General features: G+C 31.5%; 1 protein-coding gene across 1 annotated transcript; it reads right to left on the bottom strand.

The window, feature by feature from the left end:
- Positions 1-4,789: 4,789 nt before the first annotated feature.
- LOC142329238 (uncharacterized) lies at positions 4,790-119,063 on the bottom strand. Its single transcript, XM_075373646.1, has 22 exons — positions 118,808-119,063; positions 109,812-109,998; positions 107,454-107,568; positions 100,011-100,260; positions 98,003-98,158; positions 90,247-90,331; positions 85,212-85,354; positions 63,507-63,693; positions 62,113-62,227; positions 56,062-56,311; positions 55,056-55,211; positions 51,537-51,621; positions 47,862-48,004; positions 46,298-46,447; positions 39,621-39,914; positions 29,908-30,094; positions 25,287-25,401; positions 19,453-19,702; positions 18,966-19,121; positions 12,138-12,222; positions 6,478-6,620; positions 4,790-5,051 (listed from the first exon to the last, which is right to left on the bottom strand). Exons 1-22 carry the CDS (start codon positions 119,054-119,056, stop codon positions 4,899-4,901), a joined length of 3,654 nt encoding a protein of 1,217 aa, XP_075229761.1. The 5' UTR covers positions 119,057-119,063; the 3' UTR covers positions 4,790-4,898.
- Between the last annotated feature and the right edge of the window lie 449 nt (positions 119,064-119,512).

The following is a 119,512-nucleotide window of genomic DNA, read 5'->3' on the forward strand; positions in this document are numbered from 1 at the left end:
AAATAATTACATACAATATTAAAATACCTATAATTTTATATTTCTGTTCCCACAAACCGATGATGATGGGAAAAATATTGTGAGTGAATTCGAGAATAAGTGAAACTTTCCTCATTGTCTTGGTTGTCTAGTGAGAAAACACATTGAGATAATCCCTCCAGTTGAAAGTGGCCATATTTTTTTAACTACAAAAATACACACAGCATGGTATTACTCGCCATTGCAGATGCTAAATATAGATTTACAGCATATTGTTTGATTTTGGTACAAACGGAAAGGTATCTGAAGGTGTTCTTCAGAAGACAGAATTTTACAGAAAACTACAGGAAAATTCATTAAATATTCAGAGAGAAACTAGAGTTACAGATAGTTCATGAAAACTTCCTTTCATTTCTCTTGCAGACAATGCTTTTCTGTTAAGAATTGACATGTTAAAAGCATGCAGGCAAGCTGATTTGCACTGCATTGAAAAGATTTACAACAACTGTTTATCAAGGGGACGATGAATTATTGAAAATATATTTCGAATTTAGACTGCACATTGTAGAATTTTTCTTACCGCTAAAAACTTAGAATTAAATCATATTGATCTCCTCATTGTCAAAGCAACTTGTGCTGTATACAATTTTTTAATGACATACGCAAATAAATAAACATTTATTTATACAAATAAACTTACCTCTGTAAGTTTATTTGTATGTTTGTCTCTTAAATTAGAGACAGATTTCCTTGGAGTGTCTTGATCGCCTAAAAAGTCCAATTAAAGCTCACACCACAGTGTTAGTTTATATATCTGATCTGAACCACAGGCTGAGTGATAAAATAAAATATATAATGATAAGATAAAATACTAGAAAATTTTGTCAGCTTAAATACTTTATATTAAAAATATATATTTATAATAATAATAAGTAATGTTTATTTTTCAGGTCTGACAATAGTAAAATCAGATGTCTTATCTATACTGGTATTCGTAGGGATTGGTATAGGAAGAGGATTCCTTTCAGTTTATCATGCATTAGTTGTACCAAATCATGTTCCATTAGAGAAGTTACCTCTGCTTCAGGGTTACAAGCTGTACTTAATGGCATCTGTTTGCTGTCTTTTGAACCAGTATTAGGCAAGTTTTCAATGAATCGGAATGAAATTGTGACAATCAGTAATTGTTAATTAGTATCATTTTAATTTAAAGAAATAGGCCCAATTAAATAGAGAATAACCAAACATAGATAATATCATTTACACATGAAAATGCAAAATATTTACAGCCTTTAAATAGATGCATTTTTACTAAGAGTTAATTGTGAACCTAAAACTACATTTGTAGTGGACATCTATAAGTGAATTTAGAGAAAAAATACAAAGCATGCTCCTTCTAATAGAAAGTTGGAGAATGGTAAAAATGAAGTAATATGAGGATTACCGCATCATTTAAATGCGTTTTATTTTGATTTTAAGTTAACACTATTTTGGCATATTCACACCACAATATCTTTTTGGCATTTTCTATTTTAAATGACTGCAGTACACGAATGTATGAATGAAGGCTATTTAAGAGAAACACTTACTCTGAATGTTCCTGCACATTGTTATAATTTTTATCACACACTGAAATTAACTTGAAAAACTGCCACTCCTCTGGTTCCCAGCAGTATTTCCATTGTCTGCATCTTCTATGCTTTTCTATACGTCTTTTTCTAAAAAGAAACTGTGTTATCTCTTTTAGATTCTTTTGTTCTTCATTTCTCTTCTTTTTCTTTCTGGAAGCTTCTCTACCCGTTACAATATTTATTAATTGTATTTAAAAAAAAAGTATTTCTTTTAAATGGTTAGCTACAACAATAATTTATTCGATGTTTGCTAAAATTTGTACATAGCATTTAAATTTAAATTGTTAACACAATACATTTTTATAAAACCTAAGTATCCTATAGACATCCTGGGCATTATCTCTATGGTGTCATCAGTATTAATAGTGATAATTTCTAAATTACACTACAGCCCCGCTATAATGCGGCTCGATATACCGCGGATACGTATATAATGCTGATTATAACCTGTCCTCTCAAAAAATCTAAATATCTGAAAATAATATAAGATGAAGAAATGCTGGTCACCCTTCCACTTCATTCGATATCGGTGTAAAACCCATCATAAATTCCGTGAAATTGTCAACAATACGCTTCTAATATAACGTCTACAATTAGTCACGACCAATTTTAATGCTTTGGAATTTCCAAAAACATGATTCAATAAAAGTAATCTGTGATTTTAATACAGTAATAGGAAAACTTCTTGTGATATACCGCACATGACTCATTTCCTGTAATAGCGATAAAACCATCAATGTGCTGCCTGCACAAGGGGCAGTATACGGTATCTGAATGTCATTAAGAATTGTGTTTATTCCGAGCTGCTTTATCTGTGTTTATCGGTATCGTTAAGTTTTATTATTTTGGTTAATTTATTAGATTTTGTAGAGTTTGTTTTCGTTCATATTTGCCTAACAGGTGTCGAAACGTAAAACCTATTCTGAAAATGAAAAATTAGAAATTATTGAAACGGTTAAGGCAGGTCGTTCGAAAGCCAGTTTATCCCGGGAATACGGTGCAGTTTCATTGTGATGAAACTGCTTTGTATTATAAACTATTATTGCATTAGATGCGAAGCGAGCACCAAGGAGACCGAGGAGTTATTCGGGCATTTAAAGCTTATTACCGACTAGAGCTACTGACCGCTATCGTTAATGCAGAATTACAAGTAACAGAATTTCTTAAAGCTGTGTCATTCAAAAGTGTTTATACAGCGATGCACAGAGGTTTGTACATTTGTAGGTGATTGTGTTGCGAATTTTTAATAACAGTTTCATTCTCAGCTGATTTGGAAGTCTAAACTTCTAGCGTTCAAGTCCTAGTATAGACAGTTACTTTTATACGGATTTTATTACTAGATCGTGCATACTGGTGTTCTTTGGTGGTTTGGTTTCAATTATCACACATCTCAGGAATGGTCTAACTGGGACTGTACAAGACTACGCTTCATTTACACTTATACATATAATCCTCATTCATCTTTTAAAGTAATAACTGAACGGTAATTCCCGGAGGCTAAACAGAAAAAGAAAGAACAGTTTCACTCGGGATAATTTTTATTAATTTCCAATTTATTATATGTTTTTGTTCCAATCGGGTTTTAACGATGAGGGATTCCCTCGAGAAACTTATGTAGTCAGAAAAAAAAATCAGCAACGTATATAAAACCTTAAAACAATATACCCCTGAAATTTCAGTCAGAGACATTGCTCAGAAAACAAGTAGTGCAACAAGCGTTAGCAAAAAACAATTTTTAACATAATAAAGAAATATAGAATTGATGGTAAACATGATATACCCTAAAATCCTGGAAAGCGTATAAAAGGAATTAAAAAACTGGGCGATTTTATAAAACCACTACCTGTATTAGAAAAAAGTTCATTTGTTATATTTCAATAACGAGCTTCCTAACTTGAACAAAATATTAAATTTCGCAGACACAGGTAAATAAGAGGTCGCCAGAGAACGTTTGGGAGGGCAGACTCTCGGCTGAAAACCTATGTATGTAGTTTGTGGTTGCTGTTATGTTGTGTTGCGTGTTTGGTGTGATTTTGTTTATGCAATCTTGTTTGTGAGTGTGACTTTGTGCATGGTGTTTGATTTTGTGTGTGGGCGTATTATTCCCTTCCTGATGAAATGCACACCAGCTGTATCAGGAAGGGGTGAACTCCACGAGAATGTGGTGTACAGTCATGCAGCAGTTGCATCGTGTACACAGGGGTGGGTCACACCAGTTGTATCAGGAAGGGGGTAGCCAGAGTTGCAGGTTTAGTAGGTGGTGTGCAGAAATACATATGCACCTAATATCATCTTGCAGAAGCTATTAGCGAGTCTGAAAGTGCTTTGGCACCTGTAAATGGGGTTCCTTCACCTCTTCAAGGCAGTGGATTTCAGTTCCTTTCCTTTTTTTGTTTACTCAAATTAACTTCTTAATCTTCTTTGAGAACAATGTTATATGTATTTTGTTTTTAATTTGTTGCTTTTTTTTCTAGGGATGGTAGTACATCAATGGGAATGTTACATGTGGCGTCCTGACTGAGGCAAGAACAAGGCTGAAAGATGCCTTTTGCTGAATTTTGAAGATGACCTCCAGTAAAGCCCATAAGGGCTAGGTTTGGAGAGAGTTGCATGTGACTGTAACTGTCACATGGTGGGTTTCTTCTCCTATGAGGTCGGTTCATGAATATTGAGTTCAACATGCAACGTGAGTGAGGAAGTTTGTATTTGTGTAGGCTCTGATAATTTGTTTTTCAGATTTCATTATACAGTAGTTTAATAATTAGTAATTACTACGGTTTGATGTTATTGGTTTTGTTGTTGTTCAGAGTTTTTTATTATATTATTAGTTATTTTCATACATTAACTGCGTAGGTAGCCTAACAGGCTCTCTAGGTTAGCTTGGTGGGTGGTTTCCTGGGATGTAATTACAGTTTCTTCTGTTGTTTTGAACTGATTGTAACAGGATACTACTTACTGAGAATGCCAAGTGTGTGTCACAAAAGAAATTATTAATCTAAATGTAATTAGAAGACAAAAGTTCAATTAATATATAATTAGACTGTGCAAAGGAAGTGTTGATAAAGAGAATAGAAATATTGAAAAGAAGAGAATTTGTTGAAATAAATATAATAATTAAGTAAAATAAAAAGGAAAGTACAGGTATATCTTTTAAGGTTTTTAAAAACAAAACAAAAAAATGCAATTTAAACTCAAAAATAATTTATTTATAATAATTTTATTGAAAGAATGATATGTGACTGATACAAAATAACTTGCTAATAATAATTAATTATGTTTAAATTGCTATTAATTATATGATTTAATAAGTTGAAGTATTTTATCATAAACTAATTCCACAGCGTTATTTCCAAATATGAAATCACCGTGATTGAATTTTGGATCAGGTACTTCATAACTCATAACCAAATTTGGTAGTGAATTTTCTAATTTTATCACATCCTGAAATGAAAATGAATCAACTGTCAGTTACATAAAGGGTATAAATTTATGCAAAATGTAACTAAAATCGAAAGAAAATTCTGAATTTTTAAATAAAATTGCTTATTATTATTATTGTGTTTTTAACCAGATTTATTTCTAGTACTCATACACCTAGCAATTATTATATCATTTAGTTAGGGATAGTATGAATAAACTATCAGTGTTTGTCATCATTATATAAAGACAGTAACTATAAATAGATCAAGAAGCCAGTATTACTAAACAAATTTTATTTCCATTATAAAAATGAGATATACTTTCTTAATTTGATTGTTTGAATTGAATAATTTCAGAAAGAGGAATCTCACGCAGGCTACTTGATTGACAGACTCGTTAAGTAAGTATGTCATCTCAACTATGTGTGCTCTGTAATTTAACGTCTTTTTTCAGCCCTTCATGATAAAGTGATTGTTGTGATCATATAACACTAACAATAAACAATGATATGTTATTAAATCAAAAAGGCTGATAGTGAGAAAACTGTTAGTCGATCTACCAAATTTTAGGATTTGATTTGTCAGGTATAAAAAAGGAGGATAAGGGTAAAGATTCTTTAATTTACCCCTAACAACTATTACTTAATTGTAAATAATTCCCTTCAATTAATATATTATTTGCTGGCACTTAAAATGTCAATCCCAGCCAAAATACAAGAAAGGTCATACTGTACAATCAAAGAGAGAATATCACTTGTAGGATATTTTTGCTCTGAATTATCTGTGCAGTGATGTTACTGCCCTTAGAATTAGCAAACTGTCATTAGTGTTTCCATTACTTGAGGTGGTGTAATGTGGACATTTATTACTACAAGATAAGAGTAGGCAGACCTAAATTAGGAGCTATAAATTGTTATAGGTCACTGATAGTAATATTTGGTTACTGCTTTGTCTAATATAATGAAATAAATAAACAAAACCTTTTTTTAATGGTCACTTTATGCAGCTATGTGTAATATTTTCTTAATTTAAAAAAATGTTTAAAAACTGTATAAAAAAATTACATTCATCAAAATTAGTAATTTTATTATTATTAATAATAATTGTTTTTTAATCAATTAACAACATTGATGTGATTGAATTCAATTCTTGAATTATCTCTGCTATTATTCTTGAATTCAATTTTATTCAAATAAAGAACAGCTAATTTTTCTCCTTTTCTGAAATTTTCGTAAAATATGCTGCCTTAAAATTATTATTAGGTAATTATAATTATAATTACGTTATTAGGTAATTATTATTATTAGGTAGTATTGTAATGTATCCATTTTTGTCATAAAACATAAAACTTTATATGGTATCTTTACTCATTCAAAGAATTAAACTGAATAATATTAATTAATGATAATTTCAATACTAATAATAATAAAAAAAATTAAAATATTTACTTTCTTTTTTACTAAAGCATCATTTTTTCCATATAGTAGTGCTATTGGTGTTTGAATTTGTTCAATTTTATATGATGGTGGTGTGTAACTTCCGTATATCTTTAGATTTTTTAATGAACCATAATCATATTGTTGAAACTTTTCTGTAAATAAATAAAATTTCATGTATCATTATTATCAAATAACATTTACACCTATGCACAAGATCTGTAAATAAAGTAATGAGACTGGTTCAGAAAAACTTTTTATTTGCAATCCAATTATACATGGACTCTCACCTTCAAAATAGTGTTCCATTGGGAAGCCAGCTGTTCCAAAATGGTGTCCTTTGAGGTGCTTTTTAAAGTCAGGAACAGGAAAAGGTTGCAGGGACGCAAGTCAGGTGAATAAGGTGGTTTACGAACTTCTGGAATGTTTTTCTTTGCCAAAAACTCATTAATTGAGTGCATTGTGACAAGGTGCATTGTCATGATGCAGCATCCAGTTGTCTTTGATGGCTCGTCTGACGCGGGCGACTCTTTTCTGCAGTTTTTCAAAAATTTCTCTGTAAACATTTTCATTTACAATGTTACCTGTAGGCAAAAACTACTTATGGACAATGCCATTAATATCGAAGAAAGAGATTGGCATGGTTTTGATTTGCTCATTTTTTACTGTGGTATGGTTCAAATTCAATTGTTCTGCAATCATTCTGACAGGTAGTTGCCGGTCGTGCCGTATCAAGTCTCTGATTCGCTCAACATTGCCGTTACTTTTTGACTTGAATGGTCTTCCAGGGCGTGGATCGTCCGCAACTGATTCCCGGCCATCTGAAAATGATTTAAACCACCTAAACACGTGGGCTCCTGACAGAGCGTCAAGTCCATACGCCCTTTTCAATTTTTAAAAACGTTTCAGTGCATTCTCACCGAGTTAACACAAAACTGGATTGTATAACGTTGCTCAAAATTAGTATTAATAATTTTTGTAAAGTACAAGAAAAACTCGTTCCACGGAAAGTTTGTTTACGTCAGAATCTCTTTCTTATTTTAAATACATATACAGTGTATTACGAAGTTCTCCTAGGACTTCCTATACTATTTGTGAAAGTGCTGGAAAAGATTCACATAACACAAATGGCCTAAAATGATTCGTTTGCGAGTTAAGGCTAGTGAGAAATTTCACTCGGATTTCAGGTATCCGGTGAAATGAAATCGTACCGAAATTTTTAGGACGATAATTAACGTGCAGAATTAGTAATTAATTACGGTTTTTGACCTAAAAAAATAATTTATCAATCATTTATGTATTTCAAAATCTAATTTAATAAAATAGGTCAGAGAACCCTTTCTGTTGTAGTTTTTGAAAACTCTGGGATAAAAACCCTGTTTTTTTTATGTTTGACGTAAAATAATTTTGTTAAATTGGTAATAAACACATCAAACTTTTAAACAAAACCAGCAGAGAATCAAATTCTTAAGAAAATGGTGAAAGATAAATTGAATAAAAAAAAGAAAAATTTTTATTTAATTTAGTAACAGTTAAAGTAATAGATCAAAGTACCGGTTAATAATCAGTGTTCAAAAATGAGCCTGCCATTTTCAACACATTTCTTGACACGGTTCTGTACTTTTTTGTTGCTCTTTCAGTTCTTCAGGGCTGTCCTTAAGTTGCTCAGCGGCATCCAAAATGCGGACAATTATTTTCTCACGAGAATGTTCTTTTGTTTTGTCTACAATATTTTTCCTATCCCCAAACACAAACATCTAAAGGTGTTAGATCAGGCGATCTTAATGGGAAGGAATGCGGATCTCCAAGACCGATCCATTTCTCAGGGAAATGATGACTTAAGTGAAGGGAACAGCACAATAGAAGCGGGGAGGCGCGCCATCGAGCTGTAAGTATACTTTGCGTTTTAGCGCTAGAGAAACATCTTCAAGTAACTGCAGCTCTTCTCGAAGAAAGTGCAAGTAAAAAACAAACTTGTTTTGTATATCGGCACTTGAGTTGTCGGTTGTTTACCAACATCAAAACTTGTGTTGTTTACTTGACACTTGAGCTGTCGATTTGTATTCCACCAGTTACAGAACTCCAACCGAAGCAGACCGTCTTCTGTGTCTAGAGTTGCACTATGAAAATGATAATACTTGTTTTGTTGTTTCCTCCAAACCATCTAATGCGAAACTCCAATCCGCTTAGAAAGCCGTCTTGTACTGACGTCTGGCTGCGCTGAAGTGTATCAATAATCATTTCATCAGTAACAGCGTCGTGTTGAACAGATAGTTCCTAGCTGGTACGAATACTAGATAGTGAACCTGTTTCCCGAAGATTGGGAAAAGTCGTGCTAATTGTTTTAGAATTTGAAATCCTGCTAATAGGAAAACGTATTTCATTTTTTATACAGTAAATTTTATTTTTACAAATTTTTCACATCACCGAAAAAGAATTTGGCTGTTGTTTTTATTAAAAAAATAACTTTTCTGAGAAATGCAGTAATGTACTGTCTCTAAGTAAAATTCAAATTTTTCTATCTTTTCTTTGTTTTATTCAACTTATTTTACACCGTTTTATACAGAATTAAATTCTTTACAAGTTTTGTTTAAACGTTTTATGTGTTTGATACCCATTTAACAAAGTTATTGAACGTCAAATATAAAAAACAGGGGTTTTTACCCCAATTTATGAGTTTTCACCCCCTGATTTTCCAAAACACTACTGCAGATACGGTTCTGTGACCTACTTTATTCGATATTTTAGGACAAAAACCATAATAGATCACTAATTTTACCTCTTAAATTAACGTTCTAAAAATTTCAGTAAGATCTCATTTCACCTGGGTAACTGAAACCAAGCGAAATTTGTCACTAGCCATAACTCGCAAACGTAGCAGTTTCGGACATATATTCATTGAAATTTTTCCTTAATTTTCACGAGTAAAATAGGCTATGAAAGTCCCGGGAGAACTTCGTGGTACCCTCTGTTTGTTGTCTTTATGTGATACTGATTATTTAGCTTAATAACTAACTTTATTTTATAAGTATGCAGCATTTATTTTTTTCTATTTAAATTTTTCGTAGGTAATTACATTATAATTTTTAACTTATTTACTATTTAGTTAATTTCTGTTATCTCATTTATATGTGTTAAGTAGAATGACCAAATTTAGAGAATTTAAAAACAAGAAAACAGAAAAAAATGTTTGTTACTCAAGATAGACTTTAAATCAATAAAAATATTATTATTATTATTCGCCGAGAGTATATTTGGCTAAGACGAGCGGTGCAACATGCAAGAAATCACACGTACGCGAACGTCTGGTCGGCTGAGCAAAAGACGGCGAAGAAGCGGCTCTATCGAGCAATCAAAGTGAGTAAAGCTCACAACTGGACAGAACTGACGGAGACCGTGTTCGCAGACCCTTGCTGGCTGGGTTATAAGATAGTGACCCGATGACAGGGTGCCTCACGTCACCAGGTCCATCAGATTAGGCTAAAGCGGAGCACATAGTTAAGATGTTTCCGGCCCACTCGGTTTGTGCCACCGGCAACTTTCTCAGTGGAGGAGCTGGAAGGATTCCTATGGTTGCTGAAGGTTAGAAAAGCCCCTGGTCCCGATGGCATACCGGGTGAGGTCGTCAAGCCGGTGGGGCGCTGCAGACCCCATCTGTTTCTAGATGTGTACAGTGCATGTCCAGAGGCTAGGACCTTCACTGCCAGATGGAAGACCACACGTCTTGTGCTAATCCTCAGGGGGAAAGGAGACCTGCAATCACCATCCTTCTACTGCCCACTGTGTATGCTTGACATACACATATAACATTCATAAGTTATAATTTTTTTTCATTTCATACGCACGACATTAAAACAAAATAATAGTAGTAAGTATTTAATTATAATTATACATGATAATTTAATTAAAAGATCCATCAGTCAAGAATAGGTTATTTAATGTTGCAACAAGAATGGTTTTTACCACAACTATTTAAAATGCTTTTTATTATGCAAAGTATTATATTCCTCTGCATCTAAATCAAAGAACTGAATTAAAATACTCATTAGCTAGTACTAATATCTAATTTACTGATAAATGTATGTTGCATGTATGCATGTATAACCTGTTTTTTTCTTGATATTTCTAAATTGGATGGTTATGGATTTGGGTGAAATTGGTAGGATGATTTCTGTATGTGGGAAATGATGTCATTATTTTAATCAAACAGTCAAGTACAGGAAGATTGGATCTTACAGGACCCCTGCTTCAAAATTTTACTTAAATGGAGGTAGATATTTTCACATAATTTAATGCCTCTTAGGTAGCTAAGATAATTTCTGATGGTATTTGGTCTTATTCAAATCCCCCCAAAAGGTAGAAGAAGAAAAGAGCCTTTTTACTTGTTTGTCATTAATGAACTCAATCATATTAATTAGATGATTCCATTATTGGTATGTACCTTTGGTTATGTAATTGGGAAATCTCACTCAGGGGTGTGAGGATAATATACCTTTTTTTATGTCAGCTGTCATCATACTATTTTGATGTCTTCAGACAGGATTAACAGATTTTTACAAAATTGTGTATGATGACTTCTCTAAATATGGGAATTGATGACATTTTGGTCATGGGGATAGGAAGATACGGTTGCCATGAGTCACAAATCTTGAAATTTTACTGTAGAATAGATTTTTAAATACAGGTACTTGTTTATTTGCTTACTTGTATATTTTAACATTCCACTTAATTTTTCTTAAAGTTAATGAAATTTTATCATTAAAAAAAAAAACTAAAAAAACTATTATACTTATTTAATTATAATTAAATAAGTATATATTAAATAAATATATTATACTTATTTAATTATAATATATTTAATTATAATTTACATTCCTTGGTATGTAAATACGAGGGCTATTCAGAAAGTAAGGAACGTTTTGGAATTTTAAAAAACCAAGTACAAGAAAAACTTTTTATTATATACGTGTGAAAGAGTGACTAAAATACTACTTTTCAACATAATCACCGTACAAATTCAGGCACTTATCATAGCGGTGGACAAGCTTTGAAATTCCTGTGTCATAGAATTCTGCTGCCTGTGATCTCAACCACTCAGTGACGCACCCACTTTGCACAAAATTTGTGGTAGCCTAGCTTCTGTGAAACAATTTCAAACAATAAAGTCCGTGAAACTTGTGGGAAACATAGAGAAAGCTCAGTTATTGTGAAACGGTGGTTTTCACGAATCCTTTCGTCAACTTTGGAGACCAGATCGTCAGTCACAATGCTCAGACGTCCACTCTTCTTTTTATCGTGAACGCTTGTTCGGCCATTTTTAAGCTGAATGCACAATTTCCTGACAGAACTTTCACTCATTACATTGTCCCCGTACACTTCACACAGTTCCCGATGAATTTCTATTGGTTTTAAGTTTTTTGCCAACAAAAAACGAATCACAGACCGTACCTCACGACTGGCGGAATTTTCGATTGCAGCACACATTTCAAATTTGTATATAAAAAAAAAAACGGTAGTGCGGAGATATTCCCGTTGTCACGGCTGGACGCTGACTGAGGTGCCCGGCACGAGCACACCAATATATATTCGCAATTGGCGTGCGACTGGCGGCGTCAGGTGGAAACGTTCCTTACTTTCTGAATAGCCCGCGTACATCATTGTTTATTTTTTACCTGTTTTGATTAGTTGAAAAACATGTACCGCTGTTTTCAGTGATGCTCCTGATAGCGCTGAACCAAAATATAATGAAATCATTTTCTAGAAAAAAGAAAATATATTGTCAAATAATAATCACTGGTATACAAAATTTGATTTATTTTTTGTCCACGAAGTGAAAATGGGTGAATCTAATAGCACTTTACATGCTGAATTCAAATATAGTTTCAGAATTTGTCTATCACATAAGGTTTTTTGAGACAGCTATTCTAATTTACATTATGTATTTAAAATGCATTCTTAATATAATATAATCTTACCTTAAAAGTAGTAATTTTTGATTTTCTACAATATTTTTCATAGGGTCCAACAATAGTTTGTTCAACAGCATGCTTGAACCCCACTTATACTGGTACCGCTTATCCATTCCAAAATTACCGTTTAGATAATTCTTCAGAGGATGAATGAGGATGATATGTATGAGTGTAAATGAAGTGTAGTCTTGTACATTCTCAGTTTGACCATTCCTGAGATGTGTGGTTAATTGAAACCCAACCATCAAAGAACACCGGTATCCACCATTTAGTATTCAAATCCATGTAAAAATAACTGGCTTTACTAGGACTTGAATGCTGTAACTCTCGACTTCCAAATCAGCTGATTTGGGAAGACGCGTTAACCACTAGACCAACCCGGTGGGTTTCCGTAGTGTAAGCTAGTGGCATTGATGGAAACTCATTCAAAATTTGCAATAGCATGGCTTTTAGACAAGCTTTAGATGAATCAATAAACAAATGCCACTCCTCTGTTTTGTATTCACGACCAAATGATTCCTTTTCAGACAAAACATTATTACAAAAAATAAATCCATCTTCAAATACAAAGAAATTCTTGAAGTGATTATGCCTATTCCTTATAACACATCCTTTGTTTCATGATAGAGGAGGTTTCAACCCTTTAATCGTGAGCCTAAAAGCTTTGCTTCCTTTTTTGATAAAACACATTTGGTACAAGGTCATTGAGGTACCCTTGTGTTAGTAATTGTGGTTGACTAGACGAGCATGAAACTTTGTTTATTTATTTAGCATATGGCACCAAGACACAACATCAATTACAGTCAAAAATTACAAACATCTAACAAATTAATATAAGCTACTGATTCTGGAGTCGTCATTTGGAAATCTTCAGAAATTCCTTCATAAGCTATACTAGGGCAAACTTCTGTGTTGTGTTTAACAGTTTGATTTTCAACACACTCGCAAAGGGGTGTCGGTGTTTACCCCATTTTAGGAATTAGGCGCACCTACCATGCTGAGGTTGTATACTGTTTAATGTTGACCATGTCTTATGTGGCAAGTCAAAACCTGGAGGCTTCTGAGTAATACATGGAATTTGGTTATTCTATTTTTGGTCCATTCTTGATACCAGGAGTCAGTCAGGTTGAATTCTTCCTCTGTGGCAGCAATTGCTGTTTTGAAAGGTGGCTTTCTAGATCAAAGGCGACCATAATTGGCATCCTCAATGTCCTCATGTATTGGTAGGGTTCAATTGTCCATAAGATTCTTGTACTTTCTTATAAGAGCATTCATATGGCAATTCTTGTACTTTCTTATAAGAGCATTCATATGGCACAGATTTGAGGGTGGTGTGTGGCTCAATATGAAACTTAGTAGTTTGATCAACCCATTCATCAGCATTATCCTCTGCCAAATCTTTGTGTTGTTGATCAACACTAAGTGTGATATTTCTGGTGGTTTAGACACAGGCAGTTATTCACTGTGAGCCACAGGTCCCATGGCAGATGGTAAATTAGGTTATTAAATAGTATGCTTTGAGTTTTAACTAATGCTCACAATATTAGTCAGACAAAAGTAACAATTTCTGGCATGATCTTTTGTTTCCACTAAATCATTGAACAGCAAAGTTAATGTGCTGAGGACCTTTGACCAGCTTGTTAGGATTCTGACACAAGTAGTGCAACATATGTGAGAGGTCCAATATTTATTATGGTCATCAACTTTGCAGCCAAAATAAAGTTCATAATATTTTTTCATGAGAATAGTAAAATTATGTTTTTGAAATTTAAATGTTACCTCATCATAAATGTAGCAAAAACTGTCCAGTGAGTTTACAAAATTTCTAGGCATTTTGCAAAATCACACAATATACAAACACTACAAAAAATAATGACTACACGTGTTGAATTCAAATTATGACATGTTAATTTACAATATGTAGTAACTGAGAAACGTTCACACTGAACTATATTATATCAGCATATAATGTATGCTGATATACATCTATGCTAATTGACATCTGCACTGAAATATGTGCAGATGTCAACAGACAGAACACTGAGCATTGGCTGGCTATGGCTTGAACCAGTAACTCAGAAATTATAATCAAAGCAGCTGTTGCTTGTGACATCACTCTGATAAACAATGATGACTAAGTCTGTAAGAAAGCCATATTCTGACTCATTTTAGAATTGCATCATCCAGTAGTTGTGACTAATTCCATTGCAATGATTATGCCAATGCAGACCTTCTTTCATAACAAACTACTCATTTTTAAATGTTGAATCAATACAATGTTTTTATTCATCAGTAAATTATTAATGCATAATACCATAATATAATCGCATAATTCCCATAACGGATACAACACTGATCAGGGTGTAAGTTGAAAACTAAGGGTGATAGAAAAACTCTGTTAACATTTTTGAATTGAAGGGGAAAAATGCATATAGAAACCACTTTTAATTGCTCTGGGACAAAATTTTGTAAATCAGTGAAATCAATGTATTATTTACTAAAAATAATATTATTTTTAATTCTAATATTGTTATGTTTTTGAAAATAGTAGCACCAATATCAGTTGTTATAAAATTACATACATATATGTAAATTAATGTTATGTATATAGTATATGTGTGTGTGAGTGTGTATGTAAAAACATGCAGTAAAACCCAGCACAAACTATTGAAGATAAATTGATGAAAATTTGTATGTGTTCTTCTTATGGTGAAAGTGCACACTAAGAAAGGATTTTTTGAAATTTCAAGTTTAAAGGGATGGATGAAGTAACAATGACATTTACTATTTTTTGAAAACTCTGTAACAAATAAACATATCAACTTGATTTTTGGTGTATGTAATTTTCATATAAATATCCAAAAACCAATTTCTAGATTTTTAAAAATTCAACCTTGCATCATAGAAACTAAAGTATGTAATATAAGGTATAATAAAATTTTAGACTAAACCACATTAAAAAAACTGTTTCCCATATACTGAGTTAAACAAAATTTGGTAAGATTTTCTGCATGTTGTTGACATTTATTAATAAATAAAAATATAATTAGTAAATAAAATAACATGGTAATTGACACTAATTAAAATTTTCAATAAAGTAATTGAAGTGTTTTATATTATTAAAGTTAACTAATCATCATCTGTTGAAAAAACCGTGTTGAGGTTATTGTCAATATATACTTTTAATTAATGGTATTTCCTGAGGATGGTATGGTAGATAAAAGTGCTTTATATGGTTGATAAAAGCTGCATTTTTTACATTAGTTAACATCAAGTTAAATACATCATCTTTGACCACCTCTCTTATTTGAGGACCAACAAATATTTTATTGTTTATTGTTAATTTCTTATGTAAAAGTTTAGCACATGTTTGATATTTCTGGAAATGTGTAGAATATCGATTCTGGAAATATCTCTGCAGAGTCACCACATTGAAATTTTTTCCACACCGCTTAAAGACCTCTTTCATTGATCCTTTACAGTACATATTATACTTTTCAATTTTTAATTAAAAAATTGAAATTAAATTAAATTGAAATTAAAAATTAAATTTTTTAAATAAATTTAGACGCTTATTTCATCATTTGTTGGGTGGTGTTTTTTCCTTGGGCTAATCTATAACTAACATTTGTAACACATAATTTTTTTCTTTATTGCCTACCTTAGTGAAAATTCTAATAAACCATTTCTAAAAAAACAAATAAATATTAATGGTGAAGCACTATAATTTTTACTATAATTATATTTAGGGAAAATATAGTTAAAATTTATAATTTTGCATGGCCATATCTGTGTTAGAATGATTTCGCTGATGCTTTTGTTTTATAAGTAGCCTCAGGCACATCCTGAATTAATGTCCAACAGTATTCGGCTAGCATGTTAGTATTCCATTTCCCTTAATAGCGGTTTCCATCACTGAAATGTCTTGGTGGAAATGTTCACCGTGATCGTCATTTACGTCTCTGAGGTTGTCCAGGGAAAAATGCAGATGTGAGTGGAGGAAATGTATTTTCAAAGAAGACATATTACATCCTATAGCTCTGTATGAAGTAAGAATTGATTAACATCGAAGAATTGATTAGATAAGAATTGATTAGCATCGTGGTAATAGTCGGATTTTTGTTCGCCGAGAAACGTTTTACAAACGTTGTAAACGTTGTTTTACAAACAATGAAGCCCAAGCTGCATTTTTTACATTAGTTAACATCAAGTTAAATACATCATCATTGACCACCTCTCTTATTTGAGGACCAACAAATATTCCTTTTTTAATTTTTCCTTCACTTATTTGGAAATCATTAGGAAATTTCTGCCTGATGTACAAAAATCCGGGACTTTATTGCTTTTTTAAAATTTTTCATTAGTCCTAGCTTGATATTGTTGCGGGGGGGGGGGGTAAAAATATATTTTTTGTGTTCAACTAAGAGCTCATGAAAAATATTTTTCCCATTTGGAATTAAGTTGTCTCGTTTCTTCCACTCAATTGACTCATTTAACTCTCAATTAACTCATGGAGTTAGTATAAACATTGTGTTACCAAAGGGTAACACAATGTTTATACCTAACAAAAAAAAATTTCTTTATATTTTAATTTTCAAGTTTATATTTTCAAGAACATCTTTCATCATATTGTATGTCTCTTTCAAATTAATACCGTAAGTAATTGGTATCGCAGGATATTTGTTACCATTGTGTAGTAGAACCACTCTGAAAATACACTTGGATAAATCTATGAAAAGGTGCCAGTACTCAGATTTATGAACTTGTCGTAAGTGCAACATAATCTCATCAATATTTGTGTAGTAAACCATATTATTTTCATCAATAAAGTACTGAGAAAGTTGTTTTTGTCGGCTTCGAAAGCCCAAAATTTTTGTATTTTTTAAAATTAAATTCCAACCTTGCAGTCTTGATTGATTCTAACAGTTCAGCTTGATTTTTTGATAAATTTAAATCCCTAACAAAGTTATTTAATTCACCTTGTGATATAAGATGTGGCTTATTGGAAGATAATTCAAAATCAAAATCATTGTCTTCTTCAGTACTGCCTCATTCTTCATTCCTGTCTTCGAAACATACATTCACAGGTGGTTCAGGAATTGGAATAATTTCACTATGTGGTGCAGGCCTGATTGCACATTGAAATGAAGGATATTTTACACTATGTTTAGATGTTTTAGAAATTCTAGACACACTTGTTAAACAGAAATAACAATAGGTTACATGATCCTTTGGTTCACGCCGAACCATAGGTATATCAAATGGCAAACATCTTCTGTGTACCTTTCAGCCATTCTCTTAAATATACAGAACAATTAGTGCATACTATATGAGGAGCCCACATATTATCCTGATCTCCAATTTTACACTGAAAGTACAAATGATATGCATTTTTAATTAAAGGTGTAAGTTTTTTCTATTTGATTTTACATTAAACTCACCACATACATAACAAAAGGTATCCACATCATTTACAAAACTTCAAGGCATTATGATACTGCACTGTTAACAAACTTAAGACAGCAATAAGACTGAACAAGATTAATTCATTCGTAAATCCAGTGCTTAATACAAACAACACAGCTATGCTTTCAGCTACATGTTTTGACCTTCACAGACATGATTAATCTTATCCATGAAGGCTCATTCTTCAGTATTAGATATGATGTCATAATATGTGACAATGATATGATTTAATTCTTTGTCTAGTATTGTTTATTTTTAGCTTAAAAATTATTTTAACAAAGTTAAACAACAAAAAATGAAATAACAAAATACAATAAACAAGATTAAAATGTTAACTATAAATTGAAAAATGAAAACAATCCTTTAATTAAAATTTAAATTTTTTTCTAAAATGGTGGGTGATAGAAATATTCTGCATTCGTATTCGTTTTCAGCATAAAAAAAACAGATTAAAATCATGTATCGCATGTGAGGAAACAAAAATTATATTTTACAGTGTAATTAGTCAGATTATAGATATGCGATCTTATTATGATTATATATTATATTAAACTTTATTTAATGTGATCTGTTGTAGCTACTTTCATTTTTTATAAATGTTGTGTTACACTTTATCTTTGTTAAGCCAGGAAATAGTTTTAATTAGAACTATATTTTATAAATATTGTATGTATGTATTTTGGCCAAGAAATGTACAATATTGCAATTTTAACTGTTATGGTTACTTTACCATCTGTTGAAGCTCTACATGGAAAGTCTTTTTCAGAGGTCTGGTGCCTTAACAGTTTATTGTTTTTCCATCTTATCTAATCAATATAGTTTAGAATGTATTATGATAAATGTAGATCTGATGAATAGAATATTTAAGTGCAAATGATTACATTTACTGTACTTCTGAAGATATTACATGAAGGAAGAATTATCCTAAAGTAGGTTATCATTGTAACATAAAGATCACATAAATAAGATCACAAAATGAAAACAATTTTAAAACTTGTCTGAAATAAATATGAGTTTTAAAAAAAATAATCATATATCTTAGTTATTATTGTTTTGGTTACTTACCTTGTCTAGATTATCTCTGTTTTCTCCGAACAAATCATCTCCAATTAAAAGACATAAATCAATGAAATTCTTATTACTACATATATTTTGTAGAATCCTTCGTAATTTATCTCTTTGTGGGAAAATCACGTACTGATTTCTTAAAATATAAAAATTCTGAAAAAAGATGATAGCATACATTAAAAATAGACCCATCATCGGCGCAGTTATTTTTAACAGAGTTTTCAGATGAGAAAGACAAGTATATGCAATGGGGTGAGGTATAGTGTCTTCCCTGACTGAAGAAATAGGAGAAAATACTTCAGCTTAAGTCAAAGTATAACAACAGCATTGCTAGTCATTAGTAAAAGCTGCATATGCGCAGCTGAAAATATTTTGCTAAAATATTTAATAATATTTAAAATTTGGTTCAGTTCATCTTAAAATGACCTTTTCTAAACTCTCAACATTTAAATGCATATAATTTTGATTAAAAATATATACATACCACAAGAAACTTGGCATTCTCATAAGCCAAGTTAATTAATGAAGATCGGATCGGTGGTGTTATAAAACAAACTGGTGCTAACAATACTGCTAATTTAATTTTCTTGGCATATTCTGGTCTCTGAGAAGCCATCACTAAAAATACTGTGTTGCCTAAACTGTATCCAATGTATATAATTTGAGAAGTCTTGGTTCTGTCCTGAATTTTATTTATAAAAGCTGACAAATCATAGATTGCGCTCTCATGAAAACTGAAAAATATATTTTATTTTAAAAATTACTAATAGAAACAATCAAGGTGTTTTCTTTAATATTAAACAATTTTTAATTAACTAAAATTATTTAAGTAAGACATAATTTGGTCAATTATTTCTGAAGCTGCTCAAGCTTCAGCTTGTAAATGACTCAATAAATGATCCTATCTTCTTTTCAAACATTCTAAAGAAAAAAAGGTTATGTTACAGTGTGAGAATGTTTTCTATTATTATGTCTAAGTTTAGCCTTATATTGCAATAATTTTCTTTTAATCTTGATACAATTGTCTTTTTTAGTATAGAAAAAAAGTTAAAAAATTAGTTACAGTTAAGTTGTTTTTGTAAGCAAAGAAATATTTCTTTTTATTTGAGACTAGTGTAGCTTAAGAAGAAAATCCTTTTCTTCTTAAACTCAAGAACCTCAGGGCCACTACGAAATTGTTCTTTTATCACTATTTCCATTGAAATTTGAGAATATTTTGGGTAAAACTAATTTAAATTTAAAGTATCATTTTTTATGTTGTAATATTTTAATTCGCTAACTAAAGCAATATCTTTAATTATAGCAAAATTAATATGCTCATTATTTAATTATCATTAAATTAATTAATTAAATTTATATAAACTATTTTCAAAAAATCAGCTATTAATTTTATTGTGCCACAATTTTCATAAATAGATGGGTACAGGTTTTTAAACTGCTGTCTGTGCAATTTTAAATTATACTTGTAAATAATTGCTAACATGCAATGAACTTCTTCACTCGTGATGTTAATGAGCGAACTGCTCCCACTTACCAAAAATTTATTTATGATATAACCTTACTAAGGATGCATTTTTTTTTAAAAGAGGAAAAAAATAAACCTATTCCTCTTTTAGTATTTTTTTATTTTACACCTTCAGGATATATTTTAGTGAAAATATTGAAAAGCGAAAATTAAAATAAATAAATTATTATATAACTTCCAGAAACTTTCTAAATTTTATAAGTGTGTACTTTCCACGTCAGGTACAGGCAATTTTTTTTTAATTTACATTCTGAGATTTGATAAATTTTAGTAAAATGTTTTAGGTAGACAATTATTAAAATTAATAACACAAAATAATTTTTATATAAAGTATTTTTTTTTTATGTGTTTTCTCTTCTATGGTAAGATAAGAATTGGTATCCAGAGGTACATTTTTTTTTGATTAGTAACAAGGAGAATAAAAAGTAAACATCAGATTTTCAATATGAAAAAAACTGTATTATTTAAAAGGATTTACTGAAATTCACTTGCAAAGAGCTTTTTTTCTTTGATTTTATATTATTATAAGCTGTACTATGGAATTATGGGAGTATGATTATGTGGATGAGATAAGAATGAAAATGTGGATTTTGTTTGTATGAAGTAATATATCTGTTACTGGATTTTAAACATTATTATAGGACTGTTAGGTCTTTTTAAACTAATAGGTTAACATTTTTGCGAGTTATTATCACCCTCAGACAACTGAAAAAGTAGTAGAAACTTAACATAAAGATTCCAAATCAAAATTATATTTTTTGATTTATTGACTGATTAGGAACTGGAAGAGTAGGCCTGGCATAAACCAGTAGGCAAATCATCGAATAGTTTGGCTGTTGTGCAAGTCCTTAAAAAATAGAAAATTGAGTCTTTGGACAGTTACACTGGCACACAGGGCCACCACCACCACCACCAATGATGAAGTAGCTGTCCTGCTTCATGTCCAGAACGTCCCATCATGAGTCAGAGATGGAACCAATTCTTGTGACACTTGTGCAAGGAAGAAGGAATGCAAAATAAAGAAGGAAAGATGAGGGAATAGGAAGTAGCAATTCACAGGAATCTTCTCCGTTCATTGTTTACTGGGATAATTTACTTTATTCTTCTGGACCAAATTTTACTTTATCGCAATACAAAAAACATATAAATATCTAAAATTTAAACCACAAAAGAAATTTTGATAAAAATCAGAATTATATTTAATTACAACATAAGTTTGCTACTGATAAAGACTGTATATAATGTATACAGTATCTTGTTTTAAACAAGCAGGAGTTGTTTCATATAAGTTTGTTGTTTTACACACAATTCCATTGTCAAGTTTTTTGACTCAAAAGTGACCCATGAACAAAGTGAGGTTGATTTATAAAACTAAATATTACCTGCATTTTAATCGGCTTGGTGTATTGACATGCAACTGTATAACTTGGTGAAAAAAGCTACTAACTTGTATAACTTGGAGAAAACTTCTTTATATCTCACTTTTCCTAGTAAGCTGGTGTGAGGAGCTGACAATGGTATTCCTGACAGCGGATGGCTATGTTATTTTGTCTGAGTATTTTTGTCTAAAGAATGAATAATATCTCATGGCAGGTACCTACAACCATTTGAGTAAGACACCTAATATACTACAACAAAAGAGGAGGGATTTAATGGGACCCCCAAAACAACTACACATAAGTTTTATAAACAATTTCAAAAAATATAAACAAAATTAAAGAGAGTATAAAACATTTACATTGAATTATAAATTAATGTAATAACAGTAGACATGTTAGAGATGCATATGTGATTTACAAAAATCATAACGTTTAAAAATTCATTATTGTGTTTTTGCATTTATAAAGCAGATGAAATGTTTCCACTAATGTACCAATATCTACTTTGTACATTGTTTTTTCAAGGGTTTAAGTAGGCTGCATTTTATTTATCCCATTTATTTGAACTTCCAAAATATATGGAATTCTGTGAAAGATTGTACATTACATTAATTCTCTATGGGGGTTCATTTTACCCTCTCATCATATTTCCCTTATTCTTTAATCCTTCTTCCTGAGGAACTGAATTCAGTTACTTGTAAAATCCACCAGACTCCAACAAAAATGTCTTCCGTGGACTTGTTTAAGAAGTCATTTACTACTTAGAAGTTGAACAAAGAGCGCAGTTAAAGAGATATGATTTTTATTATGTAAAACTGCCATTACTTCTAAAATTAAAATTTAGATTAAGAAAATCAATGATTTATAATTTGTATATCCTGAAAAAGATTGTGCAACCTGAATGACACAATGTCAATGTTCAAATAAATTCATGTAATTCTCGAATCAAATAAATTGTCTAATACTTTGAAAACTCTGGACTTCTTCAATATTCCTTTCTTAATTCAACCCCCCTGTAATTCATGTAATTACATAGCCAGCAAATTACATCAAAGTTGTAATCTGATGACATTCAATGATAAAAACACAACATAATAGTCTATGTACCAGATAAACAATTAGAATATTTTGTTTTTTAATTATTGAAAAGTTTCTTGAAAAAAATTAGATACTTTCCATGTTCTTTTTTCAGATGAAAACTTCTCTTTAAAACAATATTATACTTTGTGTCCAGCACCTGCAGTCTGTGTAAGTGGAAAGTTAGATTAGATTGTTTTCTTTGATAAATTATGTATTGATAAAATAATTAAATCAACCTAACTGAATAATCAACTATAATCTTTGTTTTTGTAAGATAGCACCAATCATTATTTTACAACATTTCAAAGCTGTATTTCAGAAAAACTGTGTAATTTTTATAAATTTAATTTATTATTATATATTTGTTATTATTTAATTTTATATATTTAGTATTACGTAGATAATTCTATTTTTATCATTTGAAATTAATTTTCATTAATACTGAAAAATAATTATGTGTTATAATTCTTGAAAAATGCTAAATACCAAAACTGAATTTTTGAAAATGGTTCCATTTCATTAAATAGAAATGTTTTGCATTATTATAGTGAAAATACTATATATTTATCAGAGTTTTCGTAATTCTGGTAAATCATTCATTATTCACAAAATGTTTGATACAAAAACTTGTTTATTCAATCTGGGACTTAGAAAAAGCGTTTGGTAATGTTAATGTTATGAAACAAGTTAATGTGTTTGTTCACCTGTTAGGATCCAAAATTATTTTAGACATGACATATTCAACCACTGAAGAGAGCAGGATTGTCCAGCAAAAGTGTACAACAATAAAACGCCCCTTCAATGTAAAGTCTCTGATAGTTTATCAAATGAAAGTAAAAATAGGTTTTTTAAGTTCTGTGTATCAAGTGTGCAATTCTATGTTAGGAAGTATGAACTAGTGGGAAAAATGTGATAAAAAGAAAACTGAAAGCATTTGAAAATTAGTGTAAAGGAGAATGGAATAATACACATAATGTTAATAATACACACCAAAATGTTAAATTATATGTGTGTTCTTGTTCTTTTTTCCAAACAATAAAGAAAAGAAGAGATATTTTATTAATCGTTATCTAATTATAAGAGTAATTTCTTGATGAATGTGGTAGAGTGAAAGATAGAAAGTACGAGAGGAATGTAAATCAAAGGTACAATAATTAATAGAAATTAAATAAGTAAAATAAAATGTAGAAGCAAATTCATATGGAGAAATGAAGAGATTGACTGAGGAAAGGGTAAAGTGGTGAAGAAGAATTGCTGTTAACCAATCTTTCAATTGAACTCTGGTAGTTTTAACACCTCTTCTTGAGAAGAGGTTTTTACACCTGAAAATAGCCTCCCAAAATTTTCAAAAAATTATCACTTTTGCTCAGTGCCCAACTCTGATCAATATTTGAACCCAAGATCTAGGTAAGAGATTAAGAAGCTTCTACTGCACGGTAACTCCTTTAATGTTACAACAAATTTATATCTGTTTTCAAACTAAACTATTCCAAAAAGATGTTTGTTATCAAAGATGATATAACTTTGGTCCATTTTGTAGGATATCCATTGTAAATAATGGCATTCTAAAAAAATTGTTTCTATAATGCTACAAATTCCATCTCTGGTGTTCTGACTATAACTTTCCAAATTCTATCTGCTTAAAATTATTTTTTTCAGAAATAAGTAATGAAGGAATTTTCATAAATTGTAAAGATTTAAAAAATTTTTTACAAATTTAATATTTACTTATTAATTCATTTTATGGCTTCTTTATTTATCTAAAAGATACTTCTTTCTTTTTTTCAGATAACAAAATTGCATTGAAATAATATTGATTCCATATAAGGAGACATCAGTATATGTTGTACTTATCTCACCAATTTATTATTACTAAACCTAGTTATTAGTCTTAGAAGAATGAATACCAAATGAAGAAATAGAAGAATGAATTTTTCATACCTGGTAGCTACATAGAGCTCAACCTTGAGGTACACTTAAAGTAAAGCTTCTGTCTTAATATCAACAGTACATAGAACACTGGTGGAACTGGTGGAAAAGAAGGACACTCAATCAATTGAGTGTTTCCATTGTCTATGGGTTAAATAGGGTTCTTATCTGTGCAAATATTCTTATAAATTTAAGATCCCTCTGCTAGGTAAGAAATAGGGCTGTTTTAAGCTAGTTTTTATACTCTGCTTACATACAGTGGATAACTCAAATTTGGCTACAATTAAATATTCCTTTTTATCTGGGATTTCAGAATCCAATCAACGTTTCTTTCTTCTTCCATATTTTTAAATCATTTTTTCTCTTAAAAAATTAAAGTATTTTTTAGAAGTAATGTGTACCTACCTGAAATCCCAAAATTTTTTTTCAGTAGGGTGATATTTAACATGAGCTCGGGAATATACATTTCCTCTTTGATCTCCAAGCCAGACATCATATCCATTTTCAGCTAGGATGAATGCTAAAAAAAAAAAACATGAAAATATATATTTAAATTAAGTTACTGATTTAATGTAGCTTTTTAAAATCTATACTATCAAAAATAATAATACAAAATTTACAAATTTAATGAAGAAAATAGTAAATTACATATGATTAAATCTTTCTTTTACAAATATAAATATCCTAATGAATGGGATATCATTTTTTTAAGAGTTGGTAGTTAAATTTGAACCATCTTCAGGACATCTAGTACTCATATTTTTATTTGTTGAAATTTATAACATAAATTTCCAAAGACCTAAAACATATTATTCTTTATTTTAAAAAAAGCAAATTTTTGACACTTAAAAGAAGCAAAGGAAGATTTAAAGAACTCACAGCTGACAAACAGTACTGTGTTCAGAATCTTATGTAATTATATTGTTACCACTACCACCACCTCCAAGGTAGTAGAAATTATACATACTTCACAAAATACAATATAATCACTTACACACTTACATACTTACAGTATATCACACTTACATTTTTAAAAGATATTCTTTAAAATGTTAATATATGTTAGGTAGTCTATATATATTTAATATAAAATAATGTTAAATAATACTGTTATCTATAAAATAATGTTAAATGTATAAGATATATGCCATTCATATGTGGCATATGGAAAAATTTAGATCTACTGTAAATTTTAACTTAAAATCTAGAACTCTTTATTTTTATTATTATTAGATGAATTATTCAATAAGTTGACTTATTAATTTGTCCTACTGTCCTTTATCTCATAAAACAATTCTAGTTACAACAGCTATTGTTAATTTGTATTGTTTTTCCTCTGCGGTTACCTTCATCTAAACCTAATAATAGTGCTACAACTTCAATTTCATTTCAATATTTATACTACTAGCATGCACATGATGTATTAATCTGTTTAGGAGGTGGAAATTAATGCTAAGAAACAGATTAATTTTTTCAACTTAAGTAAATTTTATTCAATGTTCCATTTGTGTAATGCATTAGAAAATTACATCATTGTTTTCTTAAATAAAATTATTAGTGAATTCAGAAAAAAGGAAGTCTGATGTTTGATAAAGAGCTGGTACGTGAAGTGGTGAAAAGTTAGTATTTGTGGTGAACAGACTGAAAATGTTACTTTTAGGATAGAATATCACCATAATTTTAAAAATCATTATGGCACATTTTGTAATACAACAGTTTAATTGGATCAGAAGATGACTAGAAATTACTTTGCACCTTAATTTTCCAGTTATGTTCGACAAGGGATGCTTGTTATTATTTCTGCTACAACCATTTCTGCTACAATTTTTAAGTATACATATATGTGATTTGAATGTAATCAGGTTAAATTTGATATCATTCTTCTGTTTATTAACTGATGTTTGTGAAAATAATAATAAAATATAAAACTTCTTTGTCGGATATCAAGTGAAAGTATAGAATTAAAATGTTCACACAACTCGCTGAGTCCATGTTATCAGTTGACGGAGTCTTTGTTTCAAATAATGTAGTGAATAAAGCAATTGACAATGTACTTTAGATAATGAGCTAAATAACCAGAATGTACAATACAAGATTATTTTATCAACAGTCTATAATGATAACTCCTTCAATGATTTCTCAGGCAGATCTAGGCCTGACGTGCTGGATATCGCAGTCATGAAGGGGGGTACTCTCCCATTCATGATTGAAACGATAGAAGACCTCAGCTCGGACCATTCCCCTGTCCTGTTGGAACTAGGTCAGGCAGGGGGTGGCCGAGATCCCCCGCCTATATCCCGAAGGTCAGTCAACTGGAAAAGGTTCTACGAGACCCTCCAGCGGGAGTACAGGCCGGTAAATCCTGAGCTCCTGAACACCCCGGAGGAAATCGACGACACTGTCGGGCGCGTCACGTCGTCAATGACCGAGGCCCTGGCAGGCAGCTCATCGGCCAAAACTCGAGCAGTTGTTCGAAACGACCTCCCTCCTCATATCTCCGAAGCCATAACGGAGAAACGACGACTGAGGAGGAGATATCGAATCACCCTGTCCCCCGCTGATAAGCGGGCCTTTTATAATCAAACGGACAGGGTAAAACAACTGCTGACAAGCCATCGAGAGGATTCGTGGAACGAATACCTCGCCTCGGTCTCTGACGACATCTCCTCGGTGTTCAGGTTGAACAGGAGACTGCGAGAAGGGAAGAAGCCTCGCCATCCGGTTGTGGGGCAGCGAGGTTTTCTTGCATACTCGGAGGCGGAGAGGGCCGAGGTATTCGCCGATACCTTGGAGGAGCAGTTCACTCCAAACCCCCCTCCCTCCCCGAACGACGAGCACACAACCGAGGTGGAATCCTTTCTTGTAGATTATTTCTCACAGGTGGAGGACGCCCCTCTAGAGATTGACCAAGTCACTGAAGCGGAAGTTTCCGCAGCCATTAAGGCCACAAGCCCCGACAAGGCCCCGGGTATCGACGGGATCAGCGCCCGTGCATTCCGGAACATACCGGCCTCCGTGATTACAGCAATTTCGGTGATATTCACGTCCATTTTGTACATTGGATATTTCCCGAATTGTTGGAAAACGGCCAAAGTCGTATGTTTACCCAAACCGGGGAAAAGTTTACTTTTCCCACGGAATTATAGGCCAATCTCCCTGTTACCGGTATTGTCTAAGTTGTTCGAGAGGATTTTTCTCGAAAAACTGAGGCGATACATGGAGGGAGAAGTGCGGCCCGAGCAATTTGGGTTCAGGGAGGGTCACTCAACCACCCTCCAACTGGTAAAAATAATAGACGACCTTGTCGGAGGCCTGAACAGGAAACGGGTGACTGCAGCCGTTTTTCTGGATGTGGCCAAGGCCTTTGACAAAGTTTGGCATAGCGGGCTGCTTTATAAGCTAGCGCGATCGGCGATCCCCTACCGCTATGTCAGACTGATGCGGTCATATCTGCTAGACCGACATTTTTGCGCGTAGGGGAAACGATTTCCTCCGCCAGAGAAATAGCCGCTGGGGTTCCCCAAGGAGCAGTACTTTCCCCGTTCTTGTACACTTTGTACGTGAACGATATGCCGCTGTCGGAAGGGGTCAAAACGGCCCTTTATGCAGACGACACGGCATATTTCTACGAATCCGCAAATGTGGATTACGCGGTCCGGAGGCTCCAAAGGCAGCTGGACTTAGTGGAACCGTGGCTCGACATGTGGAGAATCAGGGTCAACGGTGAAAAATCGGTGGCCGTGATGTTCACATGCAAGACACGAAAACCGACCAGAGAGCTGGAAATCTCAGGGGAGAAAATCCCTTTTGAGAAAACAGTTAAGTACCTGGGGGTGGTGTTGGACAGGCGGCTTACCTTCGGCGAACATGTAAATTATGCGACCCGGAGGGCTAAGGCCGCCAGAGCCTCGCTATACCCAGTGCTGAACAGTGCCAGCCCGTACCCACTGGCAACTAAGCTCCTCATTTTTCGGCTGTACGTACTGCCGATTCTAACATATGCTTACCCGGCATGGGGGGCAGTGTTGAGCTCCTCGCTTCAAAAGAAGATCGAGGCCGTCCAAAACATCGCGTTGCGGACGATCTTTGGAGCTCCGTGGTTCGTCAGGAACGCCACTCTCCGATCTGATGCGAGATTTCAATCCGTGTCCGAGGTGGGGGTGGCGCAGGCGCGCAGACTGTTCGGGAGAGCGGCTGTGTCCGAACACAGTCATCTTCGGGACATCTGCCGAGAGGACCCAACTCCGACAGTTGTAAGGAAGCGGCCTCACGCCGTACTGGACGAACCACCGTGAGGGTGCGGTGCGGTAGCCGAAAATCGACAAACCAGGCTTAGGGGCCTCCATATCGCATGAGCCATAAACGGAATAGTGCGTCAGACGCGTTTCCGGGGTCGCGAGTGAAAAGTTTTCGCGAGTTATATAGTTTGAAGACGTCAAACACGGTAAGTCGCGCATAAAACAAAAACGCGGTCTAAATTTAAAAAAAAAAAAAAACTTACAGCAAGACAAAATATCCCAGCAATTGCGACTCCTCCGGAAAAGGGGACGCATTGCTCCCTCCTTATAGCTAGTGCCCCGTTGTGGCGTATTCCTGCTAGCCTATTAAAGAGTTAGCACCGAAAGGACTTCAGTGGACGGTCTGAAGGGGAATTACGTCGGGAGGACAGCCTTTATAAGCCTAGCCTTCCGCGGTCGGCCCATGAAATGGGTTCGATAACGCTGGTTTAACAACGGATTGGAATGCAATTAAATCCGTCTTAAATTCACTAAAATAATAATAGACAAAACTTGAAAAATTAGATCCGAGATTAAAAAATAACCCTTTTAAAAACAAGCCCGATTAGAATGATCCAGCAGCAAGGGACTCTGTCCAGGTTCTGCGATAAAGTAGGGAGTAATAGACTCCTGCCAACTTTGCATTCCATTCCATTCAATGATTTAAATTAATATTTTTACCTTATCTTTTGAGGCAGAGAAGGAAAGAACACAGACTTTTTTATTATTCAATTGAGGAATACATTTACCTAAATCCTGACTTCGTCCTCGCAGTAAAAATTGATCAGATGCTGCAAAAAGTCCATGCTGAATGATTACAGGAGTGTGTAAACTTACATTTTGTGTAATTATTCTTGTTAATTTTAAGATATAACCATCTTCAGTCGTAACCTCATGCACTTCAGCTCCAAAACCTTGTTGAATAATCAGTTCTGTCTGAAACATATGCTAATTATTAAAAAAAGTATTTGTTGATTGTTTTTATTATTCCTAATCTTTCATATTTAGTTTATTTTCTATACTTTATGCTAATATCAAAGTTCCCTGATATACTAGGCCATTGTGATGTATGTAATTCATTTTGTCCACCCAGAAGGGCTTTATTAATTTGTTCGCTACATTCTCTGTCCAGCCTTTCTTATGGCTGTGACCTGTGTAAACCTGTGGTAGGGGATGTCATAGGACATTCCCTGAATGTAATGGTGTCCCCTATACATCCAGCCTCTGTGAAAAACATAATGAAAGGATTGCTCTCAAAGCTGAACATCTACATTTTAGTCAGCATGGCTTCCAAAACTATATTCGAATCTGTGAAAAAGGCATCAGTAACAACTGCTTTAATTCCTCAAATTTCGTTTTAAACTTAATATAGAGTATTTGTTATCTTTGGAATGTTTTTTTATGCATGTCACTAACATAATTATTAAGGGAGGAAATTTTGGGCTTTAGATTAATAAAACAAATTACCCTTAATTAAATCACATACAAGATTTAAAAGATCTTAAGAAGTGTCTGATGATGTACAATAATGAAATATGTATAATTTTAATGAAAATTAGTTAAAAATATTGAGAAGTGTAATTTCTTATTTTTAAACAATTACATTGATTTGATAAGAATAGAAGACAAAGAACGAATAGCCTTTTTATGACACTTTTGTAACCCAGAAACAGACAGATTTATTTTGACTTCTTATTTTCCACTTGCATGTAAAGAATCAGTACAAAAACAAAAGTTTATATTCAGCTGAGAAATAATTTTTCAAACATTGAAATGCTTTGTTTGATTCTTTTTTGCCATAAACCTACATCCCTTGGCTTTCATTTTATGAGTGAACTAGCTTATTACATCTGTGGATCTTAAATCAGGATGTGTTGTTAATAAAAACCCAACATTAGAACTGTGACTGGAACAGTATTGACGAATCGTTATTACTCGTATTATAATTTTTTTTTTCCTAATTTAATTTAATCATATTTCATAGAAATTACGAAATTAATAAATATGTTGTTAAATTGCATCTTAGGAGCAGAATAATATTTTACATATATCCATCAATAATAATAAAAATTACATTTGCTGCTTTTATTTTTTTGTTTTGTATGAGCACATTTTTTGTTTTCTACTGATTATATTTCCATCAATAATAATAGAAATTACATTTGCTGCTTTTATTTTTTTGTTTTGTATGAGCACATTTTTTGTTTTCTACTGATTATATTTCATTTTTTCTTGAAGTTCATGGTTTAGGAGTTAATCAAATACGGAATCTGATTAACACAATTTGCTGATTCAAGAGAGTACCAGATAGCAATCCTCTCATAACTTGGAAACCAGGGACTGTAAATATCTGCAAAAAGAATCTGGCTCCTGTATAACACTATCTCTGATGGTTAGCCATATGACCTTCAAAAGTTTCAAGGTCATGAGTAAATTTTTTCGTTCTTTTCATTGGTGGGGTCAAAAATAGGTGATTCCATTTGATAAAATAGTGTTAATATTAAAATAAAGGTCAAGGTCAAATAAGAGATCACCATGAGGTGCTCTATCCAGTCTGAGTAAACTTGTTTAGTTCTTTTTTTTTTGCATTGTGCATAGTTTATGAGAAAATCTCTCTCTCTCACTCTCTCTCTCTCTCTCTCTCTCTCTCTCTCTTTTTATATATATATATATATATATATATATATATATATATATACAATTTTACATATGACTACACTTTATGGTTTTGTAGAATTACTTTTGTAATGCTCATTATTTTTTCATCATCAGACATATTAAATACGTAACCTTTTCATTTAAAAGTTATAAATTAGAAAACAGAAAAATTGAATAGAAGGAAATAAGTAATAAAGAAAAAGCAATATAGCTTTTACTCAATTTTACTTTCCTAGTGAATACAGGTAGAATAGCTATATTAAAGGAGAAAGTATGGTGATCATATCAAAAATGGGGTATTGGTTTTTTATTGTAAATCTTTACATTTTAGAGTCCAACTAGTTTAACTAGACCATAAAAACATATGTATGTATGAGCGCAAGTATCAAGTGTTGCACTGCTTTAGGCCTTATATCTCAGGATTGACCAAACTAATTTTCTTCAAATTTGGTTAAACTATATATATATAAGGAGCATTGATCATATTAGTTGTGTTTTAAAATTTGTTCAGCAGGTGGGAGGATAATGCAAAAAAACAATTTTTGATTTTGTCTAGAGGCACTTTAGAAAAAACTTTACTTTGGCAAATTTGTTTCCTACATTGTATATATAAGTAATCAAAAAAGATTTGTTTAAAGAATCAACCTCCATCTCTTGAAATTGAAATATATGTTTTATTGTTTTTTTGCTCTATCTACCTTCGGTTTTTATATTTTAAAATTATTTTGTTATTTTATACATCATATATAGGCCTATCAAAAATGCCTACAATTTTTCAAAATTATAAACTCCAGGCTTTAAAAACAGAAAACATTTTTTGATAATTTTTACACTAAAAACAAAATCATTCTTGTTTTACTTTTTATTGGAGGGGTTGTTAGATTTAAAGACAACTTTACAAATTTGTTAGGCTTAACCTATATAAAAATATTTTTAGAAAAATTATTTTTTAAATTTATTTCCCACCTCTAAAATGTAAATCTGTTTTTAGTGTTTCGGATTCTGTTTTTTTGGTTCTTACTCTTCTACTTCTTATTATTAAAAAAAAATGTTTTATTTTTCTTTATAACTTTAAAGGCTATTAAAATTTAAGTAGTTTTGACCCTACAATACACCCCAGACCCCAAATAAGAAGCAAATTTTTCATTATTATCATAAAAATTATAATTTATTTTTAAATAATGCTCTTTTTAAGTCTTTTTTTAAGGGTTACTTGTTTATAAAAAATTGGTTACTAAACTGTCCCCACAGAGGAAGGTGGAGCCCCACAAAACAAAAATCTTTAATTTTAAATTTGGAAATTTTGATGCTTAAATCTTAATTTGGTAATGATTTTAGTCAATAAAATAGACCATTGATATGAGGACCCTAGTATTTTAAAAAATTCTGGAATTATTTTTTATTTATATTTAAATGAAAATAAAAATAAGACTTTCATAGGTATATAGAATGTCTCACGGAAACAGGACATATTTGAATTTAAATATTTTCAAGAAAATATTTGTTAATAAATTACAATATTACTAAATATAATGCCATTTAAGAATAATATAAATCAAATTTATTTCTTGAAGGTTATTCTTTATAGATCAGTTCCACCTCTACGCAAACAGATATTCCTGCAGTATCTAAGTCACATTTTACACGATTCGACGTAACATTTCAACTGTATTTTTGGAGAGTTATTTGTTGATTTTGGCTTCTAGTTTTCCGATCATAGCGGGCCAACTGCAATACATTTTGCTTTTAAAGTGATCTCCAGAAGAATTAATGCGTATTAATTTTTTAAATTTTCCATTCCGTGGATACCTTGAATTAAATTAATTAATATTTTAATAAACAACTATTTAAAGTACAATAATGTATGAAAATTCTCCTTTTCTTTAGATGTTAATATAAATTTTGTATCATTATTTTTCTGTTCAAACTGTAACAAAGTGTATTTGATATTTAACTGCACAGTTGATTTATTTCGTCTTATGACTTCATATATTTCTATTCTTTTGCTTCATTCCTCTTTATTTAATTCTTAACAAGATTCTACAGCTTTTATTGGTGAAGAAGCTTTTACGCGGTTGGAGAATCATAAATATCATAAATAAACAATTCATTTATTTGGCATGTAATTATAAATTGCTGCAACACTGAAAATAAAACGAATTCCATTTATTTGGACGAATCGATGAATAACTGCGATGCACCCAGAGCAACATAAGGTGATGATCAGAGCAACGTAATATTCAATTAAAAAATAATTATAATAAATTTGTTAATGTTTATAAATACGCACAAAAATAATAAATAAATGAAATAATAAAGCAAATAAATTTTGGTTAAAAGATAAATTTAAATAATAAAAATAATTAAGTGCAGATAATTTAGGATTTTTTCATTCTTTTTACTTCCTTGTACGAAGTAAAGGAAGTGTTGTGATTGCGAAAAATTTCGGTTTTCAGATTTCAACGGAAATATCCATTTTGACTAGTTTCGACGTACCATATAACTACTTGGTACGTCTGTTAAATTACGTAAACACATTTTGTTAAAATTAAAAGTACACACAATTTTATTTCATTAAAATTTTCTGATATTTTTTCTTTTTTTTTAATGTTAATATCATTATTGTTTATATATTTACATGTATTGTATTCATTGTTACTGTTTAGTAATAATAATTACAATAATATATAAAATTATAAAAGATTAGTCAAGATAAAAATAAAAGCTAGTTCCCATTAAAGCCGTTCTATGGGAACGTCCTTGATCACTTGTCAGTTGTAAAACGATCATATGAAAGAAAATTGTGTTTAAAGAAGTTAGAGAGTATTTTTTTCAAGAACAATATTTTCACTACTATGGTATCTTAATTTATGTATCCACTATCTGAATACACAAATCCACTACACTGGTGAAAAATCCACTATCCACTGTTTATTTACCCACTCGCTATTAAACAGGATAGTGGAAAACAACAATTTTTCATTGTATGTGACATTTTTATTAATAACCTAATAAGCTCTTTTAATAGGGAAAAGTAGAAATGCATAATGACGAATAAACAGAATAAAAGAAAACAAGGAAAACAAACCATAGATAAACGAAGCACAGATAAAGATTATATCTATAACCGATTGTAATTTTAGTTTTGAATCTTGACTGTCCATAATTGAAAACTCTCCTACATTAAGTTAATAAATTTCAAAATGAGGAAACTATCCAAGCACCTACCATGTTAGTTTTTAGCATTAAATTGTATAAAAGCTTACGTCTGAATTTGTACTCAATGAGTATGAACAATAATAAACAAGTGATAAAATTAAAAATGTTAAAACCACATAAAGCCATTAAAAGAAACATATCTATTGCAGCGCCTCCTGGTGTCCTATAACCGTAAACCATGTCTAAGAACCTACTCTGAGGTGATACCTATGTAATGAAAAAAACCTACCGAAATCGGTCCACTAGTTTTTGAAGAAAATGGTAAACACACACACACACACAACCTCTTACCCCAAACGCATATACTTTTCCGTCGTGGGTAGAAAAAGTTGACAACATAGTTGTAATACTTTCTTGACATTGGTTATTTATTTTTGTATAGTGAAAAAATAAATATACACGACAATAAACCATAAAAGGTTTTAAAAAATTCAAAAAATCGGCATTTTAAACATTGATCTACTCCCCTACCTATATATTCTAGTTGGAGGACTAAGGACCACTGGAAGCGCTGGGACGAGGAGCTCCGAGTGCCTTCTGTCGCCACCGCAGAAGTGAAATTTTCTGCCAGGACATCTAATGGCCGTCAAGGTCTCGAGAAAAAATCTCCAGTCTGGACTCCAACAAGGAGGAGAAATTCGGCCAGTCCGCCTTCCTATGCAGCGCCACCGGTAAACAGGAAAGTGTCCCTAATGGCCATCGAGCAGGTCATCCGCTATTTCGAATAGTATCAACCGATGATCGCTAGAACAGTCATCAACCACAGACCAGTCAAGGACCCTGCCAGGGATGTCCCTACCAATGGTGATATCAATATTTGTACCTCAAAAGGCCCTTCGTCCGTTAACCGTACAACAACATTAACCTGCAACATTAAAGACCTCAAAATTGTGCTGGGCGATGAAACTTTCAAGTAGGCCACCGCCATGATCAGTGATCCAACTGTGCCAGAAAAGCGACTTCGCATTAACATCGGGACCGATTAGGATTGGACCATTACCATAACACGAAGGATCCTATCCCATCTCGCTAGGTGTTCTTCAGTGAGATCCTTGTATTGGAAATTTGAACTAACAACTGTAAGAGTCTGTCCGCGAATGACAAGTCTGACCACAACATGATACGTGTCAGAAACCTGCCGTATAAGACACTATCAAGCGACTTCCTGCAAAAAATAGCAGACATATAGGTACGCCCTACACAAAACATTTTCCAGCTTTGAAAGACTGGAAGATCCCCTAATTAAATATGGGTGCTGCAGAAGGACGACATCAGACTCCGTCTCTCGACAATCACACCTAACTCAACCTGCACTACGTAAGCACCCTGGGCATTTAGTTGACCGAACCTAACCATCTAAGGAATTATTGTATAGCGCAACGGCCCTTACGTAGCAGCCATACTCTTTACTAACAACTGGGTGCTCATAATTCTTGTGCAACCTCTTACAGTTAGCACAGGCCGGAGGCTCGGACCTATACGAGCAATCGTCACGTTTGTGGCCATCCTCGCCACAATGGGCACACACCAAGACAAACTTACAAAATTTAGCCCTGTGACCATAACTGCAGCACTTGAAACATCTTTGGATATACACTTACTCTTTTAGTCGGCCGGACCCTAAATCAATAAATAGTCTGCCTGCAGACGTAAAAATCTTTGAAAATCTGTTTTCTTTCTGGGTATCACGCCTACCCATTTTAAAGACCAACCTGCAGTCCCGCCGGAAGGCGGCTTCATCAAAATCAGTGTTCTGCTCCGTAATGAGGGACAGGACATCTTCGTCGGTCAGGTTACGGTCAATATCACTATAATACGGGGCCTACGCCTTCTTTTCGGGTCTATTTTCACATTCAATCGCTTTACCGCCGTGGAATCTCTAATTGCCTGAATGGTCTCTGTGTCTTCCGCTACCATAACTAATACCTTGTCGTTCTCTTTAATATTCCTGATTTTAAGACCTTTCCGGTCACCCCGAAGGGCAACATGACTGGACACATCACGCCCATCACCCTATTAAAAATGCAACCTCAGGTTTCTTAAAGGACTGGCTGGTTTCATGTCTGCCCTGACCACCTCACCGTACCTACGCAGTTGCATCGTGGCCAGGGCCGGTTTCTGAGCTACGGTTATTTCTTTAGGCTTTGAGGCAAAATTTTCGCAACCTTCGACGAGAGCTGTGAAAGCTGCTCGGAAGAATTCGAGCTGAGGCAGAATTCCTCTTGGTAGCTGCAGTAGTATATTTGGGGTTAGGAAGACAAGCCACCCAGTTCCGCCAAAATATCACGGGCCATTGGAGCACAACTGCCAGGCCTGGCCCCGGCTTGCAAAATGTCTTCAATAAGTGGGTTCATACCCGCCCGGGTGGTCATCCCTGTATCTACTTCTGAACTATCGTTATTAGAACCAGTGTTCAAGGAGATCGAAGGAAAAAGCTCTGGCCCCCTCCTCCGGCTGGGCTTGTTACCTACCTCATTAACATAGGTCATGGTCAAGGATGCCCTGACCTAACAGTATACGAGAAAAATGCGCGCTGTATTCCTTCTATTATAGATATTGGGCACAAGCCCGCAAGCGTGATGACTACCCGCAGCGAGCCACGGGCAGATTTTTGTATTCTCCTGTCATTCTTTGCACCTCTTCGCCACTGCTGGATCAAATGGGTGAAATCAAAGATCACCACCCAGTTACAAATTACGACCCTGCTCTAAAAGAGCGAGACCAGGACTAAGGGTAAATGCCCCTTTGCTCGTAACAGGGACTTGCGACCAGGAGTCGTTTCCACTCTTTCCGCCGCCATGAGATGGGTGGTCGAACAAATCGTGCGCCAAAATCTCTGAAGCCCCGTGAAAAGGGGTATGAATCGTCAACAATAAGAGCGCAGTAAATAAAAAGATAACTTTATTCGAATTTTGGGGTAGTTTTTAAATGGTAAAATAAGCGTGCATAAATATACTGAGCTTAATATAATGTGGGATTACGTTTGCAAAATTTTGAGAAAAGTTTGACTCGCAAAAACCTCTTCCGCACCACTTGGAAAATTGACCCCAATCCTTAACCAACAAATTGTCCTATACATACGAGCCTGTAAACAATTTCATCAAAATCAGTTTACCCAGTCAACTGTTATTAAGCTTTAAACACGGCAACATATGTGCATACGTATATACGAAGATTAACCCTTACTTTTTGTTTTGTTTTTTCGGGTTCCCTGGATCATAAAATGTCCAGAAAATTAGAAAAATCCATACCCCATTTTTTTACTGAATACCAACCATACTTTAGTTTTTGCAGAATAGCACTATAGCTATGATGTCAGAAACGTAATAATATAAAACTTTATTATATTGTTAATTTACCATTTACTCTTTATCTTAAAGCGTTTTCGGCGGATCAACGCTCTTCACAGATATTTATTCAATTAAATATGTACAATATAAAGAAATTGTTATCTTAGAATAGTTATTGAAATAAATTTGAAAACAGAACAAAGCACTCATATACAGTATTACAAAGAAATTATTTAAATCTAAAATTACATGTCCATTTCGACTGTTAACCAACTATCATCGGTAAAATTTTTATATAAACTATTTTTTCACCGATAAAGAAAAATTATTTTACGTAAAAATTATAAGAAGTAATAAATGAAAAAATTTGAAAAAAATAAAAAATAATAAGTAACACTTACGGTATATTATCGAACTAATATACTCTAATCTAAAACGTATAAAAAATAAACATATATGCGAGAAGTATCGATTATGCGGTTCCAATCAAAACTTCAAGAATTTCAAAACAATAAAAACCTCCACCTCGGATTCCTTATCATGGTTTAAAAAATATCGTTTTTTACAATTAGATAATGAAATTTATTTCAAGGTAGAAGTAACATGAATTTCATAGAAATATATCCCCTCCCATGAAGGAAATATAGTTTTAATGTTCTTACATAGAAAATTTTCAAAAAGGAATTTTTGATCAATTTAACATTTTAAAAAGCTATTAGATATCATCGGTGTCTCATTTTTATTCCATAATGGAGTTTCTAAATCTAACCTGACAAAGAAAATTTCCTATTATAGATGTAAATTATTGACAATACCTAGGTGTTGCAAAGAAAACAATTTTTTTCTTACGATCTAAACATAATTTTTTTGTTTCTTATCGTATATATTATTTTTATTCAGTTATAACCGGTTTCGGTTTGTTTTCATAATATTTTCAACAAATTTCATAACTCCAGAATATATATTAAAAAAACAAAAACGTCTTAAATATGAAAGATTTACTCGTCATGCTAAATTTTTTAATTTCTATTTTTTAAATTTCTATTACAGAATAAGTCAACTTTAGAAAACATAGTTGTAATATTACAACAATCTTCTATTACAGCTCAGTTTTTAAGGACCTCGAAAGTTTAAAATGACACAATTACGATTATAAATCATTATTAATTTTTATGTTTATCATGAGGGTTCTATATCTATTGATAATTACATGAAAGTGTTATGAAGTAAACAAATATAAGAATAATAATATTACTATTATGTGCGTGTATTAAAATATAATGATATAAACTGACAGTGTTTAAGTATGTTCCAATTACGTTGATTTGGTCTTCAGTTTTGTAGTTAGCTTTGGAATTCAGAAAATTAAAATCACTATTTATTTTACCTGAGTTTTTCAAAGTGGTAAAGATATTTTCATTTAAAAAAGTCCTGTTATAAAACGAGAGTTCTTCTCCATAACAATTGTCTTTATTGCCTATTGTAATTAAAAATATTAAAATATTGTAATTAAAAAAGCTTAACCACATTTTTGATAACGATTTCAGTTTTATATTCATATGAAGTATACTCGTGAACATAGCACAGTGCTAACATTCGGCATATTTATAGTTCGTGAACAGTTGTATAATCGTACGGTAGAGTAGTCCAGGTAATTGTTAATCATTAATTAGTTAAAAGTGGTGTGGAGGTTATACATAATTCAACTTAACGCTTGGATTAGTAGCTAATATAATATCAGTAAGAAAAAAAACAAGTTAATATAAAATGCACCAGGATGTGCAATAAAATGAATTTTTAATTGTTACCTTAAATAAGGATTACGGGCAACCCACCACTTAGTTATGGATGGTGATTCAATAACTCCCTTAAATAACCCTCTTAAATAACGGGTTCACTTAATATTACTTTCTTTTATGAAATCCAAAAGAATTGTATCGCATTAAATGCTGAATTATAATTAATTGTCCTCGTTAGACAATGTAATTTTGAATTAAAAATAGATAATTTATAAATTTCGATTTTTTTAAATGTGAACGGACATCAAAGAGTCGAATTTTAAATAATAATTGAAGATTATATATTTTTTTCACTTTTTGTGCGGTTATTTTTAAAAACTGATTCAATTACAATGAAATAAAACTTTATGTACTTTTCATTTTTAAAAAAAAAATGTATATGTATGTAATTTAATAGACCTTTCTTTCTTTTTCCTGTTTAGCTTCCGGTAACTACCGTTCAGATAATACTTCAGAGGATGAATGAGGATGATATGTATGAGTGTAAATGAAGTGTGGTCTTGCACATTCTCAGTTCGACCATTTCTGAGATGTGTGGTTAATTGAAACCCAACCACCAAAGAACACCAATATCCACGATCTAGTCCGTGTAAAAATAACTGGCTTTACTGGGACTTGAACGCTGGAACTCTCGACTTCCAAATCAGCTGATTTGGGAAGACGCGTTCACCACCAGACCAACCCGGTGGGTTAATTTAATAGACCTACAAGTAAGTCATGTCACCACATTAGATTAGTCACCACATTAGATTTGGTGAAACATCTGATTATTCGTTTTTTTTTTTCATTTTGTTGATGGTTACAACTTAATAATTAAAAAAAAAAAAAAAAAAACATATTATTAGATAGATATAACTTACATTTATTTAAAAAGTAATAAGCCCCCTCCGTCGCAACTCCCAGCTTCAACCCTCGCCGGGTTTCTGTCTCACCCAATCGGGAGAAACTTGGCGCCACTCTGCTGGTACGGATGGGGAGTCCGTTTGTACAGCAATGCTCCAGTAACAAGCACTGTAAAAAACCCAATTTTTATAATTATTATTATTACTTTAATATTTAAGAAACGCTGTATTGTGACAATCATTGTTGATATTTTCGATACAGTTTACAACATACGATACAATTTTAAATAATATAACTGCTCTTTTACGGTTTAAGTCAAATAAATGTATACTTTATTTGTATAAATTATTATTTATTTATCATTAATTACTTTTTAATATATATACTTAAATCGGTTAATAAAAAAATCTCGGTTTTATTTATTAACATAAAAACAAGGCTTCATATATTCGGAATCTTCCGTAAAAAGTAAAAAGTAATTAATATTTCAGGAATAAAAAATAAAACATTTTATATTATTTTCCGCTAAAACAGAACAATGAAATATTTTACTAAAAAATAAAATATTATGTAAAATATATGCGGCTAAATATTTACATTTTGTGTTTTTTTATTCCCGTCTTATTTTTTTGTTTAACTTCAAGAATTAGAAGGCTCTATTATTAACAAAATGTCTAAATAACAACTCAATCGAGTTCATTAAATAAATTAATCCTGTTCAGACGAGAAGAGGACATGATACTAAATTAAATACTAAATTTTAGAATTCAAATAGAAAAATCTACATACAGAACATGTAACAAACTTTGAAATATTTTTGTAGTCTTTTACAAAATAGCAACCGGTTAATAATTTTATTTACTTATTGTACCAGACGGGAAAAGTAGTTCACAGACCAACCTACTGTAGCCACCTACAGTATCACACCTGATGATGGGGAATATGGTGGAGGACCTAAATCCACAGAACCGATATTAAGGAAGAAGTTAAAGAATAAAAAAAGGCTGATTAGTGAAAATTCACTACCGATTTGTATTTTGAGAAATCAAATTACGAGATAAAAACTATCACTCGGAAGGAAAAAAATATGGTTCTTATCTAGGCATTGTTTCTGGAAAGCGGCCGTGGTTCCTGGTGAACACAAAGATCATTGATCGAGTTTATGTCGCAACAAAGATTTATTTTCCTTCTGGATTGAAAAATCATCTGGCAAAAGACATTTAATGTCTAAGTTGTCATTATTCGACATAGTAGTTGGAAAAACTGAGAACCTTCTGTGTGGTTAAAACATAAATTATCAAGTAAATTATTAATATTTTATCAGGAATGTCATTTAATTAAATATTTCTCAATTAGGTAGTTAAATTCAATTAGGTTTAAAGACAGTGGCTATCAAAGTTTCCCAGTCGCGGCACCATTTTTCAATTAAAACATTCTACTAATTTACATGTTTTGGAAAAAATATCAATCAACCTTAAAGTATGTATTTTACATTCATTTACGAACCAGCATTCGGTATAATGTATTAGTAACACAAATTAGCGGAGCAAGATACAGAGACAATTGAAATAGATTACGGAAATAGGACTTAAGCGTCTATACAAAACTAAGGTAGCAGATATATGAAAAAAGATGGATTCTTATTATGCAAGGAGTGAGACAAAAATGTAACCTGAGGAATATATAGAAAGTAAAAACTGTAAGACAAAGACTGGAATTTATAAATCAGATAATTGAGGACATAACATGTGTAGTAATTACACTGAGGTTTAGGATAAAGACTGGAATCTATCAATCAGATAATTGAGGACATAAGATGTGTAATAATCACAATGAGGTTTAAAGATGAATGTAGAATAAAAAGAATGGAATGAAACATCAGTCAACTAACTGATTCCTCCCCACAAAAAAATTTATCAGAATAATTTAACAGTTTTCAGATATGAATAATTTTTCATAAATTACTTAAGAATTCTGCTGAATACTTTTTTTCTCACTTAAGAAAAGTAATTTAGATTTCTAACACTGAAAAGCTTATGGAAAAATTGTACATTCTATTGTGCTTTGCCGTAGAAAAAACCTCACCGACAGAAGGTGGGCATGACATGATCCTGAGATATGCAATGATCACAATACATCAGTCAATGATTCATTTACTCATAAGGCACCAATAGTCAACCATAAAAATACAAGTTTGTTTAAAAAAAGAATTTGAAACTGTTTGTTGTAAACAGAATTGAAATCATTAAATTTAATGCTCAGTAAATTCGTATTGATTAATGTCGACGTCATTCATGAAAAAGATGTATACATTCTCAAGATTAATTATATGTTGAGGACAGAAATATACTAGTTTGTCATAACAAACAACATGCTTAGCTGTTGAAATGGTGGTGATATTCAGTCCCAAACACTATATATTTTCACTCCATTCACTGTAAGGACTGGCTGCATGGTGAGCATTATTTTTCTAGAGAAACATCTGATTGATGGCTCTTATAGTCTTGTACTGTAGGCAGTTTAAATGTAAATATCTGTATATATTTGATGAAAAGGATATTCAATGATGGTTAAAAAGTAAATGAGCAGAAATTTCCAGACTGACTTAAAACATCTGATGGCAGTGTTAACGTATTAGATTTTGCGTTAAGTGTGTCATGGTAAAATTGAACTGGTGATCAGGATTACAAATTTCAACAATTACAATTCATCAAAATGTGCTCCTGAAAGTTTTTGTATCAAAAGTGCATATAAAAGATAACTTAACAAGATAACACAGCAGACAACTAGTCTAATACATGTTTAACAACAATGGAATTTTTATTTCAAGTTTATATAAAAATACATATTTAATTGAACAAGATGAAACATGATATCAGTTTTAAATGATTAAAAACTATAAAAAATTCATTTTTAATTAGTATATAAAAATTGCTTTTCTAGATAAAATCTTTCAAAGCTAATAATGTATGCAACTCCTTCTTCAGGGTAAAAAACCCATGGTCATTTTGTCCCCACCACGCTTAACTAATGAATGCGAAAAACTCAGCTTTTCAGTAGAATAAAAATACAGTTTCAATGTTAAATTTGAAATAGGGCCATCATTTTTATTCACTTGATTCAAGATTGGTCTGATTTCTTACCTCATTCTTTTTTGATTATATACATTAATTGGGCATTAATATTATTGTAAAAATAAAATAAAATAAAATTTGATACTCTGCCACAATTTTAATCTGTTAATAAATTGAAAAGTGTATACTATCGAATATACCATATTTGTCAATTTACTTTTTTTTCTGCATTTTGGCAGCTAAGTTTATTCTGTTTAATGAGGAGTATTGATGAAGGATAGCAGGAATCATTAAATAATTTGAAGTTATCAAGGTACTGATAAGTTTATTTCAATATTTTAAAAAATCTGAAAATTTAAATAAACATAGAAAACATTACAGCAGAATAATAATTATAAGAAGTAAACTGACATACTAAAATAATTAAAAGGTTATCAAAATGCGTAAGAAAAAAAAAATTAGAAGAAAATTACAGTAACATCATTTTATTTAAAAACCTTATATCGTGTAGGGTAACATCTTTCTTTTTCTGTTTAGCGTCTGGAATCATGAAATATGTTACTTCAGAGGACAAATGAGGATGATAAATATGAATGTAGTCTTGTACACTCTCAGGTTGATCTTTCCTTAGATGTGTGATTAATTGAAACCTAACCACCAAAGAACACTGGTATCCACGATCTAGTACTCAAATCCATATAAAATCAAATCTGTTAAAAATCAAAAGTAGGGTATCTACTTTTCCATTTGTGACAATAAAGTTTTAAATACCACATAATATTTTCCATTTTTCCTTTTATAATATAATTTATTATAAATCTCCCTTCAGTTTTTTGGTTCCCTTCAGTTTCATCCCAAGTGTAACAGTGGAAGTTCGGGTTTCCTACATTGTAAACTGCCAGCTTATGAACATAAAAGAATGGCACACCTTTTGGTGTGTACAAGACAGTCTGAAGGTCAACATGGAATGCCAGAACATCACTATTTTTCTGGTGCTGCTGCCTTGTCTTCATCCCTTCGATTCCTGGCTGCTTCTTTTCTATTTATATGCATCTCATGGGTTTTTTGGTGTCCATTTTTTCAGACTCGCTGCTTTCATTAAATTTTAAGCATGTTTTGCTTAAGTCATTTTTAGGCTTATGAAATTTGAGTGTGTAAGTTCTGAAACATTTATGGTAAGTCTCAAACGATAAACTCTTTCTCCCTCTTTCCTTACATTTATCTGCACACATATTCTATTGCAGAACCTGTTAGCTAGTCTGAAACTGCTTCAGCACCCGTAAATGGGGTTCCTTCACCTCTTCAAAACAATGGATTTCCTTATTTTGTTTACTCAAATTAACTTCTTATCTTCTTTGAGAACAATGTCAGATCTGTTTTGTTTTTAATTTGTTTTTAGTTTCAAGGGATGGTAGTACATCGATGGGAATGTTACACGTGGCATTCACGTACTTGGCATCCTGACTGAGGCAAGAACAATGCTGAAAGATGCCTTTTGACGAGGTTTTGAAGTTGACCTCCAGTAAAGCCCATAAGGCCTAAGGTTGGAGGGGTGGCATAGTGATTGTAACTGTCACATAGTGGGTGTCTTCTCCTATGAGGTCAATTCATGATTATTGAGTTCAACATGACACGTGAGTGAGGAAGGTTGTGTTCGTGTAGGCTCTGATAATTTGTTTTTCAAATTATGTTATTCAATAGCTACTTAATACAGTAGTTTAATAATTAGTAATTACTACAGTTAGATTTTATTGTTTTTGTTGTTGTTCAGAGTTTTTTTATTATATTTTTATTTATTTTCATATATTAACTGTGTAGGTAGCCTAACAGGCTATCTAGGTTAGATTGGTGGGTGGTTTCCTGGGGTGTAATTAAAGTTTCTTCTGTTGTTTTGAACTGATTGTAACAGGATCCTACTTACTGAGAATGCCAAGTGTGTGTGTCACAAAAGAAATGATTAATCTAAATGTAATTAAAAGACAAAGTTCAAGAAATATATAATTAGACTGTGCAAAGGAAGTGTTGAAAAAGAGAAGGAAATATTGAAAAGAACAAAATTTGTTGAAATAAATATAATAAATAAGTAAAATAAAAAGGAAAGTACAGGTATATCTTTTAAGGTGTTTAAAAACAAAACAAAAAAAAGCAATTTAAACTCAAAAATAATTTATTTATAATCGTTTTATTGAAAGAATGTTATGTGATTGATATGAAATAATTTGCTAATAATAATTAATTATGTTTAAAATGCTATTAATTATATGATTTAAGAAGCTGAAGTATTTTGTCATAAACTAATTCCACAGCATTATTTCCAGATATGAAATCAACATGATTGAATTTTGGATCAGTTACTTCATAACTCATAACCAAATTTGGTAGTGTTTTTTCTAATTTTATCACTTCCTGAAATTAAAATGAATCAACTGTCAGTTACATAAAGGGTATAAATTTATGCAAAATGTAACTAAAATCTAAAGAAAAATTCTAAATTTTTAAATAAAATTGCTTATTATTATCATTATTATTTTGTTATTAACCAGATTTATTGCTAGTACTCAAACACCTAGCAATTATATCATTTAGTTAGGATATTTTGCATAAACAATCAGTGTTAGTCATCATTATATAAAGACAAAATTATATAAAGAACTATAAATAGGTCAAGAAGCCAATATTACTAAACAAATTTTATTTCCATTACAAAAATGTGACATACTTCCTTAATTTGATTGTTTTAATGGAATAATTTCAGAAAGAGGAACCTCACGCACGTTTCTTCAGTGACAGACTCATAAGTAAATATGTCATCTTAGCTATGTATGCTCTTCTGTGCTCTGTAATTTAATCTCTTTTGCCAGCCCTTCATGATAACGTGATGGTTGTGATCATATAACACTAACAATAAAGAATGATATGTCATTAAATCAAAAAGGCTGATAATGAGAAAACTGTTGGTCGTTGTTCTACCAAATTTTAGGATTTGACTTGTCAGGTATAAAAAAGGAGGGTAAGGGTATAAATCCTTTAATTTAACCCTAACTACCATCACTTAACGTAACTATAGATAATTCCCTTAAATTAATATATTATTTGCTGGCACTTAAATGTCAAGCCCAGCCAAAATACAAGAATGATCATACCACACAGTCAATTTGAGTGTGATATCACTTGTAGGATATTTTTTCTCTGAATTATCTATGCAGTGACATTACTGCCCTTAGCAATTAGCAACCTGTCATTGGTATTTCCATTACTTGAGGTGGTGTAATATGGACATTTATTACTACAAGACCAGAGTAGGCAGACCTAAATTAGGAGCTACAAATTGTTATAGGTCACTGATAACAATTAAGACAGAGCAGTAACATTTGGTTACTGCTATGTCTTAATATCATGAAATAAATAAACAAATCCTTTTTTTAAAGGTAACTTTATGCAGCCATGTGTAATATTTTCTTAATTTTAATAAAATGTTTTTAAAACAGTATAAAAAAATTACGTTTTTAATTTTTAATCAATTAACAACATTGATGTGATTGAATTCAATTCTTAAATTATCTCTGCTATTATTCTTGAATTCAATTTTATTCAAATATAGAACAGCTAATTTTTCTCCTTTTCTGAAATTTTTGTAAAATATGATTACACAACTAATTGCTGCCTTAAAATTATTATTAGGTAACCTTGTAATGTATCCCTTTTTGTCTAAAACCCAGAACATTGTACGCTATCTCTACTCATTCAAAATTAAACTGAATAATATTAATGAATGATAATTTCAATACTAATAATAATATTAATATAATAAAATATTTACTTTCTTTTTTACTATAGCATCATTGTTTCCATATAATAATGCTACTGGTGTTTGAATTTGTTCAATTTTATATGTTGGTGGTGTGTAACTTCCATATATCTTTTGATTTTTTAATGAACCATAATCATACAGTTGAAATTTTTCTGTAAATAAATAAAATTTCATGAATCATTATTATCAAATAACATCAACACCTATGCACGAGGTCTGTAAATAAAGTAATGTGACTGGTTCAGAAAAACGTTTTATTTACAATGTAGTTATACATTGAACTCAGAAACCGGAATATCTTTCAGATGGTTGGTTACATTTCTTTTAAAGTTTTCTACTGTTCCAAAATGGCGTCCTTTGAGGTGCTTTTTAAAGTCAGGAACAGGAAAAGCTTGCAGGGACTCAAGTCAGGTGAATAAGGTAGTTGAGGAACTTCTGGAATGTTTTTCTTTGCCAAAAACTCATTATTGTGTGCAGTGTGACAAGGTGGATTGTCATGATACAGCATCCAGTTGTCTTTGATGGCACGTCTGACGCGGGCGACTCTTTTCTGCGGTCTTTCAAGAATTTCTCGGTAAAAATTTTCATTTGCAATCTTACGTGTAGGCAAAAACTACTTACGGACAATGCCATTAATATCGAAGAAAGAGATTAGCATGGTTTTGATTTGCTCACTTTTTACTGTGGTATGGTTCAAATTCAATTGCTCTGCAATCATTCTGACAGGTAGTTGCCGGTCGTGCTGTATCAAGTCTCTGTTTCGCTCAACATTGCCGTTACTTTTTGACGTTAACGGGTCTTCCAGGGCGTGGACTGTCCGCAACTGATTCCCGGCCTTCTGAAAATGCTTTAAACCACCTAAATACGTGGGCTCGTGACAGAGCGTCAAGTACATACGCCCTTTTCAATTTTGAAAAACGTTTCAGAAGTATTCTCACCGAGTCTATCACAAAACTTGATTGTACAACGTTGCTCATAATTAGTATCACTCGTTTGTGTAACGCACAACAAAAACTCGTTTCACGAAAAGTTTGTTTACGTTTCACGTGGCAACAGAAGACTAAAAATATTAATACCTAATATAAATCAGCTGTTCATATAACCATATGTTTACTGATAACTTTACAGTATTGCTATTTTGGCTGCCAAATAAAACTAGCGTCATTACTTTATTTACAGACCTCGTGTATATATATATATATATATATATATATATATATATATGCACTATACACTATATCTCAGGTGGTACTATATAAATTGCGGAGTATCGTCGGAAAAGGAACGAGTATTTTCATAGTATTAGGACTTCTAAACGAGATTCCTGGCGCTCTTTTGTCCAAGAGCAAGAGAATAAAGACCCTTGGGGAGTTGTTTATCGTGTGCTTGGTCATAAACACAAAAAGGACAATCTTCTGTCGACTCTCTCGACCCAGGACGGCGTTGTTGTTGAGAAAGATCGGGTTCTATCTCTTCTGATGGACGATCTGCTCCCCGATGATACTGAGGTTGGTGAGACCTCGTATCACCGGAGAGTTCGAGCGGCGGTTGTAAGTTTCACTACGGACTCTGTGTCTTTGGAGATTACTGAGGCGGAAGTCCGCCAGGTAATCTGTAGCCTTGCTAGGAACAAAGCCACCGGATTTGATGGTATCACGGTGGAGCTCCTTGTTCGCACCCTGCCCGTTATTCTTGGCCCGTTGACTAGGGTATTCAATAGGTGTTTGTTTGCCGGGTATTTCCCGGCTTGCTGGAAGCGAGGAATTTTGAAGCTATTATTCAAGGGTGGCGACAAGGACCCCACCGTTAGTTCTTCTTACCGTCCACTGACGCTCTTACCAGTTGTTGGAAAACTTTTCGAAAAGTTTCTTTACCTCCGCATTAATAGTAGGCTCACTTTAAATCACATGCTGATGGACGACCAGTATGGGTTTAGACCCGGTAAGAGTACAGAGGATGCGATTATTAGGGTCCTGAATCTGGCTTCGGGCAGCGAGTGCAAGTATGTACTCGGTGTCTTTTTGGACATATCCGGGGCATTTAATAACTTGTGGTGGCCCTCTGCCTTGTTCCAATTGCAGAAGCGTGGTTGCACGCAGGAAGAAATTAGGACTCTCTCGAGTTATTTCAGCGACAGAACTGTCGTACTTCGTGACGGCAGTTCGCAAGTAGGAAAAACCCTGTCTAAAGGATGTCCGCAGGGCAGTGTATTAGGTCCACTCGTCTGGACCATCGAGTTTGACTTTCTCATGCGGCTGCGCTTGCCTGGTGGCTGTCGCGTCGTGGCTTATGCCGACGATGGGCTGCTGCTGGTTGAGGGTAATTAGCGTGCTGAGATCGAGCTTAGAGCGGCACAGGCATGTAGGGTTTTGCGGTTGTGGACTCTTCAGCATAAGATGGTTTTCAGTGCGGAGAAAACCACTATGATGTTTTTGAAGGGCCGTTTAGCTGCAACTCGCCATCCGGGAGGCGAACATTGTCCGAAGGCTAGGACCTTTACTGCAAGATGGAAGACCACGCGTCTTGTGCTGATCCTCAGGGGCAAAGGAGACCCGCAGTCGACGTCTTCCTACTGCCTACTGTGTATGCTTCACGTACACATATAACATTCTTAAGTTATAATTTTTTTTCATTTCATATGCACAACATTTAAACAAAATAATAGTAGTAAGTATTTAATTATAATTATACATGATAATTTAATTAAAAGATCTATCAGTCAAGAATAGGTTATTTAATGTTGCAACAAGAATTGTTTTTACCACAAATATTTAAAATGCTTTGTATTATGCAAAGTATTATATTCCACTGTATCTAAATCAAATAAAAGAACTGAATTGAAATACTCATTAGATAGTACTAATATCTAATTTACTGATAAATGTATGTTGCATGTGTGTATGTATATCCAATTGTTTGCATGATATTTCTAAATTGGATGGATATGGATTTGGGTGAAATTGGTAGGATGATTTCTGTACATGGGGAATGATGTCATTATTTTAATCAATCAGTCAGGTGCAGGGAGATCGGATCCTACAGGACCCCTGCTACAAAATTTTACTTAAATGGAGGTAGATATTTTCACATAATTTAATGCCTCTTAGGTAGCTAAGATAATTTCTGATGGTATTTGGTCTTATTCAAATCCCCCCAAAAGGTAGAAGAAGAAAAGAGCCTTTTTACTTGTTTGTCATTAATGAACTCAATCATATTAATTAGATGATTCCATTATTGGTATGTACCTTTGGTTATGTAATTGGGAAATCTCACTCAGGGGTGTGAGGATAATAAACCTTCTTTTTTTTTTTACATCAGCTGTCATCTTGTTATTTTGATATCTTCAGACTGAATTAACATATTTTTACAAAATTTTGTATGGTGACTTCTCTAAATATGGGAATTGATAACATTTTGGTCATGGGGATAGGAAGATACAGTTGACATGAGTAACAAATCTTGAAATTTTACTGTAGAATAATTTTTTCAAATCCAGGTACTTGTTTATTTGCTTACTTATATATTTTAACATTCCATTTAATTTTCCTAATTTTTCTTAAAGTTAATGAAATTATATCATTATTAAAAAAAAAAAATAAAAAAACCATTATACTTAATTAATTATAGTAAATAAAGATATTTTATATTTCTTGGTATGTAAATTCATGATTGTTTACTTTATACCTGTTTTGATTAGTTGAGAAAGATGTACCCCTGTTTTCACTGATGTTCCTGATAGCATTGCACGAAAATAAAAAGGAATCATTTTCTAGAAAAAAAAGAAAGAAATATTGTCAAAATAATAAATAATCACTGGTATACAAAATTTGATTTATTTTTTGTCCCAGAAATGAAATTGGGTGAATCTAAGAGCATTTTACATGCTGAATTCAAATATAATTTCAGAATTTTTCTATCGCAGAAGGATTTTAGAGACAAGTATTCTAATTTTACATTATGTATTTAAAATGCACTCTTAATATAATATAATCTTACCTAGAAAGTAGTAATGCTTGATTTTCTACAATATCTTGTATAGGGTCCAACAATAGTTTGTTCAACAGCATGCTTGAACCTCGCTTACCCTAGTACCGCTTATCCATTCCGAAATAGCCTAATGGATTCATTCACCATTTCGTTCACTGACTACTTCTAAATTTGGTTGGAAGAAATTCAAGTGTGTGTCCAAGAAATAAATCTTCAGTGACAAGTTGCATCCCATGATTTTGTAAGATTTTAAAATATCATTCACTATTTCTTTGTAATATTTTGTTTTATGGTTTTCTAAGAAGTTTCTTATAAGACTTCCATTCACCTTTCTCCACTTCATTTATGTACCATCAAAGTTGACATATTTAAATAAATGTCTAATTTGAGGTGGTTCTTTCTTTGAATTTTGATTCACTAATCTTTGGAAACTTATTTTTTAAGTAAACAAAATTGAAGCCCACATTTATTGGTGCTTTCACAAAGTTTTTCTTAAGCACTAGCTTTATGTGTAGTGGGGGTAAATAAACTTTTCTGAATTAACAAGTGGTGCATTAACAACATAATTTTTCCTTGGAGTTAATGCTTTTAATTTGGCCACTCTTTCTGTATGCAATGATTTTTTTTAGTCTCTGCGTTCCTACTCACAAAGAAAAAAACAGTATTTGGTGAAACAAAGTTGAAGACCTAGTAACAGAGCAATTACTTTCACGTGCTATTAAAAAAACGTTGTGGCAAAGTGAGATGGGGAAATGTTAGTATATATATATATAAACGTGAATGATGGGTCATTAATGAAAATTGAATGTACCATAGAGTTAATTTGATAATTGAAGGATTTTGGAGTATAAAAACTGTGAAGAAAGACAGATCACAAAATACATGGAGCAGATAACTGATAACATACACTTCAAAAATACTTATAATTCACTTTCAATCTTTCAGCAACAAATTTTATGAATTTTCAGTCTGTAAATTAGAGGAAAATGAACATGCAGATTCAATAATCTGTATGTTATGGTATGATAATTTCTAATTCATGGAACACGTCAAGAAGGTGTATCATAGAAACTAAAGGATGTAAAATAAGATATAATAAAATTTTAGCCAAAACCACATTAAATATACTGTTTCCCATATACTGAGTTAAACAACATTTGGTAAGATTTTCTGCATGCTGTTGGCATTTATTAGTAAATAAAAATATAATTAGTATAAATTATAAATAAAAATATAATGGTATTTCCTGAGAACGGTATGATAGATAAAAGTGCTAAAACTATGATTTTATTGTTTGTTGATAAGAAGTTGATTTTAATTTGAATATATTTATATAATACCAGCTTTAAAAAAGAATTAATTAAAACAGGGAACTTTTTACTCTAGTTTATTCATGTGTTTTTATTACATAACATCATTTTTAGGAAAATGTTAGGTCATATTTCCTTGTCTAAATCTGAATCACAGTCACTAATTTAATTATTCACACATTATCATACTTGTACCTTGCACTAATAAAGAGGTCAACTTTAATTTACCATAACTTGTATTTTAATGTTGTTAGACATTAAAATAATGTGTTAAACAAAGATGGTACACCAATTTATAATACGAAAGGTAAAGTCGATATGTGGGTGGAATATATTGAAGAGTTATATGGAGGAAATGAATTAGAAAATTGTGTTATAGCGGAAGAAAAGGAAGTTGGATGGAATGGGAGAAACAATAGAGATTTGAATTTAAGAGAGCATTAAAAGATTTGAATTGCAGAAAGGCTCCTGGAATAGACGGAGTACCTGTAGAATTACTGCGCAGTGCAGGTGAGGAAGCGATTGATAGATTATAAACACTGGTGTGTAATATTTATGGAAAAGGGGATTTCCGTCAGACTTCAAAAAAAGTGTTATAGTCATGGTACCAAAGAAAGCAGGAGCAGTGCTGGTGAGGAAGCGATTGATAGATTATAAACACTGCATCAAACCAGTCAAATGACTGAAGACAAAAAAAAAGTGAAAGTTAATAACAATGAAGAATTAGTTGAAATGAATTCCCACCCATTTGGAGTTAAGTTGTCTCATTTCTTTCACTCTTTGATAACATAATGTTTATACCTAGCTCAGCTGTCCCAATTGCAAAGAAAACACATGTACTTAGTAACTCAACAGATACATAACAAAAAGCATCCACATTATTTAACAACTTTAAGGCATTATGATGCTGCACTGTTAACAAACTTAAGACAGCAATAAGACTGAACAAAATTAATTCATTCCTAAATCCAGTGCTTAATACAAACAAAACAGCTGTGTTTTCAGCTACATGTTTTGACCTGCACAGACATGATTAATCTTGTACATGAAGGCTCACTCTTCAGTATTAGATATGTTGTCATAATATGTGACTATGATATAATTTAATTTTTTGTATAGTATTGTTTATTTATTGCTTACAAATTATGTTAGCAAAGTTAAACAATAAAAAATGACCTAACAGAAAAAAAAAATTAAAAAATCCTTTAATTACAATTAAACGGTGGGTGATAGAAAGATTCTGAGTTCATATTCGTTTTCAGCATCAAAAAACAGATTAAAATCATGTATCGCATGTTAGGAAACAAAAATTATGTTTATCAGTGTAATTAGGTAGATTACAGATATTTTTTTAAGAAACACACTTATTATGATTATAGGTTATATTAAACTTTATTTAATGTGATTTGTTGTTGCTACTTTCATTTTTTATAAATTTTGTGTTACACTTTATCTTTCTTAAGCCAGGAAATAGATTTAATTAGAACTAAATTATATAAATATCATATGTATGTCTTTTGGTCAAGCAATGTTCAATATTGCAATTTTAACTATTACGGTTACTTCACCACCTGTTGAAGCTCTACATGCAAAGACTTTTTCACAGGTTTGATGCCTTAACAGTTCATTGTTTTTCATCTTATGGTATCAATATAGTTTAGAATGAATTAAGATAAATGTGGATCTGATGAATAGAATATTTAAGTGCAAATGACTACATTTACTGTACTTCTGAAGATATTCCATTAAGGAAGAAATATCCTAAAGTAACATATCATTGTAACGTAAAGATCACAAAAAATAAGATATTCACAAAACAAAAACAATTTAAAAACTTACACGAAATAAATACGATTTAAAAAAAAAATAATCATATATCTTATTTATTATTGTTTTGGTTACTTACCTTGTCTAGATTATCTCTGTTTTCTCCGAACAAATCATCTCCAATTAAAAGACATAAATCAATGGTATTCTTATTACTACATATATTTTGTACAATCCTTTGTAATTTATTTCTTTGTGGAAAAATTATATACTGATTTCTTAAAACATAAAAATTCTGAAAAAAAGATGATAGCATACATTAAAAATAGACCCACCAAATATATGATGTTTTGATGATTGATTTATCATGGGTGCAAATAATGATTTGACTTTCTTAATGTTAGCATCAGCTGAAGCAAAATTCCTAAGTAATATTATTGAGATAATTGTATCCATCAGCTGCCCAGAATAAGATGGATAGAGGGCTGTTATTTTTCTCCTCAAAGAAGCAACTTATAAAATTAATAATCATCAACTCCAGGCTAGTAAGTTATACATAGTTTTTTTTTTTATTGTCAGTTACTTGACTATATTCTGCCTTAATCTCATTAATTCATAATGTATAAAAATTTAATTTCTTCATTTTGCATTTTAAGTTGGCTAATGTAATAGTCTTATTTAAAGTTTTGAAATTTCACAATTCAGCATAATGAAAATTTCATGACGTTTATATTTTTTTTATAGTCTCTTCATGAGTAGTTACTCAGGAGATGTGATTTAAGGACTATTTTACTGAAGATAATGCTATCTATACCTAATTTCTGTATACCAACTAGCTGGCCAATTGGCGCAGTTATTATTAACAAATTTTTCAGATGACAAAGACAAGTATATGAGATGGGGTGAGGTATGGTGTCTTCCCTGAGTGAAGAAATAGAAGAAAATACTTCAACTTAAGTCACAGTATAACAACAGCATTGCTAGTCATTAGTAAAAGTTGCATATGCGCAGCTGAAAATATTTTGCTTAAGAGTACGGAATTTTCATAATAATATTTAAAATTTGGTTCAGTTCATCTTAAAATGACCTTTTTTAAACTCTCAACATTTGAATGCATTTTATTTTGATTAAAAATATTTACGTACCACAAGAAAAGATATATGCTCATAAATCCAGTTGAATATTGAAGATCGAATCGGTGGTGTTATAAAACAAACTGGTGCTAACAATACTGCTAATTTAATTTTCTTGGCATATTCTGGTCTCTGAGAAGCCATCACTAAAAATACTGTTGTGCCCATACTGTGTCCAATGTATATAATTTGAGAAGCCTTGGTTCTGTCCTGAATTTTATTTATAAAAGCTGGCAAATCATAGATTCCGCTCTCATGAAAACTGAAAAAATATATTTTATTTTTAAAATTACCAATAGAAACAATCAAGGTGTTTTCTTTAATATTAAACCATTTGTAATTAACTAAAATCTTTTTAAGTAAGACAAAATTTGGTGAACTATTTCTGAAGCTGCTCAAGCTTCAGCTTGTAAATGACTCAATAAATGATCCTATCTTCTTTTCAAATATTCTAAAGAAAAAAAGGTTATGTTACAGTATAAGAATGTTTTCTATTATTATGTCTGAGTTTAGCCTTATATTGCAATAGTTATCTTTTAATCTTGATACAATTGTCTATTTTAATAAATAGATTAAAATTAAAAAATTAGTTATAGTTAAGCCGTTTTTGTAAGCAAAGAAATATTTCTTCTTACTTGAAACTAGTGTAGATTAAGAAGAGAATCCTTTTCTTCTTAAACTCAAGAACCACAGGGCCACTACAAAATTATTCTTTTATCACTATTTCCATTGAAATTTGAATCTTTTGGGTAAAGCTAATTTAAATTTTAAGTATAATTTTTTATGATGTAATATTTTAATTCGCTAACTAAAGCAATATCTTTAATGATAGATAATTAATATGCTAATTATTTAATTAACATTAAATTAATTAATTAAATTAAGGTAAACTATTTTCAAAATATCAGCTATTAATTTTATTGTGCCACAATTTTCGTAAATAGATGGGTACAGGTTTTAAACTGCTGTATGTATAATTTAAATTATACTTGTAAATAACTACTAATATGCAATGAACTTCTTCACTCGTTATGTTAATGAGCGAACTGCTCCCGCTTGACCAAAAATTTATTTATGATATAAACTCACTAAGGATACATTTTTTTTTTTAGTAAGAGGACAAAAATTAAACCTATTCGTCTTTTAGTATTTTTTTTGTTATTTTTCACCCAAATATTGAAAAGCGAAAATTAAAATAAATTAATTTTTATATAACTTTCAGAACCTTTCTAAATTTTATAAGTGTGTACCTTCCACTTCAGGCACAGGCAATTTTTTTTTTAATTTACATTCTGAGATTTTATAAATTTTAGTAACATTTTTTAGATAGACAATTATTAAAATTAATAATACAAAACAATTTTTATATAAAGTATTTTTTTTTCTATGAGTTTTCTCTTCTATGGTAAGATATAAGACCTGGTATCCAGTGGTAAATTGAATAGCTAAGCTTGTAACCTAGAACCATTAACAATAAACAATCTACAGAGCCTAGCCAGCCTGAGTTTTTCCAATAATATATTCTCTTATGTAAAACTAGTGTCAATTTTTCATGTATGATGAAAAATGTATCATTATGAGTATATGTGCATCACAGAGCAGTAGCACCGGAGTACTGTTACAGTTTTGTTTTTTGGAGAAATAAAAAAATTGTCTTTTAACGTAAAATTTGTTTTAACTTAGTCTTATTTTAACATTAATTCATTGTTTTTATATTTGTTAATGGAAGATATTATCACTTCTTTAAATAGTATGTGACAAATTCAAGTAATGAATGTTTATGTATTAAATTTTTTTTGTAGATATTAAAATTGTTCGGTGTCATTCCTGACCCTCATCGAACTATTATTTTTATTGATGTATTATTAACCAGTTATAAGTCATTAAAAAATACAAACTAAGTTATAAAAACCGATCTCACAAAATGGTCTTTTCTTTTGGTTATCTGTTGGTAAATGACGACTAATAATTTGCTAAAAATGTAATTCACAAAAAAGTTAAACATTTGACATAAACTGATAAGTTTTGCTTCTGATCAACGTAAACATTGAAATGAATATGCATTTTTCATAACATTGTAGCCAGCTACCTGTGGCTCTGCACCATATTCTTGGTGTCTGTTATAGTAAAAAATGAAATGTTCTGGTACTGGAATATTTACAAATGCACATCTGATGTGCATTAGTCACAAGCAGAATAAAAAGTAAACATCAGATTTTCAATATGAAAAAAAACTGTATAAATTAAAAGAATTTATTGAAATTCACTTGCAAAGAGCCTTTTTTTTTTATTTGATTTTTATTACTATAAGTTGTACTATGGAATTATAGGAGTATGATCATGTGGATGAGTTAAGAATGAAAATGTGGATTTTGTTTGTATGAAGTAATATATCTGTTATCGAGTTAGTATTACCCTCAGACAACTGAAAAAGTAGTAGAAACTTAACATAAAGATTCCAAATCAAAATTTTATTTTTTGATTTATTGACTGATTAGGAACTGGAAGAGTAGGCCTGGCATAAACCATTAGGCAAATCATCGAATAGTTTGGCTGTTGTGCAAGTCCTTAAAAAATAGAAAAATTTAGTCTTTGAACAGTTACACAGGCACAAAGGACCACCACAACTAATAATGAAGCAGCTGTCCTGCTGGCTACCAGAATGTCCCATCACGAGTCAGAGATGGAACCAATTCTTGTGACACTTGTGAAAGGAAGAAGGAATGAAAAATAAAGGGAAGATGAGGGAAAAGGAAGGAGCAATTCACAGGAATCTTCTCTGTTCATTGTTTACTGGGATAATTTACTTTATTCTTCTGGACCAAATTTTACTTTATCGCAATACAAAAAACATATAAATATATAAAATTTAAACCACAAAAGAAATTTTGATAAAAATCAGAATTATATTTAATTACAACTTAAGTTTGCTACTGATGAAGACTGTATATAATGTATACAGTATCTTGTTTTAAACAAGCAGGAGTTGTTTCATATAAGTTTGTTGTTTTACACACAATTCCATTGTCAAGTTTTTTGATTCAAAAGTGACCCATGAAAAAAGTGAGGTTGATTTATAAAACTAAATATTACCTGCATTTTAATCGGCTTGGTGTATTGACATGCAACTGTATAACTTGGTGAAAAAAGCTACTAACTTGTATAACTTGGAGAAAACTTCTTTATATCTCACTTTTCCTAGTAAGCTGGTGTGAGGAGCTGACAATGGTATTCCTGACAGCGGATGGCTATGTTATTTTGTCTGAGTATTTTTGTCTAAAGAATGAATAATATCACATGGCAGGTACCTACAACCATTTGAGTAAGACACCTAATATACTACAACAAAAGAGGAGGGATTTAATGGGACCCCCAAAACAACTACACATAAGTTTTATAAACAATTTCAAAAAATATAAACAACATTAAAGAGGGTATAAAACTTTTACATTGAATTATAAATTAATGTAATAACAGTAGATATGTTGGAGATGTATATGTGATTTACAAAAATCATTACATTTCAAAATACATAATTGTGTTTTTGCATTTATAAAGCAGATGAAATGCTTCCTCTAATGTACCAATATCTGCTTTGTACACTGTTTTTTCAAGGCTTTAAATAGGCTGCATTTTATTTATCCCATTTATTTGAACTGCCAAAATATATGGAATTCTGTGAAAGATTGTACATTTCATTAATTCTCTATGGGGGTTGATTTTACCCTCTCATCATATTTCCCTTATTCTTTTATCCTTCTTCCTGAGGAACTGAATTCAGTTACTTGTAAAATCCACCAGACTCCAACAAAAATGTCTTCTGTGGACTTGTTTAAGAAGTCATTTACTACTTAGAAGTTGAACAAAGATCGCAGTTAAAGAGATATGATTTTTATTATGTAAAACTGCCATTGTTACTTCTAAAATTAAAATTTAGAATAAGAAAATCAATGATTTATAATTTGTATATCCTGAAAAAGACTGTCCAACCTGAATGACATGATGTCAATATAAAAAAAATTCATGTAATTCTCTAATCAAAGAAATTTTCTAATACTTTGAAAACTCTGGACTTTAATATTCCTTTCTTAATCCACCCCCCTCACCACTACTGTAATCCATGTAATTACATAGCCAATAAATTACATCAAAGTTGTAATCTGATGACATTCAGTGATAAAAACACAACATAATAGTCTATGTACCAGATAAACTATTAGAATATTTTATTTTTTAATTATTGAAAAGTTTTTTCAGAAAATCAGATTCTTTCCATCTTCTTTTTTCAGATGAAAACTTCTCTTTAAAACAATATTATACTTTCTTTCCAGCACTTGCAGTCTGTTTAAGTTAGATTAGATTGCTTTCTTTGATAAATTATGTATTTATAAAATAATTAAATCAACCTTAGTGAATAATCAACTATAATCTGTTATAATTTAAAAAAATGCTAAATACCAAAATTAAATTTTTTAAAAATGGAACCATTTTGGTAAATGGAAATTTTTCCATTATTATTGTGGAAATACTATGTTTTTATCAGAGTTTTAGTCATTCTGGTAAATAATTCATTATTCACAAAACATTTGACACAAAAACTTGTTTATTGGATCTGGGACTTAGAAAAAGCTTTTGCTAATGTTTAAAACTTGAATTTTTTTAAAATGCTACATTTTATTTTAGAGAAAGATACATAATGAAAAAAGTTGTACAAGAAGTACAATATAAAGTTATAACAAGAGATGTAATATATGTGGCAACTACAAGAGACTTGAATATAGGAAGGGGTTAGAAAAAATGCAACTTTCCACCACCTTTGTTGAACATGTACAACAATGGTATCATGAATGAATATGAAGAAAATTCACAAGCAGTTTATGATCAATGAAGAAAGAGTCTATATTATAAATTTGTTTATTAGATAATGATCATTGTAGAATGTGAAAAAATCTTGCAAAAAGGCTTGCTTGAAATGTACACTACCTTTAAGGAAAATAAAACATGAAAATTAATCTCAAAAAGGCAGATCTAAAGGTTTTTAAATGCAAATAAAGCTGTCATCATCATCATAAGATTATCTGCCCTGAAGAAGGACCCTTGCATCAAGTCCACCATCATTCTTCTCTAGATCCAGCTCTTTGCTTAATATTAATTAAAGTTAGAGAAGCAATACTGAAACAAGTTAATGTGTTCATTCACCTGTTAGGATTCAAAATTATTTTAGACATGAGATATTCAACCACTGAAGAGAGCAGGAATGGTCGACCTGAGATTGTACAAGACTACATTTTAGTTACATTCATACATATCGTCCTCATTCATCCTCTGAAGTAATACCTTATGGTGGTTATGGAGGCTAAAAAGAAAAAAAGAGGGATTGAAGTTGGAATGGATGAATTCAGATGGTTATAAGTGCCTTGTATGGGTAGGAATTTCTTTTCATCTCGTAGTTTCTTTGTAGCTAAATTGTTCTTTTCTTGGATTGTTCTGTCCATCTTTATTCTTGATTTCTTCTTCTCTGGTTTTGATGATGTGCAGTAGGACTAAATATTTATTTTATATATTCTTAGGAAGTGGACATTTTGTATTATGTGCTTGGGTGTGGAAGTAGTTTGGAAGAGACAACTCTGCCCGGTTGCCTAAGTGTATAGCAGGAGTCTTTTTCCTACCTGGTGGCCACATAGAGCTCAACCTTGAGGTACACTTAAAGTAAAGCTGAGTTTTCTATCTTAATACATGTAGTTCATACTTAGAACAAAAATATCTGGTGAAAAAGAAGGTAAATCAATTGGATGCTTCCATTCTCTAGGGGTTAAACAGGACTGTTATCCATGAAAATATTCTTATAAATTTAAGATCCCTCAGCTAGGAATAAACTAGGGCTGTTTTAAGCTAGTTTTAATACTCTGCTTACATGCAGTGGATAACTAAAATTTGGCTACAATTAAATATTCCTTTTTTATTTGAGATTACAGAATCCAATCAAAGATTCTTTCTTCCATTTTTTAAAATATATTTTCTCTTAAAAAATTAAGTGTTTTTTGTAGAAGTAATGTTACCTACCTGAAATCCCAAAATTTAGTTTCATTAGGGTGATATTTAACATGAGCTCGGGAATACACATTTCCCCTTTGATCTCCAAGCCAAACATCATATCCATTTTCAGCTAGGATGAATGCTAAAAAAAAAACCATGAAAATATATATTTAAATTATATTACTGATTTAATGTAGATTTTTAAAACCTATACTAATATACTATCAATTAAACTAAACAAAATTAATGGAATTTAATGAGTAAATTATTATTAAAATAAAAAAGCTAGCCAAACCAAGCTCTGGTTAGTATAAATAAAGTCAGAAATCAATTCCAAAATCTTCTAACTCTGCCAGTAGATTTGCTTTACCTAGAGACCCACTATGGAAAAATTTAGATCTCTAAATTTTATCTTAAAATCTAGAAATCTTTTTTTTTATTATTATTAGATGAATTATTCAATAAGTTGACAGTTAATTTTTCACTCTTGTTCTTTATCTTATAAAACAATTCTAGTTACCACAGATATTGTTAATTTGTATTGTTTTTCCACTGTGGTTACCTTCATCTAAACCTAATAATCGTGCTACAACTTCAATTTCATTTCAATATTTATACTACTAGCATGCACATGATGTATTAATCCGTTTAGCAGGTGGAAATTAATGCTAAGAAACAAATTAATTTTTTCAACTTAAGTAAATTTATTCAATGTTCCATTTGTGTAATACATTACAAAATTACATCTTTGTTTTCTTAAATATAATTATTAGTGAATTCAGAAGAAAAGAGTTAGTCTGATATTTGATTAAGAGCTGGTATGTGAAGCGGTTAAAAGTTAGTATTTGTGGTGATCAGACTGAAAATGTTCCTTTTCGGATAGAATTATCACCATTATTTTAATCATTATGGCAAATTTTATAATAAAAAAGTTTAATTGGATCAGAAGTAGAAATTACATTGCACCTTAATTTTTGTAGTTAAGTTAGACAAGGGGTGCATGTTATTATTTCTGCTACACCTTCTTTAAGTATACATACATGTGATTTGAATATAATCAGGTTATATTTGATATCATTCTTCTGTTTATTAACTGATGTTTGTGTTAATAATAATAAAATATAAAACTTCATTGTCTGATATCCAGTGAAAGTATAGAAATAAAATGTTCACACAACTTGCTGAGTCCATGTTATCAGTTGATGGATTCTTTGTTTCAATTAATGTAGTGAATAAAGCAATTGACAATGTACTTTAGATAAAGAGCTACATAACCAGAATGTACAATATTAGATTATTTTATCAGCAGTCTATAATGATAACTACTTCAGTGATTTAAATTAATTTTGTTACCTAATCTTTTGAGGCAGAGAAGGGCAGAATACAGACTTACTTATTATTCAATTGAGGAATACATTTACCTAAATCCTGACCTCGTCCTCGCAGTAAAAAGTACTCAGATGTTGAAAGAATTCCATGCTGAAAGAGTACAGGAGTGTGTAAACTTCCTTTTTCTGTAATTATTCTTGTTAATTTTAAGATATAACCGTCTTCAGTCGTAACCTCGTGTACTTCAGCTCCAAAACCTTGTTTACTAATCAGTTCTGTCTGAAACATATGCTACGTATTAAAAAAAGTATTTGTTGATTGTTTTTTATTTTTTATTTCTAATCTTTCATATTTAGTTTATTTTCTACATTTTATGCTAATATCAAAGTTCCCTGATATACTAGGCCAAAGTGGTGTATATATTTCAGTTTGTCCACCCAGAAGAGCTTTATTAATTTGTTGCTTTACATTCTCTGTCCAGCCTTTCGTATGGCTATGACTTGTGTAAACCTGTGGTAGGGGATGTCAGAGGACATTCCCTGAATGTAATGCTGTCCCCTATACATCCAGCCTCTGTGAGAAATATAATGAAAGGGTTACTCTCAAAGCTGAACATCTACTTTTCAGTCAGCATGTCTTCCAAAACTATATTCGCATCAGTGAAGAAGGCATCAGTAAAAACTGCTTTAACTCCTCAAATTCCATTTTAAACTTAATATGGGGGTATTTGTATTCTTGGGAATGCCTTTTTAATTATGTCATGAACATAATTATTAAGGGAGGAAATTTTGGGCCTTAGATTAATCCAAAAAATTACCCTTAATTAAATCAAATATATGATTTAGAAGATCTTAAGAAGTATTTGATGATGTGTACATTAATGAAATATGTATAATTTTAAGGAAAATTAGTTAAAAATATTGAGAAGTGTAATTTCTTATTTTTTAAACAACTACATTGATTTAATAAGATTAGAAGACAGAGAAATGATAGCCTTTTTACGACAATTTTGTAACCCAGAACCAGACAGATTTATATTGACTTCTTATTTTCCACTTGCATGTAAAGAAGCAATACAAAAAGAAAAGGATATATTCAGCTGAGAAATAATTTTTCAATCTTTGAAATGATTATCTTACAATGTACGAAAGACAATATTAGGTCATCTCTCATGAACTTGATATTTATTAGTTTTTTTTGTTCATTTGATATTTAGGAAGTCTCCAGATATTAGTATGCATCTTTGTTTGATTATTTTTTGCCATAAACCTGCATCCCTTGGCCTTCATGTAATGAGTGAATTAGCTTATTACAAATGTGGATCTTTAATTAGGATGTGTTGTTGATTAGAACCCAACAACACAATTGTGACTGGAACAGTATTGAGGAAATATTATTACTCGTATTATAATTTTAGTTTTTAAGATTGCTACTTAATTTAATCATATTTCATAGAAACTATGAAATTAATAAATATGTTATTTAATTGCATCTTTGGACCAGAATAATATTTTATATATATATATATATATATATATATATACATAGAAAATAATAAAAATTACATTTGCTAATTTTGTTTTTTTTTGTTTTGTACGACCACTTTGTAGTGATCACTACTTCATCAGATCTGATCTCATTATGAAAGTGCTCATACAATATAAAAAACTAAAAGCAGTATGTTTAATTTATATTATTATACTGCTATAATGGTCAATTGCAAATTCATTTATATATATTTTTTTTTGTCTTTTATAGGCATAGGTTTACTTTAATCAGTCCATTATCCAAGTCTGTTCTTAGGGACTGTTCAGGCCTTGCGATCCCTCCCAACACCTTTTTACATTCCAATCTCTGTGCCATTCTGATCTTCTTTCTGGTATTGAAAATGTTAATGTTAATGCATCACTAAAAGGCTGAAATAAACCAATACAAAAAATCAAATATAAGTTGTTATTTTCGGATTCTTGGCTGCTTTTTTTCAGTTTCTTGTGAGTGTGAAGTGGAGTGTTTTTCTCCTTGATGTTTTTTATTTTATTTCATCTCATCTATGGTGTCTTCTGATGTAATGTCAATTTCCTTCAGATCCTCCCTTATTTCTCTGATCCGTCTGCAGCCTGTCTTTGACCTTGAATCTTTTTTTGAAAATTATACGGCTAGCCATCAGATATAGTGTTATGGGTGTGAAACGGAGATAGTATTACATGAGTTACACATGTTTGAAGGCCATACAATATTCCTGGAATATTTATATTCTAGGCCATTTATCTCGCAAACTATGGGAAAGAACATAAAAATGACTTTACAGACGTTATGTGATTAGGAGGTGGGTATCTGATGGTGACCTTGAGGTCACCGTTGGAGGTCGCCCGATGGTCATTGAGGTTTTTCAAATAGAATTACCTTTTTTGATAGCACCAATGAAAATAGTGAAAAATCTCACGTCGACATACTTGAATTTAGTCATGAAATTTTATGATTATGTTTCATTTTTTCTTGAAGTTCATGGTTTAGGAGTTAATTAAATACGGAATCTGATTAACACAATTTTCTGATTCAAGAGAGTACCAGATAGCAATTCTTTCATAACTTAGAAACCATTTACTTATTGATTTTGGCTTCTAGTTTTCCGATCATGGCGGGCCTACTGCAATACATTTTGCTTTTAAAGTGATCTCCAGAAGAAGTAATCCGTATTAATTTTTTTAATTTTCCGTTCCGTGGACACCTTGAATTAAATTAATTAATATTTTATTAAACAAATATTTAAAGTATAATAATGTATGAAAATTCTCATTTTCTTTAGATATTAATATAAATTTTGTATCATTATTTTTCTGTGTTCTAACTGTAGACAGTGCATTTAACTGCAAAATTGATTTATACACGCCTTATGACTTTTCATATATTTCTATTCTTTTGCTTCTTTCCTTTTTATTTAATTCTTAAGATGTTTCTACCGCTTTTATTGGTGAAGAAGCTTGTACGCGGTTGGAGAATCATAAATAAACAATTCATTCATATTGGCATGCAATTATAAATTGCTGCACCACGGAAAATAAAACGAATTCCATTTGTTTGGACGAATCGATGAATAACTGCGATGAACCCATAGCAACATAAAGCGATGATCAGAGCAACGTAATATTCAATTAAAAAATAATTATAATTAAATTTGTTAATGTGTATAATAATGCACAAAAAATAATAAATAAATGAAATATTAATAAAGCAAATAAATTTAAATAATAGAAAAAAAATGAAGTGCAGAAAATTTAGGATTTTTTCATTCGTTTTACTTCCTTGTACGAAGTAAAGGAAGTATTGTGATCGCGAAAAATTTCGGTTTTCAGATTTCAACGGAAATACCCATTTTGACTAATTTTTGCGTGACGTCTGTACGTACGTATATATAATGCATAACTCAAAAACGATTAGCCGTAGGATGATGAAATTTTGGATTTAGGACTGTTGTAACATCTAGTTCTGCACCTCCTCTTTTGATTGCTATCGACTGTACCAAAAGTGTCGATTCAAATACAATTTCATATCCTTTTTTATAACTTTTTTTTTTAAATTTAAATCTAGTAATTTATTAATATATTTAAATTAACCTCGGTTAGTAAAAAAAATTACAATAAATAATAATTAATAATTATGGGAACGTCCTTGATCACTTGATCAATTGTAAAACGATCTTACGAAAGAAAATTGTGTTTAAAGAAGATTTAGAGAATATTTTTTTTAAGAACAATATTTTCACTACTATGATATCTTAATTTATGTATCCACTATCTGGATACACAAATCCACTACACTGGAGAAAAATCCACTATCAGGGTACTTATCAATCCACCGTTATTTACCCGCTCTCTTCTAAACAGGATAGTGGAAAACAACAATTTTTCACTGTATGTGACATGTTTATTAATAGCCTAATAATCTCTTTTAACAGGGTAAAGTAGAAGTGCATAATGATGAATAAACAGGATAAAAGAAAACAAGGAAAACAAACCATAGATAAACGAAGCACAGATAAAGATTATATCTATAACCGATGGTAATTTAAGTTTTGAATCTTGACTGTCCATAATTGAAAACTCTCCTACATAAAGTTAATAAATTTCAAAATGAGGAAACTATCCAAGCACCTACCATGTTAGTTTTTAGCATTAAATTGTATAAAAGCTTACGTCTGAATTTGTACTCAATGAGTATGAACAATAATAAACAAGTGATAAAATTAAAAATGTTAAAAACCACACAAACTCATTTAGAAGAAACATATCTGCTGCAGCGCCCCTGGTGTCCTATAACCGTAAAACATGTCCAAGATCTGCTCTGAAGTGATACCTATGTAATGAAAAAAACCACACCGAAATCGGTTCACTAGTTTTTTAGAAAAATGGAAATAAATACCACACACATACACACACAAACCTCTCACCCCAAACGCATATACTTTTCCGTCGTGGGCAGAAAAAGGTGACAACATAGTTGTAATACTTTCCTGACATTAGTTATTTAGTTTTGTATAATAGAAAAATAAATATACACGAAAATAAACCAAAAAGGTTTTTAAAAATCGACATTTTAAACTTTGATCTACTCCCCTACCTATTATATATTCTAGAGGACTATGGACTACTGGAAGCGCTCGGACGAGGACCTCCACTGTGATACAATCATACCCGGGGGCCTTATGCCGTGCCATGCTACGGATCACCTGGCGCACTTCCGCCTCAGTGATCTCAGAAGATTGTATGTCGGTCTCAAAAATCGCGACTTGTCATCTAACACGCCGGTGGTATGAAACCTCACCCACCATAGTGTCATCCGGGAGCAAATCATTCAGCAAAGTATTAAGGACACGGTCCTTATCAATTATCACACCATCGCGGGTTGACAAAGCTGACAGGAGGATATCTTTCCTACGCTTATGTTCAAGGGCTCTATACATAACGCCTTAAGGGTCTCAATTCCCTTGCTCCTGAACAAAGGAGCACCAGGAATTACGCTTGGAGAACCTAATGCTATGAAAGTACCTAGCCCTCGCTCTGCATTAATCTGCAGTTAGGACCGCACACCGATCGGGATCATCATCTCGTAGCGCAGCCCTTCTGAGTTGGTTCACATACTGGTTCATTGCTGTGAGATTCCGAGACCACCAATCAGACATACGTTCCTGGCCAGTGCCTCTAGGAATGTCGGCTTCAGCCGCCGTCGCCACCGCAGAGGTGAAAGTTTTTGCCAGGACATCTAATGGCAGGCCGTCAAGGTCTAGAGGAAAAATATCCAGTCTGGACTCCCACAAAGAGGAGAATTTTGGCCAGTCCGCTTCCTATGCAGAAAGCATCCCCGTTAAATAGGAAAGTGTCCCTCTTGGCCATCGCGTAGCTCATCCGCTATTTCCAATAGTATCAACCGATGATCGCTAGAACAGTCGTCGACCACAGACCAGTCAAGGACCCTGCCAGGAATGTCCCTACCAATTGTGATGTCAATATTTGTACCTGAAAAGGCCCTTCGTCTGTTAAGTGGCCAACTGGTCAAGACCTCAAACTAGTGCTGCGCGATGAAACTGTCATAGTTAGGCCACCGCCATGATCAGTGATCCCACTGTGCCAGAAAAGCGACTTCACATTAACATCGTCACCGATTAGGATTAGACCATTACCCACAGTACGAAAGATCCTATCCCATCTCATTAGGTGTTCCTCAGTGGGATCCCTGTATTAGAAATATGAACTAACTACTGTAAGGTTCTCTCCGCGAATGGCAAATCTTAACACAACAAGATGCGCGTCAGAAACTTGCCGTATAAAGACACTATCAAGCGACTTCCTGCACAGAATAGCAGACATACAGGTATGCTCTACACAAAATTTTTTGCAGTTGTGAAAGCCTGGCAGATCACCCCTAATTAAATATCGATGCTGCAGAAGGACAACATCGAGGCTCCGTCTCTCTAAAATCTTACCTAACTCAACCTGGACTACATAAGCAGCCTAGGCATTTAGGAATCTAACCATCTAAGGAATTAAAGTATAGCGCAACGGCCCTTACGTAGCAGTCATACTCCTTACTAACTACTGGGTGCTCATGATTCTTGTGCTACCTCTTACAGTTAGCACAGGCTGGAGCCTCAGACCTATGCGATCGTCACGTTTGTGGCCCTCCTCGCCACAATGGGCACACACCAAGGTAAACTTACAAAATTTAGCCTTGTGACCATATTTGCAGCACTTTAAACATCTTTGGACATCCACTTACTCTTTTAGTCGGAGGGACCCTAAATCAATAAATAGTCTGCCTGCAGACGTAAATCTTTGAAGGAGAAAAGAACTTACCTCAAAGATTCTGACCTCTACGAAAGCTGTGAAAGCCATTCGGAAGAATTCGAGCCGAGGCAATAATCTCCTCTTGGTAGCTGCAGAAGTACATTTGGGGTTAGCTAAATAGGAAGACACGCCATTCAGTTCCGCCAAAACTCTTCTGCAAAAACTCTTCAATAAGTGTGTTCATACCCTCCCGGGTGGTCATTTCTATATCTACTTCTGAACTATCGTTGACAGAACCAGTTTTCGCGGAGGTCGAAGGAAAACTCTCTGGCTGCCCCCTACGGCTAGGTTTCTTACCTATCTCACTAACCTCTATCACGGTCAGAGAAAAGGGGTATGAATCGTCTTAACAATAAGGGTGCAGTAATTAAAAAGACAACTTTATTCGAATTATGGGGCAATTTTTGAAATTTTTTTAAATGGTAAAATAAGCATGCATGTACTTAATATAAAGTGGGGATACGTTTGCAAAATTTTGAGAAAACTGACCCGCAAAAACCTCTTCCGCATCACTTGAAAAATTGATCCCAATCCTTAACCAGCAAATTGCTCCATACATACGAGTCTCTAAACAACTTCATCAAAATCAGTTTATCCAGTCAAAGGTTATTAAGCTTTAAACACGCCAACACATGTACATTCGTATGTACGAAGATTACCCCCTACTTGTTTTTGTTTTTTGAGCTCCCTGGATCATAAAATATCGAGAAAAATAAAAGAACCCATACCGCATTTTTTTTACTGAATACCATACTTTCTTTCTTGCAGAATAGCGCTATAACTATTATGTAAGAAATGTAATAATAAAGGAATTTAACTTTATTATATTGTTAATTTACCATTTACTCTTTATCTTAAAGCGTTTTCGGCGGATCGACTCTCTTCACAGATATTTATTCAATTAAATATGTACACTATAAAGAAATTGTTATCTTAGAATAGTTATTGAAATAAATTTGAAAACAGAACAAAGCACTCATATACAGTATTACAAAGAAATTATTTAAATCTAAAATTACATGTCCATTTCGACTGTTAACCAACTATCATCGGTAAAATTTTTTATACAAACAATTTTTTCACCGATAAAGAAAAATTATTTTACGTAAAAATTATAAGAAGTAATAAATGAAAAAATTTGAAAAAAATAAAAAATAATAAGTAACACTTACGGTATATTATCGAACTAATATACTCGAATCTAAAACGTATAAAAAATAAACATACATGCGAGAAGTATCGATTATGCGGTTCCAATCAAAACTTCAAGAATTTCAAAACATATCGTTTTTAAAAAATATCGTTTTTTACAATTAGATAATAAAATTTATTTCAAGGTAGAAGTAACATGAATTTCATAGAAATATATCCCCTCCCATGAAGGAAATATAGTTTTAATGTTCTTACATAGAAAATTTTCAAAAAGGAATTTTTGATCAATTTAACATTTTAAAAAGCTATTAGATATCATCGGTGTCTCATTTTTATTCCATAATGGAGTTTCTAAATCTAACCTGACAAAGAAAATTTCCTATTATAGATGTAAATTATTGACAATACCTAGGTGTTGCAAAGAAAACAATTTTTTTCTTACGATCTAAACATAATTTTTTTGTTTCTTATCGTATATATTATTTTTATTCAGTTATAACCGGTTTCGGTTTGTTTTCATAATATTTTCAACAAATTTCATAACTCCAGAATATATATTAAAAAAACAAAAACGTCTTAAATATGAAAGATTTACTCGTCATGCTAAATTTTTTAATTTCTATTTTTTAAATTTCTATTACAGAATAAGTCAACTTTAGAAAACATAGTTGTAATATTACAACAATCTTCTATTACAGCTCAGTTTTTAAGGACCTCGAAAGTTTAAAATGACACAATTACGATTATAAATCATTATTAATTTTTATGTTTATCATGAGGGTTCTATATCTATTGATAATTACATGAAAGTGTTATGAAGTAAACAAATATAAGAATAATAATATTACTATTATGTGCGTGTATTAAAATATAATGATATAAACTGACAGTGTTTAAGTATGTTCCAATTACGTTGATTTGGTCTTCAGTTTTGTAGTTAGCTTTGGAATTCAGAAAATTAAAATCACTATTTATTTTACCTGAGTTTTTCAAAGTGGTAAAGATATTTTCATTTAAAAAAGTCCTGTTATAAAATGAGAGTTCTTCTCCATAACAATTGTCTTTATTGCCTATTGTAATTAAAAATATTAAAATATTGTAATTAAAAAAGCTTAACCACATTTTTGATAACGATTTCAGTTTTATATTCATATGAAGTATACTCGTGAACATAGCAAAACTATATTAATAACAAAATGTGTTAACATTCGGCATATTTATAGTTCGTGAACAGTTGTATAATCGTACGGTAGAGTAGTCCAGGTAATTGTTAATCATTAATTAGTTAAAAGTGGTGTGGAGGTTATACATAATTCAACTTAACGCTTGGATTAGTAGCTAATATAATATCAGTAAGAAAAAAAACAACTTAATATAAAATGCACCAGGATGTGCAATAAAATGAATTTTTAATTGTTACCTTAAATAAGGATTACGGGCAACCCACCACTCAGTTAGGGATGGTGATTCAATAACTCCCTTAAATAACCCTCTTAAATAACGGGTTCACTTAATATTACTTTCTTTTATGAAATCCAACAGAATTGTATCGCATTAAATGCTGAATTATAATTAATTGTCCTCGTTAGACAATGTAATTTTGAATTAAAAATAGATAATTTTTAAATTTCGACTTTTTTAAATGTGAACGGACATCAAAGAGTCGAATTTTAAATAATAATTGAAGATTATATATTTTTTTCACTTTTTGTGCGGTTATTTTTAAAAACTGATTCAATTACAATGAAATAAAACTTTATGTACTTTTCATTTTTTAAAAAAAAGTGTATATGTATGTAATTTAATAGACCTTTCTTTCTTTTTCCCGTTTAGCTTCCGGTAACTACCGTTCAGATAATACTTCAGAGGATGAATGAGGATGATATGTATGAGTGTAAATGAAGTGTGGTCTTGTACATTCTCAGTTCTACCATTTCTGAGATGTGTGGTTAATTGAAACCCAACCACCAAAGAACACCAATATCCACGATCTAGTCCGCGTAAAAATAACTGGCTTTACTGGGACTTGAACGCTGGAACTCTCGACTTCCAAATCAGCTGATTTGGGAAGACGCGTTCACCACCAGACCAACCCGGTGGGTTAATTTAATAGACCTACAAGTAAGTCATGTCACCACATTAGATTTGGTGAAACATCTGATTATTCGTTTTTTTTTTCATTTTGTTGATGGTTACAACTTAATAATAATAATAAAAAAAAAAAACATATTATAGATATGACTTAATTTATTTTAAAAGTAATAAGCCCCCTCCGTCGCAACTCCCAGCTTCAACCCTCGCCGGGTTTCTGTCTCACCCAATCGGGAGAAACTTGGGCGCCACTCTGCTGGTACGGATGGGGAGTCCGTTTGTACAGCAATGCTCCAGTACCAAGCACTGTAAAAAACCAAATTTTTATAATTATTATTATTACTTTAATATTTAAGAAACGCTGTATTGTGACAATCATTGTTGATATTTACGATACAGTTTACAACATACGATACAATTTTAAGTAATATAACTGCTCTTTTACGGTTTAAGTCAAATAAATGTATACTTTATTTATATAAATTATTATTTATTTATCATTATTTACTTTTTAATTTATATACTTAAATCGGTTAATAAAAATATCTCGGTTTTATTTATTAACATAAAAACAAGAAACAAAACCTTGAAGGCTTCATATATTCGAAATCTTCCCACGCAAAAAGTAATTAATATTTCACGAATAAAAAATAAAACATTTTATATTATTTTCTGATAAAACAGAACAATGAAATATTTTGCTGAAAAATAATATCTTATGTAAATACATGCGGCTTAATATCTATTTGGTGTTTTTTTATTCATGTCTTTTTTTTTTTTTTTTGTTTAACTTCAAGAATTAGAGGCCTCTATTACCAATAAAATGTCTAAATAAATACTCAATCGAGTTTATTAAACAAATTAATGCTGTTCAGATGTGAAGAAGACATGATGTAATACTAAATTTTAGACTTCAAATAGAAAAATTTACATAGATAAGAAGTAACAAACATGTAATTTTTATAGTCTTTTACAAAATAGCAACTGGTTAATAATTTTATTTACTTATTGTACCAGACGGGAAGGGTAGTTCAGTAAACGGCCTACTGTAGCCACCTACCGTATCACACCTGATGATGGGAAATATGGTGGAGGACCTAAACGTACAGAGCCGATATTAAGGAGAAAGGTATAAAGAATAAAAAAAGAATGATTGGTGAAAAATCATTACCGATTTGTATTCTGACAAATCAAATTACGAGAAAATCTCTCACTCGGAAGGAAAAAAAATGAGGATCTTATCTATGCATTGTATCTGGAAAGCGGATATTCAATGACGATTAAAAAGTAAATGAGCAGACATTTCCAGACTGACTTAAAACATGTGATGGCAGTGTTAATGCATTAGATTTTGTGTTAAAAGAGTGTCATGTAAAATTGAACTGGTGATCAGGATTACAAATTTCAACAATTACAATTCATCAAAATATGCTCCTGAAAGTTTTTGTTTCAAATTGCATATAAAAGATAACAAGATAACACAGTAGACAACTGATCTAATATGTGTTTAATAACAATGAAATTTTTATTTCAGGCTTATATACAAATATATATTTAATTGAACAAGATGTAACATGATATCAGTTTTAAATGATTAAAAATTATAAACAATTCATTTTTATTTATTATATAACAATTACTTTTCTAAATAAAATCATCTTTCAGAGCTAATAATTTATGCAACTCCTTCTTCAGGGTAAAAAAAATCCATGGTCATTTCGTCCCCACCAAGCTACACTAACGAATGCGAAAAACTCAACTTTTCAGCAGAGTAAAAAAACATTTTCAATGTTAAATTTTAAATTGGCCCATCATTTTTATTCACTATTCAAAATTGGTCTGATTTCTTACCTCATTCTTTGTAGATTATATACATTATTACCTTAATTGAGCATTAATATTGTTGTAAAAATAAATTAAAATAAAATTTGATGCTCTGCATTAATGTGACAGTTTAAATCTGTTAATAAATTGAAAAGTGTTAACTATCAAATATACCGTATTTGTCAATTTACTTTGTAAAATGTTTTTTTTTTTTTGCATTTTGGCAGCTAAGTTTATTCTGTTTAGTGAGGAGTATTGATAAAGGACAGCAGGAATCATTAAATAATTTGAAGTTATCAAGGTACTGATAAGTTATTTCAATGTTTAAAAATATATGAAAATTTAAATAAAGATAGAAAACTACAGCAGAATAATAATTATAAAAAGTAAACTGGCATACTGAAATAATTAAAAAGTTATAAAAATGCGGAAGAAAAAATAAAATTGCTAGAAAATTACAATACCATTTTATTTTAAAAAACTTATACCGTGTAGGGTAACTTCGTTCTTTTTCTGTTTAGCGTCTGGAATCACGAAATATATTACTTCAGAGGATGAATGAGGATGATAAGTATGATTGTAAATGAAGTGTAGTCTTGTACAGTCTCAGGTTGATCTTTCCTGAGATGTGTGGTTAATTGAAACCCAACCACCAAAGGACACCGGAATCCACGATCTAGTCTTCAAATTCATATAATATTAAAAATCCATATAAAATCAAATCTGTATAATAGGGTAACTACTTTCCCATTTGTGACAATAAAGTTTTAAATATAACATTATATTTTCCATTTTTTTAAATAATATATCCTCCTCCTCTATGAATCATGAGACCTTGCCGTTGGTGAGGGGGCTTGAGTGCTCAGGGATACAGAGTAGCTGGACCGAAGGTGCAACCATATCGGAGAGGTATCTGTTGAGAGCCAGACTAAGGAATGATTCCTGAAAGAGGGCAGCAGCTCTTTCAGTAGTTGTTAGGGGCGTGAGTCACAATGACTTAAACGGCCGTATCAACATCACTCAGTCCTCTGAGTACTGCGCAGCTGAAAGCAATGGAAAACTACAGCTGCTTTTTTTCCAAGAAAATGTGGCTCTCTGCATTTTCACATAGCAACAATGGAGGCGCCTTCCTTGGTAAAATATTCCGGAGGTAAAATAGTCCCCCGTTCGGATCTCCGGGTGGGGACTACTAAGGAAGGGGTCACCAGAAAAGTAAAAAATAACATTCTACGAGTCGGAGCGTGGAATGTTAGAAGCTTAAAAAAGGTTGGTAGGCTAGAAAATTTAAAAAGGGAAATGGATAGGGTGAATGTGGATATAGTAGGAATTAGTGAGGTTCGGTGGGAAGAGGAAGGGGACTTTTGGTCAGGTGATTTTAGAGTAATTAACTCAGCGTCAAATAATGGGCAGGCAGGAGTAGGTTTCGTGATGAACAAGAAGATAGGGAGGAGAGTGGAGTATTTCAAAACGCATAGCGATAGAATCATTGTAATAAGGATAAAATCAAAACCTAAACCGACAACGATTGTTAACGTTTATATGCCTACAAGCGCCCATGATGATGATGAGGTAGAGTGTGTATACGAAGAGATTGATGAAGCAATTAAACACGTAAAGGGAGATGAAAATTTAATAATAGTTGGAGATTGGAATGCAAGCATTGGAAAAGGCAAGGAAGGAAATATAGTGGGTGAATACGGGCTGGGCAAAAGGAATGAAAGAGGGGACCGACTTATAGAGTTTTGCACGAAGTATAATTTAGTAATTGCCAACACCCAATTTAAAAATCATAATAGAAGAATATACACTTGGAAAAAGCCAGGCGATACTGGAAGGTATCAGATAGATTATATCATGGTTAAGCAAAGATTTAGAAATCAACTCGTTGACTGCAAAACTTACCCTGGAGCAGACATTGATAGCGACCATAATTTGGTGATAATGAAATGTAGATTGGGGTTTAAAAACCTGAAGAAAAGTTGTCAGATGAATCGGTGGAATTTAGAGAAGCTTGAGGAAGAGGAGGTAAAGAAGATTTTTGAGGAGGACATCGCAAGAGGTCTGAGTAAAAAAGATATGGTAGAAAATGTAGAAGAAGAATGGGAGAATGTTAAAAAGGAAATTCTTAAATCAGCAGAAGCAAACTTAGGCGGAATAAAGAGAACTGGTAGAAAACCTTGGGTTTCAGACGATATATTGCAGCTGATGGATGAACGTAGAAAATATAAGAATGCTAATGATGAAGAAAGTAAAAGGAACTATCGGCAATTAAGAAATGCTATAAATAGGAAATGCAAACTGGCGAAAGAAGAGTGGATTAAAGAAAAGTGTTCAGAAGTGGAAAGAGAAATGAACATTGGTAAAATAGACGGAGCATACAGGAAAGTTAAGGAAAATTTTGGGGTACATAAATTAAAATCTAATAATGTGTTAAACAAAGATGGTACACCAATATATAATACGAAAGGTAAAGTCGATAGATGGGTGGAATATATTGAAGAGTTATACGGAGGAAATGAATTAGAAAATGGTGTTATAGAGGAAGAAGAGGAAGTTGAGGAGGATGAAATGGGAGAAACAATACTGAGATCTGAATTTAAGAGAGCATTAAAAGATTTAAATTGCAGAAAGGCTCCTGGAATAGACGGAATACCTGTAGAATTACTGCGCAGTGCAGGTGAGGAAGCGATTGATAGATTATACAAACTGGTGTGTAATATTTATGAAAAAGGGGAATTTCCGTCAGACTTCAAAAAAAGTGTTATAGTTATGATACCAAAGAAAGCAGGGGCAGATAAATGTGAAGAATACAGAACAATTAGTTTAACTAGTCATGCATCAAAAATCTTAACTAGAATTTTATACAGAAGAATTGAGAGGAGAGTGGAAGAAGTGTTAGGAGAAGACCAATTTGGTTTCAGGAAAAGTATAGGGACAAGGGAAGCAATTTTAGGCCTCAGATTAATAGTAGAAGGAAGATTAAAGAAAAACAAACCAACATACTTGGCGTTTATAGACCTAGAAAAGGCTTTCGATAACGTAGATTGGAATAAAATGTTCAGCATTTAAAAAAAAATAGGGTTCAAATACAGAGATAGAAGAACAATTGCTAACATGTACAGGAACCAAACAGCAACAATAACAATTGAAGAACATAAGAAAGAAGCCCTAATAAGAAAGGGAGTCCGACAAGGATGTTCCCTATCTCCGTTACTTTTTAATCTTTACATGGAACTAGCAGTTAATGATGTTAAAGAACAATTTAGATTCGGAGTAACAGTACAAGGTGAAAAGATAAAGATGCTACGATTTGCTGATGATATAGTAATTCTAGCCGAGAGTAAAAAGGATTTAGAAGAAACAATGAACGGCATAGATGAAGTCCTACGCAAGAACTATCGCATGAAAATAAACAAGAACAAAACAAAAGTAATGAAATGTAGTAGAAATAACAAAGATGGACCACTGAATGTGAAAATAGGAGGAGAAAAGATTATGGAGGTAGAAGAATTTTGTTATTTGGGAAGTAAAATTACTAAAGATGGACGAAGCAGGAGCGATATAAAATGCCGAATAGCACAAGCTAAACGAGCCTTCAGTAAGAAATATAATTTGTTTACATCAAAAATTAATTTAAATCTCAGGAAAAGATTTTTGAAAGTGTATGTTTGGAGTGTCGCTTTATATGGAAGTGAAACTTGGACAATCGGAGTATCTGAGAAGAAAAGATTAGAAGCTTTTGAAATGTGGTGCTATAGGAGAATGTTAAAAATCAGATGGGAGGATAAAGTGACAAATGAAGAGGTATTGCGGCAAATAGATGAAGAAAGAAGCATTTGGAAGAATATAGTTAAAAGAAGAGACAGACTTATAGGCCACATACTAAGGCATCCTGGAATAGTCGCTTTAATATTGGAAGGACAGGTAGAAGGGAAAAATTGTGTAGGCAGGCCACGTTTGGAGTATGTAAAACAAATTGTTGGGGATGTAGGATGTAGAGGGTATACTGAAATGAAACGACTAGCACTAGATAGGGAATCTTGGAGAGCTGCATCAAACCAGTCAAATGACTGAAGACAAAAAAAAAAAAAAATAATATAATTTAATATAATTTCTCTTTAGTTTTTCGGTTCCCTTTACTTTCATCCTTCTTTGCTATTTAACTTTTTTTCTATTTATTTGCTTCTTATAGGTTTTTTGGTGTTCATTTTTTCAGACTTGCTGCTCTTATTGAATTTAAAGCATGTTTTGCATAAGTCTTTTTTAGGCTTATGTAATTTGAGTGTGTATGTTCTGAAACATTTATGGTAAGTATCAAACGATAAACTCTTTCTCCCTCTTTCCTTAGATTTATCTGCACACATATTATACAACAATCTTACGTTAAGCTATGCATCTAAATACATAAATTAACTTTTAGCTGACAATAGTGAGATTCCAGGGCTGTAAAAGAAAGAATGTGTTCTTTAATCAAATTTTTATCATCAATACACATGGAAGGCTTGTGGCTCCTTTTCTCAGGTTTTAAAACTCTTGTATGAGACAGCTTTTTAAATACCCCTCTTATTAGTCCTTCACTGATCTCCAATGTGTTCAAAAAGGATTCCCTGCACACAGTGTTTTTTCATTTTTATGCAAAAAAGAGTATTTTTTTTCCACTGATTTTCTTGGTTTTCTATTTCAATATGACAAATGAAAAACTCACCTTGGGTTTGTGCTGTCTCTAATAAGTGGAAATGTTTGTGTATTTCTTGTCTCGCTGCTTCTGTAATAGAGTCAGATGGAGACTTGTGAAAAGAGAAGTATTTATTAATACTGTTATACTTTGTTCAAACTATTGAAATATTGTAGTCATATGTTTAAAATGAACCACAACTTTACAAATCAGCTGATTTCAAAGTTGAGAGTTCTAAGGTTCAAATTCTAATAAAGGCAGTACTTTTATACGGATTTGAATACTAGGTTGTGGATACCGGTGTTCTTTGGTGGTTCAGTTTCAATTAACTTCACATCTCAGAAATGGTCGACCTGAAACTGTAAAAGACTACGCTTCATTTACACTCATATATATCATCCTCATTCATCCTCTGAAGTAATACCTGACGGTGCTTCCAGAGGCTAAACAGAATAGAAAAAAAGAAGATTATTATCCTGGTTCCAGCTATTCTATTTGATTTTTTTTTTTTTGGTTCTTTTATTTTACAGAAAACTTTAATCATGGCCTTGAAAAGACCCAGAAAAAAAATTCTGGGCAGCTCCCCCACTAATTTTAGTTATGAGACGCCACTGCATTTATTGTACTAAAAGGAAAAATAATATATTTATTAATTAATGATTATTAAAGATAAACTTACCTAACACATATATGCACATATTCATCTAATTTGATTGGGATATTTAAAATATATGTCTGATGTCAAACAATAATGGACAACTAAGGATGTTATATTCCACAAAAATTATTCTTGAAATGAGAGATGTCTAGTGAAGCTATGTCTTCACTTCTGTTATACATCTTATGACTGGTTTTTATGTGCTAGATTATATCAAGTACATACTACTATTTTAATGCTAATTTAAAATACATAAATTGAAGACTATAGGAAGTGACACTTTTAAAGCATAATTTTTAAAAAGTTCGTTTCATAACCTTCCGTCCATGAATGTGATGCTTGACTAAAGTTTTACAAGTCAAAATATGGTGAATTAATATTTTATATAAATTTTTATTTACCTAATTCAACAATTAATTATTAGTTTCTATGTCAGCATCCAAAATTAACTGTTAACAAACCACAACAGTAGGCTTAGGTTTTTAGAGCAACTGATGCTAGCTAAATTGTAGACTGAACACTGTAAGCAGACAAGTATTTACATGTTTCTTATTTTACACAATTAAAATTAAGAACCCTCTTAATAACAGTACTATTACAAAATCAACTGATCGTTCAAGGCTTACATGAACAATAGAATAAGCATAAGTTAGAAATAAATTTGGCATCGTAAAATAACAGTAAAAGAAATAACAACAAAAGTGTAGCAAAAGATTGGGTAATTAGGTTTATATAAATAACCTGTTCAAGAGGAAATATCATATAAATGTTATATTTTAAGAATAGTTTCTGTGAAATATTCAAGTAAGTGAATAGATTAAACAAACCATCTCATTGTAAATAAGGTCAGAAATAAACAAAAAGGTTGGTAAAATTATTCATCAATTTAGAAAAAATAAAATATTTTTACTTAATGGTTACTATGAAGAAAACATAATTAGAAGACTTAAATGTTACAATTCTGGATCAACATTATAAAGAAGAATATAATATTTTTATGGGATAAGAATTTTGTGATAGTATCATAACCACTGAAAAAAGCAAGCATGAAATATGTCACATCATTACTTGAATGAAAAAATTAAAAATGTGGCCTTTGACAAAGAACATACTTTTGACTCTGGGATTCAAGACATGTTTACTTGCCACTACATGTAGTCAAGCACTCAAGTATGTTAAAAATCAACAATACAAATAGTTTGTAGTAAAATAAAATAGTTTGACGGATGCTTAGCCTGTCATGCGCAAACAATGCCAAAAATTTAGGAAAATTTGATTTATCTCCTCAAAATTTGGTGACATCTATCTAATTTTCAACCTCAAATGCATAATCAATGCCAATCATCTGAACAATTATTGAAGGCATGTGAAAATTTGTCTCAAATTTGTAATGATGTTTCTGACTAAATAATCACTACAACTAAGAATAAATATGCTCATTTTTTTACCAGTAGATTACAAATTTATTCTTTGTTTTAAATATGAATATTTTTTTGTTCGTAAGATAAACAAGTGTGTAAAATTGTATACTTTTCTAATGATGTAAATTTTATAAGTTTCTAATTTTACAATATTCTGAAAAGGACAGGAAAAGTCTATTTGATAAAAATAATCTGATTTACATTTTCACCTATTACAAGGCTTATCATCAACCTCAAAAAGAAATGAAACTAATAATGTCTGCACATCACTTAGTAAAAGATTAGACAAAACTAATGCGAATTTCATAGTTTTAATGCAAATAAAAATTGTTTTCTTATAGATTAGGATTAAATAGAATACAAAGTATTACCAATAGAACAAAGTATTACAATAGAATAAAAAAAATATGAATAACTATGCTTAACCTTCTTGGTTACATTAAAATCCATCTTTGTTCAATTTTATCAACATGTTAATGGTAAAAGTTAGTAAATAATTTGGGTGTCATAAACATATGATACATTTACACTCATACATATATCATCCTCATTCATCCTTTGAAGTAATACCTGAACACCTATGGGGTTCCCTAATATGTGTGGGGGTCTCCTGGGCGTGATGAGGTTGGTTGCACTACTCTTATGCATCTGATGGTGGCCTGTGGTAAGTGGTAAGAATGCTGTATATCAGTGACTGTTTATTAGTGTGTGTGTTGTTAAGGAATGTGTCAATGATGTGATTGTGTGTGTGTGTGTGTGTGTGTGTGTGTGTGTGTGTGTGTACATGGTGTGCAATTGTGTTGCTGTTGTATGCTGAAATAAGTTTTGACGAATGTGATTGTTCGGGGGGGTGGATGCGACTTGTGATGTGTAGCGACGTGTGTAGTTTGTGGTTGCTATTATGTTGTGTTGTGTTTGTGGTGTACTTTTGCCTTATGTGATCTTGTTTGTGAGTGTAACATTGTGCATGGTGTTTGATTGTGTGTGTGGGCGTATTACTCCCTTCCTGATGAAATGCACATCAGCTATATCAGAAAGAGGGTAGCCAGAAATGGAGGTTTAGTTGGTAGTGTCCAGGAATACATACACACCTAATATCGTTTTGCAGAACCTCTTAGCGAGTCTGAAACTGCTTCATCACCCGTAAATGGGGTTCCTTCACCTCTTCAAAACAATGGATTTCAGTTACTTTCCTTATTTTGTTTACTCAAATTAACTTCTTATCTTCTTTGAGAACAATGTTAGATGTGTTTTGTTTTTAATTTGCTTTTTTTTCAGGGGTGGTAGTACATCGATGGGAATGTTACATGTGGCATTCATGTACTTGGCATCCTGACTGTGGCAAGAACAATGCTGAAAGATGCCTTTTGCCGAGGTTTTGAAGTTGACCTCCAGTAAAGTCCATAAGGCCTAAGTTTGGAGGGGGTGGCATGGTGATTGTAACTGTCACATGGTGGGTGTTTCTCCTATGAGGTCAGTTCATGATTATTGAGTTCAACATGCAACGTGAGTGAGGAAGGATTGTGTTCGTGTAGGCTCTGATAATTTGTTTTTCAAATTACGTTATTATAGTAATTACTTTATATAGTAGTTTAATAATAAGTAATTACTGTGGCTAGATGTGATTGGTTTTGTTGTTGTTCAGAGTTTTTTTTATTATATTATTAGTTATTTTCATATATTAACTGTGTAGGTAGCCTCTAACAGGCTATCTAGGTTAGCTTGGTGGGTGGTTTCCTGGGGTGTAATTACAGTTTCTTCTGTTGTTTTGAACTGATTGTAACAGGATCCTACTTACTGAGAATGCCAAGTGTGTGTCACAAAAGAAATGATTAATCTAAATGTAATTAAAAGACAAAAATTCAAGAAATATATAATTAGACTGTGCAAAGGAAGTGTTGAAAAAGATAAGGAAATATTGAAAAGAACAGAATTTGTTGAAATAAATATAATAATTAAGTCAAATAAAAAGGAAAGTACATGTAATAATTTATTTATAATCGTTTTATTGAAAGAATGGTATGTGATTGATATGAAATAATTTGCTAATAATAATTAATTATGTTTAAAATGCTATTAATTATATGATTTAAGAAGCTGAAGTATTTTGTCATAAACTAATTCCACAGCATTATTTCCAGATATGAAATCAACATGATTGAATTTTGGATCAGGTACTTCATAACTCATAACCAAATTTGGTAGTGTTTTTTCTAATTTTATCACATCCTGAAATGAAAATGAATCAACTTTCAGTTACATAAAGGGTATAAATTTATGCATAATGTAACTAAAATCTAAAGAAAAATTCTAAATTTTTAAATAAAATTGCTTATTATTATCATTATTATTTTGTTATTAACCAGATTTACTGCTAGTACTCAAACACCTAGCAATTATATTATTTAGTTAGGATATTTTGCATAAACAATCAGTGTTAGTCATCATTACGTAAAGACAAAATTATATAAAGAACTATATATATCAAGAAGCCAATATTACTAAACAAATTTTATTTCCATTACAAAAATGTGACATACTTTCTTAATTTGATTGTTTTAATGGAATAATTTCAGAAAGAGGAACCTCACGCACGTTTCTTCAGTGACAGACTCATAAGTAAATATGTCATCTTAGCTATGTATGCTCTTCTGTGCTCTGTAATTTAATCTCTTTTGCCAGCCCTTCATGATAACGTGATGGTTGTGATCATATAACACTAACAATAAAGAATGATATGTCATTAAATCAAAAAGGTTGATAATGAGAAAACTGTTAGTCGTTGTTCTACCAAATTTTAGGATTTGACTTGTCAGGTATAAAAAAGGAGGGTAAGGGTATAAATCCTTTAATTTAACCCTAACTACCTAATGTAACTATAGATAATTCCCTTAAATTAATATATTATTTGCTGGCTCTTAAATGTCAAGCCCAGCCAAAATACAAGAATGATCATACCACACAGTCAAATTGAGTGTGATATCACTTGTAGGATATTTTTTCTCTGAATTATCTGTGCAGTGACATTACTGCCTTTAGCAATTAGCAACCTGTCATTGGTATTTCCATTACTTGAGGTGGTGTAATATGGACATTTATTACTACAAGATAAGAGTAAGCAGATCATTAAATTAGGAGCTATAAATTGTTATAGGTCAATGATAGTCAGTAACATTTGGTTACTGCTATGTCTTTAATATTATGAAATAAATAAACAAAACCTTTTTTTAATGGTAACTTTATGCAGCCATGTGTAATATTTTCTTAATTTTAATAAAATGTTTTTAAAACAGTACAAAAAATTACGTTCTTAATTTTTAATCAATTAACAACATTGATGTGATTGAATTCAATTCTTAAATTATCTCTGCTATTATTTTTGAATTCAATTTTATTCAAATATAGAACAGCTAATTTTTCTCCTTTTCTGAAATTTTCATAAAATATGATTACACAACTAATTGCTGCTTAAAATTATTATTAGGTACACCTTGTAATGTATCCCTTTTTGTCTAAAACACAGAACATTGTACGCTATCTCTACTCATTCAAAGAATTAAACTGAATAATATTAATGAATGATAATTTCAATACTAATAATAATAATAATAAAAAAAATAAAATAAAATATTTACTTTCTTTTTTACTATAGCATCATTGTTTCCATATAATAATGCTACTGGTGTTTGAATTTGATCAATTTTATAACTTGGTGGTGTGTAACTTCCATATATCTTTTGATTTTTTAATGAACCATAATCATACAGTTGAAATTTTTCTGTAAATAAATAAAATTTCATGAATCATTATTATCAAATAACATCAACACCTATGCATGAGGTCTGTAAATAAAGTAATGAGACTGGTTCAGAAAAACTTTTTATTTACAATCCAGTTATGCATGGAACTCAGAAACCGGAATATCTTTCAGATGGTTGGTTACATTTCTTTTAAAGTTTTCTACTGTTCCAAAATGGCGTCCTTTGAGGTGCTTTTTAAAGTCAGGAACAGGAAAAGCTTGCAGGGACTCAAGTCAGGTGAATAAGGTAGTTGAGGAACTTCTGGAATTGTTTCTTTGGCAAAAACTCATTAATTGTGTACAGTGTGACAAGGTGCATTGTCATGATGCAGCATCCAGTTTTGTCTTTGATGGCTCGTCTGATGCGGGCGACTCTTTTCTGCACTCTTTCAAAAATTTCTCGGTAAACATTTTCATTTACAATCTTACGTGTAGGCAAAAACTTCTTATGGACAATGCCATTAATATCGAAGAAAGAGATTGGCATGGTTTTGATTTGCTCATTTTTTACTGTGGTATGGTTCAAATTCAATTGTTCTGTAATCATTCTGACAGGTAGTTGCCGGTCGTTCCGTATCAAGTCTCTGATTCGCTCAACATTGCCGTTACTTTTTGACGTTAACGGGTCTTCCAGGGCGTGGATTGTCCGCAACTGATTCCCGGCCATCTGAAAATGCTTTAAACCACCTAAATATGTGGGCTCGTGACAGAGCGTCAAGTCCATACGCCCTTTTCAATTTTGTAAAACGTTTCAGAAGCATTCTCACCGAGTCTATCACAAAACTGGATTGTACAAAATTGCTCATAATTATTATCACTCGTTTGTGTAACGCACAACAAAAACTCGTTTCACGAAAAGTTTGTTTACGTTTCACGTGGTAACAGAAGACTAAAAATATTAATACCTAATATAAATCAGCTGTTCATATAACCATATGTTTACTGGTAACTTTACAGTATTGCTACTTTGGCTGCCAAATAAAACTAGTGCCATTACTTTATTTACAGACCTCGTGTATATATATATTTATATGCACTATACACTATATCTCAGGTGGTACTATATAAGGAAATGTCTTTTCGTTCGTTCCCGATAACCGCGAAATCTATTGAACTAATCATTATGAAATTTTAACTGTAGCTTTCTTATGATTCCAGGAATGTTTAACACAGCTCAGATCTCATCAATCTCACTGCTATATAAATCATAAATAAAAAAAAGGAATATATAAATTAATCTCTTTCAGTAAATTTCACCGAAAATCTTAGTTCTTCAGGGCTGTCCTTAAGTTGCTCAGCGGCTTCCATAATGCGGACAATTAATTTCTCACAAAAATGTTCTTTTGTTTTGTATACAATATTTTTCATCTATCCCCAAACACAAAAATCTAAAGGTGTGTTAGATCAGGCTATCTTAATGGCTAGGAATGCGGATCTCCAAGAATGATCCATTTCTCAGGGAAATGATGACTTAAGTGAAGGGAACAGCACAATAGAACCTGTTGGGGTTTGTGGGGGCGCCATCGTGCCGTAAGTAAACTTTGCGTCTTAGCGTTAGAGAAATATCTTCAAGTAGTTGCAGCTCTTCTCGAAGAAAGTGCAAGTAAAAAACAAACTTGTTTTGTTTATCGACACTTGAGTTGTCGGTTGTTTAACAACACCAAAACTTGTGTTGTTTACTTGACACTTGAGCTGTCGATTTGTATTCCACCAGTTACAGAACTCCAAGCGAAGCAGACCGTTTCCTGGGTCTAGAGTTGCACTGGACTTTTATGAAAATGATAATACTTGTTGTTTCCTCCAAACCATTGAATACGAAACTCCGATCCAGTTAGAAAGACATCTTGTTACGACGCCTGGCTGCGTTGAACTGCATTGATAGTAATTTCATCAGTAACAGCGTCGTGTTGAACAGATAGTTCGTAGCTGGTACGAATACTAGATTGTGAACCTCTTCCCGAAGATTGCTAAAAGTCGTGCTAATTGCTTTGGGATTTGGAATCCTGCGATTAGGAAAACGTATTTCATATTCTACTACAGCAGTTGTAGTATTACCATTACACACACCTGAAATGGATACCATATCAGCGTATTCCTCTGGTGTAAATAAGTAGGGCATTACTTCAATGGTAAACCGATCACGTTCTAAGTAAAATTCACAGAAACCTTTGCTAACGATAGCACAGTTCACAGTACCCGATATGCTTAATGTACCTTACAAATTGATTTAAACACTAACACAATATTGTGCATTGTTGATCGGCTGTTGTTACTTTATTACCCACTTTGAAATAATAACTTTTCGAAAAATTTATTATATTTCTGTTATTAAATGCAAAGATTATTTATCTACGTAATTTTTATTTATTTACTTTTATTTTAAATTGTATATTTCCAGTTTTTTTTAATTTTGACAGTAAATCTTTTTTTACAAATTTTTCACATCACCGAAAAAGAATTTGGTTTTTGTTTACATTAAAAAAGTACTTTTCTGGCAAATGCAGTAATGTACTGTCATTAAAAAAAATTCAAATTTTTCTATCTTTTCTTTGCTTTATTAAACTTATTTAACACCATTTTGTTCAGAATTAAATTCTCTTCAAGTTTTGTAAGTATTATGTGTTTGTTACCCATTTAACAAAGTTATTCTAAGTCAAACTTAAAAACAGTGTCTTTTACCTAAGTTTATTAGTTTTCACCCCCTGATTTTCCAAAAACTACTGCAGATACGGTTCTGTGACCTACTGTATTCTATATTTCAGGTCAAAAACCATAAAAGATCACTAATTCTACATCTTAAATTAACGTCCTAAAAATTTTAGAAAGAACTTATTTCACCTGGGTAGCTGAAACCAAGCGAAATTTGTCACTAGCCATAACTCGCAAACGAAGTATTTTAGGACTTGTTCATTGAACTTTTTCCATTATTTTCACGAGTAAAATCGGTTATGAAAGTCCCGGGAGAACTTCGTGATACGCTCTGTTTTCTTTAAGTTTGATACTGATTATTTAGCTTAATAACTAACTTTTATTTTATAAATATGCAGCATTTATTTTATCTATTTAAATTTTTCTTAGGTAATACCATTATAATTTTGTAACTTATTTACTATTTAGTTAATTTCTGTTACGTTATTTATATGTCTTAAGTAAGATGACCAAATTTAGTGAATTTAAAAAAAAAAAAAAAAATGTTTGTTACTCAAGAAAGACTTCAAAATCAATAAAAATATTATTATTATTATTCGCCAGTAGATTCTTTCGCTAAGACGAGCGGCCCAATGTGCAAGGAATCGCACGTACGCGAACGCCTGGTCAGCTGAGCAAAAGGTGGTGAAGAAGCGGCTCTACCGGGCCATCAACGTGAGCAAAGCTCACAGCTGGCGAGAACAGACGGAGACCGTGGTCACAGACCCTTGGGGGCTGGGTTACAAGATACTGACTCGATGACCGGAGGTCTCGCGTCACCAGCTCAATTAGACGAGGCTAAAGGGGAGTACATATTTAAGATGTTCCCAGCCCACTGATTTGTGCCACCAGCAACTTTCTCAGTGGAGGAGCTGGAGAGAATCCTATGGTCAGAAAAGCACCTGGTCCCGATGGCATACCGAGTGAGGTCCTCAAGCCGGTGGGGCGCTGCAGACCCCATCTGTTTCAAGATGTGTACAGTGCTTGTCCGAAGGCTAGGACCTTCACTGCAAGATGGAAGACCACGCATCTTGTGCTGTTCCTCAGGGGCAAAGGAGACCCGCAGTCGACGTCTTCCTACTGCCTACTGTGTATGCTTCACGTACACATATAACATTCTTAAGTTATAATTTTTTTTCATTTCATATTCACAACATTTAAACAAAATAATAGTAGTAAGTATTTAATTATAATTATACATGATAATTTAATTAAAAGATCTATCAGTCAAGAATAGGTTATTTAATGTTGCAACAAGAATTGTTTTTACCACAAATATTTAAAATGCTTTGTATTATGCAAAGTATTATATTCCACTGTATCTAAATAAAATAAAAGAACTGAACTGAAATACTCATTAGATAGTACTAATATCTAATTTACTGATAAATGTATGTTGCATGTGTGTATGTATATCCAATTGTTTGCATGATATTTCTAAATTGGATGGATATGGATTTGGGTGAAATTGGTAGGATGATTTCTGTACATGGGGAATGATGTCATTATTTTAATCAATCAGTCAGATGCAGGGAGATCGGATCCTACAGGACCCCTGCTACAAAATTTTACTTAAATGGAGGTAGATATTTTCACATAATTTAATGCCTCTTAGGTAGTTAAGATAATTTCTGATGGTATTTGGTCTTATTCAAATCCCCCCAAAAGGTAGAAGAAGAAAAGAGCCTTTTTACTTGTTTGTCATTAATGAACTCAATCATATTAATTAGATGATTCCATTATTGGTATGTACCTTTGGTTATGTAATTGGGAAATCTCACTCAGGGGTGTGAGGATAATAAACCTTTTTTTTTTACGTCAGCTGTCATCTTGCTATTTTGATATCTTCAGACTGAATTAACAGATTTTTACAAAATTTTGTATGGTGACTTCTCTAAATATGGGAATTGATAACATTTTGGTCATGGGGATAGGAAGATACAGTTGACATGAGTAACAAATCTTGAAATTTTACTGTAGAATAATTTTTTCAAATCCAGATACTTGTTTATTTGCTTATATATTTTAACATTCCATTTAATTTTCCTAATTTTTCTTAAAGTTAATGAAATTATATCATTATTAAAAAAAAAAATAAAAAAAACATTATACTTAATTAATTATAGTAAATAAAGATATTTTATATTTCTTGGTATGTAAATTCATGATTGTTTACTTTATACCTGTTTTGATTAGTTGAGAAAGATGTACCCCTGTTTTCACTGATGTTCCTGATAGCATTGCACGAAAATAAAAAGGAATCATTTTCTAGAAAAAAAAGAAAGAAATATTGTCAAAATAATAAATAATCACTGGTATACAAAATTTGATTTATTTTTTGTCCCAGAAATGAAATTGGGTGAATCTAAGAGCATTTTACATGCTGAATTCAAATATAATTTCAGAATTTTTCTATCGCAGAAGGATTTTTAGAGACAAGTATTCTAATTTTACATTATGTATTTAAAATGCACTCTTAATATAATATAATCTTACCTAGAAAGTAGTAATGCTTGATTTTCTACAATATCTTGTATAGGGTCCAACAATAGTTTGTTCAAAAGCATGCTTGAAACCCACTTACCCTGGTACTACTTATCCATTCTGAAATATCCTAATGGATTCATTCACCATTTTCTTCACTGACTGCTCCTAAATTTGGTTGGAAGAAACTCAAGTGTGAGTCCAAGAAATAAATCTTCAGTGACAAGTTGCATACCATGATTTTGTAAAATTTTACAATACCATTCACTATTTCTTGGTAATTTTTGGATATATGGTTTCCTAAGAAGTTCTGGTAAATGCTCTTAAAAGACTTCCATGCAGCTTTCTCCACTTCATTTAATGTAACATCAAAGTTGGCATATTTAAATAAATGTCTAATTTGAGGTCCTACAATGGTTCTTTCTTTGAATTTTGTTTCCTTAATCTTTGGAAACTTATTTTTTAAGTAAACAAATTGAAGCCCACTTTGTTCTGTGCTTTCACAAAATTTCTCATAAGCACCAGTTTTATGTCGAGTGAAGGTAAATAAACTTTTCTAAATCAAGAAGTGGTGCATTATTTTGCTTAGAGATAATGCTGTTTCATTTGGCCACTCTTTCTGTATGTAATGATTTTTTTTAGTCTCTGCTGTCTCACTCGCAAAGAAAAAAACAGTATTTGGTGAAACAAAGTTGAAGACCTAGTAACAGAGCAATCACTTTCAAGTCGCTCACCACAGATATTACACTGAAATTCTTTATACTTTACTTTATCTAGCAGATGTTTAATGCTGAATTAAGTTTTTATAAGATCAACAGCGTAAGCTAATGGCACTGATGGAAACTCATTCAACATTTGCAGAAGCATGGCTTTCAGATGAGCTTTAGATGATTCAATAAACAAATGCCACTTCTCTGTTTTGTATTCACGATCAAATGATTCATTTCAGACAAAACATTATTACAAAAAACAAATCCATCTTCAACTACAAAGAAATTCTTGAAGTCATTATGCCTATTTCTTTTAACACATACTTTGTTTTATGGTGGAGGAGGTTTCAACCCTTTAATCATGAGCCTAAAAGCTTTGCCTCCTTTTTCGATAAATCACATCTGGTACAAGGTCATTGAGGTCCCTTTGTGTTAGTAAGTGTGGTTCACTAGACGAACACAAAACTTTGTTTATCATTATTATTCTCACAAGCATGAGTTTATTGAATACAGAAAGGTCCAGGAGGTAGAGCCCCCTGGCTAGATGTGAAGGGTGAGCAAAGAGATCCCTTTCCTGCCAAATATCATCTGACCACAGACAGGAAACGCAAGTTACCACATAGCGTAGGCGAAGCTAGGAGAGGGTGTGCTAGCACTCATATATGAGATAAATAAGTCTGCTATTAAAAAGTCGAAGTGAGATGGGGAAATGTTAGTACATATATATATATATAAACTTGAATGATGGGTCATTAATGGAAATTGAATGTACCATACAGTTAATTTGATAATTGAAGGATGTTGGAGTATAAAAACTGTGAAGAAAGACACATCACAAAATACATGGAGCAGATAACTGATAACATACACTACAAAAGTACCTACTAATAATATGATTTCAACCTTTTAGCAACAAATTTTATAAATTTCCAGTCCATAAATTAGAGGAACATGAACATGCAGATTCAATAATCTGTATGTTATGGTATGGTAACTTCTAACTCATGAAATAAGTCAAGAAGGTGCATCATAGAAACTAAAGGATGTAAAATAAGCTATAATAAAATTTTACCCTAAACCACATTAAATAAACTTTTTCCCATATACTGAGTTAAACAACATTTGGTAAGATTTTCTGCATGCTATTGGCATTTATTAATAAATAATAATATAATTAGTAAATAATATAACATGGCAATTGACACTAATAAAATTTTTAAATAAAGTAATTGAACTGTTTTCAGCTTCTATACTATTAAAGTTATCTAATAATCATCTGTTGAAAAAACACGTGTTAAGGTTATTTTCAATACGTACTTTTAATTAATGGTATTTCCTGACGATGGTATGGTAGATAAAAGTGCTAAAGTTATTATTTTATTGTTTGTTGATAAGAAGATGATTTTAATTTTAATATTTTTATATAATACCAGCTTTAAAAAATAATTAATTAAAACAGGGAACTTTTTACTTTAGTTTATTGATGTGTATTTAGTATATAACATCATTTTTAGGAAAATGTTTGGTCATATTTCTTTGTCTACTCATTTAATTATTCCAGAGTTACTCATTTAATTATTCACACATTATCATACTTGTACTTCGTGCTAATAAAGAGAGCAACTGTAATTTACCGTAACTTGTATTTTAATGTTATTAAATAAATAAATCTCAGTTTTTATTACAATTTTAGGTTCCATCCAGTATCAAGTTCTAATAAATAAATATTTGTAAAATAATTCTTCTTTATTTTGTTATCAGTATTGATTGGCTAGCCAATTAAATCTAATAAAAATAAAATTTGGATAAGGTAAAAGTAAGATTTAGATATGAAAGTTAATATAAAAATGCTAATGATGAAAGTAAAAGAAACTATCGACAATTAAGAAATACTATAATCAGGAAGTGCAAACTAGTGAAAGAAGAGTGGATTAAAGAATTCAACATTGGTAAAATAGACGGAGCATACAGGAAAGTTAAGGAAAATTTTGGGGGACATAAATTAAAATCCAATAATGTGTTAAACAATGATGATACACCGATTTGTAATACAACAGGTAAATTCGATAGGTGGATGGAATATATTGAAGAGTTATACAGAGGAAATGAATTAGAAATGGTGTTATAGAGGAAGAAGAGGAAGCTGAAGAGGATGAAATGGAAGAAACAATACTGAGATCTGAATTTAAGAGAGCATTAAAATATTTGAATTGCAGAAAGGCTCCTGGAATAGATGGAATACCTGTAGAATTACTGCGCAATGCAGGTGAGGAAGCGATTGATAGATTATAAACACTGGTGTGTAATATTTATGGAAAAGGGGAAGTTCCATCAGAGTTCTAAAAAAGTGTTATAGTCATGGTACCAAAGAAAGCAGGAGCAGATAAATGTGAAGAATACAGAACAATTAGCTTAACTAGTCATGCATCAAAAATCTTAACTAGAATTCTATACAGAAGAATTGAGAGGAGAGTGGAAGTGTTAGGAGAAGACCAATTTGGTTTCAGGAAAAGTATAGGGACCAGGAAAGCAATTTTAGGCCTCAAATTAATAGTAGAAGGAAGATTTAAGAAAAACAAACCAACATACTTAGCATTTATAGAGTTAGAAAAGGCATTCAATAATGTAGACTGGAATAAAATGTTCAACATTTAAAAAAAATTAGGGTCAAATACAGAGATAGAAGAACAATTGCTAACATTTACAGGAACCAAACAGCAACAGTAATAATTGAAGAATGTAAGAAAGAAGCCGTAATAAGAAAGCGAGTCCGACAAGGATGTTCCCTATCACCGTTACTTTTTAATCTTTACATAGAACTAGCAGTTAATGATGTTAAAGAACAATTTAGATTTGGAGTAACAGTACAAGGTGAAAAGATAAAGATGCTATGATTTGCTGATGATATAGTAATTCTAGCTGAGAGTAAAAAGGATTTAGAAGAAACAATGAATGGCATGGATGAAGTCCTACGCAAGAACTACCGCATGAAAATAAACAAGAACAAAATGAAAGTAATGGCATCTAGTAGAAACAATGAAGATGGACCACTGAATGTGAAAATAGGAGGAGAAAAGATTATGGAGGTAGAAGAATTTTGTTATTTGGGAAGTATAATTACTAAAGATGGACTAAGCAGGAGCAACATAAAGTACCGAATAGCACAGGCGAAACGAGCCTTTAGTCAGAAATATAATTTGTTTACATCAAAAATTAATTTAAATATCAGGAAAAGATTTTTTTAAAGTATATGCTTGAAGTGTTGCTTTATATGGAAGTGAAACTTGAATGATCTGAGTATCTGAGAAGAAAAGATTAGAAGCTTTTGAAATGTGGTGCTATAGGAGAATGTTAAAAATCAGATGGTGGATAAAGTGACAAATCAAGAGGTGTTGCAGCAAATAGATGAAGAAAGAAGCATTTGGAAAAATATAGCTAAAAGAAGAAATAGACTTATAGGCCACATATTAAAACATCCTGGAATAGTAGCTTTAATATTGGAGGGACAGGTAGAAGGAAAAAATTGTGTAGGCAGGCAACATTTGGAATTTGTAAAACAAATTGTTAGGGATGTAGGATGTAGGGGGTATTCCGAAATGAAACGACTAGCACTAGATAGGGAATCTTGAAGAGCTGCATTAAACCGTCAAATGACTGAAAACAAAAAAAAAAAAATGAAAGTTAATAACAATGAAGAATTAGTTGAAATGAATTGATATTCAATTCTGTAGAGTAACAAAATAACAGTAACAAAGTCACTTCAGCAATCAAATTTGTGTGTGGTACTCTTCCAAAAACTAGTTTAGTCTATCCAGTTCTGTATCCCTGATGAGTGCAGAATCTTCTCACCTTGTTCAGGAATGCCAAAGGTTTTAGAAAAAGTGTCTTCAAACTTGTTGAAACCAATTTGACAAAGGCTATCGCCTCAAAAAACCCCTTTGGGTTTTTACAATTCTCAAGATGCTTATTGAATAAACTGTATCCAGTGACATAAAATAGGATACACAAAACAGATATCAGATAAGCGCTACAAAAATAAAAATGGATGTTTTTTTGTTGGCATTCCTTGTTCAACCAAGAATCTTATGAGGAACCAGATTTGTAAAATTTTCTTTCTTTGCTAACTATGTTAAGAGTATTTACATTAAATTCTAGTATGCTCATTGTCTAACCTACTGTACTTAAAAAGTATGGTTCAGCTGCAGTTTTGAGATAATGACAGCTATAGGTGTATTTAAGAGAAGGTGCATTTTTTTGAACAAAAGCATCTACTTTGTCATTTGCCATGTATGACTTGCTGACCTAACACATAATCACTGCTCTAATATAGACCAAGAGAGTAAACAACTACATAGCTGATATTTCTGGAAGTGTGAAGAAAATCGATTGTGGAAATATCTCTGCCGAGTCATCATATTGAAATTTTTTTCCACACCACTTAAAGACCTCTTTATTGATCCTTTACAAGACATATTATACTTTTCAATTTTTTTAATTTCTGTCAGTAATAATAATGATAAATTTAGACGCTGATTTCGTCATTTGTTGGGTGGTGTTTTTTCCTTGGGCTAATCTGTAACTAATATTTCTAACATATAATTTTTTCTTTATTGCCTGCCTTAGTGAAAATTCTAATAAACCATTTCTGAAAGATCAAATAAATACTAATGGTGAAGCACTATAATTTTTACTGTTAGATATTATAGGAAACTAACTCATATTTAATTAATTTACAAACAGATTTTGTAAAGTTTATTCAGTTCCTTAAGTATTAGGTAGCTTCATGACCTAAATATTATTTAATGAATTAATTCATTAAAAATTATTTTTATTAATTAATTCAAAAAATAAAAAATGTATATCACTTTGTCATCTGAGAATTCATTTTCATCTTACTGTACCATAAAATATTGGCTATGATTACTGGTTCTATAAAATTTAGATGAGGGAGTGGTAAATTTGATGTTTGTACAGATAACACTGATAGACAAAAAACTTTTTTTATTGTTTCTCTATGTGTGATACCATTTCCTGAGTTGTTTTTTTTGCATACATTACAGATCTGTAAATACAATTTTTTTATCACCCTTAGTTTTAAATAAATTGCGCTTCAAAAAAAAATTAAGGTAAAATATAATTAAAATCTGTAAAATTTATAATTTTGCATGGCCATACCTGTGTTAGAATGATTTCACTCATGCTTTTCTTTTATAAATATCCTCAGGCACATTCTGAATTAATGTCCAACAGTATTTAACTAGCATGTTAGTATTCCATTTCCCTTTATAGCGGCTTTCCATCACTGAAATGTCTTGGTGGAAATGTTCACTGTGTTCGTCACTTACGTCTCCAAGGATGTTCGGGAAAAAATGCAGATGTGAGTGGAGGAAATGTATTTTCATTGAAGACATATTACATCCCATAGTTCTGTATGAAGTAAGAAGTTGATTAACACATGCTAATTGTTGGATTTTTGTTTGCTGAGAAAAGTTTTGTAAATATCTTTAAATGAAGCCTAAGCTCCTCTTTCTACTTTATTTAACATCGAGTTAAATTCATCATCTTTGACCAAGTCTCTTATTTGAGGACCAACAAATATTCCTTCTTCAATTTTTCCCTCACTTAGATTCAGAAATGATTTGGAAATTTCTGCATGATGTACAAAAATCCCGGTACTATCCTTCATCATTGTTTTTACAAAATTTTTCATTAGTTCTAGGTTGATATGGCGAGGGGGTAAAAATATTTTTTTGGGTTCAGCTAAGAATTCATGAAAAATATTTTTTCCATTTGGAGTTAAGTTGTCTTGTTTCTTCCACTTTTTGGTAACATAATGTTTATACCTAGCTCAGCTGTCTCATTCACAAAGAAAACCCATGTACTTAGTATGGTCTAACTCACCATATACATAACAATAAGCATCCACGTTATTTAACAAATTTAAGCATTATGACACTGCACTGTTAACAAACTTAAGACAGCAATAAAACTGAGCAAAATTAATTCATTCCTAAATCCAGTGCTTAATACAAACAACACAGCTGTGTTTTCAGTTAGATGTTTTGATCTGCACAGACATGATTAATCTTGTCCATGAAGGCTCACTCTTCAGTATTAGATATGATGTCATAATATGTGACGACTATGATATGATTTAATCTTTTTGTATAATATTGTTTATTTATAGCTTACAAATTATGTTAACAAAGTTAAACAAAAATACAAAACAGAAGCTTAAAATTCTAACTATACGTTGAAAAATTATAAAGTTTGTGTTACACTTTATCTTTGTCAAGCAAAATAGTTTTAATTAGAACTAAATTATATATAAATATTGCATGTATGTGTTTTGGTCAAGAAATTTACAATATTGCAATTTTAACTATTACGGTTATTTCACCATCTGTTGAAGCTCTACATGGAAAGACTTTTTCACAGGTTTGATGCCTTAACAGTTCATTGTTTTTCCATCTTATCGTATCAATATAGTTTAGAATGTATTATGATAAATGTAGATCTGATGAATAGAATATTTAAGTGCAAATGGCTACATTTACTCTATTTCTGAAGATATTCCATGAAGGAAGAAATATCCTAAAGTAGGTTATCACTGTAACATAAAGATCACATAAATAAGATATTCACAAAATGAAAACAATATTAAAACTTGTCTGAAATAAATACGAGTTTAAAAAAAAAATCATATATCTTATTTATTATTGTTTTAATTGTTTTAGTTACTTACCTTGTCTAGATTATCTCTGTTTTCTCCGAACAAATCATCTCCAAGTAAAAGACATAAATGAATGGTATTCTTATTACTACATATATTTTGTACAATCCTTTGTAATTTATTTCTTTGTGGTAAAATCACGTACTGATTTCTTGAAACATAATAATTCTGAAAAAAATATGATAGCATACATTAAAAAGATGAGAATAAAAAGGATTTAGAAGAAACAATGAATGGCATGGATGAAGTACTACGCAAGAACTACCACATGAAAATAAATAAGAACAAAACAAAATTAATGAAATATAGTAGAAATAACAAAGATGGACCACTGAATGTGAAAATAGGAAGAGAAAAGATTATGGAGGTAGAAGAATTTTGTTATTTGGGAAGTAGAATTACTCAAGATGGATGAAGCAGGAGCGATATAAAATGCCGAATAGCACAGGCGAAACGAGTCTTTAGTCAGAAATATAATTTGTTTACATCAAAAATTAATTTAAATGTCAGGAAAAGTTTTTTGAAAGTATATGTTTGGAGTGTTGCTTTATTTGGAAGTGAAATGTGGACGATCGGAGTATCTGAGAAGAAAAGATTAGAAGCTTTTGAAATGTGGTGCTATAGGAGAATGTTAAAAATCAGATGAATGGATAGTGACAAATGAAGAGATGTTGCAGCAAATAGATGAAGAAAGAAGCATTTGGAAAAATATAGCTAACAAAAGAGACAGACTTATAGACCACATATTAAGGCATCCTGAAGTAGTCGTTTTAATATTGGAGGGACAGGTAGAAGGAAAAAATTGTGTAGCTAGGCCATGTTTGGAATATGCAAACCATTTGTTAGGGATGTAGGATGTAGGGGGTATACTGAAATGAAACGACTAGTACTAGATAGGGAAACTTGAAGAGCTGCATCAAACCAGTCAAATGACTGTAGACAAAAAAAAGACCCACCAAATAGATGATGTTTTGATGATTGATTTATCATGGGTGTAAATAATGATTTGACTTTCTTAATGTTAGCATCAGCTGCAACAAATATCCTAGGTAATATTATTGAGATAATTGTATCCATAAACTGCACAGAATAAGATGGATAGAGGCCTGTTATTTTTCTCCTCAAAGTAGCAACTTATAACATTTATCTCCAGGCTGGTAAGTTATAGATACTTTTTTTTTGCTGTCAGTTACTTGACTATATTCTGCCTTAATCTCATTAATTCATAATGTATAAAAATTTAATTTCTCCATTTTACTTTTTAAGTTGGCTAATGTAATAGTCTTATTTAAAGTTTTGACATTTCACAATTCAGCATAATGAAAATTTCATGACGTTTATATTTTTTTTATAGCCTCTTCATGAGTAGTTACTCAAGAGATGTGATTCAAGGGCTATTTTACCGAAGATAATGCTAGCTATACCTAATTGCTCTATACCAACTAGCTGGCCTATTGGTGTAGTTATTTTTAACAGATTTTTCAGATGAGAAAGAAAAGTATATGTGATGGGGTGAGGTATGGTGTCTTCCCTGAGTAAAAAAGTTGGCTAATGTAATAGTCTTATTTAAAGTTTTGACATTTCACAATTCAGCATAATGAAAATTTCATGACGTTTATATTTTTTTTATAGCCTCTTCATGAGTAGTTACTCAAGAGATGTGATTCAAGGGCTATTTTACCGAAGATAATGCTAGCTATACCTAATTGCTCTATACCAACTAGCTGGCCTATTGGTGTAGTTATTTTTAACAGATTTTTCAGATGAGAAAGAAAAGTATATGTGATGGGGTGAGGTATGGTGTCTTCCCTGAGTAAAAAAATAGAAGAAAATACTTCAGCTTAAGTCACAGTATAACAACAGCATTGCTAGTCATTAGTAAAAGTTGCATATGCGCAGCTGAAAATATTTTGCTTAAGAATAAGGAATTTTCATAATAATATTTAAAATTTGGTTAAGTTCATCTTAAAATGAAACTCTACATTTGAAAGCATTTTTTTAATTAAAAATATATACGTACCACAACAGAAGATATATGCTCATAAATCCAGTTTAGTATTGAAGACTGGAACGGTGGTGTTATAAAACAAGCTGGTGCTAACAATACTGATAATTTAATTTTCTTGGCATATTCTGGTCTCTGAGAAGCCATCACTAAAAATACTGTTGTGCCCAAACTGTGTCCAATGTATATAATTTGAGAAGCCTTGGTTCTGTCCTGAATTTTATTTATAAAAGCTGGCAAATCATAGATTCCGCTCTCATGAAAACTGAAAAAATATATTTTATTTTAAAAATTACCAATAGAAACAATCAAGGTGTTTTCTTTAATATTAAACCATTTGTAATTAACTAAAATTTTTTTAAGTAAGACATAATTTGGTCAATTATTTCTGAAGCTGCTCAAGCTTCAGCTTGTAAATGACTCAATAAATGATCCTATCTTCTTTTCAAACATTCTAAAGAAAAAAAGGTTATGTTACAGTATAAGAATGTTTTCTATTATTATGTCTGAGTTTAGCCTTATATTGCAATAGTTATCTTTTAATATTGATACAATTGTCTATTTTAATAAACAGATTAAAGTTAAAAAATTAGTTAGAGTTAAGGCGTTCTTATAAGCAAAGAAATATTTCTTCTAACTTGAAACTAGTGTAGATTAAGAAGAGAATGCTTTTCTTCTTAAACTCAAGAACCACATGGCCACTACAAAATTATTCTTTTATCACCATTTCCATTGAAATTTGAGAATCTTTTGGGTAAAGCTAATTTAAATTTAAAGTATAATTTTTTATGATGTAATATTTTAATTCGCTAACTAAAGCAATATCTTTAATGATAGTGAAATTAATATGCTCATTATATCTTTATTTATTTGCTCATTAATTATTATTAAATTAATTAGTTAAATTAAGGTAAAATATTTTTAAAATATCTGCTATTATTTTTATTGTGCTACAATTTTCATAAATAGATGGGTACAGGTTTTTAAACTGCTTCATGTATAATTTAAATTATACTTGTAAATAATTGCTAACATGCAATGAACTTCTATATATAAAATAAATAAATTTTTATATAACTTTTAACTTATAAATTTTATAAGTGTGTGTACCTTCCATTTCCGGCAGAGGCAATTTTTTTTGTAATTTACATTCTGAGATTTGATAAATTTTAGTAAAATTTTTTAGCTGGACAATTATAAAAATTAATAACACAAAATAATTTTTATATAATTTATTTTTTTTTGTATTAGTTTTCTCTTTATGGTAAGACATAAGACCTGGTATCCAGAGGTAAAGTGAATAGTTAAGCTTGTAACCTAGAACCATTAACAATAAATAATCTACAGAGCCTAGCCAGACTTTGTTTTTCCAATAATATATTCTGTTATGTAAAATAAGTGTCAATTTTTCATGTATGATGAAAAATGTATCATTATGAGTATATGTGCATCACGGAGCTGTGGCATCAAAGTATTGTTACAGTTCTGTTTTTTTGGAGAAATAAAAAATTGTCTTTTCACATAAAATTTGTTTTAACTTAGTCTTATTTTAACATTAATTCCTTGTTTTTATATTTCTTAATGAAAGATATTATCACTTCTTTAAATGGTATGTAACAAATTCGAGTAATGAATGTTTATGTATTAAATTTTTTTTGTGGATATTAAAATTGTTCGGTGTCATTCCTGACCCTCATCGAACTATTATTTTTATTGATTTATTATTAACAAATTATGAGTCTATAAAAAATATAACCTAAATTATGAAAACCGATCTCAGAAAATGGTCTTTTCTTTTGGTTATCTGTTTGTAAATGACTACTAAATAATTTGCTAAAAATCTAATTTACAGAAAAGTTAAACATTTGATATAAAACTGATAAGTTTTGCTTCTTATCAATGCAAACATCGAAATGTATATGCATTTTTCATAACATTGTAGCCAGCTACCTGTGGCTCTGGACCATATTCTTGGTGTCTGCTACAGTACAAAATGAAATGTTCTGGTACTGGAACATTTACAAATGCACCTCTGGTTTGCATAAGTCACATGGAGAATAAAAAGTAAACATCAGATTTTCAATATGAAAAAAAACTGTATCAATTAAAAGAATTTATTGAAATTCACTTGCAAAGAGCCTGTTTTTTCTTTGATTTTATATTACTATAAGCTGTACTATGGAATTTGGGAGTATGATTGTGTGGATGAGATAAGAATGAAAATGTGGATTTTGTTTGTATGAAGTAATATATCTGTTACTGGATTTTAAACATTATTATAGTACTGTTAGATCTTTTGTTTTAAACTAATAGGTTAACATTTTTGCGAGTTGTTATTACCCTCAGACAACTGAAAAAGTAGAAGAAACTTAACATAAAGATTCCAAGTCAAAATTTTATTTTTTGATTTAGTGACTGATTAGGAACTGGAAGAGTAGGCCTGGCATAAACCAGTAGGCAAATCATCAATACAAAAAACATATAAATATCTAAAATTTAAACTACAAAAGAAATTTTGATAAAAATCAGAATTATATTTAATTACAACATAAGTTTGCTACTGATGAAGACTGTATATAATGTATACAGTATCTTGTTTTAAACAAGCAGGAGTTGTTTCATATAAGTTTGTTGTTTTACACACAATTCCATTGGCAAGTTTTTTGACTCAAAACTGACCTATGAACAAAGTGAGGTTAATTTATAAAACTAAATATTACCTGCATTTTAATCAGCTTGGTGTATTGACATTCAACTGTATAACTTGGTGTAACCAGCTACACAGAACTTTTTTATAACTCACTTTTCCTAATAAGCTGGTATGAGGAGCTCATAATTCCTGACAATGGATGGCTATGTCATTTTGTCTGAGTATTTTTGTCTAAGGTATGATTAATAACTCATGTCAGGTACCTACAGCGGTTTAAGTAAGAATATACTACAACAATAGAGGAGGGATTAAATGGGATCCCCAAAACAACTACACATAAGTTTTATAAACAATTTAAAAAAACATAAACAACATTAAAGAGAGTATAAAACATTTACATTGAATTATAAGTTAATGTAATAACAGTAGATATGTTGGAGATGTACATGTGATTTACAAAAAATCATTACATTTCAAAATTCATAATTGTGTTTTTGCATTTCTAAAGCAGATGAAATGCTTCCACTAATGTACCAATATCTACTTTGTACATTGTTTTTTCAAGGCTTTAAGTAGGCTGCATTTTATTTATCCCATTTATTTGAACTTCCAAAATATATGGAATTCTGGGAAAGATTGTACATTACATTAATTTTCTATGGGGTTGATTTTACCCTCTCATCATATTTCCCTTATTCTTTAATCCTTCTTCCTGAAGAACTGAATTCAGTTACTTGTAAAATCCATCAGACTCCAATAAAAATATCATCTGTGGACTTGTTTAAGAAGTCATTCACTATCTAGAAGTTGAAGAAAGAGCGCAGTTAAAGAGATATGATTTTTATTAGGTAAAACTGTCATTCTTACTTCTAAAATTAAAATTTAGAACAAGAAAATCAATTTGTATATCCTGAAAAAGATTGTTCAAATAAATTCATATAATTCTCTAATCAAAGAAATTGACTAATACTTTGAAAACTCTGGACTTCTTCAATATTCCTTTCTTAATCCAACATCCCTGAAATTCATGTAATTACATAGCCAATAAATTACATCATAGTTGTAATCTGATGACATTCAGCGATAAAAACACAACATAATAGTCTATGTACCAGATAAACTATTAGAATATTTTATTTTTTAATTATTGAAAAGTTTTTTGAAAAAATCAGATACTTTCCATGTTCTTTTTTCAGATTAAAACTTCTCTTTAAAACAATACTATACTTTCTTTCCAGCACCTGCAGTCTGTATAAGTGAAAAGTTTCTTTGATAAATTATGTATTTATAAAATAATTAAATCTACCTCACTGAATAATCAACTATAATCTTTGTTTTTGTAAGATCACCAATCATCAATCATTATTTTACAAAATTTTAAAGTTGAATTTCACAAAAACTGTGTAATTTTTATAAAATTTTATATGGTTAGTATTATGTAGATAATTCTATTTTTATCATTTGAAATTAATTTTTTAATAATAAAAGAAAAATAATTATCTGTTATATTCTTGAAAAATGCTAAATACCAAAATTGAATTTTTTGAAAATGGGTCCATTTCAGTAATGGGAAATGATTTGCATTATTATTGTGGAAATGCTATTTTGTTATTTAGTTTTCATCAATCTGGTAAATCATTCATTATTCACAAAATGTTTGACACAAAAACTTGTTTATTGGATCTGGGACTTAGAAAAATCTTTTGGTAATGTTTAAAACTTGAATTTTTAACACTGGAATTTTTTTAAAATGCAACATTTTATTTTAGAGAAAGATACATAATGAAAAAAGTTGTATAAGAAGTACAATATAAAGTTGTAACAAGAGATGTAATACATATGTGACAACTACAAGAGACTTGGATACAGAAAGGGGTTTGAAAAAATGCAACTTTACACCACCTTTATTGAACATGTACATCAATGGTATAATGAATGAATATGAAGAAAATTCACGAGCAGTTTATGATCAATGAAGAAAGAGTCAATATTATAAATTTGTTGATCAGATAATGATCATTGTAGAATGTGAAAAAATCCTGCAAAAAGGCTTGCTTGAAATGTAACTACCTTTAAGGAAAATACAACATGAAAATTAATCTCAAAAAGTCAGAGCTAAAGGTTTTTAAATGCAAATAAAGCTGTCATCATCATAATAAGATTATCTGCCCTGAAGAAGGACCCTTGCATCAAGTCCACCATCACTCTTCTCTAGTTCCAGCCCTATGCTTAATATTAATTAAAGTTAGAGAAGCAATACTGAAACAAGTTAATGTGTTTGTGTTTACCTGTTAGGATTCAAAATTATTTTAGACATGACATATTCAACCACTGTAGAGAGCAGGATTGTCCAGCAAAGTGTACAACAATAAAATGCCCCTATAATGTAAAGTCTCTGATAGTTTAGCAAACGAAAGTAAAAATATGGTTTTTTAAGCTCTATGTATGAAGAGTGCAATTCTATGTTTGGAAATATGAACTGGTGGGAAAAATTTGATAAAAGAAAACTGAAAGCATTTGAAAATTGGTGTAAAGGTGAATGGAAAAATTCACATTACACCAAAATGTTAAACGAACAAATTATACGAGTATTCTCTTGTTCTTTTTTCCAAACAATAAAGAAAAGAAGAGATATTTTATTAATCATTATCTAATTATAAGAGTAATTTCTTTATGAATGTGGTAGAGTGAAAGATAGAAAGTACGAGAGAAATGTAGATCAAAGGCATAATAATTAACAGAAATGAGATAAATAAAATAAAATATAGAAGCAAAAGAGTAATTTTTTGATGAATGTAGTAGAGTGAAAGATAGAAAGTACGAGAGAAATGTGGATGAAAGGCATAATAATTAATAGAAATGAAATAAGTAAAATAAAATATAGAAGCAAATTCATATGAAGAAAATTTATTGATAAAAGTGAAAATTGGTGAAGAAGAATTGGTGTTAACCAATCTTTCAATTGAACTCCGTGGTTTTAACACTTCTTGAGAAGAGGTTTTTACACCTGAAAATAGTCTCCCAAAATTTTCAAAAAATTATCACTTTTGCTCAGTGCCCAACTCTGATCAATATTTGAACCCAAGATCTAGGTAGAGAGATTGAGAGGCTGCTACTGCACTTTGACTCTCTTAATGTTACAACAAATTGATACCTGTTTGCAAACTAAAGTTTTCCAAAAAGATGTTTATTATTAAAGATGATATAACTTTGGCCCATTTTATAGGATATATAATTGTGAATAATGTCATTCTAAAAATTTCTTTCTATAAGGCTACATATTCCATCTCAGGCGTTCTGACTATAACTTTTCAAATTCTATCTGCCTAAGATTAATTCTTTCAGAAAAAGTAATGAAGGAATTTTCATTAGATTTAAAAATTTTTTAATATATTTAATATTTACTTTTTAATACATTTTATGGCTTCTTTATTTATCTAAAAGATACTTCTTTCTTTTGTTCAGATGACAAAATTGCATTGAAACAATATTGATTCTTTATAAGGAGACATCAATATATGTTATACTTATTTCACCAATTTATTATTACTAAACCTAGTTATTAATCTTAGAAGAATAACTGCCATGAGGTAAGAGCCTGGAGAATAGTTTACAGTTCAGATGAATTCTTTGTTACACCGGAAAAATCAGGCATTGGATGAGGGTTTTTCTTAAGGAAGCAATCTTGTCCTGTTTAGTAAAAGAAGGAAAAGAAACTTACTGCAATATATGTTTGTGCTAGTTGTTTCAGAAGAATCATTGATGATTAGCTTGTTGCTCTCATTTTGGGTTAAAATATTTTGATGTTTCCAGTTAATCTATGGGGTTGGTCTAGTAGTGAACTTGTCATCAGAAATAAGCTGATTTTAAAGTCGAGAGTTCTGAGTTATAATGTTTAAATCATAGTAAAGGTAGAGATTTCATATGGATCTAAGTACTAGATCATGGATACCGGTGTTCTTTGGTGGTTGGGTTTCAATCAACCACACATACCAGGAGTGGTTGACCTGAGACTGTACAAGACTACATTTCATTTACATTCATACATATCGTCCTCATTCATCCCCTGAAGTAATACCTTATGGTGGTTATGGAGGCTAAAAAGAAAAAAAGAGGGATTGAAGTTGGAATGGATGAATTCAGATGGTTATAAGTGCCTTGTATGGGTAGGAATTTCTTTTCATCTCGTAGTTTCTTTGTAGTTAAATTGTTCTTTTCTTGGATTGTTCTGTCCATCTTTATTCTTGATTTCTTCTTCTCTGGTTTTGATGATGTGCAGTAGGTAGTGACTAAATATTTATTTTATATATTCTTAGGAAGTGGACATTTTGTATTATGTGCTTGGGTGTGGAAGTAGTTTGGAAGAGACAACTCTGCCCGGTTGCCTAAGTGTATAGCAGGAGTCTTTTTCCTACCTGGTGGCCACATAGAGCTCAACCTTGAGGTACACTTAAAGTAAAGCTGAGTTTTCTATCAATACATGTAGTTCATACTTAGAACAAAAATATCTGGTGGAAAAGAAGGTAAATCAATTGGATGCTTCCATTCTATAAGGGTTAAACAGGACTGTTATCCATGCAAATATTCTTATAAATTTAAGATCCCTCAGCTAGGAATGAACTAGGGCTGTTTTAAGCTAGTTTTAATATTCTGCTTACATTCAGTGGATAACTCAAATTTGGCTACAATTAAATATTCCTTTTTTATTTGAGATTACAGAATCCAATCAAAGATTCTTTCTTCCATTTTTTAAAATATATTTTCTCTTAAAAAATTAAGTATTTTTTGTAGAAGTAATGTGTACCTACCTGAAATCCCAAAATTTTGCTTCATTAGGGTGATATTTAACATGAGCTCGGGAATACACATTTCCTCTTTGATCTCCAAGCCAAACATCATATCCATTTTCAGCTAGGATGAATGCTAAAAAACCATGAAAATATATATTTAAATTATATTACTGATTTAATGTAGATTTTTAAAATCTATACTAATATACTATCAATTCAAAAATATTAATACAAAATTTACAAATTTAATGAAGAAAATATTAAGTTACATATGATTAAATCTTTCTTTTACAAATATAAATATCCTGATAAATGGGATATCATTTTTTTAAGAGTTAGTAGTTAAATTTGAACCATCTTCAGGACATCTAGTACTCATATTTTTATTTGGCATAAATTTCCAATGACCAAAAACATATCATTCTTTATTTTAAAGCAAATTTTTGACACTTAAAAGAAGCAAAAGAAGATTTAAAGAACTAGCAGCTGACAAACAGTACTGCGTTCAGAATCTAATGTAATTGTTATTGTTACCACTACCACCATATCTAATGTAGTAGAAATTATATATACTTCACAAAATACAGTATAATCACTAATTACATTTTTAACTGATATTCTTTAAAATGTTAATATATGGTAGGTAATCTATATATATTTAAAATAAAATAATGTTAAATAACACTGTTATCTATAAAATAATGTTAAATGTATATGACATATGCCACTCAGTGGATATGTAAAGACAATTTTATTGCAACATTAAATATAATGTTTTTAAAGTGTCCTGCAAGAAGTGCTTTTACTTCTTAATCATCATTCAAGTTATAACTAATATTTACTAATATATTATGTAAGTTGTTTGGTTTCTTTCTCTTTTTACAAACCAAGATATATTAATATAATCTTTTCATAGTTTACATGTAATTTTTTTCTTTGATGAATAAATTTATCACATAACTTTCCAGTTTATTCCCCTATTTATTCAGGTACTTTTCAAAGTGATATTTTTATTTTTTAATATATATAAGATGTAAAGTATTTACATCATTAGTAAGTGAATGAAGATTACATGATGTTAATTTGTATAATGTGCACTTAATGTTGGAAATTGGAGACTGTTACAAATTGGGTAAGAAACTAAACAAAATTAAAGGAATTTAATGAGTAAATTATTATTCAAATAAAAAAGCTAATCTAGTAATTAAGATCAAGTATTAATTGATAAAACTATGACAAACCTAGCCAATCCAAGCTCTGGTTAGTATAAATCAAGTCGGAAATCAATTGCAAAATCTTCCAACTCTGTCAGTAGATTGCTTTACCCAGAGAAACGCTATTGAAAAATTTAGATCTACTCTAAATTTTAACTTAAAATCTAGAACTCTTTATTTTTATTATTATTAGATTAATTATTCAATAAGTTGACTTTTAATTTTTCACTATTGTTCTTTATCTTATAAAACAATTCCAGATACAACAGCTATTGTTAATTTGTATTGTTTTTCTTCTGCGGTTACCTTCAACTAAACCTAATAATAGTGCTACAACTTCAATTTCATTACAATATTTATACTACTAGCATGCACATGATGTATTAATCTGTTTAGCAGGTGGAAATTAATGGTAAGAAACAGATTAATTTTTTCAACTTAAGTAAATTTTATTCAATGTTCCATTTGTGTAATACATTAGAAAATTACATCTTTGTTTTTTTAAATATAATTATAAGTGAATTCAGAAGAAAAGAGTTAGTTTGATATTTAATTAAGCGCTGGTATGTGAAGTGGTTAAAAGTTAGAATTTTTGAACAGACTGAAAAAGTTCCTTTTAGGATAGAATATCACCATTATTTTAATCATTATGGCACATTTTGTAATACAACAGTTTAATTGGATCAGAAGTAGAAATTACGTTGCACCTTAATTTTTGCAGTTAAGTTAGACAAGGGGTGCATGTTATTATTTCTGCTACACCTTCTTTAAGTATACATACATGTGATTTGAATATAATTAGGTTATATTTGATATCATTCTTCTGTTTATTAACTGATGTTTGTGTTAATAATAATAAAATATAAAACTTCATTGTCTGATATCCAGTGAAAGTATAGAAATAAAAAGTTCCCAAAACTCGCTGAGTCCATGTTATCAGTTGATGGATTCTTTGTTTCAAATAATGTAGTGAATAAAGCAATTGACAATGTACTTTAGATAATGAGCTAAATAACCAGAATGTACAATACAAGATTATTTTATCAGCAGTCTATAATGATAACTCCTTCAATGATTTAAATTTATTTTTTTACCTTATCTTTTGAGGCAGAGAAGGAAATAATACAGACTTGTTTATTATTCAATTGAGGAATACATTTACCTAAATCCTGACCTCGTCCTCGCAGTAAAAATTGCTCAGATGCTGAAAGAATTCCATGCTGAAAGAGTACAGGAGTGTGTAAACTTCCTTTTTCTGTAATTATTCTTGTTAATTTTAAGATATAACCGTCTTCAGTCGTAACCTCGTGTACTTCAGCTCCAAAACCTTGTTTACTAATCAGTTCTGTCTGAAACATATGCTACATATTAAAAAAAGTATTTGTTGATTGTTTTTTTTTTTTATTTCTAATCTTTCATATTTAGTATATTTTCTTCATTTTATCCTAATATCAAAGTTCCCCGATATACTAGGCCAAAGTGATGTATATATTTCATTTTGTCCAGACAGAAGGGCTTTATTAATTTGTTACTTTACATTCTCTGTCCAGCCTTTCTTATGGCTGTGTAAACCTGAGGTAGGGGATGTCAGAGGATATTCTCTGAGTGTAATGATGTCCACTATACAGCCAGCCTCTGTGAAAAACACAATGAAAGGGTTACTCTCAAAGCTGAACATCTACATTTCAGTCAGCATGGCTTCCAAAATTATATTCGGATCTGTGAAGAAGGCATCAGTAGAAACTGCTTTACCTCCTCAAATTCTGTTTTAAACTTAATATGGAGTATTTGTTATCTTTGGAATGCCTTTTTAGTTATGTCATGAACATAATTATTAAGGGAGGAAATTTTGGGCCTTAGATTAATCAAAAAAATTACCCTTAATTAAATCACATACCTGATTTAGAAGATCTTAAGAAGTATTTTATGATGTACAATAATGAAATATGTATAATTTTAATGAAAATTTATTAAAAATATTGAGAAATGTAATTTCTTATTTTTTAAACAATTACATTGATTTGATAAGAGTAGAAGACAGAGAAATGATAGACTTTTTACGACAATGTTGTCGTACAAGAACCAGACAGATTTATATTGACTTCTTATTTTCCATTTTCATGTAAAGAAGCAATACAAAAACAAAAGGATATATTCAGCTGAGAAATAATTTTTAATCTTTGAAATGAATATTTTACAATTTACAAAAGACAATAATATTAGGTCATCTCTCATGAACTTGATATTTATTAGTTTTTTTTGTTCATTTGATATTTAGGAAGTCTCCAGATATTAGTATGCAGCTTTGTTTGATTCTTTTTTCTGATAAACCTGCACCCCTTGGCCTTCATGTAATGAGTGAATTAGCTTATTACATCTGTGGATTTTAAATCAGGATGTGTTGTTAATTACAACCCAATTATAGAATTGTGACTGGAAGAGTATTGAGGAATCGTTATTACTCGTATAATAATTTTTTTTAAATTGCTAATTAATATAATCATATTTCATAGAAATTATGAAATTAATAATAATGTTATTAAAATGCATCTTAGGAGCAAAATAATATTTTATATTTTTATTTTTTATGTGAATATATATATATATATATATAATAATAAAAATTACATTTGCTACTTTTGTTTTTTTTTGCTTTGTATGACTACTTTGTAGTGATCACTACTTCATCAGATCTGATCTCATTATGAAAGCGCTCATACAATATAAAAAACTAAAAGCAGTATGTTTAATTTATATTATTATACTGCTATGATGGTGAATTGCAAATTCATTTATATATATATATTTTTTGTCTTTTATAGGCATAGGCGTACTTTAGTCAGTCCATTATCCAAGTCTCTTCTAAGATACTGTTCAGGCCTTGCGATCCCAACACTTTTTTACATTCCAATCTATGTGCCATTCTGATCTCCTTTCTGGTATTGAAAATGTTCATGTTAATGCATCACTAAAAGGCTGAAATAAACCAATACAAAAAATCAAATATAAGTTGTTATTTTCGGATTCTTGGCTGCTTTTTTTCAGTTTCTTGTGAGTGTGAAGTGGAGTGTTTTTCTCCTTGATGTTTTTTATTTAATTTCATCTCATCTATGGTGTCGTCAGATGTAATGTCAATTTCCTTCAGATCCTCCCTTATTTTTCTGATCCATCTGCAGCCTGTCCTTGACCTTGGATCTTTTTTGAAAATAATACGGCTAGCCATCAGATATAATGGGGATGATACGGAGGTAGTGTTACATGAGTTACACATGTTTGAAGGCCGTACAATATTCCTGGAATATTTATATTCTAGGCCATTTATCTCGCAAACTATGGGAAAGAGTATAAAAATGACTTTACAGATGTTATGTGGTTATGAGGAGGGATATCTGATGGTGATCTTGAGGTCACCATTGGTGGTCCCCAAAGATCAATGAGGTTTTTCAAATAGAATTACCTTTTTTGATAGCACCAATGAAAATAGTGAAAAATCTCACGTCGACATACTTGAATTTAGTCATGAAATTTCATCATTATGTTTCATTTTTTCTTGAGGTTCATAGTTTAGGAATTAATTAAATACGGAATCTGATTAACACAATTTGCTGATTCAAGAGAGTACCAGATAGCAATTCTCTCACAGCTTAGAAACCAGTCTATAATAAATATCTGTGAAAATAATCTGGCTCCTGTATCACTATCGCTGATGGTTAGCCGTATGACCTTCAAAAAGTCTCAAGGTCATACGTGTGACCACATATTCCGATGTAGATTGTTTTGCTCTTTTCAATGGTGGGGTCAAAACTAGGTGATTCCATTTGAAAAGATAGTGTTAATCTTGATATAAAGGTAAAGGTTAAATACAAGACACCATGAGGTGTCCCTCTCCAGTCTGAGTAACTTGTTTAGGTCATTTTTTTGTATTGTGCGTAGCTTATGAGAAAATCTCTCTCTCTTACTCTCTCTCTCTCTCTCTCTCTCTCTCTCTCTCTCTCTCTCTCTCTATATATATATATATATATATATATATATATATATATGTATGTACAATTTCACATATGACTACACTTTATGGTTTTGTGGAAGCACTTTCGTAATGCTCATTTTTTTTCATCATCAGACGTATCAAATATGTGACCTTTTTCATATTAAGAGAGATTAAAAGTTATAAATTAGAAAACAGAAAAATTTAATGGAAGGAAATAAATAATAAAGAAAAACAATATAGCTTTTACTCCTTTTACTTTCCTACTGAATACAGCTGGAATAGCTATATTAAAGGGGCAAGTATGGTGATCATGTCACCATACTTGCACACACATGACTTCCTTGTACGCCTGTTAAATTACATATACACATTTTTTTTTTTAAATGAAATCTACTCAAGATTTTATTTCATGAATAATTTCTGACATTTTTTCATATTTTTTTTTTTAATGTTAATTAATTATCATCATTGGTTATACATCATTCATCTATTGTAATTATTATTACTGTTTAGTAATAATAATAATTATGATATATAAAATTATAAAAGATTAGCCAAGATAAAAATAAAAGCTAGTTCCCATAAAAGCCACTTTTATGGGAACGTCCTTGATCACTTGATCAATTGTAAAACGATCATATGAAAGAAAATTATGTTTAAAGAAGATTTAGAGAATATTTTTTTTCAACAACAATATTTTCACTACTATTGTATCTTAATCTATGTATCCACTATTTGGATACACAAATCTACTACACTGGTGAAAAATCCACTGTCTGGGTAGATATCTATCCACTGTTTATTTACCCACTCTCTTTTAAATAGGATAATGGAAAACAACCATTTTTCAATATGTTTATTGGTAGTGACATGTTTATTAATAGCCTAATAATCTCTTTTAACAGGGAAAAGTAGAAGTGCATAATGACGAATAAACAGAATAAAAGAAAACAAGGAAAACAAAACATAAATAAACGAAGCATAGATAAAGATTATATCTATACTGATGGTAAATTCAGTTTTGAATCTTGACAACTGTCCATAATTGAAAACTCTCTTAAATAAATTTAATAAATTTCGAAATTAGGAAATTATCCAAGCACCTACTATGTTAGTTTTTAGCATTAAATTGTATAAAAGATTTCATCTGAATTTGTACTCAATGAATATGAATAATAATAAACAAGTTATAAAAGTAAAAATGTTAAAAACCACACAAAACCATTTAGAAGAAACATATCTACTGCAGCGTCCCCTGGTGTTCTATAACCGTAAAACATGTCTAAGAACCTGTTCTGAAGTGATACCTATGTAATGAAAAAAACCACACCGAAATCGGTTCACTAGTTTTTTTAGGAAAATGGTAATAAACACCACACGACACACACACACACAAAACCTCTTACCCCAAACGCATATACTGTTCCGTCGTGGGTAAAAAAATTTGACAACATAGTTGTAATATTTTCCTGGCATTAGTTATTTATTTTTGTATACTGGAAAAATACACCAACAAGGTTTTAAAAAAATTAAAAAATCGACATTTTAAACTATGATCTACTCCCCTACCTATTATATATTCTAGAGGACTGTGGACTACTACTGGAAGCGATCGGACGAGGACCTCCACTGTGATACAATCATACCCGGGGGCCTTATGCCGTGCCATGCTACAGATCACCTGGCGCACTTCCGCCTCAGTGATCTCAGAAGATTGTATGTCGGTCTCAAAAATCGCGACTGGTCATCTAACACGCCGGTGGTATGAAACCTCACCCACCATAGTGTCATCCGGGAGCAAATCATTCAGCAAAGTATTAAGGACACGGTCCTTATCAATTATCACACCATCGCGGGTTGACAAAGCTGACAGGAGGATATCTTTCCTACGCTTATGTCCAAGGGCTCTATACATAACGCCTTAAGGGTCTCAATTCCCTTGCTCCTGAACAAAGGAGCACCAGGAGGAATTACGCTTGGAGAACCTAATGCTATGAAAGTACCTAGCCCTCGCTCTGCATTAATCTGCAGTTAGGACCGCACACCGATCGGGATCACCATCTCGTTGCTCAGCCTTTCTGAGTCGGTTCACAGACTGCTTCATTACTGTGAGATTCCGAGACTACCAACCAGATATACGTTCCTGGCCAGTGCCTCTAGGATTGGCGGCTTCAGCCGCCGCCACCACCGCAGAGGTGAAATTTTCTGCCAGGACATCTAATGGCAGGCTGTCAAGGTCTAGAGAAAAAATCTCTAGTCTGGACTCCAACAAAGAGGAGAATTTCGGCCATTCCGCTTCCTATGCAGGAAGCGTCCCCGGTAAATAGGAAAGTGTCCCTCATGGCCATCGCGTAGCTCATCCGCTATTTCGAATAGTATCAACCGCTGATCGCTAGAACAGTCGTCGACCACAGACCAGTCAAGGACCCTGCCAGGGATGTATCTACCAATGGTGATGTCAATATTTGTACCTGAAAAGGCCCTTCGTCCGTTAACCGTAACGACGTAAGTGGCCAACTGGTCTGCAACTTTAATGTCCTCAAAATTGTGCTGCGCGATGAAACTGTCAGGCCACCGCCATGATCAGTGATCCCACTGTGCCAGAAAAGCGACTTCGCATTAACATCAGCACAGATTAGGATTAGACCATTACCCACAGAACGAAAGATCCTATCCCATCGCACTAGGTGTTCCTCAGTGGGATCACTGTATTGGAAATATGGACTAACAACTGTAAGGTTCTCTACGCGAATGGCAAGTCTGAACACAACATGGTGCGCGTCAGAAACTTGCCGTATAAAGACACTATCAAGCAAATTCCTGCCCAGAATGGCAGACATACAGGTATGCCGTACACAAAATTTTTTGCAGTTGTGAAAGCCTGGCAGATCACCCCTAATTATATATGGATGCTGCAGAAGGACAACATCGAGGCTCCGTCTCTCTACAATCTCACCTAATTCAACCTGGACTACATAAGCACCCTGAACATTTAGTTGACCGAATCTAACCATCTAAGGAATTAAAGTATAGCGCAACGGCCCTTACGTAGCAGCCATACTCCTTACTAACAACTGGGTGCTCATGATTCTTGTGCTACCTCTTACAGTTAGCACAGGCCGGAGCCTCGTGCCTATGCGAGCAATCGTCACATTTGTGGCCCTTCTCGCCACACTGGGCACACACCAAGTCAAACTTACAAAATTTAGCCCTGTGACCATATCTGCAGCACTTGAAACATCTTTGGACATCCACGTACTCTTTTAGTCTACAGGACCCTAAAACAATAAATCGTCTGCCTGCAGATTTAATTTTTGAAAGAGAACAGAACTTACCTCAAAGACTCTGTAATATTTCTGGATATCACGCCTATCCATTTTAAAGACCAATCTGCAGTCGGGTCTATTTTCACATTCAATTGCTTAACCACCGTGCAATCACTAATAGCGTGAATGGTCTCTGTGTCTTCCTCTACCACAACTAATCCGTTGCCGGTCTCTTTAATGTTCCTGATTTTAAGACCTTTTCGGTCACTCTGAAGGGCAACCTGGAGATCTTTTTTCAGCTGACTGCTGGACACTGTCAAGCCCTCGGCCCTATTAAAAATGCAACCTCACGTTTCTTATAGGATTGGCTGGATTCATGTCTGCCCCTGACCACCTCACCGTACCTACGCAGTTGCATCGTGGCCAGGGCCGGTGTCTGAGCTACGGTTATTTCTTTAGGCTTTGAGGCAAGATTTTCGAAACCCTCGATGACAGCTGTGAAAGCCGCTCGGAAGAATTCGAGCCGAGGCAATAATATCCTCTTGGTAGCTGTAGTAGTACATTTGGGGTTAGCTAAATAGGAAGACAAGCCACACAGTTCCGCCAAAATATCACGGGCCAATGGAGCAGAACTGCCAGGCCTGCCCCCAGCTTGCAAAAACTCTTCAATAAGTTGTACATTCCTATATCTACTTCTGAACTATCGTTAACAGAACCAGTGTTCGAGGAGGTCGTAGGAAAAAGCTCCGGCTCCCCCCTACGGCTAGGCTTGTTAGCTACCTCACTAACCTCTATCATGGTCAGAAATGCCCTGACCTAACAGTATATGAACATAATGTATTCCTTCTATTATAGATATTGGCCTCAAGCCCGCAAGCGTGACGACTACCCGCAGCGAGCCACGGGCAGCTGGATACATTCTGTATTCTCCTGTCACTTCGCCGCTACTGGATCAAATGTGTGAAATCGAAGATCACCACACAGTTACAGATTACGGCCCCGCTCTGAAAGAGCGAGAGCAGGACTAAGGGTAAAGGTCCCTTTGCTCGTAACAGGGACTTGCGACCAGGAGTCGTTTCCACTCTTTTCGCCACGATGAGGCGGGTGGTCGAACAAATCGTGCGCCAAAATCTGTGAATGCCCGTGAAAAGGGGTATGAATTGTCTTAACAATAAGGGCGCAGTAAATAAAAAGATAACATTCGAATTTTGGGGTAATTTTTTAAATGGTAAAATAAGCATGCATAAATGTACTGAGCTTAATATAAAGTGGGGTTACGTTTGAAAAACTTTTAGAAAATTGACCCGCAAAAACACCTTCCGCACCCCTTCGAAAATTGACCCCAATCCTTAACCAACAAATTGTCCCATACATACTAGTCTGTAAACAATTTCATCAAAATCAGTTTATCCAGTCAAAAGTTATTAAGGTTTAAACACACAAACACATGTGCATACGTATGTACGAAGATTACCTCTTACCTTTTTTTGTTTTTTGGGCTCTCTAGATCATAAAATGTCGAGAAAAATAAAAGAACCCGTACCGCACTTTTTTACTGAATACCATACTTTCTTTCTTGCAGAATAGCGCTATAACTAAGATGTAAGAAATGTAATAATAAAGGAATTTTATTATATTGTTAATTTACCATTTACTCTTTATCTTAAGGCGTTTTCGGCGGATCAACTCTCTTCACAGCTATTTATTCAATTAAATATGTATAATATAAAGAAATTGTTATCATAGAATAGTTATTGAAATAAATTTGAAAACAGAACAAAGCATTCATATACAGCATTGCAAAGAAATTATTTAAATCTAAAATTACATGTCCATTTCCACTGTTAACCAACCATCATCGGTAAAATGGTTTATACAAACCGTTTTTCATCGATAAAGAAAAATTATTTTATATAAAAAATTATAAGAAGTAATAAATGGAAATATTTGAAAAAATAAAAAATAATAAGAAATACATTAATATACTCGAATCTAAAACGTATAAAAATAAACATATATATGAGAAGTATCGATTATGAAGTCCCTATAAAAACTTAAAGAATTTCAAAACAATAAAAAACCTCCACCACAGATTCCTTATCACGGTTTAAAAAATATATTTTTTTACAATTGGGTAATAAATTTTATTTCAAGGTAGAGGTAACATGAATTTCATAGAACTATATCCCCCGCCGGGAAGGAAAGTTAGTTTTAATGTTCTTACGATAGAACATTTTAGAAAATAAATTTTTGATAAATTTAACATTTTAAAAAGCTATTAGATATCATCGGTCTCTCATTTTTATTCCATAATGAAGTTTCTAAATCTAACCTGACAAAGAAAATTCCCTATTATATATGTAAATTATTGACATTACCTAGTGAGGTAGTTAGTTTATAAAATTACAACTTAAAAAATATAAAAATTTATTTTTGTAAAGAAAATTATTTTTTTCTTACGATCTAAACATAAGTTTTTTTGTTTTTTTATCGTATATATTATTTTAATTCAGTTATAACGGGTTTCGGTTTATCTTCATAAAATTTTCAACAAATTTCATAACTTCAGAATAATTATTTAAGATTATTATAATCTTAAATTTGAAAGATTTACTCGTCATGCTAAATTAAATTTTTTAAATTTCTGTTACAAAATAAGTCAACTTTAGAAAACATAGTTATAATATTACAACAAACATCTTACAGCACAGTTTTTAAGAACCACGAAAGTTTAATATGACTTAATTACGATTATAAATCATTATTAATTTTGTGTTTATCATGAGGGTTTTATATCTATAGGAAATTACATGAAAGTGTTATGAAGTAAACAAATAAGAATATAATAATAATAATAATATAACTATTATGTGTGTGTATTAAAATATAATGATATAAACTGACAGTGTTTAAGTATGTTCCATTTACGTTGATTTGGTCTTCAGTTTTGTAGTTAGCTTTGGAATTCAGAAAATTAAAATCACTATTAATTATACCAGAGTTTTTCAAAGTGGTAAAGATATTTTCATTTAAAAAAGTCCTGTTAAAAAACGAAAGTTCTTCTCCGTAACAATTGTCTTTATTGCTTGTTGTAATTAAAAATATAAAAAATGTTAACCACATGTTTGATAACGATTTCAGTTTTACATTCATATATGAAGTACACTTGTGAACATAGCAAAACTATTAATAACAAAATCTGTTTGCTAACATTCGGCGTATTTATAGTTCGAGAAGAACTATAGTAGTACGCGGTAGAGTAGTCCAGATAATTGTTAATCATTAATTTAAAGTAAGTTTTAAGAGTGGTGTGGAGGTTATACATAATTCAACTTAACGCTTGGATTAGTAGCTATTATAATATTCAGTAATATAAAATCAAGTTAATCTGAAATCCAACAGGATGTTGATGAAAATGAATTTTTTATTTTTACCTTAAATAAGGATTACGGGCAACCCACCACTTAGTTATGGATGGTGATTCAATAACTCCCTTAAATAACCCTCTTAAATAACGGGTTCACTTAATATTATTTTCTTTTTTAAAATTCAACAGAATTATATCGCATTAAATGCTGAATTAAATAAAATGTCCTCGTTAGACAATGT

This window comes from Lycorma delicatula, chromosome 8 (assembly GCF_047948215.1).
Source record: "Lycorma delicatula isolate Av1 chromosome 8, ASM4794821v1, whole genome shotgun sequence".
Lineage (NCBI taxonomy): Eukaryota > Metazoa > Arthropoda > Insecta > Hemiptera > Fulgoridae > Lycorma > Lycorma delicatula.

What these genes read in the sequence shown, in the direction of transcription:
- LOC142329238 (XM_075373646.1), bottom strand. Translation starts at nt 119,056, where the DNA reads ATGAATGTAAAACTGAAATCGTTATCAAACATGTGGTTAACATTTTTT. An exon ending in AGGACGAGGTCAGGATTTAG is followed by an intron (nt 107,569 to 109,811) that starts GTAAATGTATTC and finishes ATGGTTTTTTAG; the next exon opens with CATTCATCCTAGCTGAAAAT. An exon ending in ATGCTTTAGTAAAAAAGAAA is followed by an intron (nt 5,052 to 6,477) that starts GTAAATATTTTA and finishes TTTTCATTTCAG; the next exon opens with GATGTGATAAAATTAGAAAA.